The sequence below is a fragment of the Hermetia illucens genome, chromosome 3 (assembly GCF_905115235.1).
Source record: "Hermetia illucens chromosome 3, iHerIll2.2.curated.20191125, whole genome shotgun sequence".
NCBI lineage: Eukaryota > Metazoa > Arthropoda > Insecta > Diptera > Stratiomyidae > Hermetia > Hermetia illucens.
The window spans coordinates 73,623,983-73,768,161 of NC_051851.1; the positions used below are offsets into that span (position 1 = coordinate 73,623,983).

Below are 144,179 nucleotides of genomic sequence, written 5' to 3' on the forward strand. Positions count from 1 at the left end.
CAACTGCTGGCCTATGCTAACGATATCGACGTCATGAGAAGAATCACCCGAGACGTACAAACTGCCTTCATCCAGATCGAGCAGGCGGCGATTGGCGCGAGATCTTGGGCTGCACATCAATGAAGGCAGGACAAAATATATGGTGGCAACGTCAGCACCGAAAACGAACCAGCCAACAACATCAAACCGCACTGGTCAAACAGGAAGAATAAGGATAGGAGAATACAACTTTGAGACCGTTGATAATTTCTCCTATCTAGGGTCGAAAATCACAACCGATAACAGCTACGATGAAGAAATCCGCGCACGGTTGTTGGCAGCAAACAGAGCCTATTTCAGCTTACAAAGACCGTTCCCCTGTTCCGCTCGAAACGTCTCACCATAGGATCAAAGCTCTTACTGTACAAGATCTATGATCTTGCCAGTCCTCATGTAATCCTCGGAAACTTGGGTTCTTAGCAAGAAAAATTTCGAATTCTTAGCCGCGTTCGAGAGAAGAATCCTCCGAAGAATTTTTGGCCCCCTACATGAGGATGGACGTTTCCGTAGACTACATAACGACGAAATCTATGAGCGATACCATGACCGTCCGGTTGTGGATAAAATCCGGCTCAATAGGTTACGGTGGGCGGGTCACTTAATCCGTATGGATGAGGATGATCCAGACCGGAAAGTCTATAAGGGCAATATCTATGGTAGAAAAAGAAGACGAGGCAGACCCTGCCTAAGATGGAGCGATGGCGTAGGTCAGGACGCCAGGCAGCTTTTAGGGATATCGAATTGGTGGACCTCGGCGCAAAACCGGGATGTCTGGAGTTCCTTATTAAGGCAGGCCTAGACCGGATACAGGTTGTTGCGCCGTTGAAGATGATCATCCAGCAGTTCCTGAGAAGTATCAGGAAAAGTTTTGAAGAACTTGCTTTCGAGATAAACGCGTTCAAAATTTCAGAAGATGTTTGCAACCACTCAGAATGTAAAAGCAATGCAAACTGCAAACAAATATTTGTGGGATTTACCTGGACTGCTATCCTGAAATTTTTGTTTGTAAGTTGCATGGCCACTACTCAGTTGCCTAGTTTGCTTCTTCTTTTTGTACCTCAAATATCATTTGCACCGTGTGGTCGACTAAGCTTTATAAAGTAACTTCCACTGAAATATCAGTAATGGATATTGCGTCCCGTTAGAATTTTCCTTGTCTGCCAATATGCTCTGATATAACGGATAAATGCTTTCCATTTATGTTTAAAACTGACTTAAGCTGCAGACATAAGCTCTTCCTTGGATATAATATTGACAAGGAAAGATACGAATGAAAGTTCCGCTCCTTCATTTCTTTCTGCATAATCCTTTGAAAGCCAAGCTGAAGCGGAGCTACTTGGCCCATCAACTCCAATATTATCTGAAATTTTGAAATTCCGAAGGAAACTAATTAATTATAACGAGCATCGAAAACATGCTCTGCTTGTACTCAAGACAGAGGAAAAGCTTTTTCTTTGGTTCTAACTTCCTTACATCAAACTTTATAGTTCAACCTTTTTAAAACGGACACTTTCGTTTAAAGGGCAGTAACTTCCGAATTAGCAAAATCTGACAGCAAAACTAAAAAGAAATCAAAAGTGTTCTCTTGCTCCTTCCAAAAAGCCTAACAACGCTGTAGTTGCTAGTAACAAATGGGATTGAAACTGTAGGAGAAAGTTGGTAAAATTTCCAAAATTAGAAAATCTGTATTGAATAGTGCTGTTTCAATGAAGAAATTACGTACTACCAAAAAGCTTCATTAACGTATACATATAAATACATACATATGTCTGCCTCAAGTAATCGATATTGATATATAAACGACTAAACAACTAAAACGAAATATTTACCTGCGACTTTCCATTCACGTGACCTCACTTTGTTGTGGTATTGACAAATTGATATGTCGTGATGACGTCATACATGTTTTAGAATGCATGAAATTCTTACAAATTGTGAAAGTTTCACCTTCAATAACTTTGTTAATAATAGCTAGATTTCCTCCAAACTTCACAACTTCCCAAAGTTATGCCTCATGTTATCCCTTATGCAGTTTCGAAAAGTACTAATCAAATTTCATTTGATACTTCACAACAATGCATGAACACTTTGATGAAATAATGTTTCAGGCCGATTCGGCTCCGTGTCATAGAGCTCGAACTATAAGTAAACGAAATTTCTTATGTTTTATCCTCAGTACGGTTCTTATTCACAAGTTACACATTGGAAAGACGGGCTTGGCAGTGGCTGCTATGGCCAAGAAACAATCCGGATTTGAACCCCATAAACGGGAAACGGGAACTTATGGGCGTTCATGAAGTGGCGACTGCAACAAAGATCGATAAGAAACAAAGCAAATCTAGAAAAAAATTTAAGAAAAGATATGGCTTAATGAAATTGCGGACGATTTTATTGAAAATTTATACCAATCGACACCCGCGCGAGTCGCAGAGGTGATTAGGACGAAAGGCGGTCATACGAAATAATAAAGACCGAAAATAAAAAAAGCGAAAATTAATTTCTTCTAATTTGACATTTATAGATACCTTCATTTATCTACTTTCATTAAAAAAATCGTTTAACAAATTGCGTATATGTTTATTTTCGACTTTTTTTTTACTCTACTATTAACACACAAAATTTCGACGAATGTACTTTTTCCCTCGAAACTTTAACTTTCGTTTCCACCATATTCTTTGAATAGAACTTCTGCCGGTGTAAATAATAAGAACTTCACATGCAATCACATGAAGCACCACTTTATTCCCCTGATTCATGATAAACCCGAAAAACATCTTTTGAACTTGGATTTTTTCACCCTCGCAGTGCGAACATTTTTTTGTCGGGCACTGTAAGTTGCTTCCCACGTGGTCCGATCCGTTATGAAGTGGATGCGGACTCTAGACTCCTTCAAGAGAACCCTCAACGAAAAATTCACTTCGGCCTAATTTAGGTCTGAACACACGACGGATTTCCCTTCAATATAATTTGCGAGCGATTACTACCTGCGCGTCGTTTCCAGATGGGCTGCTCCTAGGACAGAGGTGAGGCGACATCATATGCCTCCGTCCTAGACGAAACCGTCAGTCAAAATTTTTGAAATAATCTCCATGAAATCCTGTTTTTTATCACCTACGGGGTAATCAGATAGTCATTAAAACCGCTTTTAAGAAATCACTTTAAGAGATTTATGGAGACTTTTCGAACCTTCTCCATTAACACTGACTGCCTTTCGTCATCATCAACGGCGCAACAACCGGTATCCGGTCTAGGCTTGCCCACCACAACCTGATGAGCCGGATTTTATCCACAACCTGACGGTCATGGTATCGCTCATAGATTTAGTCGTTATGTACGCTACGGAATCGTCCATCCTCATGTAAGGGGCCAAAAATTTTTTGGAGAATTCTTCTCTCGAGTTCGCAATTTTTTTGCTCAAAACCCAAGTCTCCGAGGAACACATGACGACTGGCAAGATCAGTGTCTTGTACAGTAAACACCTCGAATTGGTCGATCCACTAGCAAATAACTGAATAAGTTCTTCACTTTTAAACGTCTTCAAAAAATCTTCGGCGGCTTGTCAAAAATTAGAGTAATTCACTGATAAGTATTGAACTATCCACCGTAGAGTCCAGACATCGCACCGTTCTTTGAATGTCCCTTCAGGGAAAAAAGTTGAATTTAAAATACTTGATGGAGTTTTCCAGCAAAAACTACGGGAGATTCACGATAATGAAGCCATGAATCTGTTCATGCAAAAGACAAGTTCTGACAGTCTTGCCGTTTCACAAGAAAAGCAAAAGTAACACTTTAAAACAGTGAAAACCGGTATAAAAATCAATTTTCGCGCAATTATGGATGAGATGTACTTTCCATAGAAAAGGACCAACTCAAAAACCTGACTTCATACAAAATTATATTCTTCAAGCCACGGAAATGACATATGTATTCTACTATCTTATAACACTATAACTATACCATAGAGTTAATATCTATAATCTAATCTTGCTCCAGTGACAAATATTTTTAGCATTATTTTATTGTATTTCTAATTAAAATAAATTATATATGACATTTATCTTTTTATTTTTTATGAAAAAGATACGTTATAGACACCTAAGACGCCCAGCATGACGCTTTCATATCATAACTCTAATAGAACCACTTTTATCTGGTTAAAAAAATACTAAATTCATTCAGAAAGTCAAAAGGTACTAAATCCTTGGAAAATCGAATATACTTTTGATAATTTACATAAACCAGAAAAATGAATTAAATATCTATAGATTGGCATATATATTCTTGGAGCAATATTAGCCAAATAAATGAAATAATATATAATATGTAAAGTTTCACACATAAATAAGGTAGAAAATGGAAATCTTTTTCCCTGAAAAATTATCCCGAAACTTCTCATTTGATGAAGTTCAGACTATTCTTAATCTCCCGTTCACGTTTCTATATAATTCTCTCCCACCTGCATCAAATGCACTGGTTGCGCTACCAACTCTCCTTAACTGTATTGTAATGTACTGTATGTGTACTTATTTTCTGTTGGTATACAACCTCGGCCAATTTCCCTTTCATCCCCTTCTCCCATATGGGTGTAGATTGCTCTATCTCGCCATTTTCCCTCCTGGTCCCTCCAACTCTTATGCAGAGCGTTACTGCTTTCACTAAATGCCACGCGTTATTTCTTCTAAACATAACCCTTTAGTACAGTCACTGAAGGTGAAAATTGGGTATGACCTCCAAAATCGTTCGGTCAACATAGATATGTAATATCCAACATTACAACATCATCTAACATCACCGGATTACCACATTATCAAACATCACCATATTACCGCATTACAAAAGTGATGATGTGTAATATGATATCACATTTCAAAACATTAACTAGTGCGGACTTGGGACTAGCTTTTCGCTAGGAAATCATTGCGTGTACATGTCAGTATGGGAATGCAGATTGTCGGCTTAAATAAATTATTTACAATGGTATGGATTGGATTGGATATCAGCTACTGTTGGTTCAAGTATAAGCGGCTGAAACGGCTATCGAGCAGTGCTGATGCTGATTATCGGTTGTGAATCTGTGTGCTCGGCTGACTTTGATGTGAAAAGATGATTTTGTGGCTGAGGGACAAGCTTTAAATATACCAAGCAAAAATAATTTTTAAGTGAAGTAATGCTCGCTCGCAAAAATCATAATTCCCTATTCTTTGTATGTGGAAATATTGTACTATCTATTATCTTATATCCTTATGGGATCTTTTGTTTTTTTTTCTTCTCTTGCATGAAAGGTTCATTTATTCTTCATTTTTTCGTGCTGTCGTATACTTGACATTATGAATTGAATAAATGTAAAGCAAATTATTCGCAGCTGCCGAGTGTTAACATTTGATATTAATGATATAACACAAGTGTACGATTAGGGCGATGTTTGTAATATTACCTCGAAATATCGCCTTTTTGAAAGAGTGATTTGATATAACATTACCTACGTAGCTGGTGTTTTGCGCACCTTTGCTCAATATACAATATTTGTTTTAACCATGCCCCCTAGAAAAAAAAGGAAAGTCGTAGTAAATAATGATCGATTTTTACTCTAGTACGTTAATCAACGTGTTTTCGAGCATTTTCACCATTGAAAATCTAGAAAACCACCCTTTGTGTTTATTGACAAAATCCCGTTTGAATTTAATGGAATCCATTATTCTTAAAATATAATAAAAGAACTTTTTTGTTAATTTTACGCTGTCAATATTTAATTATAATATTATAAAAAAATGCAGCAAACAAAAGTAGTTAAGTAGCGTTACAAAAATTTCCGTTTCGGATGGTGTGAAACTAACATATCAAGTTTGAACTAGAATCATCATGCAGTAATATAGGCTCTACTATAGAGCAGGATACTACCAATTTTTGGAAAAAATCGCACAATTACTTACAGAATTATAATAGGTCAAAATTGACTCCTTTGTACACATTTCTTGCATTCAAGAAATTAAAGGGGGTCGCAGTTCTCCGATCTCGACAGAAGTAACGGAAGCAACATTCAAGGGAACGTAAGCGCCCATCAGATGGTGGTCTCTTTTGGAGGTAACGTCAGCGGCTCTCTTATTACGCACATTCCTGAGACAAATCCTGAATCTATTGCTGATCGCGAAGTATTCGATCTGATTGCGTCGGTCGACTGAAACCGAAATGACCCTATGGCAGGCTCTGTGCCACCAGTGTCAGAAATGACGAAACACTGGAAGTTGCAGAAATCCACAAACCGCCTACCATTATCGTTATGGTCACCAAGACCGTGATTCCCCATCATATGTCCAAGCGCAGTGTTATCAGAGCCCACCTTACCATACTAATCACCCAACCCGATCAAGATGTCAGCTCCGTTATTATTAATCCCATCAACTTCGTCGTTTATATTTATGTTCGTCTGGTTTGTCTTGCTTCTATGAGCTTATCGCTTACACAGGATTAAGTGTGGTGATAATAAAACTGAAGCACCAGATGTCCTATGTTCTACATATAGAGAGATAAATTCCATAAAGTCAGGCAATACGCCGAGACGAATCTCCTGTATGCAATATTCTTGGCTAGATCGAAGTGGAAGTATTCTCGAAATCCCTAAAAAAATTGCTTCTGGATGATGATAATGGAAACGACACGCTTAAAAAAACAGAAACGCCAATTGTGTATGAAACGTAGGTATATCTTGCATTTTGGCTTCAGACAGAAAAGTTACCAAGTTTGACAGTCTCGCGATCCAAGTTGGCTACCATGACCAACATGGAAATGTGCCCTCCTGGTGGTACTGAAATTATACCAAGTTTTCTAGAAAATATGAAGGGGCATCTTGACATATAACGGGTCTAAACTCCACACATTTCTAGTGACATTCTAGTGGGTGAAAAGCAGCAATTAACGTATGCCTCGGAAAGGACCCATAGATTTCTTAGTTGCCTTTAAAACATCCTAATCCTGCTATTTGGTACTAGGAAAAAATGGAGACCGGCAGAATATTGATATGCATACATATAGTTTGTTAAAATGCTTTCCAAACCTCTTCATCCTTTATTTCAGCTATATTAGTTATCTAATCAGATAATTGCCTCATAGCAACATAAGCCTTCATTGGGATCATAAACCGCTCGTTTTACTTGTACATAAATATGCTATATAAAGAGGCTGCACTGCTCAAATATAATAACAAAATGCTAATTTACGAATAACTACGTTTACAGATATTCGTTTATATGCAAGCAACAAAAAATTTGGTATCCAAATAAAAACTAAGAATTAGAAATTAAGCAAATTGTTTTCTTTACTTTACCGTTTAATTATTTGCAAAGTCTTCCATAATTTTCAACGCAATTCGGGCGCAAAATATGTTTAAATTTTGAAAACGTATACGTAGTAAAACGTGAGGGAACATTGATTATCAGTAAATCTATGTCATCACAATTCCTAAAGTAAAATATTTGAAAGATTTGTAAGAAATTCATTAGAACCCATTAGCCACGAGTTTACGCCTGCACTCCCTTCAAGTCAATACTGTGTATCTTTTGCTAATCCTTGATAAAATCGTCGAAACATTTTTATGCTCGCTGTTTCTTTTTGTTTGATTAAAGTGAATGAGGTTAGTGTTGGGCTCTCAGAACCGTAAGGCGGCGGACTATCAGCAAAAGCCCTTTCCTCTATAGAGAACCAGTGTCGAATTGCACGCATGACTCCGAGCTAGCCGTTCCACTCAGCCATTTTAGGCAGCCTTCAAATCAGGGAATTCCTCGATGAAGGAGAGAGAGAGTAGCAAGAGAAACTGTTAGTTCGAAAAACCCCTTGCCATCCAGTCCCTCTTCCGGCCGAGCTAAATCGTCTTAGCGAAGAGAAAACCCCGAACGTAATGTACAACACGGATCCATTTGTTAGGGCTTCCTCATATCTCTCTAACAATGCTGTGCGAAGAGAGCTCCCCTGTGTCTGCATAGAGTTACTTGAAAAAATAAAAGGTTGATCAGCCTCGTTCACCAACCCATTGCAGAACTCAGAATCATGGGATCATGTCTTGCCAATCTTCCGCAGGTAAGACTAAAAGCCTCCATTCACACTTAAAAACTGGATAAAGAAGTAGTTAATCTCATCGTGTTTTTGGCCCAGCCGCGGTCCTAAGCTTTCGATAAGGTTCATTTTTTAGTCAAGATGGCTACTTTAGTTTTTCGATGAAATCTTGTGCTTTCCGCAAGTCTTTAATGCAACGTGTCCGGATAGCCGAGTGGTTAGAGCACAAGGCTGTCATACGGAAGGTCTCGGTTCAAATCTCACTGGTGGCAGTGGAATTTGTATCGTGATTTGACGTCGGATACCAGTCGACTCAGCTGTGAATGAGTACCTGAGTCAAATCAGGGTAATAATCTCGGGCGAGCGCAATGCTGACCACATTGCCTCCTAGTGTACCGTTACGGTCTTGTATGAAGTGCTCTAACACACTGATCCAACATGGATTGTTGCGCCAACGATTATTATTATTATTACATAAAGTGGACGGGGAACTACTTTGTATATACCCTTTTCTTAATTGATATGTCAAAAAACTCATTTCTTTAAATTCAATTGTTATTTTCTAAATCACGACCTACTCCCCCGCGGAGAACACCGGTGGTGATCACTGTCAATCGATTTAACAACATTCGAAATAAATTTCGAATACGTTTCGAAATAAATTTGGAATGTTGCTAACCCCGCTGCGCCACAAGTTTTTTTCCTAGGCAACGTGAAAAATATTGGCAATCATCGATTCGTTTACCTAGTGCATGAATATGCCAAATCTTGTTTACACTTGTTCAACAGTGTGTTCAATTACAAGTGCCGTAAAATAATCTGCACAACCGTACAAGCCCTTCTGCCTTCTCTCCAGAGACCCAGCCACAAAGTAAACTACCGTCTTTCCCCTGATGCAGTCTCCATTCATTTTTCGTTAAGGGGGTCATCCTGTGTGTCGGATCCGCGGAATCGAATTTTTTTTTTTGCATCAATTGTATCTAGATATAGGGTAGAATATGTGGGCGAAGTGATTTTTGGATATTCGGAGTCGTTCGGAAATTATAGTGTTAAGCAGGTGATAAGTCACATGCCAGATTTATGTCGATCGCCGTAATAAAGCTCGTATTTATCGGTCCGAATGACGTTCGAATAACTTCGCTAAAAGGACAAGAATTGAAGCCAAGGCCGTACATGTGTTTCTCCAAGAAACCTAAGGTTTATGGACTAGGTATAACAGATTAATGGTCAGTTAAGGTTTTATGGCTAAAAACGCATTCTACTTTTTTAATGCGTTTTTCTTGAAACAGCAAGTTGAAAACCTGCTGCCACCATAGCCCAAAATCTATCCAACGAAATTCTTTGAAATTTTCACGACTTATTCAGAACATATTTCTACGGTCCGCAAACTAGGATAATTGCGATTCATTACGTAGTTTTTTTTTATTCATTGAAAAAGCCGTAAAAAACCACCAAAATTAAAAAAAAAGTTAACAAGGCACCAAAATTTTAGTTTTTAGTATTTTTTAATAATCCTAGTTTGCGGACTGTAGTTAAGTCTGTACGTTAAAATGCCGTTTACTTTTTTTTCGCTAGGATGATCGCAGCGCCCTCTAGCGTGGAAGCAGAAAAACACCTTTTTTTGGAGATGGGTGTATAAATTGCTTTGTATTTCAATAACAAACTATGAGATCGGTCTGAAAAACTACTATGCACCCTCAAGATATTATTAAATCTATGGTGAAAAATTCGTATTTATATCTTTATCCAGTTGTTCACAAAAAATTCTAATAGTAATAATCATCGTTGGCGCAACAATCCATATTGGATCAGCGCCTTGTAGTGTGTTAGAGCACTGCATTCAATACCGTAACGGTACACTACAGAATAGCCTGTAGGAGGCAATATGGTCAGCATTGCGCTCGCCCGAGATTATTACCCTGATTTGACTCAGGTACTCATTCACAGCTGAGTCGACTGGTATCCGACGTCAAATCACGATGCAAATTCCACCAGTGAGATTTGCACCGCGACCTTCCGGATGAAAGCCTAGTGCTCTAACCACTGAGCTATCCGGAATTCCAAAGAAAGCGAAACAAGTCGGGAAACCGGAAGCTGGACGCTTCAGGTACGAAAGGTTTTGTGTATTTCTTAGTACGTAGCACGTAATATATCCATATATTATGTGAGAATATCCACTTTCGCATGATATTGACATTCATAGTCTTGAATTTGCGAAGAAGCCAGAACTTTGACGTATTATAACTTTGTTAGTAATAGTGCGATTTTCACCAAACTTAGTAAGATCATGCTCTATGTTATACTCTATATTGTTGTGAAATTTTGCCGTGCTAGCATGAACTTAAGGGGGGTTTTGTAGTCAATTATTAAAAATTATGGTAATATACTATTATTAACTTTATTTGTACAGATATCACTATGGAAGGTATTTCGGAGCCCAGGCACCATATAGTGGCAGCCCCCTGATTTTTTTCAGATTTTTCGGTTGGGTAGTTTCTGAGAATGGCCCCTTAAAGGATTGAGCACTTTCAACCCCCCACACTCCCCACCTTTCCAACAAATGTCAAAACTAAGACCGGCTTCGAAAAGTACTAATCGAGACCTTTCATTTGATACCCCACATGACTATATTTGATGAAAAAAAAATTTACACCCCCCTTTTGCATGTATGGGTACCCCCCCTTAAATTCAACGTACAAGGATGTAACTCACTGTATGCGTGAGCGTTCACAGTTCCCACCTTTCTACGAAATTTAGTGTCAATCGCTACAACCGTCTGCGAGAAAAATGCGTGTGACGGACAGACAGACAGACAGACAGACAGACAGACAGACAGACAGACGGACAGACAGACAGACAGACAGACAGACAGACAGACAGACAGTAAACCGATTTTAATAAGGTTTTGTGTTTACACAAAACCTTAAAAACGGCCTTCACACGGGATGACCCCCTTAAGTCTAACATTTCTGTCCGTTTGAGAAGAGTTCTAATATTGAACGCTGCGAAGAGTACTTCGCGTCGTAACCAATTGATTACACTTCAACTCGGTAAACTGCATCTCCGAATCTTATGACGGCACCCGCTGTGGATTTCCCGGCTCTGAAGCTAAACTGCTTAGAAATGAGTCCCCGTAAACACATATTGCTTCGGAAGGCCTATTTCTGATAAGCTTTTTATGGACATTACCAGCTGTGTCAACCATACAGAGACGGCTGCTCTGGATCTCCTTTGCCTTTCCTTATCAGTGGAATCCTTGCCACTTTTCAAGGAAAATGTCACCCTGCATGCAAATGTTGAATGCGATGAGCACTGGATTCCACCGATGGTGAAACACCAGTTCATGTACTTCCGTCGTCACACCGTTGAGTGCTGGCGCCTTCTTATTTTTTATAAGCCGGGCTGCCTCGTCTAGCTGGTAAAAAGAGGGCAATCCTCGGTGGTCTTCACACTGTTAACATTACTTGCAATTTATAAGAGATCGCATGGATAATCATCTACTTCGTTGGCTAGCTCATACCACAAACGAGAGTTACTTTTCTTTAACGAGTTACGGAAAGTATGTTCAGCTGCTCTCTACTCTTTCACACTGGTGCATGCCTCCCGCGATCGTTTGAATGATGCACCAAACTGCGGAGAGTTTGACACTCCTTCCGCAGCTAGGCAGTGGTTAAAGTACTAGGTTGTCGTGCGGAAGGTCACGGTGTAAATCTCACTGGCGGCAGTGGGATTTGTATCTCGGTTTGACGACGGATACATCATTGACTTCTTCTTACTCCTTCGAGGCTCCACAGACCTTGACTTCCAAGATAGTGTTCGTCCAATCTTTTCGGTGTAAAATCATCATTCTCTTCTTTTTCTTCAGCCTTTGTCCCGTTCACAAGCGAGGTCGGCTCGATGTGACTCAATCCGATCATCATGTTTGTAACGACATTGTATGCATTTTCTTGGTCGACCTGTCGCGCGGCCTGTCACCAAGAGAGATCAGGTAGGATTTAGCATAGTAGAATAACTCCAACTATACTCTATTTATCTCTTTCCCTGATCTCAGCATTTTATTTTTGTTTTACTGAGGATAGTACAGAGTACGTTGCCTCAAACCCTCCTCCTTTACCTGGGCTTGGCACCAGCATACTATATTAATAGCATGGCGGAGTTGGTGTAAAATCATCATTTGACTGCCTCTAATTCGAACATCTATGTTCTTCTTCCTCTTCCGAGACTCCACAGACCTTCCCCTTCCGGATAATATACTTCCAGTTCTATCTACGTCATTTAAGCTCCTCCATCTTTTGGTTAGTGCCCCTCTAGGTGGTTTTCCTTCGACTCTACCTATTAATATGCACCCGACGATTCTGCATTTGGCCATGTGTCGCTCATACCTAACCCACGTCAATTTTCTTAGTTTAACTAGGTTCAGTGCAGTTAGTTTGTCTTACAAGTTTTTAAAACAATCATGAGAAAGTTCATTTTAAATCGTTTAATAGGGTTTAAAGAGATGTGCGTGCATCATTTTTTTAATATGTTATCTCTTGAATGGTCGGCTGGAGCTTGTACCGCAAATAGTGACCATTTTGTGGCGTTTTTCATCGTTTTGGCAAACGTTTCGGCCGATATGGTGGCTATCAAATGTTGCTAGTGCTTCTAGGGTCCTTGGTTTGGTGGGATAAACCTTCAATTCCAAGTAGGCCCACAAAAAAAATTGGAGCCGTTAAATGCGGCGAACGCGGTGGCCAGTCAAAAAAACCATTTTTTGACATCAAACGTCCAGGAAACAAAAAATTGATACTGGCTCGATTTGTGTGTGGTGAAGCGCCATCTTGTTAAACCAGAAGTGCTCCATAACATCACAAATAGCATCAAAAAATCAGTTATATGGTAAGTGATAACGCTCCTGATTAACGGTAACCGTTTTGCCAGCTCATCTTCGAAAAAGAATGACCCAATTATCATATCAACACAAACACCCCACCGGACAGTCACTTTTGGTCATATTCAGATACCACGTGAATGATTTGAGAATTTTCATTACTGAAGAACCGCCAATTTTCATTGTTTACGGCTAAGGAATTAGTAAGAGCCTCAACACTTGAAAATATTTAATACAAACTATGCGATGTGGTTTCAGAAGGCGCAATTACCACTTTATTTCATTTTCTCCACACACGTTGAGTTTTCACAATTGAGGTGTTTTGTTGAATGTAAACTTCAACAGTATAAGAGCGTTTACGTGGCGTGTGCTGTTCCATGTCAAAAATCTTCTTAGACCGACCCTTCAAACGCGTAACGTCGTTTCTCGATCTGGCATTTCTGTCAAAAGTTACAGCATTTCCAGATCTTTTCGTCGAATAGGACCAACCCTATATAAGCTTCTCGGAAATCTATACCGCCTTTTGCGACTTATCACCACGCCTCGCACCTTCCCAATAACACAGATCCTACAACACTACACACAAGACGGATCTTGCTCTTCCTTAAATGGTAGAGCCCAACTACAAGGACGAGTATGCGACAGACAACGTCAAAGAGGCTGCTACAATTACGACAATACGTAACAAGGCGGCGAACGCTAATGATAAAATAGTTTTGCTAAGGAAACAAAACGAGAGCAAGGCAGAGGAGGCTATACATAAGGCCCTGAAGGCACCAATTGCCTCACTTGAAACTGCAATTAAATCAACATATGGTTGATCTAGCACCAAAGCAGACACATTGCTTGATATCAACGCAATGAAAACGGACACCTCGTACCACCTCTGGCGTCAAATCCGCTAGCAAGCACCACATGAACTCCTATTGTTTTTCTTGAGTTCGCGCGGAATTTTAGGGTTCCGCAGACTATCATTTCCAATATCGTCACCAAGTGCTAAAGAAATCAGGAAGAGCCAATCATCAAATATTCCTTATATCCAAAGGGAACGCCACCGCAACTAAAAACCGTCCCATGAAGAACGTAGGGAAATTTTGCACATATACTTTCCTTTGGAAGAACATTTCATCCCTCCTTCTTGGGAAAAAAACAATACCATTGGTCTTGGTTTTGATCGCAGTGCCGGCGGTCAGGAATTTGCCGAGGATCTAAAAACCCAAGATGGGAAGTTACACTTAGCGCCTCTTTCTAAGTCGACGATCTCACCCCAATAAATGCAATAAGCAACACTTCGTCCGCATGGAGCGAATTATAGATAAATAGATTTTCCAAAGCAAAAACTACCAGCGGGTCGGTTATGTGACACTACACTGCTACCTCCGCACGCCTAGGTGAGAGTTTGACGAAAGTGAAATCAGCTCTCTTTGGCCGATGCATGACGCAGCGCAACATTCTATCCCCACATGAATCTTCTAACCAAGCCTTTCCGAACCTCCCTCAGTTCGTGATATTCAACAGGATGATCAGCTTTATAGCATATAGCATGAACATCAATTCATTATTTATTTCTAAGCGAACACATTCTACAAATAGTGTTCCTGTGTGAATCAAGTTGCACTACCATACAAACTCACATTTCCAGAATTTAAACACCCTCATATCTTGCCGCAGGGACCACAATTGCAGGCTTTTTTTTTTTGCAATTCTCTTAAATCCCTGGAGGTGACCAAAGAACCACCTCCAGCTTCGCATTTCCCGCACCAATTCGTTGATCCAAACCACTTATCCATCATCAAATTCATTTGTGTTGACAGTCGAACCCTAACTAACTAAGCAATTCCAGTTCTTGTTTTATCAGAGGTAACTGAAGCGCAACACGGACCTTCTAGTTGGATACTTCCAGCAATAACAACAATCACAAACTGCACTGCTGACCACATACTCCGCTGCACATAACAGTGCCAATTCTAGCCGGGTATTTAAACTTACAAAAGTATATCCATTCATACCTCACATCTGCTGCTAACCAGCAGGATCAACATGATTACGAATCTAAATACCATCCCTTTTCTTGAAACCGTCCCTGGTATTACTGACCACGATACCATCAGCCTTAATATCTAACTCTAATATCTAGATCTAGTGATTTGTTGACCGCCATTTGCAACCCCGAATTTTAGAAACGCCAATTGGTAGCCCATAAACTACTCCCTTAAAGCCAAACTCCTACTTCCATAGAACCAAATACTTTCCAGTGATAAAGTTCGTCAATATATTGAAGCAATTTAAATAGGTATGTTACGAATTTGAGTCAACGCGCTCCTTAAGCTTTCGGAACAAAACATCTACAGCAGAACTATATATTTGAAAATACATATTCTCCACAACTCTCCAAGTACGTAAAAAACGAGATTATTACATTTTTCACTTTCATCCGCACCTCAGCAGCTAACCTGTAGTTTCCTGGAAAGGCGGTCTTCCCAAATAAAAGTTAAACAGCAACTGTTCTCTCCTTACACCAATTCAGGTAAAATTCCACAACGCTCAGACCTATCCGCAACCCTTTTCTCACTTTTTTATCCGAAACATCTCCCACACCCAACCCCATCAATATGCTGACGACCTTATCGTTTACACCACCACATGGGACATACTACCTAACGGGGCTCGTCTAAGTTATGTTTCAGATACTTCACAAAGTGGAAACTAGCCTTTAACCTGCAAAAATGCCAAACAATCCTTCACAGAAAATGAAACTTTTTGTGAAGAATCCATCCCCACAGTGGACGAAGTTCTACCTTGTCATTATAAACCTATCCAACATTCCTCACACAACAGCTGTAAGAAGTATAAAGAGGATGCTAATGCTAAAAACTATAACAATTTTGGAGGACCACTTGCCCACGGCTAACTGCAGAAGTGGCCCAGTCTACGCCAAAATTAAGCAAAAATCGTGCCCGTAATAACAACTTCATCGCGCCGAGATTATATAACCCCAAAACTTAGCAAATTCAAATGGCCCACCCCACAATCTGGGGCTCAAACAATGAACGAGGGGGAAGTGATGCATAATCCGGTCCAAATCCTACAGGTCCTCGACAGATGAAAATGAACTAGCTCAAAATATGTCACTGGAATACAAACAGTATCAATCAACATAAACTAAAAATACGATACTTCTTATTTGACAAAGAAGTCGACATAATGTTCATACCCCATCTCACTTATAATTAATGTCGTACCCAGGATACTAAACATCCGAAAGAGAATTAAACATTACCCTCTAGAAGAGTACTGCAAAGACTTCCTCAAAGCAACTTCAATCCGATTACTGGAGTGGACCAGTGGGAAAACCATCGCTTCCATCTGCTGCCCTCCACAAAACCTTTAAGACATTCAAAGAGTTTGTTAGCACACCGGAGACTTTGACGCTAAGCACACCGATTATTCAACATATCGATGACCTGATTGACTTTGGTGTTGCTAAATATTGAGCATAAGCTGCTATCAAGGGGTCATGCAACGAGCTATTTTTAGTTCACTCGCCTACCATTATGCAACTGGCAAGCGTACCTATCTAGTGTACAATAAAAGTGGGAACCATTTCCGAAAGTACATAAGTTTTCCACTACAAATCAATACCCCTTGAAAAGTAGAGATGAAACCGAAAAATCCCCATTGAAAATGTACTAAACCATGGCCGTTGTCGCTCACCTCGATGCCTCACACCCATGTGACGTCAATTTTCCAAAAAAAAACAGCACACTACATGAAATACTACATCAACTGACTTTTCTTTATGGAAAGCTACTAAAAGGATGAAAATACCTCTTCATTGTGAATCGCTCCTAAAACCAGCAGACGGAAACTGAGCAAGAAGTGATGTCGAAAAAGGAGTGGCATTTGTAAAACACCTTGAAAGTTTTCTTATCCCCTTACCAGGTGCTCAGCGGTGGCGATGAGGAAGACGGGGCGGCAACCCTGTCGGCCAAACCAAAACCAAATGGCCGAGGAGAACCTCCATAGTGGTGGCACCGGGAGACCCTGTACTCACTTTACTTTGGCTTGTCAGCCGTGATGCAGTAGGCGAATGCTTCAAAGGCCTAATTAGAGCGATCAGACCCGAGTCTGCACGGGGACTCATCTGAAGTGGCAAATTGGTCACGAAACCTCACCAGAGGTATACTGGTACCATGGGAACCGGGATAGCCCCTGGACTCAAAACTTCGGGTGAACTCCCGTTGTATGTGAGTACAGCTCGGTTGTTTGCGGTTGGCCCCCTAGTGGGAGTTTCATGGGTGTCGTGGTTATGCTCAAGCAAGAAGAGACCTTCGGGCCTCGGCGTTGTGTTGCGTTTCAACGCGTGTGTTCAGATCACGTCGGGGTCACCAATTTAGGAGCTTGTATTCTCTTCCTTTTGACATGTTTTTCGTATTTAACAAAGTTCTCGTATTTAACAAAGTTCAATACACAATTTCAAAAAAAGTACTCCTATTATAACTCCGAGATATTAGAAATTAAACTGATTTCCGTCTGTAACTATTTTCTTTCTGCACAAAACTCGTTCTTCTCACAATGACTGCCAACTGTCTTTTTTCTTATTATTATTTTTTTATCTCTGACGTTTCTCGTCACCTACTCTGTTCTTCACTCTTGTAGCGAGGTCTGAACTGAGTGGAGAGTGCCGGTGACATCATTTGTCCGCTGGTATTCGCGACATTCGAAATAAATTTCGAATGCCGCGAATCCTGCCGCGCCACTCTCTTAAATTCGGTAGAGATTTAGGTATGTCTTGCATCCACCAGTATGAATGTTAAGCCATGCACTTGGTATAGACTGGTACCGTTGTTGCTTGTTTCAGCGGGGCTCTGATTATGGTCACAAAATTAATTCGTGTCTTAAGAAGACCGTGGGATTAAGTCGTTCAGACAGGTGCTCCCGTTAAACCCTCAAGGACTTAACTGTCCCCTTAGCACAATCAAAGATAAAAGTATCTACGGCTACGCCAAAGACAAATTTCTCAATCCAACACAGCTAAGTTAATTGAGTCATCAAGGAGAAAGTGGAACCAAAGAAAGCTCCGGAGCATGACTTTATCACAGAAAAATTGTTGAAAAAACTTCCGGCGATCGCAATCACCCGCATATCCCATATATTCAAAGCCGCTCTTCGTATACCCTTCCCTCATATTTATTTCAGAGTATTACTAGTAACAAGCTCTTCTATAATTCTTAACCAACTTTGATTTCATAAGATCCTTGAATTTCGAATAAGCACAAGGAGCCGGACACGATGGAATACGAACGTTAATCGGGTCCTCGTCACCGAAATCCCTAAAGTAAAATATCTGAAAATAAACAATTTGAAAGTTGGTTAGTGTTCCCCTTCCTGAACAAAACTACTCACCTGCACTTCCATATCGTCCCTCAAGCTTTTATTTTGGTGCAGTTCCAGAGCAACTACTGCTCCATAATCAGCCCTAACGCGGGTTTGATCAAATACCCCCAGAAGTACTAAAAGAGATTGCACGTTTAGATCGTGGGCCGAGTAGAAAAGAACATTTTCTCTCTGTTTTTGGTAAGGTGGTGGCCGTATAAAGTGATTGAATCGCTCAAATATGTCATTCAAAAGAAGTCCTGATTTTATTTGAAGCCATTTGCTGGAACTCATCCTATCCATTGTAAATTCTAGAACGGGTGTGAAGTCATCATAGATATCTTCCGCCCAAGACGGAATCTCCAGCCCGTAGTTGCGCTCAACGGTTAAAGTATCTCCAATGTTTGCTAGATGTTCTAAGTCCTTTATATCCTGGCGTGAAGAAAGAAGTTAATATAGCTCTGTTAATAATATTTGTACTGATGAAAATTGAAAAAAATCAAATAATCAAGAATTGCTAAAACTAATAGACTGCAGAGATTGGACGATTCCTTTTAGTGCCTTTTTGTTTTGCATAAAGCCTTCTGTCTTATTCTCACAGGACCTTATGAACTCCAATCGGAAAAACAACTCGGCGCTTCAGGTATGAAAGATTTTGTTGATTTTTCGTGTAATAATATTTTGATACAGGATGGTTTCATTTATACATAGCTTGTAGTATACATACGTTGAAAGTACCCGATATTTATTTCGATGTGGTAATGACATTTTATCTCTTGGGGATTTCAATTTGACGTAAAAGAGGCAACTTTGACCTACTGTAATTTTGTTAATAATAATAGGATTTCTACCAAACTTTCCAGTAGGCTGTTCCATATTAAAGCCCAAAAAATTTTATAAACATATAAACACGCTATTATTAAATTTATTTTAGTCGATATCGATATATAGAGAGTTTCACAATCTGCTTCAAAACTAAGATCTGATTTGGAAAGTATTATGGGAGTCATCCCGTGTTGAAGCCGTTTTTCTTCGCATTTTTTAGAAATTTATGGTAAAGAAATAGATGAAGGTTGAAATACGAATTTTTCACCATATATTTATTAATACCTTGAGCATGCGTGGCAATTTTTTCAGCCCGATAGCATCGTTCATTATTGAACCACAGCCCGCAAACTAGGATTATTAAAAAATATTGAAAGCAAAACTTTTGAGATCTGCTTAAACTTTTTTGTGAATTTTGGTGTTTTTTCAAGGTTTCTTTAATGAATAAAAAAACTACTGAATGAATCGCAATTATCTGAAGAAACACATTTAAAACCTTGGCTTCAATTCTTATGATTTTAGCGATCGCGCTTTATTACGGCGATCAACGTAACCCTGGCATGCGACATTTTACCTGTAATCTCCGCACGATTCCCAATATCAACAAATAACTTTGCCCATATATTCTACACTATATCTAGATACAATTTATGCCAGAAAAAAATATTCGATTTCTCGGATCCGACACACGAGATGACCCCTTTTAACCGAGTTCTTTCATTTGATCCCCCACATGACTATATTCGAAGAAAAAAAATTTACACCCCTCTTTTGCATATATGGTGGCCGCTCCCCCCTTAAGTTTCCCACAGAACGATGTAACTCACTGCATGCGTGAGCGTTCACATTTTCTACCTTCCCGCCATTTTAGTGTCAATTGGTTTCTGAGAAAAGTACTTGCGACAGACAGACAAACAAACAGACGACTTTCATAATAATAAATAATAAAGATTCCGGAAAAAAAAGACCGGCGCACAGACAGGTAGATTATAAACCGATTTCAAACAGGTTTCGTTTTTCAGAAAACCACCAAGAGTAAACACTTATAATTCGTGTCTAGGTGGTGGACCGATTAAGGAGTTAGCAGTACTTGAATTCTGGGAATTGCTTAAAAAGTTGCCAGAACTTCACAATACTTTAGACTACTCGCCACAACAATATATATAATGACTGGATGAACTCATCACTGAACTTCATATTTTGTTTGCAAAACAAAACCTTATTATGATACAATCGGTTCAATGTCTGTCTGTCTGTCTTTTTTTTCCGATGGAAGGTGGAAAGCTTCAAAAGCTACCGGAGGCTCCAGCCACAGGGTTATGTGAGACTCTTACCCACTAAAACCACCTCCTTCTCCTTTCACTCTCCCTGCGGGACTCCCATTTGGTATTACGTCGCGGGACTGGATCAGAATTTGTTCTGCGCTCATATTAATATTTGTGTTCCTCTCGCGTTCATTCTTTCGGATGACTTCTTCCTGCCTAAGCTTTTTTCCGATGGCTGCAATCACTTTTTCGACTTTGGTTCATATCCCCTTTGCTTTCACCGTAAGTTCCGTTATATTTTCGGGTGTAAAGTGCTCCCCGGTTGTAGCTTCTAATGTAGCCCTTCGGGCTTCGAATCTGGGACAATGAAAAAAGACGTGTTCTTCGTCCTCTGCAATATTTGGGCACTTTGGGCAATATGGCTAATCATCTAGCCCAAATCGATACAGATATGCTCGATAGTCTCCGTGTCCGCTCAAGAATTGAGTTAGGTCGAAACCTACTTCGCCGTGGGGTCGCTCGATCCATTTCCGGATATCCCATATGACTCGTCCCATTTCTCTTGCCATTCCGCGACAGTTTCAGTTCGTGCGAACTGTCGCCGAAAGGCAGGAGATTCTCTGGTGAGGTACGTTCGGTTGTAAAGTCGTTGTATTTCTTTCGCCAGAATTTCAATCGGGACCATTCCTGCTATCACGCAAGCTGCTTCATTAGATATTGTTCTGTAAGCGCAACATGTTCGGAGTACACTTATGCGATACGCAGCTCCAACTTTTCTCTTATTTGCTATATTTTCCAGTGCATCTGCCCATACTAGGGCTGCATACAGTAGGATCGAACTGACCACCCTCGAAATAAAGAGTCGACGGCTCGGCTTTGGGCCACCTATATTTGGTAGCATTCTCGCAACAAGCGCTCCGATGTTGTATGCTTTGGCTGCTGCACCCTCTACATGCAATCTGAAATTTAACCTCTGGTCAATCATTACACCTAAGTACTTAAGTGCAGGCTTGGAATGAATTGTTTGCGTTCCAACTTTGATCTTCATGGAAGTGCACTTTCTCCGCTTGGTAATAAGTACTACTTCCGTCTTATGCTTTGCAAGCTGTAGACCGGCATTCTCTAACCAGGATTTAATCTCATAGACTGCTTCATTTGCATAAAGCTCGACTTCTTCGAGAAGGCGTGCAACAACCGTCACACCAACATCGTCTGCGAAACCAATGGAGGCCACACCAGTAGGAAGGTCTAACGTCAGTACCCCGTTATACATAATAATCCACAAGAGTAGCCCTGGGACAGACCCTTGTGGAACTCCGCATGTCGTTTGGTATGATTTCCTCCCTTCATCTGATTCACAGCGCAGAATCCTATCGATCAGGAAGTCGGCAACGATACGCGCCAGGTACTTCGTCACGCCTAAGTTGATTAGGGACTCAAGTATGTTGCTTCATCTAGCGGAATTGAAGGTATTCTTTACATCAAGTGTAATCATTGCACAACATTTGCCCTCGTCAAGTGCAGTCTTAGCTGTGTTAGCTGCTAGGACAAGTGCATCCGTTGTAGACCTCCCCTTTCGAAAACCGAACTGATTTTCGGAGATACCGCCATCATTTTCGGCAATTCGAATTAACCAGTTATAGATTACTCGTTCGAATAGTTTGCCAGTATTATTTAGAAGGCATATTGGCCTGTAGGACGAAGCTTCACCCAAAGGTTGGTTTGGCTTGGGGACTAGACTTAATTTCTGTTTCTTCCATTGTGTAGGAAATGCTCCTTCTTTAAGGCATGTGGTGAACGCCTCGGCAAACATATTCGGAGCTGCTGCCTTGAGACCTTTATTGGGGGTGCTATCCAAGCCAGGTGCTTTATTTCCAACAATTTTATCCGCAGCTTCGAGGACCTCCTTTTCGCTTACCATTGGAACTTCGGCGGTGTCTATTTCGACAGTGGGCAGATTAGCGGTACTCACATTCTGTGGGAAAAGATCCGTTACTATTTCATCAAGCAGAGTAGGGGAAGAGATCGGTGAAGAGCGTTTCCCTTTAACTTTTGATATTATGGTTTTATTGGCGCCACCCCAGGGGTTCGTGTCAGCTCCATTACACAGTCGTTTGAAGTGTTCGCTTTTACTTTTCACGATGGCCACATATAATGTCTTCCGAGCATTTTTATATTCTTCATGTAATTGCTCGTATCCAGATCGGTTTCTATTTCGCCGACTGCGCCTTCTGGCCTTGAGGCAGGCCTTGCGGCATTCTCCGATTTCAGAATTCCACCAAAAGTTCGGAACTCGCTTCTGATACAACATACCTTGGCATGGATGCGTCACATGCTCGTCGCAACTTTTCACCAATCTGTAAAGCTTTATTTTCTGCACTTCCTTCAAGCGTTGTATTTTGCTGCAGAACTTCTTCGAAAATCTCCTCGTCAAACTTATTAGGTGCCTACCTTTCAGCTCTCGCCCGAGACCGTTTCATTCGTTTACCATGCCTGATTTCAAAAATGACGGCCCGGTGGTCGCTATGTGTATATTCGTCACTGACAAACCACTGCAGATCCTTAGCTAAAACATCGCTAACAAAAGTAACATCTATCACGGACCCCATTTCTCTCTTACGAAAAGTGTTCACGCATCCAGTGTTAGCAACTGCAAGATTCAGACGAGAAAGAGCTTCGAGTAATATTCGTCCTCTTGCGTTCGTTTCTCGGCTGCCCCATTCTTCAGCCCATGCGTTGAAGTCTCCAGCCACTATCTTAGGACTGCGGTTGTGTACATCTGTTGCTAGCCTCTCCACCAAAGAATGGAACTCCTCTGTCGTAAGGCTTGGAGCCGCATAACAGCTGTAAATAGATATTCCGGCTATTTTTGCTCTAGTGAAGCCATTCTCGAGGATCTTCGTGGTTCCTTCTATGGCCCGATTTCCGCATGTCCATACCGCTGCCTTTCCACTCTTATCCGCGACCCATACTCCACTGTCTAGATTTTGGTACTGCTCGCAGATAATAGCAACGTCGATTTTGTTTTCCAATATCGTCTGGGAGAGCAGGTCCTGAGCCGCTTGGCAATGGTTCAGGTTTAGCTGTAGCAACCTCATTTGCGCATAGTGTCGATCGCCTTCCTATACACCGGACATCTGCTGCTGCCTATGATATGGGCGCTTTCAATGTAGTTCTGTCTGTCTGTCTGTCACAAGTACTTTTCTCAGAAACCACTGTACCGATTGACACGAAAACTTGGTGAGAAGGTGGGAACTGTGAACCCCCACACATGCAGTGAGTGATATCCTTCTACGTTGAGATTTAGGGGGGTTGGCCTCCATACATACAAAAGGGGGGTGTACAATTTTTTTTCACCGAATGTAGTCATGTGGGGTATCAAATGAAAGGTCTCCATTAGTACTTTTCGAAATTTGTTAAAACGGCGTGGAGTAGGAGGGGTGGAAAGTGATGATTTCTTTAACGGACCCATTCTCAGAAACTACGCAACCGCATCATTCCAGAGACGACGAATGCTGCATCATCTCAGACAGTCCTGAATGCCGAGCACACCCCTGTCTGTCTGTCTGTCTGTCCGACTGTCTGTCTATCCGTCTGTCTGTCTGTCTGTCACAGGCACTTTTCTCAGAAACGGCTATACCGATTGTCACGAAATTTGGTGAGAAGGTGGGAACTGTGGACCCCCAGACATGCAGTTAGTAATATCCTCCTGCGTTGAGATTTAGGGGGGATCCCCATACATGTAAAAGGGGGGTGTAAAAATTTTTTTCACCGAATATAGTCATGTGGGATATCAAATGAAAGGTCTCGATTGACATTTTTCGAAGCCGGTCTTAGTTTTGAGATTTGTTAAAAAGGCGGGGAGTGGGAGAGGTGCAAAGTGATGATTTCTTTAACGGAGCTATTCTCAGAAACTACACAACCGAAAAATCTGAAAAAATCCATGAAACTACCTCTATATGGTGCCCAGGCCTCAAAATACTCTCCATATCGGTATCTGTTCAAATTAAGTTAATAATAGTACATTACTACATTTTTGGGGAAAGTATAAAGTTGGTAGTAGTATAAAATATAATATGAAACATATTATCCCCAAGTTTTATCCAAATCATACTATTAGTAACAAAGTTACAGTAGCTCAAAGTTGACTTTACCCTGTAAATTTACTGCAACTAAATATCAATATCATACTAAAGTAATCAGTAATCAGACATGCTAAATGCATATACATAACGGGCTACGTACAAATGGGATAATTCTACACTAAAATATACTCACAGAAGAAGCAAACAAAACCTTCCATACCTGAAGCCGCCAGCTTGCGGTTTTCCGATTTGTTTTTTTTTCTTTTCGAGTCCTTTTTCTTGTTGGAGAGAATTTCTAGGTGAAACTGCCTTTTTAGCATTTAGAGCGCCGACACGACCCGTTATCTTTGATACTCCTATGAGAAACTGCACAGGGGGAGTTTCCGAACCGCTCTCTGCAGGGATCCACTTTTCTTCGCACCCACATGGAGAGAGTTTTTTACTAAACTTTACTCAGACTCCAGTGCAAAAATTGACTAACCACGATTCCATTACATCATAGCGGACTTACCTCTCCTGAATGATATTCAACATATTTGAGAAACATTCCATAATTTGTTAACTCAATGGCATCAGGCTGATCCAGGCGAACATTTCTAATGAATTCAAGTTTATGTTTTGGACAAGGCATTCCCGGGAATTTCAGCATCTTCAATAAAAATTCATAGGTCTAATATTTAAATTTCAATAAACAAATTAAACCTACAGCATCTTCTAATGGTGGAACGATATTAATAGGAGCTACTTTATCAGCGTTTTGGAGGAATCCATCCAGGAAACTTTCGGCGGTGACTATACATCGTTCAATAGAACTGGACCTGACATATATACTATCAGTGCCCAATGATTGGTTGTTGAGAAGGTTTTCATATCGAACTGCTTTTATCATTCCTGATCTATAAGTCTGCCGAGCCCCTTTCTGAAATGTTAGTGAAAACAAAAAAAAGTTATTAAACATCGTCATTGATAATAAACAATAATAAAAACCTGCATTGAAAAATATCAACTTCCTTCATCAGTAACCGTGAAAAGTGCTTAAATACTTAACATGACTCAACTCCTCCCACGGCTTCTCAGCACGTTTACATTTCTTGATTAATCTGCGGCATATAGATATAGTTCTATAACCGAGCCAGACCCCCTTTCCAAAAGGTGATTACAAGACCTGCGAGTTCTGATAATATCACACTTGGTGGGACATAGCAGCTCTATGCCTGATTTGTAGTATATTGTATGACTTATCGACCGAAAGACCATATGACACTCCACCAATCAAAGCTGTGATCCATATGCCACCGTAACGGTTTCTATACGGTTCACTTATAATCTGTAGGAAATCTTGAGGGACCCTGCAATGACTGAAGTTTATTTGAATAAACCTCATTTTGCCATTGAAGTCACCGTCTTCCTAAATTCCGGGCATTTACCATTTCCTTCGTACAATAGGCATTTGGGGTCTTAATTGCACTCCCGGGCAATATGGCTTTTCTCTCCACATCTTCTGCATCAATCGGATCGATCGATGTCGCTGGTGCATGCCTTCGTGAAGCGCCCAAACATGAAACATTCAAGACACCTCTTTAATGAGGTCTGTTCTCTCAAACAGCAGACTACTCATCCAATCCGAACTTTGCCGGCCGCCAATCATTTCTCCGCTGCCTTCGCTGGTACTCGTATTGTGGGCGTTTGTGTACCGCCATATGCTTTTCGTAAACTCACAATGGACTTCGCTTGCTGAAGATAACAATCTTACTTTTGCTTTTTATTCCGCTTTTTATGGTTTTGTGTAAAACAAAACCTTATTAAAATCAGTTTACTGTCTGTCTCTCTGTCTATCACACTCGATTTATTCGGAAACGGCTGGACCGATTGTCACGAACTTTGGTGAGAACGCGTGGTCTGTAAATCCCTTTACATAGAGCAAGTGGAGCAATATTGTGTTTAGTTTAAGGGGAGCCCCCATATATACGGAAGAGGAGATCACAGAATATGGCCATGTGGCATCAAATGAAAGGTCTCAATTAATACTTTTCGAAACTGGTAACATATTTGTCGTAAGGGATCAAAATATGACCCCCCAAAAATTGTAATATGTCTCATTTTCAGAACCTTTCCAACCGAAAAATGTGAAGTCACAGTGGTGTATCTAAAAGAAATCTCTATGTATGTATCTATATGTATATGCTGCGCCAGGTTGCGGCAGTGTGTGGGATTCACACCTTCTAAAACCACCCCCACTCTTCCGCCCCTCCCCGCGGGACCACCGTGAATGATGTCCGCCCCTAAGATGTTGTTCTGCTGGGACAATAGAACATAACGTGCTCCGGGTCCTCGAGTGTAGCACCGCATTCAGGACAGTTGGGAGACTCGTCCAACTCGAAGCGATGTAAGTACTTCCTATAGCCACCGTGTCCCGTAAGGAACTGTGTCAGGTGGTAACTCAATTCTCCGTGCTTTCGGTTAACCCATTTCTCGATACACGGGATCAATGTATGGGTCCACCTGCCCTTGTCGGAGTTATCCCATCGTTGTTGCCACTTGCCACACAACTCTCTCCTGATAGCTTTTCGAAAATCCGCATTCACCTCGGCTGGATTTGCCTTCCGTTTTTCGAAGAGCCAGTGTGCCTCGCTCGCTACAAGATCTATAGGGATCATTCCTGCGATAACACACACTGCCTCCGTCGACGCCGTCCTAAATGCGCTGCACACCCTTAGCGCAATTGGTCGGTATGCCAAACATATCTTCCTCCGGTTGACCGCGTGGTTCAACGCTTCCGCCCAGACAGGGGCCGCGTATAGCAGGATCGACCTCACCACTCCCGCGATGAGTAGCCTGCGACTATACTTCGGCCCTCCCACGTTAGGCATCATCCTTGCAAGGGATGAGCTGGCATTTGCTGCCTTTCCTCGCGCATAATCCAAGTGTCGCTTGAAACTCAGCTTGGCATCGATCATCACCCCCAGGTATTTGACAACCGATTTTGAGACGACCTCACGATTACAAACCCGGATGGTAACCGTGTTGTTCTTCCTACGGTTGGCAATGAGGACCGCCTCCGTCTTTTCGTCCGCTAGGTCCAGCTTGGCCATTCGTAACCATGACTTGATGGTATGAATGGCTTCATTTGCATAAAGCTCCACGTCCTCGGGATGCTTTGCAATTGCAATTACCGCCAAGTCGTCCGCAAAACCAATCAGCGTTGTCTCCTCCGGCACGCGAAGGCCAAGCACTCCGTCGTACACTATGTTCCACAGCAGCGGTCCCAATACAGAACCTTGAGGCACACCTGCGGTCAGAATGTACTCCTTCGGCCCGTCGTCCGTCTCGTACCAGAGAAGTCTATCCGAAAAGTAACTCTCGATAAGCCGAGCCAAGTAGCTAGGAACACCCAGTTTGGCCAAAACGCCCTTAATCCAGCCCCAGTTGGCTGAGTTAAAAGCATTTTTGACGTCCAGCGTCACCAGAGCACAGCATTTGCCCATGGCCATCGCATTTCGAGCCAATTCCACGACCTTTGCTACTGCATCGACCGTAGAACGGGCTCGCCGAAACCCATATTGCCGCTCTGAAAGACCACCCGCAAACTCGATGAACGGGAGCAGCCTGTTGTATATCACCCTCTCCAACATCTTCCCCATGGTGTCTAAGAGACAAATAGGGCGATATGAAGAGAGCACGCCCTGTGGTTTTCGAGGCTTCGGTAGCAAGACCAGTTTCTGCCTCTTCCACTGGGCGGGAAACACTCCTTCCGCCATGCACGATTCGAATGTGCTTGCGAACCACCTTGGTCTGGCCTTGACCGCCACCTTCAGAGCCCTCTTCGGAATTCCGTCCAATCCCGGAGCCTTGCTGTCCCCAATACGTCTACAGATTTCCCAAAGTTCCTCTTCGGTAACATCAGGGATCGAGAAGACGTCCTGCTGAGCTGCCAGTTGGGGTTCTCTTTCGTCCTGCTCCTGCTGCGGGAAAAGAGTTGCAATTATTTGCAACAAGAGCCGTGGGCATGTCACCTGAGGTGATTTTCGCCGGATCGGATCGGATCTTCTTCATTACAACTTGGTAGGCTGTACCCCACGGATTCGTATAAGCCTCCATGCAGAGCTTCTGGTAGCATTCCCGCTTGCTTCTCCGAATGGCCTTCTTAAGGTTGCTTCGCATATCCTTGTATTCCACCTCACGCTCCTGGTGCTCCGGCCTTCCTCTTGTCCTGTGGGATAGTCTCCTCGCTCGGAGACAAGAGGATCTCAAGGCAGCGATCTCCGTGTTCCACCAGTAGTTTGGCCTCTTGCCGTGATGCAAACGTCGTCGTGGCATCGTAGCGTCGCATGCTTCGGTTACACGCTAAGACATCTATGTGACCCTTTCCACCGCTGTTCCATCCGGATCATGGGCTCCCTCCAATGCGGCCAGGAATGTCTCCTCGTCGAAAGCTCCGATAGACCAGCCAACCGCCTTAGCCTTTCCACCTCGAGAGCGTCGTTGACTGCTTCCCCGGTTCCCAATGTGGAGGAAGATGGCCTGGTGGTCACTGGGGGTGTAGTGCTCACTCACTTGCCAAGCCATCCCCCTCACCAGTGAAGTGCTAACAAATGTCAGGTCAACGAACGAACCCGACCCTCTTCCTCGAAAGGTGGGCACGCATCCAACGTTGGCCAGCACGATGTCCAGCTCCGCAAATGACTCCAACAGAATTTGACATCTGGTGTTCGTCGATCGGCTTCCCGATCCGGCTCCAGGGCCCACGCGTTGAAATCGCCCGCAATGATTTTAGGGCTGCGGTCTCTAGCATCCAACACCAGATTGTCTAACATCTCCTCATATTGTGCTAAGGTTGCACTAGGAGGAGCGTAGCAGCTGTAAATATGGACACCGTTGACCTTCGTCCTTATAAAACCGGCTGCCAGGGGGGCCATGACTTCCTGAATGGCCTGTCTTCCGCACGCCCAGATTGCCGCGTTGCCAGAAGCATCCACCGCCCAAGTCGCACCGCCGTAGTTTCTGTATGGCTCGCAAATAACCGCGACATCGACATTCGACTCTCGAATGGTTTGCGAGAGCAGGTCCTGAGCTGCCTCACAGTGATTGAGATTGATTTGTATCAATCTCATTTTCCTGTGCGGTTCATCTCCCTCCTATATACCGGACATCTGCTGCTTCCCGCAATATGCCGGCTGTCCACGCCCTCTTTCCCACTACATAACTTACACCGTGGATCTCCGGTGCAATCTTTGATGAGGTGGCCCTCTTCCCCACACTTCCTGCAACTCCTCGACCTATCATGCTGGCTAGTGCATGCCGCCGCAAAATGGCCGAAATCGAGGCATCTGAAGCATCTCTTTAGAGAGATTTGTTCCCTGAGCCTGCACACGACCCAACCTACTCTTACCTTGCCCGCGGTAATCAACTTAATAGCTGATTCCGCCGGCAAACTAATAATAGCGGTCTGTGTGCCACCATATGCCTTCTTCATCCTTTTTATGGCACTCTGGTCTATATCGCCAAGGTTGAACTGCTGCTTTAGCGCAGCACAGATGTCCTCCCGTGAGGTGACTTCATCTAGGTCCTTGCACTCAACCACTATCTCCTGTTTCCGAGCTCTTACCTCAGCTTCCTCTCCAAGTACACTTTCCATCTTCCCGCGGAAGTTATCGGCCGACTTGTCGGCGGATTTACTTAACTCCAGCATCAGATCCCCTTTCTGTGTTCGCCTAATACGGCTCACATTATCCCCCAAATCCTTCAATTCCGGGTCTGACTTCACCTGTATGTATATGCTAATGAAGCTACTAGACACTACTATTTAGATAGATATATTTGGATATTAAACCAGCGGTATTTAATATACGTACTGTTTATGTACAAACATATGCTTTTGTGCATGAAGTAAATCAGAAATATGTGTACGATCAATTTATATATGTACGTACATGTATAGGCATAGTATTCGGTAATGGGCAATGTTTGTTTGTTTAGGGTGAGCAGAATATCTATGTTTGTGATATGTACTTATATCTTGTAGTTTCAAAAAATATGAGGGAATATTTCGAGTTTATAGCCATATACGAATGGAAAAATTGACGTAGAAAGTTTTTCACGTAAGATGACCACAAGACCTTTATACCCGGAGCACCAGCTTCCGGTATTCCGACTTGTTTTTCTTAGAGGACTTTTGATTACTTAAAGGATCACCTCTTCCTCACGTACTCGTTTACTTGACCGTGCACTTTGGTCGCTTGTCACACGACATCAGAGGGACAGTGGGTTCTTCATAGTATTCTTTTCCTCGATCTATTATAAAGGGATCTAATAGCCCTCACCATATTCTTTATGGCTTGCTGCACGTTGTATTTGTCCTTGATAAACTCGGACAGCTCAACCATTGGTGCAGGAAGCTGTTTATTCCTACCCGTCGGGACTCTGGTCTCTAGGAGCCCCGACCGAGTTACCTCTTTTATACACTCCTTCACCTTTGACATGCATTGACCTTCCCTGCATCTTTTCCTTTACCGTCTTGTTACCGTTGTTCTCGATAAAGTGGTATACACGTTCTATAACCTTCTTCTCCAAATCCAATTTTTGCTTTATTTTCTCAGAGACGGATATACCTATTTACATGAAACTGGTAATTGGGAGAAAGGTGACAACTGTGAACCCATACGCCTGCAGTGAATTACTGCTGTACTTTGAACCAAAGGGTCCGCATACACTTAAATTAAGGGAGCAATTTTGTTTCACCAAAAATAGCCATGGCTTGATGAGTATTTTCCGAAGATACCATTAGTTTCGACATTGGTTGTGGAGGGGAGCAATGCAGGGGTCCAAAGGAGGTCAATTACTTCAATGACCCGATTTCAGAAACTGCCAAACCGGAAATTCTGAAAAAAAGAATTATAGTGGTTCATGCACATAGTGTCTGGGCTTCCGTTACGATATCTGCTCAATTAATGTTAATATAGTATATTTTAATATTTTGAAAATTTACTGCAAACCCCCTTAAATTCATCCTAGATCCATGAAGTAATATAGGTTTTAATATGAAGCAAAACACTGGAAAGTTTGGTTCACATCCCACTATTATTAATAAAGTTACGGTAGATCCATGTTGCGTCTTTCAAGTCAAATTACTTCCTAAGAAATAAAATATCGAATATATCCAATGTATATACACTACGACCTATATATAACCGGAACCGTTGTGTACCCGAATATTCTTACATAAAATTCAACAAAACCTCTCATACCTGATGAGCCGCACTTCCAGTTTCTGATTTATTTCTAAATTATCTCGTGCTAGAGAAGCCCGATAACGAATACAAGCAAGCTTCGACGAATCATGAAACAGATCATCACTCGATGATTGTCTGCCTTCATTTACGTGTTGCATCTACAGCTACTTTGAAGAGAACTTTAGTCCCAAAGTTTAACACCGATGGCTTTAACGAGCCAATATTAGCCCATCAAAACTATTATTGAGCATGAAAAGTTGCTTCTTTTCTCTACTCAACTTGTCCTCCATCCCAACCTAAGTACGAAAACGTGGAAATAATCTGAGGAAAGACAATGAACGACGTCTTGCGTTACGTTGGACTAGTGGTGTCACACGTTTTGATCACATCCGAAATGAGGATGGTATAGTGATGTAATTCGTGCTAACGAGAATTCACTTGCCAAGATTGGTCTGAACATCGAAGTCGATGGTAAACGATAAAAAGGCAGGTCTACACAAGAGAATTCGGTATCCCGACGAAATTAAAAAGACTAACTAGGCTGACCCTGACCAATGTGCGAGGCCAGATAAAAGCAGCAGGATCACTCTCAAGACCATTCGATATCAACAACGGTCTACGACAAGGGGATGCCCTATCATGCGTCCTCTTTAAGCTGGCCCTCGAGAAAGTGATCAGTGATGCTGAGGTAAATGCAAGAGGTACGATCCTCTTTAAGTTCACCCAACTACTGGCCTATGCTGACGATATCGACATCATGGGAAGAACCACCCGAGACGTACAAACTGCCTTCATCCAGAGCGAGCAGGCGGTGCGAGATCTTGGGCTGCACATCAATCAAGGCAAGACAAAATATGTGGTGGCAACGTCAGCACCGAAAAACAACCAACCAACAACATCAAACCGCACTGGTCAAACGGGAAGAATAAAGATAGGAGAATACAACTTTGAGATCGTTGACAATTTCTCCTATCTAGGGTCAAAAATCACAACTGGTAACAGCTACGATGATGAAATCCGCGCACGGTTGTTGTCAGCCAACAGAGCCTATTCCAGTTTACAGAAACTGTTTCGCTCGAGACGTCTCACAAAACTATGATCTTGCCAGTCCTCATGCATTTCTCGGAGACTTGGGTTCTTAGGAAGAAAAATTGCGAACTCTTGGCCGCGTTCGAGAGAAGAATCCTCCGAAACATTTTTGGCCCCCTACATGAGGATGGACGATTCCGTAGCCTACACAATGACGACATTTATGAGCGATACCATGACCGTCAGGTTGTGGATAAAATCCGGCTCAATAGGTTACGGTGGGCAGGTCACTTAATCCGTATGGATGAGGATGATCCCGCCCGGAAAGTCTATCTATGGTAGAAAAAGAAGCCGAGGCAGACCCTGCCTAAGATGAAGTGATGGCGTAGGCCAGGACGCCAGCCAGCTTTCAGGGATATCAAATTGGTGGACCTCGGCGCAAAACCGGGATGTCTGGAGTTCCTTATTAAGGTAGGCCCAGACAGGATACCGGTTGTTGCGCCGTTGATGATGATGAAACAACGATATCTTAACAAACCCCATAAAGTGCAGCGCAGAATGCCCCAATACAAATGAAAATTTACATACTATTGTGCAAGGCAAAGGCTACCACAAGTGATAATGGTTACTGTGCTGCATACTCCATCACGTTATAGTTCTTTCGATGGTTCATTCCAGAACCTTAATGGTAGGCTCTTCATTTACAATAACGAAAAACGTATAACGTGGAGGACGTGGAAGATGCTAAGGTTGATGGTTTCCCCAACGAAATCTTCCTTCAGCACCTACAGTTTCCGCATAGTTGCTAATTTTACTAATTCAGAAATGTGAGAATCAATCAAAATCAAAAAGATGACATGATCTTTAACATCCTGATGAAAAGCATATGTTTTGCACTGGTATTTGCATGCTCTATACTGGCGCAATGATAACAGCTGAAATGATCCTGAAATGCATAAAATAACACCACACACACAAAAGTTTTGTCAACTGAGAATAAGATGCCCTCCACCTTGGATCCTGCCATATTGATATCAACTCTCTCCAGATCATTATACTACAGTGTGTGGCTATCCTAACAAGCAGCGTATCTGGATTTCTCTACGCAGGAATGACATTCCGGAAAAATTGATAGCTATTATGAGAGCTATATGGAGGGTGCGCATGTAAAATTGTAGTTGTTACTCGAAAGCTCCACCCCTATCTCCGTGATATCATCTAGGCTTTTTAGTCTGTTACAATCTCGAACAACGCACGAAACGCATAGACCAGATATTCGAGGATCCTTTGATAAGATGGAGGAAATCACGGTGGATTAAAAAAGGACGATAACACGATTTTTAGCTACGCCATTGTTGTACCTACTACTCTGGTAAATGAGTGTCATAGGAATATATAGTTGACAACAAGACATGTATGTATATGAGCCTCTTGAGAAGTCCTGGAATAAGCTAAAACTCATTTTAATACTGAATTGACAAGAAATTGAACGTAACTAAAGTGCTCCACATAAAGGTTTTTACCAACTACCTCACTATTTGCATATATCAGCCGTTCCCTTCCTGATACTACCCACTGCATGCAGGAGACAAGCAGGCAGTCAGGCATTGTGGTGACCAACGAATGAGATATAAATACCTATTGGATAGAGAGGCCTAACTCATTGTAGATTCTGTATTTGTCAACGCTGGCGCTGGCCTACTAGGAACGACTACGCTTACAATAGCTACTAGGCAAATACTTCCAACTATAGAGAGAGTAACCCTAAAAACAAAAACAGGAGGATATCAAATTGGCCCACAAAGGCAATATATAAGCAAAGCTTCATGAATGTGTCACCAGACCAACTCAGTGTTCCAAGCACCCCTACGAAGAAAGTTCTTCGCATAATATGGTCCAAAGCAATAGCAAAACATCCGCACTACAAAAATGAAAATCCTACCACTAGTAAAACAATTAACTGAACAACCTTTGACAGCTTAATGCAGGACCGCACCAAATGGGGAGCAACTTACTTCCTCTTTCCTGGTCCACGGACCCCTCACTTAGGGCTTGCACACAAACTTTTAAAAAAAATCAAGCGACGACGGCTTTACGGTTCCTTACCAGGGCAGAGGCAAATCGTCAGACGCTGCCTCACCTCTGCCCTGGGAGCAGCGTGACCGTAGCGGCTCGCAGATGTTGAATGCTCCTTTATATAATTCGTAGAACACGACATTTGGTCCGGTCCTGCATTAAGTTGATGTGGACTTAGAACCCCCTTCATTCTCAAAACGAATATTTCAGCTCTGGCCAAGCTCTGGTCAATAAGGCGGATTTGCGCTCAATATAATTCGTAGGCATGTCGTGTTCTACAAATTATATAAAGGAGCATTCAACATCTGCAAGCCGCTACGGTCACGCTGCTCCCAGGGCAGAGGTGAGGCAGCGTCTGACGATTTGCCTCTGCCCTGGTAAGAAACCGTAAAGCCGTCGTCGTCGCTTGACTTTTTTTAACCTTTGACAGGCTTGCTATCGAGACAAGCGAACACGCAGAAGACGGCAGATAAGACACATTAAGAAAGGAAAAAAAATAGGCCTACAGGCTCAGAATTGTGTACAGGTTATTGTGTTACTAAGAGAGGGTTGTCGGCTGCTTCCAAGGGCCTTCACTAGAAACGAAATACTGTTTCCAGAATATGACATATAGAAGATAGTAGAGATAATAGATACGTCCCGAAGGGGTATCTGCGCGCTCTCTGCCGTTCCAAAAATAATAGATAAAGCAATCATGCGACGCATCAGAGAACATCTCGAAAGCTTGATATGCAGAGAGCAGGTTGGTTTCCGCTCAGAATCTTCCTGCATTGACCACATCAACACTCTACGGATCATTTTGGAACAGTACAGGGAGTTTAGATCTGCACCTGCTATTCATCGATTCCAGTAAAGCTGGAGTGCTTGCCCTCTCCCCGTTTGCACCAGATCATGCACCTTGGCCGAATGGCTCTGGATTTGGAGAAAGGTTCAAAATCAAGGTTCTCAGTAAGATAGGTCATTGCACTATTCCTATATGCATTACTGGACAGAACATCGAAAGCGTTTATCAACCGTGGTTTCTGCGGACAGTAGCACGAAACTGGATGCTGTCCGACGCATTAACAGCACTGGGTTCGCTTTCGCTGCCCTATCTCATATCTGAAAATGCAGCTCTCAAACGAGGAGCTTGGTCGGCACACAAGCCTGCCCCTTGTTCCCACTGTAGATCGGAAAGCAAAAGTGGCAGTAGATAGGGGACAATTGCTTTACTGGCTGCGCTCAAGATGGACGAGGAGTGGATCTCCCCAAATGCGCAGAATAGAAGAGGAGGAATGCGAGCGTGGAGGTTGCTGAAGGGCATTTTAATTAACCCCGAACGATGGCGCATAGGTGTGGTTGACACGAAAACCCCATCAAGCCGTGAATGGCAACCATACACATATAAGGGAAGGGTGTCGACTGCGTCCAGAGGCAGCCACTAGAGGTAAACTGCTGTTTCCAGAATAGGATACACGAGAGATAATAGATTCTTACTGAACAGGGTACCGAAGAGGCCCTTGAGCTTGCAGCGGTATCTAGATTGGAATGAAATGTACAAAGCGTATATGTCGGAGGAAATATTCCCTGCATTATGAAAGTGCCGAAAGCAAAAATCCCTAGTAACCCTTCTCTTATAGACTTAAGTTGTTCAAACACTCTAGAGAAAATGCTGGAATGAATAATTGGTAAGAGATTGACCCTGAATGTTGAAGTCCCTCGACGTTCATCCGATCGGCAGTATGGCTTCCATAAAGACAAATTTATGGTTGTTACTTACAAAGTGATTAAAGGCTTCAACTATATTGAATTTTTTGGAATGGGTTAAGGGGATAATTCGATAACTTGTATTATTATTATTCTGTTAAGAGAAAGTCGCACCGCGTCCTTGAAGAACTATTGTGCCCGTTTTACTGGTTATAGTGTACCTATTGATCATAGTATCTCAAGCAAGCCTATAACCGTCAGGAACTTTAGTATGTTCCCTACTTCCAGATCTTTCAGCTTTGCATCTGGTATTAAGTATTCTCCCCGATGCCTCGACCTACTTTGCACAAGTGCCGGACACTGTCCCAGGACCTGTATAGAGGTTTCGTCCTCCTCCTCCTGCAGGCCAGTGTCCGTAGATATCCCTAGCTTCCCTAGGTGATAGTTCAGCCGACAGTGACCAGTGATAATTCCCACTATGATTCGGAGGTTCTTTTTGGTGAGGTTTAAGCAATCCTTTGTGCGCAGGGATTTGTATCCCCCAATAAACACCCTGGACTGCTCCATCTCTGGTAGGCCCGCCCAGTATAGTTCCCTCAACCGTTCCTCTTCATTTCTTAGATTCATAGCCATGAAACCGTTTCCTATTCCACAGAAGGGTTCTGGCCCGTGTAAAGCCGTTGATAACTTGTAATCCAGCAGCATGACTAATAGCATCTTCGTCTATTATTGTTGGTAACTATTTAGAAGAAAGGCACTGATAATGAACCTACGTAATACCTTGTCTTTGTGGGTATCCTATACGATGTCCGAAAAGAGCATCAGAAGTAGACTCGCTGAAACGATACGCGCTGCCGTCAGTTCGGCTTTAGAGCAGTTTGCCCAGCTCGACAAGTGTTGCTCCTCGTAACGCTTGATGTCAGAAATGGCCTGAATTTCGAAAGATAGAAGACATTCTAGGCACATTAGATGATACTTTCTACGTGCCGAGCTATCTCTTGCGGATATTGAGGGACTACCTTGGATAATTGCTTAATTCGAAAATGAGCTTTTTTTGAGCAGCAACGGTTAAACCTACAGCTGGAGTTTTGTCCTTAAGGCGTCTAATACCAAACATTGAAACGTGCAGCAGGTGCCATCTCCTGATGAGTTCAACGCAGTCTGTTCTGCTCTAAGGCGTAGGGGTATTGGCTGACGTATATCATAAGCGCCTTGCCTAAGTACAGTCACGGAGAGCTTTGCGAGTGGCTTCAGCGTACCATACTGCCTCTAAACCCGCCATAATAATGAATACGAGATTAACTTCCGTTGCCCTTTCTATTAAGGAGCGTAAAGCCGTATACAAGCGAAACGGAGAAGAGCCAAAGGAGTTGGTTGCTCACAAAAAACGGAAAGAACCAACCATGGAAATTTAAATTGGGGAACAAATGTTTAAATACTTAGAAGTAATGATTGACAGTAGGTTTAACTTCACGAAACACTTTGATTATGCAGCAACTAAAGCGTCGTTCACCGAACTTTGGTGACCGAAGGCAACACCTTCTACTTTTAAGGATTGTTAGTCTTGTGCTACTCTACGCAGCTTCATTATAAACGACTGTGTTGAAAAATTAGCTAAACTGTAAGAAACCAGGTATAGTATATCGGCCGAGTGCAGTCCGAATATGCCACGCTTACGAATCAACATCAAGAGAAGCTGCATGCGTATCAGAAAGGATGCTCCCCTAGACATCCTAGCGAAAGAAGACCACCCACTCTATGATAAAAGGTATACATGCGGAAAGTGTAGCCCACTTCGATGACAGCTATCACAGTGGGAATCTATCGTAGAATGGCAAAAAATGGGACGGGTCACAAACTGGAGCTAGAAGCTGGAATGGCATCGATTTGCTCACGACGATTTGCCATGCTGCCCACGATGAGTCAATATAGCTGAAAATGTGGGGCATGTTGTGTTTGATTGTCCCAGGTTTACTGCGGACCAGACAAGATTGAGGCCGTCGCAAATAGGCACTTAAAACTTGAAAATATTGTGGTGTTTATGCTGGAGTCAACAGAGGTTTTGAAAACAAGTTGAGAATGTGTTGAAAATTATTCATGAACAGCCTAGGAGGAAAGAATTCCGGAAAAAGGAAGAAAGGGTAAGAACGACAACGAGCCGTGGTTAAGCGCTGATGAAGCCCCGTGACAGAATGCTTTAGAGCGCGGGGAGAGTGGAAGGAGAAGGCGGTTGACTTTGTGAGTAGGAGTCGCACATAATTGTATGACAGCAACCAGCAGTAAAGTTCCAATATTTCCACCTTCCAACGCTGAAAGAAAAACAGAAACAGACAGACAATTTTAATGAGGTATCAAATTTTTCCCTGCGGCAAGCGATAGAAAAACTGTTGGAATATGGGCACCAGTTGCACCATCTATTCATCGACTTTAAAGCCGCCTATAATAGCATAGCCAGGGTAAAACTGTACACAGCCGTGAGAGAATTCGGTACCCCAGCGAAATTGATGAGACTGACTAGGGTGACCCTAACCAATGTGCGAGGCCAGATAAAAGCAGCAGCATCACTCTCAACACCATTCGACATCAACAACGGTCTACGACAATCGGATTCTCTATCATGCGTCATCTTTAACCTGACCCTCGAGAAAGTGATCAGTGATGCTGAGCTAAATGCGAGGGGTGCGAACCTCTTTAAGTTCACCCAACTACTAGCCCATGCTGACGATATCGACATCATGGGAAGAACCACCCGAGACGTACAAACTGCCTTCATCCAGATTGAGCAGGCACCGCGAGATCTTGAGCGGCACATCAATGAAGACAAGACAAAATATATGGTGGCAACGTCAGCACCGAAAACTAACCAACCAACCATATCAAACCGCACTGGTCAAACGAGAAGAATAAAGATAGGAGAATACAGCTTTGAGACTGTTGATAATTTCTCCTATCTAGGGTCGGAAATCACAACCGATAACAGCTGCGATGATGAAATCCGCGCACGGTTGTTGTCTGCCAATAGAGCCTATTTCAGCTTACAAAAACTTTTTCGCTCGAAACGTCTCACCATAGGGTCAAAACTCTTACTGTACAAGACAATGATCTTGCCAGTCCTCATGTATTCCTCGGAAACTTGGGTTCTTAGGAAGAAAAATTGCGAAATTTTGGCCTCGTTCGAGAGAAGAATCCTCCGAAGAATTGTTAGCTCCCTACATGAGGATGGACGATTCCGTAGCCTACATAACGACGAAATCAATGAGCAGTACCATGGCCGTCAGGTTGTAAATAAAGTCCGGCTCAATAAAGTACGGTGGACGGGTCACTTAATCCATATAGATGAGGATGATCCAGCCTGGAAAGCCTATGAGGGCAATATCTATGGTAGAAAAAGAAGTCGAGGCTGACCCTACCTGAGATGGAGCGATGGCGTAAATCAGGATGCCAGACAGCTTTTAAGGATGTCGAATTGATGCACCTCGGCGCAAAACCGGGATGTATGGAGTTCCTTATTAAGGGGTGGATGATGATGAATGTTTCAACAAAAATTTAATACTCCACATGTCTATAAAACATGCCTTTGTAAGGAGCTGTTTCATGTTTCGCAATTTTTACGTAATCTGTTTAAGAGTTGTAAAGTCGTTATGGCCCAAATGTAGTCGACCCAACCAAAATTTTAGCAATATAATTTTTTTTTCCACTACTTCTACAAGTGGAGTTGAGAGAGTTGAGTCCATTTGAACCAGTTAAGTGTTCTGTCATTATGTACTTGAGGTGAGCGATAAAACCCGAGTATTTAAGGGACTGAAGACTCTAGTGTCACCAAATACCACTATCTAGTACAATAGAAACCAGAAAACCCTCTGAGAACATATGCTCCAGGAGAGTTCTTGAAGTATAGGAGTTTCACTTTGCACATCAAAGGATTTTATCCTTACTTGCGGCAAAAGTGTTAAATAGACCTCAGATCCACTGCAATGAGTCGTTAACCTACACTCATTACTAACCAATACCGCTGTGCTACTCACGGCGGGGCTTTGATTGTCATGCGCAAGCCAATACGTGCCTGAAGGCAACCGTGGGATTATGGCAGATACTCATATTAAACCTCCAGTTTACCCATAACAATATCACAATCTCATTTTCAAATAATTTATACAAATGTTATGAAGTCGGAAGTAAGGAATATCGTTACCTATTTCGAGTTCAAAAACCTCGAAAGCAATCACCATCCCCAATATAAAATTCCCAGAATTAACGTCACAGTAGTGATCATTCAGACCAAAGTGGCTCTCCCCTTCTCGGATTTCAACCAAAACTTTGGCGGAGATAAATTATCATAATACCTGCGCCTTCCCCATGTTAAATATTACCTTGATTAAGTAGCTTTTCAAATTGCCGCAGTGTAGCACTCCTCATCACCCAGTTTAAGTTCTGTTTTGTTTTTGTTAAGTTTCCATATATGTTATTAATATTGCCTGCCATGGCTCAACAGTTGAGTAAGTAACATTTAAAAATTAAATCAAATTTGCAACAACGAATTTGTATTAAATTTCTGCGAATTTCCATGGCTAAATTCGAACCAACATTCATCAAACGCCTCTCTACTGGGGATGAGGCTTGAGTTTATTCGACGAGTAACTGGCTACAAATAAGCTGGGACTAAAAAAACAGAAATTTTCAGTCAAATAACGAAGCGAAAGCGAGGCTCCCGGTTTTCATGAATTAGAGAAGTGACTGCTAAAGTGACAGTTAACTAGGGATATTATTTGAAGCTTCTGGGCGAAAGCATTTGTTACAAGCAACTCACTTGAATTGGTTCCTTGTCATTCTTGATATTTCTGACCACAGTTTACAGAAGATTCGAGTAAGCAATACGTATATTTTTTTAGGTTACTGACTCCGCCTCAACCCAAACAATGCCAGATGTTATCAAAAACAAGATCAAGAATCCACAAATCTTCGCTAAAATTTCGAGAGAAGTGAGGACGATAGGCTGTCAACTTTCACTAAGTAGAATATAAGTTTAATTTATGCCCAAAATTGGGCGTATTATTTTAAATCAACTTAAATTTTCTGTACTCACTCAAACCAGAAAACTTCTTCAAGATATATATACGCAGAAACCCAATTTCACATTGTCATGCTGCTGACCGGTCTGCCACCAAATAAAAGTATCACATAATGAAAAGGTGGTAAATTCTTAATTTAATAGCAAATGGCAAACCAGAAGCTTGAGGCGTCAATCATACAGGGTTCTGTTGTTAACTCCTATGAGAAAATAAGAGTAAACCCTTCGTGTATGAAATGCTTTAGAGGATTGATGCTTTATGCCATAATTTTGGTTGCTTGTCGGGTTGCTATTTATAAAAGGAGGGGGACCCAATTGTTCAAATAATGTAGGTCCTTGCGCTTCCAATATTGTCCTCAAGGCAATACAAAAACTGACGCCTTAATACCCTTATGTCTAAGAGAATACCATACCAGAATTCCCACGTTCAACCAAAGCGGACCCAACGCTGTAAATCAACAGAGATAAACAGACATTGTTATAGTAGATGTTTATATCAACAACAAAACCTTAAAACGGAATTGCACAGAATCATATGGTACCAGTGTCTCGAATCCAAGAATGCATTCAAACTGCATTGATTGCAGTCAGCAAATTTTCTTCAGAGAATGCCGAAACCAGTTGCACGCATCAAATATAAAACCCACATGCAAAGATATTAAAATCCTGTAATACGGGGTAAACATAAAATGTTTAATTTCTCTGGCGCAGGAAGGTTCTCCGTACGAGGTTCACATAGGGGCTTAAGTATATGCGATCATACAACAAATTGATTTAATTGAACTAATGAAGAGATTACATCTGTCGACGTATACATAATCGCATTATTTGGTGGTATAAATTTTGGAGGTCCCACTGGATTCTGAGTCATTTGGTACTAGTGGTTACTTGAAGGCGGTGACATTGTCCTCGGTGGTGTTCATTACTTCTAATAGTGCAGCTAACAAAAGTCAAGTTCAAACTATCTATTGTCTATCAAAAGTTAATGTGGATTCACCTTGAAAGTTAACCTTTTTAGTCACGAATAATGGAAACTTTTCGATTTTATTTACTTTTAATCGTTGCGTGCATTAGTTACAAACCAATTCGCAGCTCGTCCTTACGAGGGGTTTTGCTAGTAAGTGAAGTTCAATTAAATTTAATCTTTTTGTAAAAACGTTAGCAGTTTCTACTACCAGTGAACGTGTACTTAAAATCAATTTATTAGGTCAAGTCTCCTTATTTTGAGTGTGTATATATCCTTTATTCATATTCGGCTCACTTGTCTTGGCAAATGCTGTTTAAATATGCGAAACAATGCGTTTCACTAAGTCATTGCAGCTAATAATAATTGAGCCTCAATTCTAATCGAAATTTCCCGGGAAATTTAATAAAGATAAAAAGTCTTTATTCACTTCGTTCTGCATTGCAAGCTATCGACAAAATGCTTTAAATCGCACCAGGACTTCCCGGGAAGCCCGTACTTTTCCGTCTCTACCAGGAATAAAAATGCGGATTTATTTTAATGTATGATAACATACGCTATATATACAGCATTTCTACCTCTAATCAACGAGATAAAGTACAAGTTAATAATTTGTCAAATGAAATTAACGGCTTCCCACACCAAACTCACATCTTTCCAAATCAAATTCAGGATTTTCCAAATCAAATTTAAAGGGTCAAATTATTACGTAATCAAAAGAAAAACTATGTATGAGAGGTGGGAATTCATTCATAGTTTTTTTAGATTATGTAATAATTTGATCCTTTAAATTTGATTCGGAAAAATGTTAATTTTATTTGGAAAATCGTGAATTTGATTTGGAAAGCCGAGAATTTGGTATGGGAAGCCGTTAATTTGATTTGGAAAATTGTTAATTTCTTTCAAAATGTCAAAGAAGGAAATGCTATTTACTACAAAATATTATAACCATTAATACCCCATGATATACTGCAATACCGATTTTCGTTTGGAACTGATTGCATTGAATTATACCATACAATGTAAGACTAAACTCTATCCAACTGAAGTTGAAATTGACGACGCAATTAGGTTGTTTTTTACGCTTGAGTTGACCTTCGTAAGAAAAATGTTAATCTAGATCAGACTGTCATATTACTCACCTGTCACGGGATCTGCTTTTGTGTCGGACGTCCTTATCCTCCATAAACTTGAACACTAGATTATTACGTCCGATGGTGGCGGGAAGCTACAGCAAGACATTTAAATCAGTCAACCTACTCCTCCAGCCCGGAGCGATGCAAATATTTACTATAACCGCCATTTGCCGTAAGAAGTGCTCCGTGCTTTCGCTTGATCTATTTCTCAATAAATGGATTAATCTCTAAGCCCAGCGGTACTTTTACCACACCTCCATCGCTGTCACCCTCTTTTGTACATTTGTGCATTCCTTTATAATAGCTCTTCCGACAAGTGTAATCCCATCGAATGAATTTTTTGTTTCCTCCTTGTAAAGGTAGTGCAGAAGTTCAGGATTCACACTAAAGACCACCGGCAGTCTCTCCAGCCCCAACTTCGCGGGACCAGCATTTAGATATTAATTAGTGTGGTGGATTCTTGGATGGTGGATGCTTCTAATCCTTTCTACTTTCCTCCTTCTCCCTTCCTTCAGCAACGTCTTCTGTACTTTTACGATAGCTGAAGAAACCTCAGCATATTCTCTGGGCTTATGCTACTGCCTAGCGCTTAGTTCAGATTTTTCCTCTCCATTACCAACTTTCAAATATCACATACTCTGGAACATCCTATCCCATTTGAATTACCGAAGATCATACGTCTCTGGCCTTATCACATTCCTATGTTCTGTATCCCTCCATACATCTTACATAGTATAACACACACAATTCGCCCAAATGTCGGCTGCGATCATGCCCCTCACCACTGCCTTTTGATATTCATACTCCAAATGTTCCCTAAACCTAGTTTGGTTTCTATCATCACCCCCAGGTGTTTGGTAGCTGGTTTCGAGGCGACGTATGTCCACGGACTGCCAACTTTCATAATATTCTTTTTTTATGGTTCTTTATTACACACATTCCACAACAGGGGACCCAGCGCCGAGCCCTATAGTACCTCCATTGCGGTGACGTGCTTTTTGGGGCCACCGCGTACGAGAGAATTATTTCTCGGTATTTCTCGACCAGAATCGCTAAATACCCAGGAACACCTATATCCGCCAACGTCCATTTAATTCAGTTCCAGCTGGCAGAGATAAATGCATTCTTGATATCCAATGTCAACACGGCACCGCCGTCGCCAGACCTCAGCGCACCCTTTGCCGGACTCACGACCACGCTTATTGCATCCAACAGAGAGTACTGCGGCTCCCACACAGCTGCTCTCGACAATGGGTAGCAGGCTGTTGTAGATGACTCTCTCCAGCAGATAGATCGGATGATTGGGTCCAGGAAGCCACCCCAACCTTTGCTTTTTCCACTAAACAGGGAATATTCCTTTTTAAGCCTGCCTGAAAGAAGTGAAGACCTAGTCTTCACTGCCAGCTTCAAAGATCCATTAGGGGTGCAACCCAAACCTGGGGCCTTGTTGTAGCTGATCCTACCACACATTCCCAGCAGCTATTCCTCGATTACTGTAACTATCGCTCTTCCGGATACCCCCTTTGGAACGGCCCCGGCATTCAGCAAGAATTCTTTTTCGAGCTTGATTTGCCTTTCATTTCCATACAGATTGCCTGGTGGTCAATGTGAGTATAGTCCTCGCTGATTTGCCAACCAACTCTACTGACTAAAGCGGCGCTCACGTACATCAGGTCCCTTTATCTCAAACAGTATGAGGTTCCGACATTTGCATGTACTAGCTAGGCGAACGCTTCGATTAGAACACATCCTCTGACATTCATTGAGGCTAAGGTCGAACTGCTTTTCCAAGGCTTTATGAACCTCTGGTCTCCTAGCCCTTATTTCTACCCCCTTTCCTAAGGACTTTGCAATTTTTGCAACATTATAACTGGAAATTTACCTTCACTACCCTGAGAATGTCAGCGTATAAACCTTCACCACGTTTCAATATTATGACAGCTTCCGGCCTTATCTGCCTCCAAACTAGTTTTCCGAGATGCCACCCTTCTCCAGGCTGCCACTTCCTCCTTGAGAGAATCGATCCCTTTCATCGGAATTACCGCTAAATGGGTTTTGCCGGCACCTTGAGCCATCCTCATCACCTACTTCACCTTTCTGGGATTTAAGCTCGCTTTGATGCCTCAAACTCTTAAGACTACGACTGCTATGATAAGAGTAATGAGAGCAGAGTCTGGACGCCTCAGATTTTTAGAACCAGCCCGTATCGTTCAAGACAAATAGCAGTTCCCCACCCTGCAACTAGCCGCCTACTTGAGGTCCTCAAAGAATGGCTTACCTAGTATCCGTAGCCTGGCTGTAGCTGGAGTTGCACAATTGCAAAGGAAGTGACCGGGAGTTTCTCCATTCTCAATGCGAATTGTAGGATATGCCGAGTCTGGCAGGAAGGTTCCCTATAGGCGAGTGTCCAGTGCAGACCGCCGTAATTTTGTATTAAATAACACACATCTGGCCCAAAAGCTCTTGCGATCAGGTTTTGTAACAGGCGGGCCAAAACCTCATTGATTTAATGAGTCTTCTGTATCTGAAGTCAGCGATTGCTATGTAATGCGAGTAGATTCCGCTCCTCACATTCGCCAGCGGGACACAGGTTGTGTCCACAGATCAATCCGAAATCCCAGAAAAAAGTGGCTTTGAACATCTCTGCACTTGGCCATTACTAAGTACAAAGCCTCACTAGTTGGTTGACCTCTCGATCAGAAAGGCTATGTTGCACTTGGGGCTCAGATCATACCCCAGCCATCGACAGGCCTCCAATATCGCAGTACTTCCGTTTGAAATACACTGGCGAATCCTGAGAGACCGTATGTCTCAGACGTGCGTTTCCGAGAAAACTCCCAAATCCACAGACCATCTTGATCCGACCGTGAAGAATGTTATGTCATAATCTTGCTACATGTCGACGGCCCTCTATTTTACTCTATTTGGAAAGGCCACAGCAAAATCCCTCACGTAGTCTGACAGCACTACACGCTACAGCATCTTTAATGTGGAATTTCAGAACTATATTAAGGGCATCTGCCGGGCAGGACTGCAAAGCCTTAGCAACGCCTTCACACGCAGTTCTTTGAATCCTCTTAAGCTTGGTTCCAGTGTATTATACTTCTTGTTCAGCACCTGCCACCACATAATAGAATCACACATTAGGACGGCCGTGTAACAGAGAACAAACCCCATTTCCTTACAAAGATACTCTTGCAGGAATAGAAAGCTATATAGGCCTTCTTAACCATCAATTCTATATTCAGTCTCAACTTTGGCTTAGGACTCAAGATCATATCCAGATACTTTAGATTGGAGGAAAGAACCAAGCTTTGTTCATTGGTTCTTGTCTTTGTGGTAAATAGCATCAGCTTTATAGTGTAGCAACCGCTGAACCGTGCTAATTACCCGAAAACCACGCGAGTGTAGTACGTGTCCGAAAGAAATCAACTTCGGTAAATTTTGCTGTTTCTGCAACATAACTGGCATCATGCCATTTGGGCCCGGAGGTTTATATGTGGAGAAGCTATTTATAACCCAGCTAATTTTATCCCCGGTGATTACCAATTTAATAAGCTCACATGACTGGTTATTCGGTGTTGCGGAGCAGATCACTTTCACCTTTGCGTTCCTGATACCTCACCACACGTTATGGTCCGCCTTTTCCAATCCCTCCAGCCACTCTCCCTTATACGGAATAGAAAAGGCTGACTGTTCACTTGGGATTCCTACTTATTGATCACCTCCTGTCGTCAATGGCAATTGTGGAATTTTGAAAACACAAGAATTCGACGAGCTTGTCCTTATTCATAAGGATCTTTGACAACCATATGTGAACCACCGATCTCCTGGGAAACTCGTTGTATGGGTATGACCCCGAGCTTTACACTTTCACAAAAGTCGTTTTGGAGGAACCGAGAAACTTCCTGAAGAATTAGTCCTCGCATTAGACCAGTCACTAAAGCTTTCACCCTCTGAATTCTTTTCATCAAAACCGATTGATATGAAATTTGAGGTGGGAGTAGAGGATGGCATAAGGAACACAATTTATATAGTGCCGATGACGTGACAACCCCCCCTTCGGGGTGAACATTTTTTGTTCGAAATAACCTCTGAAATCGATTAAATGTCAATTCTAAAGAAAAATGTTTTATAAAAATTGTAAATTGTGCAAGTAGTAGTTTTTGGGTTATTCATGTTGAAATATGTCGTTTTTTAGTTGGAAAATTGAGTATTTTTCAACAGCTTTTCGCAAATAGCTCGAAAACCATGCATTTTAGTAGGAATGATATAAAGCATGTGTCCGGATAGCTGAGTGGTTAGAGCGCAAGGCTGTCGTACGGAAGGTCGCGGTTCAAATCTCACTGGTGGCAGTGGAATTTGTATCGTGATTTGACGTCGGACACCAATCGACTCAGCTGTGAATGAGTACCTGAGTCAAATCAGGGTAATAATCTCGGGCGAGTGCAGTGCTGACCACATTGCCTCCTAGTGTACCGTTACGGTCTTGAATGAAGTGCTCTAACACACTTCAAGGCCCTGATCCAACATGGATTGTTGCGCCAACGATTATTATTATTATTATATAAAGCAGAAACAAAAAAAAAAAAAATAAGTAAAAGAATGAATCTTTTCATTCTTCTGTAGGTGCAATATGGACTTAGTTATAGCTCTTCAAATGTGAATTCGTAATGTGTAAAAAAAAATTAATAGTTTCTAGGTCAAATAACGCAAAATAAGTAACTTTTAGTGGAAATTGATATGAAGCTCTTTTAAAGTACTTAAGAAGACCTTTAAAATGAGGTATGATGGAAGTCAGTGGGATAAATAGTAACGGACCTATGATGTAATGTAATTACCTGAATTTTTGAAATAAAAATAAATAAAAACAAAAGCTGATTTTCTCATATAAATTGAAAGTAAGTAGAATCCTTTGAGAATCTACTGTATTTAAGCTCTCTCAATAAATTTTGAAAATATCTCAAAAAATAAGAAAGTAATGAAAAAATACTAAAGCAAAGAAAATGTGCCCTTCTCCTGGGTAAAAGATTAAGCAAGCAGTTTTTCACTACCTTTTTTATTTTTTAAGTTATTAAAAAAAATGATCTGCATTATTTGACCTTAAAAGTATTAATTTTTTTAGACATCATGGATTTACGTTTGACGAGCTATAACTCAGTCCATATTCCAGTTACAAAAAATAGAAAAATCATTCTTTTCTTTATTAATTTTTTTTGTTTTTTTGTTTCCACTTAATACCGGAGGCGGGGTACCACACCCCGCCGGGGGAGGCTCACATCGGCATTATATAACTTTCCCACTTCCCACCCAAAATGTCATGTCAATCCGTCTCGACTGAAAAAAATCGGAGGTAACATTCATTAATTATTGGGCTACATGCCATGATGTGGAAACCACAGACCAGTTGGGAGGAATCAAGGCAAGGATATACCCCCGCATTCCCTCTTGCCGTCCAGGAAATTCTCGATAACCATTTCCGACAGTCTCAACACTGGTTCACACCTCCGTTTGTCTTTAGCGGAATTACCGTACCACCTGTAAATGATTCCTGACCACGTCGCTGAAGCGTTTCGTAGTGCATACCTCTTCGGCGGCCGTTACCGTTTCAATACCTGCGGTGATTGCTTGCGTCCGAATCCTTGTGCACTCTACTCTTTTTGTTTTGTAGTTCGACCTCTTCTTAAGGTCGATTGCACTTAAAGGCAGTAGGTTTTGCCTTCAGTGTGTTTCCCAGACGTTTGTTGCTGTTTTCCTTTACATGAAAGAACTGACCTCCTTATTCTTCACAATCTTACTCGGAATATGTATGGCGTTCTGGTACTGGTTTTGGCTTCTGGTGGCCGGCATTCTTGCCAATCATTGTTCCTTTGGAGACTGCCGACATCGACGCCTTCAGTGGTTGCCAAGCTGGAAACCGCTAATACATCTGCCGCCTGGTTCTCGGAAATACCTTTTGTTAGTTTCAGCACAGCAATGTTACGGTTGACACCTACTGTACTACCCTCGACGGAACTGTCTCGTGGCTAGATGTCAGCAGCTCGTCCTCCGATGATGCGCCTGGCATCACCTTTTCTCCCTCTGCCATTGTTCGTTTTCTGCTTGAATTTGTTAAATTCATATCTGGGTCCCACGAGTACTCCGGAAAAAATGTCCACGGTAGCTTGCCCGATCAATAGGGTGAGGGCCCTGGATGAAACTGGAGATACCCAAGATATTCAAAATCCACATGCTACATACTAAGGTTCCCAAAGCGCACGCAGCTCTCGGCGAATGCTGTTCCAACATGGCTTGAAATCTTATAAGTACCTTTGCAAGCGCAGTAAAGACGATTCCCTGCTATTGGTTTATTCCATTCCCCCACCGAATCTAGGCCTGAAGCATAATCAGACCAGATCTCCAGTAAATTTTGTATAATGACAGGAAAGGAAGCAGAATGCCAAACACCTGGTCTACTCTCGCCAATTGGCTACAAAATGGCAAATAGTTGTGGGCATACAAGCAATTCGTTGAAACTAGAGCTAGTTAGGTTGTGACGACCAACAACTGTTCCAATTATTATTATATTAGATTCATTGATAATGTGTTCATGACTCCTTTCTGGAATCATGGTGGTTTGAAGCTTCAGTAGCTGAATAAAACAGAAATTTGATTCTTTTAATTTTTCTCTTAGTCTCTGCGGACGACACACACTTTATAAAATAGCCCCACTCCATATATCTCAAATTCTTTTACCCGGGAAAGCCCTTGATCGTAGTTAAAGTCTGGAATAATTTTTATTGGCTAATATTTCAATTTTGGAGAACAAGAAAGCTCGTTTCATTTTAAGCTAAAATAATTTTGACTGTTTGAAAAAACTGTATTTCGACAACCAACTATTCCCTTTTTCAATGTATTACATTCTGAGACACAAGAGTAGATGGGAGTCACTGATATAAATAGACTCCCATCCCCTCCCGCCTCCAGAATGTAACGCAATGAAGAAAGAAGTAGCGGGTTCCCACAATACAGTAATCTTACACAATCAGGATTCTTTTAGTTAAAACGGGGCATACTTCCTTGTTCACAGTAACATATTCGTAAGTACGAGTACCACATGGTTTCACCCTAAAAATTCTTTGTTGCAATTTATTTTGACTTCATATATGAATCAAATAAGTTTAAGGCTAGAAGCATTTTGCATGTTGGAAAGAAATTTTTGGAAAAGAGCTACTTTCTTCCTTTTGCTCAAATGCAATACTAAAACGCTATGTTCGACAATAAATGGTGATTTTTATACATACCGGTGTGAGTGCGCCAAAACCACCAGGCCAGGGATAAAATTTGTATGGATCGTTCGCATAAGATAGCACTGGTGTCCTATCGCCATGCCTAGACAGCTTGAATTTGAAAGTTCATAAGGATCTTTCCGATAAAGTCATAACCGTTTTCCTTATTACCATTGCTACTGCTTGGACTGAATTTGATTTTGCTATGGAACAAAGACTGCTTGGCACCGATATAAGAAGTAACCACACAATTTTTAAATAAACCATTCTTTCATATAACAAATTAAGAAAGATTTGAAATAAATTACTTAACTAGCAAAATAGTGTTTGGTATTCAAATTCATTTTAAACTACATGGGAAGTGGAGCGTTCATGTCTTATATACAACCCAGAAATAAAACCTTATTGAGTCAAACGTGCTAAAATTATTAACACGAGCTAGACGACTTCCGAAATCATTACTTGTTATGACAACAAACCCAATGAATGAATGAATCTAGCGGAAGATTTATAATAATATTTCTTTGAATATGTTATACACAATATTAAAAGGTAAAAAACTACTATACACATAAATAATATACTCAGCGGAATGCTTGATTAATAAGCCAGAGGAAAGCGAGGACCGTAAATAGCTAAGTTAATAAAAATTCTTTCACATTCAAACTCAATTACTCAATTTCCACATTAAGATCCATCTCAGGAGATTTAAATACCCTTATTAATAACTATCTAGCGTCTAAGATTCTCAGCATACTTAAATGAATAATATCATATGCATGGCGCTTGAAAACATGAGTATGTAGCACTCATCAGTCTGCAGAAAAACACGACCGAACCGCAATTAAATAACTTTCTTCTTCGCACGTGCCATTTGATTCAATTCAGCTACTTTCCACCCACTAACCTTGACATACAGATACAATATGTACGACCACATTCTAGTAGATACATTTGTCATCATTACATTTGCGTGTTGCTGTCAATGAACTTAGATTTTTCTTCTAGAGAAAATTGTACTTCGTAGAAAAATTTGAACAATTATCTCAAAGATGATATAATTGTTTCCTTCCTCTCTTTTTAAAGTTTGTTGGAAAAAGCATTCTATTAACATGGGTTAAATGTCCTTCTGCCTGAATATCTATCACAACCAATACACTCGAGAAAGACTAATCGTATCACCTCATAATCATATAAGATACCAAGCATACCATACCAAGTAAGCGGCAAAGCGGAGCTCGACGCTCAGGTATGAAAGGTTTTGTGGATCTCCTGTGTAAGAATATTCGTGTATAGAACTGTTCCATTTGTACGTAGCTCGTAATGTATATGTATTCAGCATGCCAAACTACACACTTTCTTATGATATTGATATTGGGAATTTTAGATTGCAGTCAATCAAAAGGGATAGTTTGAAACTACTATGAAGATATACATACATACAGTCAACCATTTGAAGTCAAATATCTCGAAAATCAGCTGATATTTTTAAATGAATTATGAAAGAGAAGATAATAATATTTCATGTGTTTTCTACCGTTTTCCGAGTTGTCACAACCCCCACAGATACCGGATTTTACCTAATACAAGCACTAAGTGCCTAGCATTTAGGCTCGGACGATCCTACCTACTTAAATTTTAAAGGGGCGCTGGTGGAAGTGGCAGGTCAATGGGAGAATGGACGAATTCCAATTCGTCCCGAACCTCAGCGGAAATCTCAGCTGGACGGTGGGGAAGAGTGCTTCGGGGAGTACTGAAACTGTTGCTTGCAGTGGGGCGTGATGTTCTTGATGCCGCCGCCTCTGCCTCTATTGACTCTCGGTCACCAGTTTCCGCGATGGCCTCAAGTCGAACACGCTCCCTAATGATGGCCGGAATTGTGTTACTGCGAGTTATAAAGCGGTACTGGTCTGAGACTCGCTGCGCAAACACGTGCGGGAAACACTCCACGAATCTCTGGTGCAACAAGGGGCGGTAAGATATTGTACTCGCCCCGCCATTATTTCGTAGTAGAGCGGATGATGAAAAGGTTCATTTCCTCAGTCCACTTCATCCAATGCTGCGTACTCGAACCCGTTGAAGTAGTCGCCACAGATTGTAGCGAAGCACCTGCAGTAGGCGGAGCAACGCTCCTGGTCGTCGTGGCGCCTAGACGTCGAACCGCCCCACGACTGGCGGTTATCCATACCGGACCTTAAATTTCTCCTTCTTCCAATTTTTGGGTCACCAACAGGTGTGGTGATAGCAAAGTTCCTGCATTTTCCTCACCTACCCTCTGAGACGCTGCTGTGGCGTACAACCATTCAGACTGAAGCTATCCATCCCTCCTCCTTTCACAACCGGGCTTGAGACCGGCTACGGCAGAGTTTATGTTACACAGAAATGCTTTTTATGTTACACAGAAAAATCGCTAAAAAATAAAAAAGTTAGCATTTAGCGTGGCCAAACAAAACCTTGGACACTTCGAGTTATCATTTCAATCGGCAATACCGGAATTGCGGTTCAAAAAGGGTACCGTTATGTTTCGTATTGTATCTAAATGCTATATAAATCTAAATTGTATCTAAGTGCTGGGCTTCCTAGCATCTACTGCAACGAGGAAGCAAGGAACTTCTTGCAAATATCGCGCAGTAAAAGCCCGAAAATGGACAATAAGCAGTTGTCTCGTGACTTAAAAGAGCTAATCATTAAATATTTCAATAATAATAAAAGGGTACGGGTAATAGCTGAAATAATAGAAAAACCAAAGTCCACTGTGTATTACGTCATACATTTTTTTAAAGAAAGTAGATCCGTTTATCGCAAAATAGTTATTGGCTAACCTGCGAAAATCCAGTCGGAACAAACAAAAAGACAAATTTTACGGGACATAAAGAACAATTCCATGACAACTGCAGTATCTCTTGGTGGTGTAGTGACAGTTCATCCTCAAACCATCCAAAATGTTCTCCATAGGTGGGATATAGGGCCTATACTTCGTGGAAGAAGCCACTCTTTTCCCAAAAGAATATTAAATAAAAGACTTGAATATGCTCAAGGGTTCGTTTATAAGCCAGGAGAGTTTTTGAAAACAGTTATTTTTTGTAATGAGTCGAAATTTAACATTTTCGGTTCCGATGGCCCGCAATTGGTGTGGAGAAGAGTAGACACTGCCTTAGAAGACGGTAACATTGTACTGTAGCGCAGCAGGATTAAATAAATTTCGAATGTTGTTGATACGAGCGGGTGGATGACGCTGCCGCCGCTCTCCCCGGCTTTTCTAGAACTCGCCGTCGGAGCTTCTGTGGAGTGTCTTTCCCTACCTTTGCAAGAAACGGTTACCTCTTCCTCAATAATTAAAATAAGTCGAGAAACTGGAAGCTCGGTGCCTCAGGTATGAAAGGTTTTGTTTGCTTCTTCTGTGAGTATATTTGAGCGCAGAACTATCCCATTTGTATGTAGCGCGTTATGTATATGCATTTAGCATGTCAGACTACTCACTTTTAGTGTGATGATAGTTCCAGTGAATTTACACGATAAAGCCAATTTTGAGCTACTGTAAGTATGCTAGTAATAGTATGATTTTGATCAAACTTAAAGATAACATGCTTCATATTATATTCTATATTGCTACAAACTTTTATAACTGTAGGATTAACTTAAGGGGGGTTTTGCCCCATTTCCCCAAAAATATGGTAATGTACTATTATTAACTTAATTTGAGCAGATGTCGATATGAAGAGTATTTTGAGTCTTGGACACCATATGGAGACAGCTTCCTAATTTTTTTCAGATTTTTTGATCGCATGGTATCTGAGAATGTGCCCGTTAAAAAATCACCACTTTCCTCCCCTTCCACTCCCCGCCTTTCTAACAAATGTCAAAACTAAGACCGGCATCGGAAAGTACTAATCGAGATCTTTCACTTGATACCCAACATGACTCTATTCGGTGAAAAAAATGTATACCCCCCTTTTGCATATATGAGGACTCCCCCTTAATCTCAACGTAGGAGGATATCACTGACTGCATGTCTGGGCGTTCACAGTTACTACCTTCTCACCAAATTTCATGTCAATCGGTATAACCGTTTCTGAGAAAAGTACCTGTCAAAGACAAACAGACATTGAACTGATTTTAACAAGGTTTTGTTCCGCAAACAAAACCTTAAAAATTGATGGCTTTCTTCTTCGTCGGGATAAAGTGACAGGTGAGATGAATGTTTGATGAAATACGAAGGCAGTCGAGTGCTATTACGCCCTCGATGATTCATGTTGACTTTGTTCGCCGATTCCAAACAAAGATGGTTGAATTCTCGAGATCCTTTTTATTTTGTGTTGGTTACCTAATTTTCTGCGATGGCGGGTAACTCGATGTATATTTCTTCGTTGATAAGCACTGTGGACGGGAGTTTTCCTGCGTACATGTTCCTTGCTTTTAATGTTGGGATCGCATTTTGGGCATCCGTGAGTTTTGCGGTGGTTGAGAATATAGAGTTCAACATTTAGGGAGGGAGAAGTCCTCGAGTATCCGTTGGAATGATCATTAGTTTCTTTTGCGTTGATTTAAATAATTGATTATTTGCTTTTGACTCTTCTCGTTGTTTTGGTCACTTTTTTTTCTTTTTTTTTTTTGTTATTTTTTTCTTTTCTTAGGCAATTTCAATTTTTCTTGTTGTCTTAATTACTATTTTCTAGTTTGTTTTATTTTAGAACCCTTTAAAGTTTCTACTTCGTTATCTTCATTTTTAAAGATTCGTGTAAAACAAAACGCAAACACTTTTTCCCAAAACGGGTACACCGATTCAAACGGAAATTGATGGACGCGGGAACTAAGGGATCCCACAACAACAGTATCCTGCATAATTCTGTCAAATTTCTTGAAAATCCAGCTATTATTATCAAAGTTATACCAGTTGAACCTTATCAATTTCCCGCGGATTTACTGCGTCCTAAGCCACGCAAAAAATATATATCATCCCTGCTGCGTCATCGGATGTCGTTCGGTAAGCACAGCATCTTCGGAGAACACTAAGTCGATAAGCCGCTCCTCTTTTTCTTCTATTGTTTATATTACCTAGAACGGTTGCCCGCATAGATGCTGCGTACAATAACACCGAAGTAACCACTCTCCAAATGAGTTTGTTTGGGCCTCCTATATTCGTTAGCATTCTAGTGATCAACGAGCTGATGTTAGACGCCTTTGTATATAGCTGTATATTGCAGATGTTGCTTGAAGGGTTGCCACGATTGTAATTCCGATGTCATCTGCAAAACCAATGGAGGTGACACCGCCAGGGAGACACAACGTTAGCACTCCGTTATACATTATGCTCCACAGTAACGATCCGGGGACTGATCCTTGTTGTACACCACAGGTTCTTCGGTATTCTTTAGGACCCTCATCTGAGTCGCAACAACGACTGTCTTTGTATTTTTTTTTCATCGTTGGAAGGTGGAAAGGTTCAAAACCTACTGCTGTCTACAGCCATGAAGTTAAGTGAGACTTTTACTCACTAAAACCACCACCTTCTCCTTCCACTCTCCCGCGGGACTGCTATAAAATATTGCATCACAGGACTGGATCAGTTCATAACTGCGGCTCATTATGGTTGTCTTCCTTTCTTGTTTTCTTCGCAATTCTTCGTGCCCAAACTATGGATGAATAGTTTTCAACTCCCTTATAAATTAATTCTAAGCCTCTGTTAACTCCAGCATGAACTCTACTATATTTTCCGATGTTAAGCCCCTGTCTGCGATCGTCTCCCACCTACTTCGGTCAGCGGTGTACCAACATATTCCGCATTTCCGGCCATGTTACCACATCTTGGGTAGCCTGATAACTGGTCGTGACCAAGTCTATGTAAATATGTCGGATAATCTCCACATTATCAAGAACTACGTTAGCTCGTAGCTTAATTCTCCGTGCTTTCTTTCAATCCAATCTTCGAATGTGCGGAATAAACCCCGATGAAATTCCTGCAGTGGTAGAAGAGCAAATTCTAGATGCAGCAAGGAAATTCGCTGAAAATAAGATCCCAGGACTCAATGAAATTCCGAATAGGGCCCTGAAAGTGGCAGCCAGAACAGGAAGAATTCCCCGAGCAATGGAACCTTAAAAAACTGAGACTTATTCTGAAGCCAGGTAAACCATGGGCCCTCATAACGACCGATATGTTTGGTAAACACCATTGGCAAACTATTTGAATCAGTAATATACAACAAATTGCTCGCTATTGCGGAAAAGGGAGAAGGCCTATCTGACAAGCAATTCAGGTTTCGCAAGGGAAGATCAACCGTCGACGCAATCAAATTGGTGACTGGCCTGGCTCGGGCTGCAATATAAGATGACAAATGCTATGCAGTGGTGACACTCGATATAAACAGAAACTGTCTGTCTGTCTGTTCGTCTGTCCATCTGTCTGCCACACGCACTTTTCCCAGAAATGGTTGCACCGATGGACACCAAATTTGGTGAGAACCGTGAACGCTCACGCATATATTCTGTTACATCATTCTACGTGGAATTTAAGGGGGTTTTCCATACATTCAAAAGGAGCTGTAAATTTTTTTTCACCAAATGTAGTCAAATGAAATGTCTCGATTACTACTTTTCAATGCCGGCCTCAGTTCTGACACTGCAAAAAGCAGGAGGGAGCTGGAAAATGGTCCATTCTTTCACGGATCCATTCTCAATTCCTACCCAACCGAAATACCCTCCATAACGATATATCTTCGAATAAAGTTAATAATAGTATATTTCTATAATTTTTAGTAATTAACTGTAAAAGATCCCTTAAGTTCATCGTAAAATCATGAAATCATGCAGTATATAGGTGAAAATCACACTATTAGTAACAAAGTTATAGTAGGTCACAAAACTTTTGATTTCCTGAAGCGTCCAGCTTCCGGTTGCCCGACTTGTTTTTTATTTGTATATATTTGAATGGATTTTCTCGGATGGTCGCTTTCGATTTTAGACAATAAAGAAAATGTCTCATCAGGGAAATAATTCCTATCAGGAAGATCTCTTTTCACAAAATCGACGTCGGCTTCCTTTCGCGTTTTGTACACGCCAAAGGAGCTCTGCTGAGTTCCCACGCACCGCGACGACTGACGACGGTAGGAGGCCCCGAGGAGAGATGCTGTTGGTTGAGTTGAACCTTCCACGGAGGATGCAAAGACGACAAACTCATTTATCACTTCACTAGTTGAAGGATTGGCTCACTTGGTGCATCAGGCACCTCGACATCAGCCTGCCTTAATTTGCGCGGAACAATTACGAGACAAACATGACGATGAACAAAATACGAATATTTTTTGCAAATATAGATGCCAAGACAGGAAGGGAACCTCGAAACCTCGATGCATCATATCGTGAACGGATACTCAAGAATATCGTGGACAAAAGAATTAAAAAAGATGCCTGAGAAATGGATATCTTTGAACCGGTACGAAGAAAGGATGGACCGAGCCAGACATGCTTGAAGGTCGACTGAGGTTGTCGACATGGTAAACGTTAAAACAAAGCTTACTATCAAGCATCACCTCGAACCGTATGTGACTCAATCGCTTTTAAAAGTGTACCATCAAGATAATAAATGGATGTCGGATGATGAATAAGATAAAGAATAACATTTGTCCACATTCAGTGCAGAAGCAGGTTCCGGGATTTAATTGAAGGTTGTTTCGTCCAGTAGGGGAATCAACGACAAACAAGCATATAGAAACCAGATACAAGTAAATAAGGAATGGAGATCATTCATGAAGAAAGCAAATATGAATGGAGTCTTTTGAAACCTCGGATACAGGAAAGAACTTTGAAGGAAATTGCACATTGTCTCCCACTTAGATACACTCGCAATCAGAGGAGAACAGTTAATGGTAAACCGGAGTTTGCTGAAAAGTAGAGAACGGTCAATGGAATCAAAGTCAGTATTCCTTCAGAAATCAGCACCCATGTGATGAAGACACGCCTTGCCGACATTAGCCCAATACCGGATCCACGTTTATTTCTGTCAAGGTTTTCACAGTACAAAAGCAAAAAGGAGAAGAACAACATATTTTCCAGAGTCCCACTACATAATTTCTCTAGCGTGTAGCACTGAAACTCATTTTCCGCCAAATGTACACATGTGGGGTATCAAGGGAATGATCTGGTCGATCTGAAGCTCTTTAGCAAACCTTCCACTTCTAAGCCGGTTTTGTCCAGGCTTGCTCGGCGAGGCATCATTTTCTGATATTTGGCAGTATATTACTTTACTTAAGATATACATCACTGGCCCAAAAGCATTAAACACAGTATTTATGCGAATACCAGTAGTAAATAAATTGCACGGGCAAATTCAAATCAATTAACGCAGGAGATTTCAATATTTTCAATTTTTTAATATTCTTTCTTTGGCAATTTTTTGGATTCTAGGCAATTTTTTTAATTACCAAATCACGTTAATTTCAGTCCAGGAAGGACATAATGACTAAGTGAAATTTTTTTGACTATCCATCGAATAGTACAAATTTTACATAAGAATTAGACATTTCAACTGAAAATAATAATGGGTTAAGTGTTTTTAATTGCAGCTTTCTAGGCATGGACATCGTAATCCAACAGCAGGATACCCCAACGATCCTTACCGCACTCATGAATGGCCTGGGGGCTATGGCGCGTTATCGGCCGTAAGAGCATAATATTTATCTTAGGATATTAATCAAACCACATGAAATCCTAATATAATTTTAGAGAGGAATCCAACAATCATGCAAGTCGGGTGAAACCAAGGCTTTACGCTACAGTCATCTCCTCCGGCCCAATAATATCTACATTAAAAGCAGCGTATCTGAACGCTGTGTTCAGAGTGCGGAAGCATTTTTGAGAGGATTTCTTCCGAATTCACTGCAAAATATCAGCATTAATATCGTACCAGCGGCTGAGGATGAAGTACGTATTTTAAGTTTCAAATCTTTCCCTTACATACACTAAGTTCAAAGTATACTTTTTGATAAGACAACAATTCTTCATTTGTAGAGTTTGGTGATGCCGGGGAAACCATGTCCCAAGTACGATCACACTTTGAGCGAATCACTACTTTTGAACCAATCCAAAGTTTGGGAAATCTTGAAAGGGAATAAGAAAGTACTTGATTATGTTGGGAAACATTCAGGACTGGTAAGTACAAATTCGAATGATACGAACATTTTTTCTTTAAACCATCCTCGGGGTCGTTAATATTTTCTATCGGAATATACAGCGGCATAAAAATACGTTTCACTCCATCCATTTCTAACAGCTAAGGAACGGATATTCTGGACGCAAATCATGTCATTGGTTGGCGCTTTTAAACATTATTTATAATTGTTGGATAGTACTACTTTCCGGCTTACCTCATCTACCAATCTATCAGTAGTTCTGTAGGCGAATCTCTACATGTCTGCTACATTCTATAGCCGGCACTAGAGTTTTTTCAGATCTCCTCGTAATCGACGATAGGTATACATCCTCTCGCTGGCGGTTATGAAGTCTCCGTCCAAGCCGCTAATAACGTCGCTAAGCAAGAAAGTAAGCTGCTCAAGCAGACTTGCATGAAAATTTGGGACCCGTGTGTATTGTTTTGCGTATTGGTCGTGAAGCAGGAAGTAACCTCTTGGCCTTTCTCCATAGCCATGCAATCCGGATGATTCTGAAGCAAAAACTGCCGACAACACATTCCCCTCAAAAACCTTCACAGTTCAACTCAACAGTCCCCTAAGCAAGTGTTCTGTTTGTCTGTACGACCCACCCGTCTACATCCTGGTTGTTTGTTGTTAATTATTCCGTATAAAGTATTAGATAACATATGATACCATAAAATTTATGAGATGATTTGCCGAAGGCTCTAGCTCTTTCGCTCGGAAAATAAGTGTACTTCTGATATTCGCAACTAACATTAACAATCCAATTGTGCAGCAAAAAAAGTCCTCTAACATTAATTGTTCGTAATCGTAAGCCTTTTTCCAGGGAGTCCCCTCTCGCTCAGCATTTGCTCAAATCCTGGGAGTGTTACACCGCATTGAAGAAAAATATCGCTGATAACTATGCTCAAACTTGCTTTGATGAATTCAGTGTCAGGATATTCCATAGATCCTTAAAATCAGTGTCTGTGTGGCCATAGGTGCACAAAATACTCTGGTAATTGCACTAATTATGGTCACATCATTTGACAGTCTCCGAACTTAAATAAATCCATCTATTCTGTTTTTTTTATTCTCTTTCTAAAACGTAGCAACGCTTCCTTTTCGTAACAGTTTCATTGATGTTGTTCCATTGTTTGCTAACCTTCATTTTCTATTTGACGTTGCAACTTTTCCTTAGACTTGTGCAGGTCCAACGTGACATTTCTGTAAACTGATTATGTTACCGAAGCTACCGCTGTCCTGGAGATGAAGCATCAACAAATGATCTTCACAACCACCTGAAGAACGTCATCATTGATACACAAACATACTTGGCCCCAGCCGCAAAGAAAGTCAGAACGATTGGTTCGACGATGAAATTAGCAACGGAACGGAAGAATGCTGCATACTAAATAATGGTGCATTCTCAAAGAACACGAGCACGAATTCCGGCGAGCGGAGAAGCGACTTCACGACGGAAAAAGGAAGCCTGAGAGAACCAACAAGTCTGTGAACTCGAAAAGTACAGGAAGCAACCGCACCAGGCGCAGAAGTTTTACCAACAAGTCAGCATGATGAAGCCTTATACACCTCGATGCTCATCCTGCCGATACAAAGAGGGAAATCTGATTTCCGATAGAATGAGCATATTGAAGCGATGGGTTGAGTATTTTGCTCAATAACCGTAATATCGACGAGTTGGCGGTCCGACCAACTGAAGACGACGGAAAAATGCTGCCACCACCAAGTATAGAAGAAACAGTCCGTGCAATCCAGCGGCTTAAAAATCATAAGTCGCCAGGAGCCGATGGAATAACAGGCGAATTGATTAAATATGGAAGTGACCAATTACACCAAACGGTTTATCAACTGACACTCAAAGTATGGGACGACTGGCAACAGGACATTATCTGTCCTATACATAAAAAAGGGGATATCACACAGTGCAGCAATTATAGAGGTATCACGTTGCTGAGCAACAGATCAGATTTTCTCTCTGCGGAAAGCGATCTTTTCATCGACTTTAAGACTTTCAAAATTAACAACGGTCTTAAACGAGAGGGTGCCCTATCATGCGTCCTCTTCAATCTGGCCCTAGAGAAAGTGATTCGTGATGCAGATGTAGTTGCGACAGGCACCATCCTATTCAAGTCCACCAAACTACTGGCCTACGCTGACGATATTGACATCATGTGAAGACAGAGATGTACAGTCTACCTTCATCCAAATCGAGCAGGCGGCATAAGATCTTGGGCTGCAAATTAATGAAGGCAAGGCGAAGTACATGGTCACAAAGCCAGCACCAAAAACCAAAGAAACAACAACATCGAGTCTCACTGGTCAAACGAAAACAATGAAGATAGGAAGACTACAACTTTGAGACCGTTGATAATTTCTCCGGTTGTTTACTGCCAACAGAGCCTATTGCAGCTTACTAAAACTCTTTCGCGCGAAACGTCTCACCATAGGGTCAAAGCTCTTACTGTACAAGACTATGATCTTGGCAGTCCTCATGTAATCCTCGGAGACTTGGGTTCTTAGCAAAAAAAACTGCGAATCCTTGGCTGCCTTCGAGAGAGGGATCCCCCCGAAGAACTTTTGGCCCCCACCATGAGGATGGACGATTCCGTAGCCTACATAACGACGAAATCTATGAACGACATCACGATCGTGAGGTTGTGAATGAAATTCGGATCAACAGGTTGCGGTGGGCGGATTAATTAATCCATATGGATGAGGATGATCCAGCCCAGAAAATCTATAAGGGCAATATCTATGGTAGAAAAAGAAGACGAGGCAGACTTTGCCTGAAATGGAACGAAGGCGTAGGTCAAGACGCCAGACAGCTTTTAGGGATATCGAATTGGTGGACCTCGGCGCAAAACCGGGATGTCTGGAATTCCTTACTAAGGAAGGCCTATAGCGGATACCGGTTGTTGCGCCGTTGGTGATGATAATTATGTTAACAATTTCCTCTTTAACATTTTGCAAAATGTCGAAAGAAGAAAGCATAAAATATGCCCATTTCAAACCATCTATTCTCTCAAAAAAACTAAGCCCAAACAAAGTGGCACTCAGAATAATGGGCTAATTTTGCATTCAAGCCTGTGTAGCTGGTCTACGGCGGCTTATCTAATCCATCTTTTCATTGTATACATGCATATTACATTGTATAGGTGATAAACCATAGACAATTTCAGGCTGGCAATGATCAGCTGAAAGTAGTACGGAGGAGCACTATCAGACAAATAGGACAAACAAGATCAATAAATACCGAGGAGCAGAAAACAAACTATGGAATCATAAGCTTATGGTAGACATAAACATATCTATGGTTGTCACTCCCTCCTTAATAAGCTTAAGTGCCATCATTTACGGTTCGCTGAAATGCACTCCAGCTCCTTCCTGGACTTCTTGAGAAATTTTCAATACGTGGTGAAGCCAGCAATTGAGTCGCCACTTTCACATTCTCATCAATATGTCCAAGGCTAATTATCCCGTTCACCGAACGAAACTCTATGAAGCCAGGGTTCCCCACAACAAGTGTTTATGAAGGCTTGGAAATTTTGAGTAATAGTAATAGCCACTCTGCATTTGCTACTCCCATATAGCAAGAACATTAGCACAGAACTGTCTCAACGTCACTTTGGTATTGAGATAATTACATTGCCAAATTTTAGACAAAGGAACGAAGGCGGATCCTAAATATACTAATTGATCATCATCATCAATGCGGATAGGAAGAGTGCGATGATCAGACTCAGAACCTTGGTTGGTGTTTATCTTAAATTCGACACTACTTGCTTCCCTTTTCAAGATCCATGACTCGGTAAAGATGTCATCAGCTTATTCAAGGTGTTTAAGGAGCGATGTCAGGGACTAATGAAGCCCTAGTCTTCTTCCGGAAAATGAGATATACTAAGGGTGACGAGATGCAACGCAGGCGCACTCTGCTTTGGATTTTATTTCGATGCAGCACGTGACATTTTTCACTGTGTCGGTCGGATCCCTCCTGCAATGCGTGCTTCCATCAGCTACTCTGCAACTACGAAATATACTAAGATTGAGATCGAATGGAAGCTGAACTTTAAACTGCACATGGAGAATTCTGGATTACAAATCACTCAGTACTAAAAAGGGTACTTTCAAAAATATAATATGGCCTATTAGATCCACCTTTGCGTAGACATCATCAGTTTAAGCAGAAATTCTTAACCTTATAACAGACTAGAAAATTTCAGGCTGAATATGGAGTCAGTATACTAAGATGAAACAGGAGTAGAATAATGAGGACGATATAATCAATTGTAAAGAGTCCAATAATCAAGTGGAAGAAGTACAAAGGAGTACTATCAGGCAAGTAGGCGAACAAGGCTGATAAACAGCCGAGCAGCAGAAAATAAACGGTGGACTCATAGACTTATCATACATACATATAAGCATCCTGGCACATTGACATCATTTAATGTCCAACTCCCCTAGTTGAACCAAAAATTCACTAAGATTTTGATTCAGGTGAACTCAAATATTGAGAAGCTCACAGAAATGCTGCCCATATACATAAAAGGTTTAACTAAATTTTTCAGGTTTTTTCCTTAAATCTTCCACTCAAGTGGGGAGTTCAAACGACATGGTGAAATTTTTAGGAGTCCTCCTTTTCTTCAAAAGAACTTTTGTTCCCGTACTTCGGCAAATTATTCGGAACTATGGTAAATGTAGTAAATCCTATGAAGTATTATTCGTGTCATCGCGCTTGTTTTAGATAGATCTCAAAGAGAAAAAGGTGTGGGAGGCGATTTCGGATCTAATCCAAATCAATAGTAAACCATTTTCAGAAACTACTTATATATTTATTCTGAAAATTCCACAGGAGTACCTATATATTCTAACAAGTAGTAACTCTTTACAATTCCAGAATATAACATCCCTAGTGGACTTTCTAAATATCCAAGACACTCTTGCGATTCAAGCTTCGTATGACTTTGAAATGCCAGCTTGGGCCCAACCTATCTACAACAACTACATCATGCCATTATCGCAACTTGCTTACCACAGCTTGACAAATTCAGCACTAAACCAAGTTAGGAGTGGTGTCCTCTTGAATGAAATCATCGAGAGATTGCAGAAAGGTGCAAATGGTTCAGGGGAGAATGTTATCTTATTAACAGGACACGATATAAATTTAAGCGGGCTTTTGGCATATTTGAGCATGGCCAATCAGATCGAAGGAAAACCAGGCTTTGCATCCACTGTGGCACTAGAACTGCACAAAAGCTGGTACTTCCAAAACGATTTAGAAATCAGGGTAAGTTGATTTGTATTTATTTATGTGAGCTTGCAACATTAATTAATATACAAATTTTCAGATACTATTCTTCGAAGATGAAACCGTACAGACCCCAATTCAATTGAGAATCCCTGGATGTTATACGCCATGCGGGTTTGCAAGATTTAAAAAAACGGTTGCAGAGACGCTTATAAAAGATTACGAAAAAAGATGTAACGAAGAACGGTAATAAACGAATATTGCTGTTCAAATAATAAACGAATATTGCTGTTCATATTAAATTCATTTCAAAATGAAGAGTAGAAGTCTAGAGCCCAAATCATACCAAACGGACAACTTCGACCATTAGCGAAATTAATATGGTAGAAATGAACTATTATTTCAACTGCTGTACAGCGTTCAATAAAAACAAGTCGGGAAACCGGAAGCTGAACGCTTCTGGTATGAAAGGTTTTGTATATTCCTTTTATAAATACATTTGAGTGTGCGTTGGTCTCATTAGTACGTAGCACATTATATATGCATATATTATGTAAAAATATCTACTTTGGCATGATACTGACATTGAAAGTCTTGAATTTTCAAAGAAGCGACAATTTTGACCTATTATAACTTTGCTAGTAATAGTGCGATTTCCACCTACCAAGCTACATGCTCTATGTTATAGCCAACATTACTGCGTGTTGCTAGGATGAACTCGAGGGAGGTTTTGCAGTCAATTACTAAACAATATCGATATGGAGGGTATTTCAGAGCCTAGGCATCATATAGTGGCCGCCTCTTGATTTTTCGGTTGGGTAGTTTCTGAAAATGGGTCAGTTAAAGAAATCATCACTTTCGACACCCCGCACTCCCCACTTTTCCAACAAATGTCAAAGCTAAGACCGGGTTCGGAAAGTACTAATCGAGACCTTTCATTTGATACCCCACATGACTATATTTGGTGAGAAAAAAAAGTGCAAATTCGACGTAGAAGGAAGCAACTCAATGTATGCGTCAGCATTCGCAGTTCCTACCTTTCCACCAAATTTGGTATCAATCGCTATAACCATCTCTGAGAAAAATTCGTGTGACGGACAGACAGACAGACAGACAGTAAACCGATTTTAATAAGGTTTTGTTTTACATAAAGCCGGGCTTTCCCGAAACAGCAAATTAGCAAGAAAAGAGAAAGATTTTGTAAGTTTAAACACCGATATCTTCGTTATTATACAGAATTGGGAGAAGAAAACCTAAACTGGTGATTCAATAATTTGAAGGCAAAGGAAACTTAAAAGCAATATGTAGATTAGGAAAAGAAAATCTAAGAAAACCGGCCAAAAATTGAGAAGTGGCTTAACGAACATTAAACACCATGCAGAAGCAAAATACGTGATCACAAGCACACAACAATATGTAGGTGGTGAAAAGAATAGCTAAGTAATTAGCAGTGATCGCTCCGAAGCGCTATGGTGCACCGTTTTGATGGCCACGAATTCCTAAGGCCATGATTGCTGTAGCACTAACAAGGCGAACAGAATTCAGTCAGCTCACATTTTCAGAGCCAGCCCGTAATGTTTACGAGAAATAGTAGCTCACCCACCCTACAACCAAAGACTTCTTTGAGGTCCCCAAAAAATTGTGTACCTAGTGCCGGCAGCATGGGACTAGCTAGAGCTGGTTAATCACAAAAAACATTCTTCAGGGTTTCTTCGTCCTCTCCCCAACTTCGGCAATGCAGATTTTAAGATATATCGAGTTCCCTATAGGTTATCTCCCATCCGCCATCTATAGATGGCGGCTGTTAAATAGTGCGAGTAAATTCCACCCTTCACAATCACAAGCGGAACGCTGACGACACCCATCGGGAGACTGTAAAAAGCAGAGCTCCGCCTGATTACTCCATTAGCCCGCTCATTCCCCTCTAGGTTCCTATGACCTGAAACTCAAATCTTTGCTCCCTCGATGATGAACATTGCATCATGATCTCACAACATATTGCCGTTCTTCCACTCTGCCCTGGTTCAAAATTCTCCTTGAAGTTCGACTTGCGAGTGGCGTACTCCATTTGGAATGCCCCAAGTTCCCGAGCTAGTTCGTAAAGCATGCCGTATGCCAAGGTACTAGGGTCAAAAAGTTGAGAAAGAATTGGAAAAAAGGTTTCGAAATACTTTAAACTCCAAAATCTTCATTGTTACGCAGAATTCGGGAGAAGACTCTCATGGTATGTCCTACAAAAATTTATTTATATGAAAAGTCTGGTCCTATTCGCCTAGCTAAGTAAATAATTTATTAGATGCACTGATCGAGCCGTTCTTTACAGTTTGTTATTCACCACGTGGTATATTTCCACCACAAGAGCGCAGGACAGTCCAATATGATGTGGAAGGGTGTTCTCTTCATTGCAGAGTCTGCATATTAGGTTTTCATTATATAGACCCCCATTGTGTGCAGACGTCCCCGGGGTACACTGACTAGTTATTAGACTATCAGGTTCCTTATTCTAAGTTTATTAACATTTCGGCTGTTTTAATCTGCTGTCCATCCTGTAGTGTCAAGATGCTACATATAGCCCGTTAATGTCTCTCATTGGTGGGCTAACTGCTTGAGCTCCCTGATTGCTACATAATTCCAAGTGGAGGCTCTGATCCTTTACTTTAGAACTATGTGGACTTCCTGGAAAACAGTGTTATGAACTGAATCGATAGTTGTGGCGCATGTAGTTGACGAGCTATGCTGCATATAGGGGTCGATGGTGTATGGCGGTGTATTCTTTAAAGGCTCAAAAAGTTAGGAAAAGTTGTAGGAAAACTGAAAACGAGGATAATTATAATAATAATCGTTGGCGCAACAATCCAATCCTTTCTTCAATATTGTAACGTACACTACATCTAAACTTAATCTCTGTGGTGAGATAGCAGCATTTCATGATGTCATCAGCGTAGTGGAGGTTTGAAGAAAAATGCTATGGTCCATTGTAACCGTCCACTTCCTTCGGGTGAAGCAGCATGGAAAACGTCAGCGATAACAAGAGGAAATATCAATGCCAATATGCAGCCCTAACGGACTCCTTTTTTACCTCAAATTCCTCTTTACGATCATCCCCTTCTTCCACTCTCTGAGAGAAATTTGGGATTTTTAGTATTTCCATATAAGTGCAAGTGACAGATCAGCAGAAACTATAGAAGCAGCGATAGATAACTCTGTAATGAAACCATCAAACCCAGCGGCTTCACTCCGTTTGAGTGCTTTGGCGGCCACAATAATTTCTCTTCTGTTTGGAGAAGTAGTCCGTATCTGCATGTTACGATGGCTGGCCATCTCGTCAACAAGAGGAAAAACTTCACCGAATGTTATACGGCTAAGAACTGTGGCGAAGTTTCCCTCCCACCACTTCAGCTGCTCATCATCGTGAATAAGGTGTCGACGGTTAACGTTCGTTACAGAACCGTAAAAAATGTGCGGCCACATGCGGTATAGAGTTTTCACATTATTACTATCTGCGGCATCTTCTGCTTCCCTGTCCAGCGCAATAACAAATCCCTTTTTGTGAAGGCGTACATGAAGCTGAACAGCTAAAGCAGCGATCAATAAGCACTTCAATCCTTTATGTTCATCACTACGCACTCAACCAGATCTTGTGACGCACCTTCGGACTTTGACCGAGGAACTACGTAGAGTGCAATACCGCTCAATAATAATAATTGTTGGCGCAACCATCCATATTGGATTAGGGCCTTGAAGTGTGAAGCTGAGTCGATTGGTATCCGACATCCAGTCACGATAACAAATCCCTCTGCCACCAGTGAGATTTCAACCGCGACCTTCCGCTACTACAACCCATTGCTCTAACCACTTGAACCATCCGGACATATAATGGCGGCCCAATGCTCATTAATATTCTCAGGCGGATTATTCAAGGCGTCTATCATCCAAGATAGCTCTCTCGCTGATCGCAATATGGTGTGCAAAAGCCGCCTAAAAGGACCGAGAGGCAAAAAACAGACGGGATTGTGTTAGCCAGTACCTTTTGCGATTTTCACGAAATCATTTTTAAGGCTTTGTGTCTGGCTGTCACATGCCCTCTTCTCAAATAACGGTACCGATTGACACAAAATTTAGTGGGAAAATGGCAACTGTGAACGACCACACATGCAGTGTGGCATTTTTCTACATAGATGTGCATGTACATATTCTTTTATATGGAGTTTAAGCTTTTTTCACCAAATATAGTCAAATAGAGGGTCTCAATTAGTACTTTGCGAAGTCGATGTTAGTTTTAAAATTTGTTGTTAGTTTTGAAATTTGTTCTTAGAAACTACCCCACCGAGGAACCTAAAAAAATCACAAAGCTGCCTCTAATACCCTCCATATTAATATCTACCCAAATGAAGTTAATGATAGTGTATTACTATGTTTTAGGGAAACTGGTTATAAACCCTCCTTAAGTTTCTCCTAGAGTCATAAAAATTGTATTAATATAGAGTATACATAGTATGAAGCATGATATCCCCAAATTTGATCAAAGTCGTACTATTATGTTAGTGGCAGCCACCGTAAAGGTAGCTCAAAATTTTTTCCTAACATGCTAAATGCATATACATAAAGGACTACATACAAATGGAACAGTTCTGCACTCAAATAAACTTACACTAGAAATACGTAAAACCTAACATACCTGAAGCGTCTATCTTGCGGTCTTCGACTTGTTATTGTAAGTTGTCTTGAAAAAGGTAAAAGAGTTTCAGAACAATATTAAGTTATATTTTTGGTGTGTTGCTCTACGACCACACACCAACTCGCACATCTGAAAAGCGCTGACTATCAACCGCCATCCTCCCTAGACATAGGACGGAACAATTAGTTTTTATCCCCAAACTTCAAGACGTGACTACGAAGCAGGAGATTGTACTCAAATGAAGAGGTCAAAATAGGCAAATTCAGAGGCGTTTGACAAATCTGTCACTACGAAAAGTGTAAAATCGTTGAAGGAACGCCGCAAAAAGTACAATGCCCTTAAAGAGAATCATATTGAACAGTAAATAATTTTTTTTCCACAAAACAATTTTTGGTACTTCGAATTCACGGACTTTTCGTCACATATAGTAGCAGACCACGGTTTTGCAAAAATGAGAGATAATCATCATCATCATCAACGGCCCATCATCATCATCAACGGTATCCGGTCTAGGCCTGCCTTAATAAGGAACTCCAAACATCCCGGTTTTACGCCGAGATCCACCAATTCGATATCCCTAAAAGATGTCTGGCGTTCTGACCTACCCCATCGCTCCATCGCAGGCAAGGTCTGCCTCGTCTTCTTTTTCTACCATAGATATTGCCCTTATGGACTTTCCGGGCTGGGTCATCCTCATCCATACGGATTAAGTGACCCGCCCACCGTAACCTATTGAGCCGGATTTTATCCACAACCTGACGGTCATGGTATCGCTCATAAATTTCGTCGGTATGTAGGCTACGGAATTGTCCACCCTCATGTAGGAGACTAAAAATTCTTCGGAGGATTCTCCTCTCGAACGCGGCCAAGAGTTCGCAATTTTTCTTGCTAAGAAACCAAGTCTCCGAGGAATACATAAGGACTGGCAAGATCATTGTCTTGTACAGTAAGAGCTTTGACCCTATTGTGAGACGTTTCGAGCGGCACAGTTTTTGTAAGCTGAAATAGGCTCTGTTGGTTGTCAAGAACCGTGCGCGGATTTCATCATCGTAGCTGTTATCGGTTGTGATTTTTGACCCTAGATAGGAGAAATTATCAACAGTCTCAAAGTTGTAGTCTCCTATCTTTATTCTTCCCGTTTGACCAGTGCGGCTTGATGTTGTTGGTTGGTTGGTCTTCGGTGCTAACGTTGCCACCATATCCTTTGTCTCGCCTTCATTGATATGCAGCCCAAGATCTCGCCCCGATTGCCGCCTGCTCGATCTGGATGAAAGCAGTTTGTACGTCTCGGGTGGTTCTTCCCATGATGTCTATGTTTATCAGTTTGTTGCGAAAAAAAAGAAGAAAATTGGTCAAAAATGGGAAAACATCTTGAAAAGCAGCATATTTCCGTTGTTATTCAGAATTCAGAGAAGATGTTACTAACACTGGTTTTTTGTATAGTGTGGCCCAAAGTGAGCCAAATAATCTCAGGAAAGGTAGCACATGTCCGAATTCCGTGAATTTTTCAGGCCGGATGGCGTTTTAGGCAATGCTACTCACTCCGAGGTGCACAAACGGTGAACACGAATCGAGCTACTATTGCCTGAATTCATAAGATATAGATAGATATAGAGCTTTACGACGGAAGAGGTTTGACTTTTTCAGAGCACTTTAATTTTTTTTTTTTCAGATCAATTTAAAGGGTACCCCACTTGCAACTTTGAAAAAAAAACGATTTTCCATTGACATGATCGTTGAAAGAAAAGAATCTGTACCGAAAACGGCCTAAGTTGAAACTTTAGACGCGTTTTTCTGCAATTGACATGTTTGAAACCAGTGACGAAAATTGCTCGGAAACTGCAAAGCCAATTTTTTTGAAACTTGGCAGTCTTATCCAATACATAAAATATGGATCGTTCAATTTTTTTCAATAAAAAATTGCTGTTTTATAGACTCAAAACGACCATTTTTTGCCAAAAATTCAATCAATCATTTTGACTGTTTGCCATTTTGTGAAAAATGCATATTTTTCTAAGTCCTTCGATCAAATCCATCGATAGTTTTTGGTGCAGATGATCCAGTTCACCACAATTTTGGACACCGCAAATATATATAATATTTTTCTGTAAAAAAAATTACTAACAATTGTCAAATTGTATGCGCTTTAAAATAATATAACAATCGTTCCTTTTGCAGTAATTGGCAGCATAATAATAATATCTAATGTCTTGTACCGAAAAAGGTAGTCCACCTCACGACAAACAAAATACAGTAAATTTGACATTAGCAAAATTATGGAATATCACTTTATTCTTATACGAATGCGCATACACATATATCAATTGCCAAATATTTGACTGTGAAAATTTGTCTATTATTATTCCTTAGTAGTTACGGAGCTATCGTTGTCCCACAATAAGACGCTGCGCTTTCTTTGTGCCATCTTTTGCGTGTGATGCATCCTTTGCACTTTCACGAAGTGCTCGAATAGTTCTTTGAAATCGATTTCACTTCGACTCTCCTGTGAATCTGCGTTATTCCTGAAATCAGTAATAGTGATAAATAAAATAGTTGAATGTGCTAAAATAAAACAACTGATTTTAGACTTACTTTTCTGGCCGTTGGCCCCAATAGTTTGGAACACATTGAAGTCTATTCTTCAATAAAATAAAAGCCTCTGTCTGCGGTAAAAGCATCAATATCCCAAAAAGAGCATGAGCTAAATGCTGGGCATCGGCACAATTATTGGCTTTTGAGACTAATGTCAGTCTTAACGCTAGAACGAGTTCAGAAAACTTCTTAATTTTTTTTATTACAAATATATCCAGTTATCAAACTAACAAGCAAATATCGGTGATTCGATTAACTGCACTAATTTGTCTAATTCATTCAAAAGTTCCAGCGTTATTTCAAGGGTTCCGCTAGAAAGAATAAAATTTATATTATTCCAGATTAACCAATACCCATCTCAAAATACTTACAATACACCAACAAGATCAGAAACGTGTTCATAGCACTGAGCTAATAAGCAAAGCGATAAGGTCGAGACTGGGCAATGCGCCCAACTTTTATATAAACATTTAAAAAGCGAAGCAGAATTTTTATTGGTGATATCTCGTAAAGCATTACGCAGGGCGAAAAGTTCCGAAGACGTTAATAAAATTATGTTAAGCGATCGAACCATTGTTGAAGCAAATTTTACATTAACCGTTTCTTCTGCTATGATTTCAGCGAAAGTTCGATAGATGTGCTCAGCATTGAGTAGCACACATAATTGCCTGTAAAGAAAAATTCAGCTATATCTCCACATCCTTTAATCATCAATCTGATGCCCTTTCAACAAATACAGTTTGTAAATTTTACCTTATAATTAAGCTCCCACGATTTTCTAAAAATTGCTTTTCCTCGCTAAAAAGATTCAATAAACTATACAAAAACTTTCTATATTGACCCTTGTTGAATGCGCCGTCTATAAAAAAATACATTTACCAGTTATCCGCGGAATATAAAATGCCTAAACTTCGACCTACCTTTGGAATGTGTTGGATTGACGATTTCAGCCAGGACAACTAAACCTTGTAACACTACTTCGTCCGAATTATCTGATAAAATTCCTAATAATACTGGGAACAAACTGGTAGCGTGATCTGACATCTAGACAAAAGACCAATATGTTCTTCAAACCTCTAAATGTTAAAGGGATTATTATTGTACGCACCTCGTTATGAATTTCATTAAATAGATGATGAATCCACTTAAGTACAGCCACTTTCGTATGAACGGAATTGTGCGATAAATACTGCCGTAAAACTTCCATTACAGAGCTTAGATCCAATTTCTTTATATTTTCAGCTTTGTTCTGTTTTGAGGAGACCAGCTCCATCAAACTTTTATTGACCATAATTGCACATTCTTTTATGTCTAAAAATATTATTTAGGAAAATAAATAAAAATTTCCTATACCAAATGTATGATAATATGTAATTTTATTAGCTTGTTATTGTTGGAAAGCGTCTAAAGGGGACGAAGAGCATATCCTTTCCCTTCTCGAAGAAAAAGAGTTAAGAAAATTAAAATTAAAAAAATAGACTGGTAAAGAACCATAACTATAAAGACAGTTTGGTTTTGAGAACCATGGATCTCAGCAATGACAACGCGTGTGCTGTAGAGTGGGTAACTGGTAAAGAAAGAAGAGCAAATCCTATTGGATACCTTTGCAAAATTAAAGTTAGATTCCGAGGAAAGAGTTATACTCAAATATTCTACCCTAAGTTCGTCAGTGTCTCCTTGACTGAGAAGATTTTCTAACGAGTAAATGGACACTACACCAACAATGTCCGCTTTCCCGCTATTAAAGACGATGAATCTCAGGCTCAAGTTCAATGAGATTTTTTCAATATCTTCAGTTACCAAGAAGAAACCACCGAAAATCTGCAAACATATTGGGGATAGGGTCCGGGCAAGAAGACTATACACAATGAAACTACCGATTCAAGAATCATCTCCCAATTAAATCGTTGGAACTTTTTTTTTCATGCGTGATGGTAGGAGTGTTTTACCCCCTTTTAAAAGGTTGGAAGTTGGTTTTATTACCAAAACCAAAGAAAACACTTTGGTAAGATGGACAATTACCAACGACTTAATTCTAATTCTCGAAACGAGCGGGTAAAATCTCAGATAAAGTGTTGCCAGTACAAGTGGAGCATGGTCGGAGCACTTTATTACGTTTTTCGAACTTGGAACGGCGAAAGAAGAGTTAACCAGTGCTCTGACTCCACCCCACTGAAGAAACCACACCAAAAAGAAAAAATACATATTTTGTCTACAAAAATAAAATGATTGGCTACGTTATATTATAACAGCAGTATGTATAAAATTTTCAATAGTTTTAATAGAAGGAATATATCAGTAATTTTAGGGACATACATATCGATAGATCGTAAACGGATAAATCGAGAAAACATCTCAATAAATTTTTAAAATATATCGATATGGCTATTACGAACGGTCAGACCGGGCGCGACGGAAAAAAGAGAAGGGCATATCCTTATCAATAACCGCGAAAACAAGAATGCAATTAATATCCAGGTTGGAGCTGATCATGAAGCCGGAGATACAGTACATGGGATTGATGATCAATACTAGACTGAGTTTTAAGAGTCACCACGGGAATGATCCTTATAGATATTTTAGCGGTTTAATAGAATCGTCTTTACAAGAGAAAGAAAGAAACTCTATCTGATATGATTGCGGACTTCCGAGGTCACTAAATAGGAAGGAATTGTACGGCAAATGCAACGAAAGGCTGTCCCCAGGAAGGTACGCTGTTGCCACTTCTGTGAAGTATGTTTATCGACTCATTGCCCTATGAACCCTGGCAATACACGCCCAAGGTTATGCGGACGTGCTAGATGTTGTCCAAGAATTCGTCATGATGCGTAGAAATATACAACGCATGACTAATTTGAGGACAATTGACTGCACATCGTATTTCCCTTTGCCTTGAAAATACCCCTTCAACTTTCCGAAGAAGTGAAATATCTGAGAGTTATTTTAGATTAGAAGCTTCTTTGGAACAAGCATATGACCCTTCATCCAGATCAAGCAGGCGGCGCGAAATCTTGGGCTACACATCAATGAAGGCAAGACAAAATATATGTTGGCAACGCCAGCACCAAAAACCAAAAAACCAACCAACCAACAACATGGTCAAACGGGAAGAATAAAGATAGGAGAATACAACTTTGAGACTGTTGATAATTTCTCCTATCTTGGGTCGAAAATCACAACCGATAACAGCTACGACGATGAAATCCTCGCACGGTTGTTGGCTGCCAACAGAGCCTATTTCAGCTTACAAAAACTGTTAGCTCTTACTGTACAAGACTATGATCTTGCTAGTCCTCATGTATTCTTCTATTCTTCGTAGACCGTGTTCGAGAGAAGAATCCTCTTTTTTGACCGTCCGGTTGTGGATAAAATCCGGGCCAATAGGTTACGGTAGGTGGGTCACTTAATCCGTATGGATGAGGATGATCCAGCCCGGAAAGTTTATAAGAGCAATATCTATGGTAGAAAAAGAAGACGAGGCAGACCCCGCGTGGTGCGTTAAGGTGAGGCAAAAAAGTTTTCACTATAATCTAGCCTCACTGTAAAGAGCGCAGCTCTAGACAAAAAGAGAATGGTATAAACGATTAGAATTTTTTAAACTAGCACCCTTCCACATCTCCAGACTATTGCCAACGAATTTTTCGGTTTTCGTACGCTTCCAGGAATGCCTGCACCGGAATGTTATTTACCACCCTCGTCCTGGCCTGTTGGACCGCCCCTATCGGGTCGTGATGCTTCCCCTTGAGCATCGATTTTATTCTCGGGAATAGAAAAAAGTCTCGCGAGCCAAGTCCAAAAAGTCAGGGCCCTCATTCACATCATGAAGAAGATCCTAGAAGACCGTTTTTTCGGTTGGCATTTTGTTCCACTGACAACACTCCCGGCACCAACTTCGCACACACTCTCCTCATGCTTGAGTTTTCTGTCATGATCTCAAAAACTTAGGTTAGGATGCTCAAGTCATCAGTAATCATTCTGATACTCATCCTACCATCACTGTTCAGTAAATTTTTCTTTCGCGAAACACTTTAGTCGATTATCGTCTGCCACTCTTTTTCTACCCTCTCGAAAGCGCTTGTGTCATTCAAAAACATCCGATCTGCCTATGGCAGCAGCACCGTTGGCCTCCCTAATCATGTCGTGAGTCTCTTGGCCCGTTTTACCAAGCTTTACACAAAATTTGGTCGAGTATCGCTGCTCTAGTAAACGCTCCACGATTCCCTGTGACAAGGGTTTTCGTCAAGGGTTCACAATAGAAGCGACTTTCAACGGTCGCGAGCCGACTACCGATTTTTCTCAGCGCTCCCAACATCCACTTCCACCGATCCTGCGCGCACAGACCGCCTGCCGCACGGGAAAAAGCAGTTCTACTACTTTCAGAACACCCCTAAATGCCCACAGTGCCTGAAATGACAGCAGCTCATAGACCTATTCATTTAGGTCTACGAGGAAACAGTGGACGTAAGGGACACAGAGCATTGGAAGAGATATGGGGAGAACTCAACCCTGTTAATGTAATAATTTTTGAATCCCAGATCCGCATGCATCTGTTTGATCATCATCATCAACAACGATGCAACAACCGATATCCGGTCTATGCCTGCCTTAATAAGGAACTCCAGACATCCCGGTTTCGCGCCGAGGTCCACCAATTCGATATACCTAAAAGCTGCCTGGCGTCCTGGTCTACGCCATCGTTCCATCTCAGGCAGAGCCTGCTCGTCTTCTTTTTATACCATAGATATTGCCCTTATAGACTCTATAGCGGCCCGCCCACCGCAACCTATTGAGCCAGATTTTATCCAGAACCTTACGGTCATGGTATCGCTCATAGATTTTATCGTTATGTGGGTTACGGATTCGTCCATCTTCATGCAGGGAGCTAAAAATTCTTCGAAGGATTCTTCTCTCTCGGACGCGGCCAAGAGTTCGCAATTTTTCTTGATAAGAACCCAAGCAAGATCATTGTTTTGTACAGTAAGAGCTTTGACGACGTTTCGAGCGGAACAGTTTTCGTAAGCTGAAATAGGCTCTGTTGGCAGCCAACAACCGTGCGCGGATTTCATCGTCATAGCTCTTATCGGTTGTAATTTTCGACCCTAGATAGGAGAAATTATTAACAGTTTCAAAGTTGTAGTCTCCTCTTTATTCTTCCCGTTTGACCAGTGGAGTTTGATATTGTTCGTTCTTTGGGTTTTGGCGCTGACGTTGCCACCATGTGTTTCGTCTTGCCTTCATTAATATGCAGCCCAAGATCTCGCGCTGGATGAAGGCTGTTTGTACGTCTCGGGTCGTTTTTCCCATAATATCAATATCGTCAGCGTAGGCCAGTAGTTGGATGGACTTGAAGAGGATGTTGCCTCTCGCATTTACATTTGCATCACGGATCACTTTCTCCAGGGCCAGGTTGAAGAGGACACATGATAGAGCATCCCCTTGTTTTAGGCCGTTGTTAATATTGAATGCTCTCGAGAGTGACCCTGCTGCTTTTATCTGGCCTCGCACATTGGTCAGGGTCAGCCTAGTCAGTCTTATCAATTTCGTCGGGATACCGAATTCTCTCATGGCCGTGTACAGTTTTACCTTGGCTATGCTATCATAGGTGGCTTTAAAATGAATGATGAAAATATGGTGCAACTGATAGCCATATTCTAACAGTTTTTCCATCGCTTGCCGCAGAGAGAAAATCTGATATGTTGCTGATTCGCCTGGAGTGAAGCCTCTTTGGTATGGACCAATGATGTTCTGAGCGTATGGGGCTACTCGGCCTAGCAAGATAGCGGAAAATATCTTATAGATGGTACTTAGCAACGTGCTGCACTGCGTGATATTCCCCTTTTTATTTATGGAACAGGTAATGCCTCGTTGCCAGTCGCCAGACATTGATTCGCTATCCCACACCTTGAGCATCAGTTGATAAACCGTTTGGTCTAAATGGTCGCCTCCATATTTAACCAATTCGCCAGTAATTCCATCAGCTCCTGGCGACTTATGAAATTTCTGCCGATGAATTGCACGAACTGTTTCCTCTATACTTCGTCCGTTGTCTTCAGTTGACGGGACCTCCAATTCGATGTTCTGGTTGTTCAGCAGTTTATCACAGTACTCAACCCATCGCTCCAATATGCCTATTCTGTCGGAAATCAGATTGCCCTCTTTGTCTCGGCAGGATGAACATCGAGGTGTGTAAGGCTTGATCCTTCTGACTTGTTGGTAAAACTTCCGCGCCTTATGTATTTTACGAGTTCACAGACCTGTTGGTTCTGCCAGGCTTCCTTTTTCCGTCTGTGAAGTCGTCATCTTCATCTCCAGGATCTCTGTTGACTGCGGTTATTGCGGCATCCATTTTCCCCTTATATGTGTTGCGGACGGCTGTGTTGTGAATGGCTTCAGTGTTAACTCTCACCTGATTGTCAGAGTTGATTCTGGGCGGTGTTATTATTCGAGCTCAGTGCACTATGCCAACAAGATAGTGATCCGAGTCCATATTGCCCCCCCCTATATGTTCTGACATTCATCAAGGCTAAGAGGTGGCGGCGTTCGATCAACACGTGGACAATTTGGTTGATAGTGGTCCCGTCTGAAGAGGCCCACGTTTATTTGTGGACCACTTTCCATGCAAACCAGGTACTTTCAACAACCATTTCGTGTGATACTGCTAACTGAATAATCCACAGTCCGTTATATTTTGATGTAAGCTACGGAAGCCAACGGCTGTCAAACTCCCCAAGTAGAATTTTGATGTCATATCTGGGATAGGCTTCGAGGGTTCGTTCTGCTACCTTATAGAAGGTATCCTTCTCCGACTCTGCAGCCTCCTCTGTAGGGGCGTGAACGTTAATGAGGCTTGTATATCTAAATTTGCCTCCCAAGCGCAGAGTGCATAGCCGTTCGAATGTTTTCAAAGGCGATAACAGCAGGTTTCATTTTTAAGCTGACTAAGAAATCTCCTCCGAGCACATGGTTTACTGGATGGCCACTCTTCTCCAGGAAACCGGTCTCTGTCCAACGCATCTACTGCAGCGCTGTTACATCAGCCCTACATTGGGACAGGGTATTGGCTATCTGCTTGGCAGCTCCATCTCTGTACAGTTAATACAATTTGTCCGGTTTTTAGGCGCGGGAGCTCTGTTTGATAGATGATATTAAGTTATCCTCAAACTCAGAAAAAAAGACCCGTACTACAAACAAGCGTGGCGGGATATACTCATATCTGCTACACCGATAGTTCAAAAACAAATCTAGTTTCTGGAATTAAACGTGAAGTGGGACTTTTCTTGGGAGAATATACAACGATCTTTCAGACAGAAGTGTATGCGATCCTAAGAGCAGCAACTTGGGGAAATTAAATTTCGGATACCTTAGCCAAAAGGGAGTTCAATTTCTCCCTTGCCCGGGAGGGAACCAGTGATTGGAGTATCAGTAATATTGGCTTCCCATAATGACAGGTAGCAGAATTTTAATGCTCCTAGACACATTAATTTTTCTTGTCAGAACCGAACAAACAAACTGTAAAGTTCATCCTGTCGAAAACCAGAAAGCCATGCAGAGGTATTATGAGTATTCTGACTCCAGCTGCAGCGAGTAGCAAGTCATGCGGTACATAAACAAATTAGGGATATTCTATTAGACGGGGGAACCGAGTACAATAGATCACAAGAGCCTGACTACCCAAAGGCGTGAAATCGCCAGTCGAAACAATTGACTAACAGAAAATTGTACAGAAAGATTAAATAAGGGTTGACAAGGACGACTCAAAGTGAAATTAACAAAACAACACGAAATTTATTTCGAATGTTGCGAATACCAGCGGACAGATGACGTCACCGGCGCTCTCCACTCAGTTCAGACCTCGCTACAGGAGTGAAGGGCGGAGTAGGTGACGGAAAATGTCATATTTTTTTATGGAGAAAAAAGTGAATACCAAAAGGGACAAGATGTCATTAAATTAATAAAAATAACGAGCACCAGGTTTCTATGAAATTCATCCTTTGTTGAAGTTGTCAGTTCCATTGTTTTAAATGAAATAATTGAAGTGTTTTAACCAGTGAACATCGTTGTTCTTAACTTCTAAGGTAGTGTAGAGTATTTTTGGGTAAAAACAATTCACGCGAAAATCAAGCTCACCTTTCCTTGTCTCTCCTTCATAAGATAAACATGGTAAAATCGCGGTGAATATTCCACTAGTAAATGGTAACATGGCTGATCCAGATATTTGGACAAATTCACGAATCCAGTTGATAGCTGTTGACTAGAAATTATTTATTTTTCAGCACTTTACAGAACTCAAATAAATTCAATTCCATAATACCAACCTGAATTAAATCGTTGGTAGACTGGGCATGGACAATCAATATGTTTATGTTCTTATCAATATTAGCGGAGACTGGGTCGTTGCGAATCGATTTTAAGAATTGCGTTAAAAGTGTATCACACCTACAAAAGAAATTCCATTAACCATTTATTTGCAAGACCTATTGGAAGGAACATACATTCGATGGATTTCGGGCATATTGTCCTCCAACATTAAAAACAGTCCATCCAGGATTTCAGTCAAATAAACGACCATGTTGATTTCCGGTACTGCGTTTAGGACAGAGATCCACGAGATTACATATTGACGTGCAAACGAATTTTTCACATAGATTTGCTCGCGTAGTAGATGAATGAATCCGTCCAAATTTAAAATTTGTGATGATTCAGTAACTATATCCTGCAAAGGCATATAAACTCATGACATTTTGAATTGTGCGGTAAATATTCTGAAAGAGCATATTCGAAACATCTGATCGTTCTATAAATATGTCATCATGAGGAAAGCAATAAAAATATAGAGTACGTGCATAAATTTTTTGGATTTCCTTAAAGAAAAATAAAACTTTTAACAGAAAACTTATTTCCATTCCATACTCCCAGCGGTCTGGTAGAAATAAAATATGCTTTTAAAGTTTTGTTTTGTTTTTGGAAGGTCGCGGTTCAAATCTCGCTGGCGGCAGTGGGATTTGTATCGTGATTTGACGTCGGATACCAGTCGACTCAGCTGTGAATGAGTACCTGAGTCAAATCAGGGTAATAATCTCGGGCGAGCGCAATGCTGACCACATTGCCTCCTACAGTCTACTGTGGTGTACCGTTGCGGTCTTGAATGAAGTGCTCTAACACACTTCAAGGCCCTGATCCAATATGGATTGTTGTGCCAACGATTATTATTATTATATTAAAACAAAAACTTATTGAAATCGGTTTGCTGTCTGTTTGTCCGTTTGGCGTTTTTTTAATGCGGGGTCCATACGTTTTCCAAACCTAAACAGCTCATCGCAAATTCAGACGTGTAGATAGAGCATTTAGCTTTAAACATGTAAGTTTCCAAGCGTTTGCAGCCGACCAAATGTGCAAATCAAAGAGAATGAGGTTATCTGCTCAGAAAATATTAACGCACTTGCAAATGTGTGGATGGCGATGTTTGGTCACCAAAATCAAGCCAGACGTTTGTGGAGGTTTGAAGTTTGCGGCAAGTGTCAAACGTGGAACCGGGATAAGGTTTTGTGTGAAATAAAACCAGAATTCCATAAAGATGCCCGACATTGATGGTACCTAAGGTAATCCGTTCAACCCACTTTAAATCTGGGCTCCGCGCTAGCCACTACAAGACTTCAAATTCTTGGTTGCTGATCGATTCGTTCACGATTTTTACCGGATGCTTAGGATTATTATCACGTTGAAATATGACCCCATTTTTTCAACTGCAGCGGGAAGATTATCGACAAGAATATGCAAATAATACTTATTACAAATTACTCCATCTATTTTAATAAGTAGTTCGGGTCACCCTCAAACGAAGAACGAACACCGTTCTAAACACGTTGCTTTGCCCGATGTCATTCTCGCTCATATGATTGAAATGGATTTATTTTGGCCTTATCGGATCAAATAATCTAAAACCAAATATACAAATTTTAATTCACTTAGGAACGAAAAATTTTAACTTATCGAATCCCAAATTTCAGTAGTTCATGTTTCGTACTTTTTCAAAAAAAATCCTCCGTTTTTTTGGCAGTTTTTGGAGAAACTTTTAGCTTTTTCTTCTTCACAAAAGCTCCTAATCCAACGTCTTTTGAGTGGTACACTAAAAAGGACCTCAAAAATACGCTAGCGGAAGCGTAAATTATAATGAGTCAGCTTGCGTAATCTTTTTCGAGCTCCCCTTTTTTAAGTGGGAATTTAGGACGGTGCAATCAGATTAAATTGTCCGCAATAATTTTGCATTATCTCGGCTTGATTATTATTATTGCCACCAGAAATAACTTAGATTTTTATTGCCATAGAAAGGGCTCTCAATGTAACTTAATAATGCTGTATAGCTTAGCACGTGTTCAAACAATGGCCGTTACCCTTTCCAGTTTGTGCCCATGTTCGACAATGTGCCGTGCTTCTGCAAAATTGATATTATATGTTTTTCTGGCCCCTTTTTCTAGTTCAGCTTCCTTTAAATGCTTCTTGACCCGAGTGATGACTAGCCGTTAAATTTGCTCTACTTGGGTACATGGACAATCTTTGCAAGACATCCTGTAGACGCCGCTTTTTTCCTCCTGCTTCTTCGGGTCTTTTTATTGCCTAATTCGGCTTTGGGCGTATGAATCCTATGGCTGCAATACCTTCTTTGGCCAAGATTCATCGCAAGGCTGGGAACGTTTGCATTCAGTATGTTATGCTGGCTCGTTGTCCTTCTTCACCCTCTCTTGTTTGAATTAAGTTGTTGAACGATTCCATTCCTCCATATCTTGCATGCTACATGAACTGTTTCCAGCGGCATTTCACGTGTGGCTGTTACTATACTGGCCTCCAAAGTTGCCAAATGCGGTCTCTAACACCTGTTCATACACCGCCGAGTTGATGTTGACACCGTTTGGGGAGGAAACTCCCCACTATACCATCACTGAAGGAGAGTGGTGCCCCCTTAAATGCATGGTGCTTGATCCTTAGTCTCATAACATGACCTTCCATACACGCGATCATTTTGGCGATTACATTTTTCTTCAACAGGAAAGATTTTTTTATATGTAAAGTATGTGATGCTCATTTTTTGTTCTATCAGTTTCATGCATCGCTGAAGACAGACTTCTTTTAATTTAAGCGTAAGCAACTGTAGGCACCTATCTGGGTCCTTGAGATTTCACTCGCTAACCGCTTCTGTTTGCGCAGCGAATTCCGATAAACTCTTGCACGAACAGCCTGCACAACATTCGGCTGTCATACAGACCTCTCTCGGCCGATCTTCGATGTCATTTATTTCTCTGTGCCGTTGTAACGTTCGGTACACGAATCGTTTACTTATGGATAGCGGTTTAAACGTTTTATGAATCTCTTTGGCCGTTTTCTACCCTTGTGTAAAGCAACAATAGCCACGCGTTTCTCGTACTTGTTGAACCTCATTGTTACGTTAAAAAGTTATATAACGTGTCAAAGCAATATACCTATTGGTTGGGATACTGTTGCACCTACCTATATATGTATGAGATATTAGACAATGTTTTTAAGGTTTTGTGTGAAACAAAACCTTCTATTGTAGATGACAAGGCAATGATAAGACAAATCGGGCGATATGATAGATGTCCCGGTTGCTTATTGGGCTTCACTAGCAAAACTAGGTTTTACTTCATCCAGTCAGGTCTGATCTTAACAGCGAATTTAAGAACTCTGTTGGGAACAGCATCCAGACCCTTCTATGCGGGGAAAAGAGCGCATATGAAGAAGACATTGCGGGAAGGTATCCCCCTCATCTTCTTCTTAACAACCCTGTAGGTTTTTCACCGAGTATAATCATGTGGGAAAAGATTTCGATCAGTACTTTCCGAACCTAAAAAATCTGCAAAAAATCACGAATCGCTGTACGAAGTCTAGACTCCGAAATACCCTCCGTAACGATATCTGCCCAAATAAATGTAAGAATAGTGTATATGTATTTTTAGTAATTGATTGCAACGCCAAGACGCTCGAGTTGGACACAGTATACTTCCCCTGTTAAGGTTTAATTGCCAGTGAATATTCCCTCTAACATCAGATCGAACAAAATATTTCGTATTCGTTTTTCTTGCAAACGGCCTTGTAACTTTCTCATTTTTGTAAAGAACCCGGTTCTGATCCCCAGTAACCAAATAGGAAACAAAATAGGAGTGAAAATAGGAGCGCAACGCATTTGTTCAGACGGTCTTCCTTGTTCCTAAGGAGTAAATCATAGGGAAGCCGAAATCAAATTCCACAACCTAACCCAGGAATGAAATTCTTCTTTCTATGGTACTCCGGTATTATTATTATTATTCTGTTAAGGGAAAGTCGCACCGCGTCCTTGAAGAACTATTGTGCCCCTTTTACTGGTTATAGTATACCTATTGATCATAGTATCTCAAGCAAGGCTGTAACCGTTAGGAACTTTAGTATGTTTCCCACTACCAGATGTTTCAGCTTTGCAACTGGTATTAAGTGTTCTCCCAGATGTCTCGACCTACTTTGCACAAGTGCCGGACACTGTCCCAGGACGTGTATAGAGGTTTCGTCCTCCTCCTCACAAAACCTGCAGGCAGTGTCCGTAGATATCCCTAGCTTCCCTAGGTGATAGTTCAGCCGACAATGACCAGTGACAATTCCCACTATGATTTGAAGGTTCTTTTTGGTGAGGTTTAAGCAATCCTTTGTGCCCATGGGTTCGTATCCCCCAATAAGCACCCTGGACTGCTCCATCCCTGGTAGGCCCGCCCAATATAGTTCCCTCAACCGTTTCTCTTCATTTATTAGATTCATAGCCATGAAACCGTTTCCGATTCCACAGAAGAGTTCTGGCCCGTGTAAGGACGTCCCTGCTCCCTTCTTGGCTAATTTGTCCGCTGCCTCGATGCCTTCCAACCCAGCATGGCCTGGAACCCAAAGTATCCAGACCTTGTTAGACGAGCCGAGTGTATTCAGTCTCTCAAGGCATTCCCATACCAGTTTAGAGTTCACCTGGTTGGACCTAAGTGCCTTGATCGCTGCTTGGCTATCGGTGAGAATAGCTATGTTCTGCCCCCTGTAGTTCCTTTACAGATTAAAGGAAGCACATTTGTCTATGGCGTATATTTCCGCATGGAATATGCTAGTGTACCTGCCCATTGGCTCAAAGTACATTTTCCTTGGACCAATGACATCGGCACCCGCTCCCTCTGTTGTGAAGGATCCGTCAGTGTACCAAGTAATCAGTTGCTGGTTTAAGCTGTATGTCGTAGCTACGCTCTTCCAGTTTGCCTTGTTACTCCAACGTGTTTCAAACTTCTTATCGAAGTGAAACCTCGTTGTCATGTTATCCCTCGGTATCAGTAATTCGGGATACCGCCTGGAAAGAATATCAATCTTCCTTCGATTTAGGCAGCTCCCCGCCTCACTCATACTACCGGCCATCCTGAAAATTGATCTCCTTGCCTGCATCTGTATGTGCAGATGGAGAGGGGTTAATCCCAGAAGGACCTCCAGGGATGCCATTGGGCATGTCCTCATTGCCCCACTGATACACACACAAGCCAGCCTTTGGAGCTTATGCAATTCCCTGGCTTGTGTCCTGAGTTCGATTCTTTCTGCCCAGATTACCGTTCCATAGGTAATCATTGGCCTTACTATTGCAGTATATATCCAAAGTAGTATCTTCGGGCTGCAACACCATTTTTTCCTGCTATGGATCTGCAAGTCATCAGAGCCCTCGTGGCTTTCCGACAATTGTTTCCGACATGTGTCTTCCAGAGTAATTTTTGGTCTAGCGTGATTCCCAAGTATTTGACCTCTGTTTCTCGTTTCACCTCCATATCATGTAATGTTATGGCTCTCAGGTGATCCAGCTTACGCCTCCTACTGAATGGTACTATGGTGGTTTTGGTTGGGTTGATCCGCAGTCCCACCTTCCTGCACCAGGCACTAGTAACCCTTAATCCAGTTTGGACATAGGGTATCTTCATATTTGCCCCTACAAATTGAACCAATGTCGTCGCGAAGCCCTGGACTTGTATTCCAGTATTTGTTAACACGTCCAGGAGTTCATCCACTACCATACCCCACATCAGCGGCGATAGTACTCCACCCTGTGGACAGCCTTGAGTGGTGTTCATGATAATAAAATTTGTACCTGTTTATACCTCTATTTGTCTGCTTTCTAGCATTTTGCCCATCCAGAGTGCCAGGGTGTTATTATTATTATTTTGTTAAGGGAAAGTCGCACCGCGTCCTTGAAGAACTATTGTGCCCCTTTTACTGGTTATAGTGTACCTGTTGATCATAGTATCTCAAGCAGGCCAGTAACCGTTAGGAACTTTAGTATGTTCCCCACTTCCAGAAGTTTCAGCTTTGCATCTGGTATTAAGTGTTCTCCCAGATGTATCGACCTACCAGAGTGCCAGGGTGTTTCCCACTCCTTTGCGGCTCAGGGCATCCTGTATCTCTGTGTGCGATGTGTTGTCGAATGCTCCTTCGATATCAAAAAACGCGCACAGTGCAATTTCTTTTGTTTCTATGGTGTCCCGTAGTACCTCTGTCAGCTGATACAGAGCAGTTTCAGTTGATCGTCCTGCCCGGTAAGCGTGTTGACAGTCATGTAGGGGATTACGCTTTAGAACGTTAGTTCTAATATAGTTGTCTATGACCTTCTCCACCGTTTTGAGTACAAACGATGTTAGGCAGATTGGTCTGAAAGATTTAGGGTGAAAAGGATCCTTTTTACCCGCTTTCGGAATAAAGACCACTTTTGCCTGTCTCCATGCCCTTGGTATGTAACCCAGTGCTATGCTCCCCCTTACCACCCTCAGAAGAGACTCTAAGATAATTCCTAGGCCCCTCTGGATAAGTGCTGGGAAAAAGCCATCTACTCCGGGAGATTTCATTGGTATACATTAAACCTTTCTGATAGTTCAGTAGCCCGTATTCAGGCAATATTATCGGCTCCCACAACTTACATAATGATACCAATGATAACGCACTGCGATTATTCAGTTAGCAATATCACACGAAATGGTTGTTGAAGATACTTGGTTTGCGCGGAAATAATAATAGCCCTCCAGGTTCGAATTACAACACCACCTACAATCCCCTCTGACAGGTGAGAATGAATACTGATGCCATTCACAACAAAGCCCTCCGTAACACCTATAAGGGAAAGTGGATGCAACAACCGCAGCTAACAGATATCCAGGAGATGAAGCACCAAGAAATGATCTTCACAACCACCTGAAGAGCGTTATCAATGATAACAGCCAAAAACATACTTAGCCCCAGCCGCAAGAAAAGTCAAGTGATTCGACGAAGAATGTAAGCTAGCAACGGAAGGGAAGAATGCTGCACACCGAGTAATGTTGCATTCTCAAAGAACGCGGGTACACGCAGAGACTTATCACGAACTCCGTCGAGCACAGAAGCGACTTCACAGACGAAAAATGAAGCCTGGGAGAACCAACAAATCTCTGAACTCGAAAAGTACAGGGAGAAGCCACACCAGGTGCGCAAATTTTACCAACAAGTTAGCAGGATGAAGGCTTATACACTTCGATGCTCATCCTGCCGAGACAAAGAGGGAAATCTTATTTCGGACAGAATGGGCATATTGGAGCGATGGGTTGAGTATTTTGATGAACTGCTCAACAACCGAAATATCGGCGAATCGGACGTCCCGCCAACTGAAGACGATGCACAAATGCTGCCACTACCAAGCATGGAAGAAACAGTCCGCCCATCCCTCGGCTTAAAATCATAAGTCGCCAGAAACCGATAGATTTACAGCCGAATTGGTTAAATATGGAGGCGACCAACGACACCAAGCGATTCATCAACTGATGCTCAAGGTGTGAGACAGCGAATCAACACTTGACGATTGGCAACGAGGCAATTATAGAGGTATCACGTTTCTGAGTACCATCTATAAGATATTCTACACTATCTTGTTAGGTCGGATAGCCCCATACGCTCAGAATATCATTCGCCCATACCAAAGATGCTTCACTCCAGACAAATCAGCAACAGATCAGATTTTCTTTGTGCGGCATGCGATAGAAAAACTGCGGGAATATGAAGATCAGTTGCACCATATTTTCATCCACTTCAAGGCCGCCTATGACAGCATAGCCAGGGTAATGAGCCATGAGAAAATTCGGTATCCCGACGAAATTGATAAGACTGATTAGGCTGACCCTGACCGATGTGTGGAGCCAAATAAACGCAACAGGATCCCTCTCAAGACCATTCAACATCAACCACTGTCTAAGACGGGAGATGCCCTATCACGCGTCCTTTGTGATCCGAGATTCAGATATTAACGCAACCGTTACCATTACGATCCTCTTCAAGTCCAACCACCCACCCCACCCCCCTATTGACATTATGGGAAGAACCATCCGAAATGAAGTCTACTTTCATCCAGATCGAGCAGGCGGCGCGTGACCTTGGGCTGCACATTAATGAAGGTATGACGACGTACATGGTGGCAACGTCAGTGTCAAAGAACAAAGAACGAACAACAACGAATCGCGCAGGTTAAACGAAAACAATAAAGATAGGAGGCTACAACTTTGAGACCTTTGAAAATTTCTCCTATCTTTTTCTTCAGCCTTTGTCCCGTTCACAAGCGGGGTCTGCTCGTCGTGATCGGTTTCGCCATTTGGCTCTATCAAATGCCTGATCTGGGTGCCATCTCGAGGCTTTTAAATCCCCATCCAGCGTATCAAGCCGCCGTTGTTTTGGCCTGCCTTTTGGTCGGTCGAAACAATTATGACGATGAAATCCGCGCACGGTCGTTGGCCGGCAACAGAGCCTTTTTCACCTTACAGAAACTGTTTCGCTCGAAACGTCTCACCATAGGGTCAAAGCTCTTACTGTACAAGGCTATGATCTTGCCAGTCCTTGTTTTTATTATTATTAGCAAACAAAATTGCTCTTGGCCGCGTTTGAGAGAAGAATCTTCTGAAGAATGCTTGCCCCCTACATGAGGATGGACGTTTCCTTCGCCTAGATAACGACGAAATCTATGAGCGATACCATGACCGTCTGATTGTGGATAAAATTCAGCTCAATAGGTTGCGGTGAGCGGGCCATCTAATCCGTATGGATGAAGAAGATCCAGCCCGTAAAGTCTATAAGGGCAACATATAGATAGGCACGCCCTGCCTGAGCTGGAGCGATGGCGTTGATCAGGACGCCAGGCAGCTTTTAGGGAAATGGACCTCGGCACAAAACCGGCGTGTCTGAAGCTCGGTAGTAAGACAGGCCTAGACGGGATACCGGTTGTTACGCCGTTCATGATGATAGTTCAGCAGCAACAATTCATCCTTTCCAATGTCACTAACAATTCGTCGTTTTCAATCTTGTTTGGTCTTTCAGAACCCGGCTGATCTATGATCCCACTTTCGCTACCACGAAAATGCCCGAACCACTGCTGACAAACAGGTTCTGTTACAACGTTGACGCCGTAAATGGCCCACAAACATCCGCCTGTCTGTATCCGAGATCAAACTCATTTACGTATGACGCCATCAATTCATTCAAGACCGAAAATAGAGATCAACTACCCCTAGCTTGGCGGTACCTTTTTCCACCGTAGACCCGATTAAATTAGAACGAAATTGTGGAATCGAATGATTGGCAATAGTCTCACTCTAGCCTTCCTTGCAGAATATTCATGTCAAAATTCTCTTTTGAAATTCAACTAATGACACCATGTCTATGTGAGTTTCTAAAAGTCGTTAAGACACTTCGGAAAACCTTCGCTTTCATGGCTTATTACCAATCCCATATCATTTTAACCAACAATAAACGAAAAAAATCAAACCTACCTTCAGTAATCGGTCCAGCAATTCACTCCCTTCTTTAACCATCTGATCCGGATCGGTGACAAGTTTTGTCAGGAAAGTGAACATCTCCGGAAAAAGGGGTATAATATAAGCGCGAGCAACTTTCGCCACGTTGTACAGAGATTCGCAGGCAAAGTATCGAACACGAACATCAGGATCTGCCAAGCAGTTCAAAATTGGGTGCACGATCTCACGAATGTACTTATCACAATCCTACAGGAATAAAATGTTTGTAGGATCTATTGCAGGAAGAAAATAAGGGAACCTACTTTTCCTAGCGCTAAAGTCGTAGCTGCTAATCCTATCAGGCCACCTTTTCGCCTATTCGCATCGCGGGACATGGCAAATTCCCGCGACAGCACTTCAATGAGCTTTCGAATTTGCGTAACATTGTTTTTGTTATTCAACTCGATAACTGTCCTGAAAATAATTTAACGTTTCATTCAGTTCTCTCAGAATCTTAGTCATGTCATTAGAACGATGACATGATGAACACAATGGCGAAAAACTAGGAAACACCCAAATGATACAAACTTTTCAATTTCCAACGCGGCTAGCTTCCTTTTATCGTAGACTTTGTCACCCAAGGCTTTTGCACACGAATCACTGAGCGGTGCAAATGGTGGTTCCATTATTCTATCTGAAGGCGAAATTGTTTTCAAGTAAATATTAAAAATAAACAGTCTAGCAAAGCCTAGCAGGGAACACGAATTGTTTACTTGTCATTTTTGACAAAATTTACAATTAGACTTAGAGAAATGCCACTTTCGTCTGGCTTACCGTGCGTGCGGTTCGTTATACGGTGTACCAGTTTGTAGCTTGCGGAACAGTGAAATTATGAAACAGGACGTATTGAAATTTAGTCGCTTCCATCATTGTTTGATGCAAAATGTTGCATCATGGTGTGAAAAATATGGAATCGAAATTGTAGGAAAGATAAAAAAACACGTAAATATCGTTAGCCCTCTCAATAAAATTTGTTAATTTGTAATATATTAGTAATTTATTCGTCGATAGTGCGAATATAATATAGTAATAATCGTTGCTCTCGATCAGAAATAGCAACGGCAGTTTTAATTAGGAAAGCTTTGGTGTAAGAATGATTAGTTAGAAGTATGTTTATGGATTTTATTTTGCATAGGAGATTGACCCGTCAGACTCTGAACCTTTCCATCATCGGACTCTCCCTATCTGCATTAATGGGCAAAGCATCGATGGCGTTGATCTAAAATCTGGAAATGCAATTATCTCAACGGCAAAATCAAGTTGAAACTGTTCTGTGTTAATGTTCTTCCTGTATGGCTGAGTAGCACATGAAAAGTGGACCTCACTGTTACTCAAAAGCTCCAAGTCTTCGTGAACATCACTCTCCGTCGTATAATTGGAGCAGCGTTGGGCATTAGTTGGGCGTAATCAGAAATGAGCGTGATTTTGTAATTACACGATTGTAATCATAATCACAGGCCACGATTACGATTGAAATCATGAAATCGTAATCATAATCATGGAATCATACGAAATCCCCTTAGTTACCATTACGATCGATGTTGTTTGTGATTTGTGCAGTTGTTAACTGATTTACAAAACATTTTAGCTAATATTAAGTTAATGGATTAGATACAAAGAGGGAGTGACAATTGGTTTAGTTATGATTAAATGGAGGGGCACATGTTGTACTGACATAAGATAAATCCGTTTTGAAAACAACTGAGTTTCTGTTTGTCTGTCGTTGATGACTAACATAGTTTATTCGACTGAAATTGAAATCCTCTATACTGACGCGATTTTAAGTTTATTAGAAAGGATAAAGAAAAATTCATTGCTGACATTGTCTCTTTACTGGTATACTTTTTTTCAGCAGCAATAGTTTCAATTCGGAAAGATTTCAGATTTATTTATTGAGCAAAGAAAAGAAATACATGTGCGGTACAAAAAGAATAATAACTTAAAAGCTCAAGCGTGACTAATTAAGTATGTAACGCTAACCTACGGAAATATCCGGCCTAGCCGGTTACATGTTATAAAGTAAAAAGGTGGTGCATGCCAATGCTCATTTGACATAACATGTGTTTAAACCTAAGAATAATTTATAAATTACAACTAAACAAACAAAACACAAAATAGTAATCCGTGCTGGAAAACGGGAAAAAGGGAGTTTTTAGGCACCGGTGGACAAGATTGATCGACGGAATTGGAGTAAGGCGCAGTCCTTTCTCAATGGTGGTAGCATTCTGAGAAAGGGACCTTTTACTCGATTTGGACCTGTGCAAGGACAGTGACCCAGACCCCAGATATTACATATTGTACAGGCTAATTAATGTCTATTGTCGTAATCTGGACTAAGTAAAGAAAAATAATAAAAGGTAATCTACACCTGCGCGGAGATTGACTGTCGGAACATTGGACTTACGGGGTCAGCCTATGTGAAAGTCCGGTGAGGAGCTTTGATAAAAGGAGGGAGGGGAGGCGTGATGGTTGAGAGGAGAATTACTGTTCGAGAGGAGAGCCAGCCCTGACACGTAGTACCTCTGCTCGCGTAACAATGCATTGCATTTAGCAAGATTTTTTATCAGCGGGTTAGGGTGAGACCGCCACTTTTTCAGTCTGACCCGCGACAATTTGATCATGTGCGGAATTATGGAGCAAACCCCAGGAAGGTCGTACAGAAGAGAGTTTTGGTGAAATTTCAGGTTTGGCCTTTTGTATTTGGCAGGGCATTTCCTGAGTATCTTCCTTTGAAACCTTTGGAGGGCTTATGCTACGTTCGGTGGCATGGTAGCCCATCCCATCATCATGTTTGTAACGACATTGTATGCATTTTCTTGGTCGACCTGTCGCGGGGCCTGTCACCAAGAGAGATCAGGTAGGATTTAGCATAGTAGAATAACTCCAACTATACTCTATTTATTTCTTTCCCTGATCTCAGCATTTTATTTTTGTTTTACTCAGGATAGTACAGAGTACGTTGTCTCAAACCCTCCTCCTTTACCTGGGCTTGGGACCAGCATACTATGTTAATAGCATGGCGAAGCCGATCACGACCTACCGACCCCGCTTGTGAACGGGACAAAGGCTGAAGAAAAAGAAGAGGTGACATGGTAACCCATGCTGGGAAACCGTAGGTCAGCATTAGACGAATAAGAGTTTTGTATAAAAGGGTTTTGGTGGGAGGGAACAGGGCCCGGGATGAGAGCAGGTTTTTTAAGGCAGCTGAGGCCTTAGAGGCACTGGCAATAGCAGATCTGACGTGAGGGTTGGATTTGAGTTTGTTGTTGAGGGAGATTCCCAAATATTTAATGTTTGATTTCGACTTCAGTGTGTGGTTAGCAATGCGTAAATGCGGGTTTTTGCTTTCTGGCACTGTGCGCCCACTGGGGTTTCTGAAGCAAATAACCTCAGACTTAAGGGAATTAACGGTGAGGGCTCACCGGTTGAAATAATCGATGACCCTATTGGTTTGGAGATTGAGAAAGAGGAAGGCTATTGAGGGCCTGAGACCACTCGCATATAGGATGGTGTCATCAGCGAAGAAGATCCCTCCTGACGCGGGAGGACCATTGTCGTTGGGGGAAAAGGGCGCGAAAAGGGCTGCCTGAGTTGCCGTTAACGTGTGGGATAAGTTCACGGGAGGGAGGGGAATATCGTGGAGGAAGATGTTAAAAAGTTTGGGGCCTAGAATAGATCCCTGAGGGACTCCTGAGTTTAGCGGGAAGTCGATGGAGCGAAGTCCATCGAAGCGCACGTGGCAAGTTCTGTTGGAGATGAAGTCTGCGAGGATTCTGAATAAGGGGACGGGCCAATTGGACTGGGTTAGTTTGTAGAGCAATCCCTCTTTCCAAACTGAATCAAACGCCTTTTCGAGGTCTAAGACGCAGGTAATGGTGCAATGTTTTCCAGTTGATTGAAAATATGGTCTTGCAGGTACAGGATTGCCTGCTCGGTGGATCTGAGGTTTTCGAAGCCGAATTGATTAAGTGGAATGATAGTGGAGTAGTGTCTATTGAGGTGACTTAGTAGGATACGTTCGAAGATTTTTCCAATATTGGAAAGAAGAGAGAGAGAGATCGCCCGAGCAGCAGGTATGAGGAGGGCTGATTTCCAAGATACCGGGAAGTGGCCATTGTTCAGGCAGTTGTTGAAGAGGATGGCGAGACGTTCACTGATGGTAGGCGGTTGAATTCGGAAACATATATGTACATATATGTGTATTCCGTCAGCAGTCTGTTATGTTCAATTTATATGCTCATACATATGTACGTACCGTGTGATGTGTGTGCCAAATTTGGTTTACACACGCGTAATTGAAAACTCAATGTTAGTCAGAAATGAGGAATTAATTTTTAAATTTGGAGCAATGTTGCCACCTTTGTTTTTATGAGGATGTCGTGAACAGAGTTGCCGTTTTAAATCAATCATACTATTTTGGGCGCAGCGGTTGTTCCTAGCGGCTGGCTCACCGCTGAAAAGGGCGGGGCTGCTGCTCTCGATTTTTTAGGGTCTAAATTTTGAGGAAAAGGGTTATCGTTTGGAGATTTTCGGCAATGTGAAATCCCGAAAAACCAAGTTGCCACGGTGACGATCAGCAGCCCAATATTTGCAGATTTCAGTTGGCAGACAATTCTTAAACAGCAATTCTTTTTCAGTATTTATGGCCTGAAAATCAAGAGCCGCGTAAACTTGCTACCCAAACAATATAGGAAATTTTCAAAGATGGCAACGCTGCCCACAAATTCCAATAAAACAAAGAAGAAGAATACCCGTCATAGAACCCCCGCATCAGTTAACCCGAAATCGTGCTACTGATTACCTGTAAAGTGTTTCACCGACTATGTATTTCTATTTCCGCTGCTTTTAATTAGGAAGTGCTTATTGCTATTAACAACTGAATTAATTACCACATTAGCCAAATAATGCCGCATAACATTAGTTCCCAATATTTGCATCGTTATCATTGGTAAATATTTTTTCTCAAAGCCTTCCACGTCCGGGGATTGAACCAATGGTACTGCTTAGCTTACTGGTACGTGGATGGTGCAGAACAATAAACAAGGAGTGCATGCGGCTCAGGAAATCGTGGGGGAGCTGAAAGGCAATTTAGGTAACCGCGAACGATGGCTCATAAGTGTTGTTGACGTGCTATACCCCCTAAGGGGTAAATGGCGACCATATCATAGGTGATTGAAAAAACTCTCATAAAATCTGGGTTTCCCTTGTAAGCAGCGAAAAATGCTTGCAAAATATCGACCCCGAATAGAGAGACGTTTTTATAATAGTCCTCGCAATCTTTCCTGATACGCGCTTCAGAATACCTGGAGGTCTCTACTGTGAACGCAATTTTAGCAGCTAAATTTGCTACTATTTATAATATTGCTTGAGACGAGTTCCAGATAATATGGCAGAATTCACTCAACTTTTGTGAATCTCATCCAATCAATAGTGAGTTTTTTTATGCGCTTTGTAATAGGCTCTTTTCTTAGTTAATAGATTTAGACACTTTAGCAATTTTTTGGTTGTTCGACTTTGGATAATTAAAACTCTATACGACAGAGTTTTCGAAATTTTTTGGCCCCTACGAACTAAATTCAATCCTTAATAATGATAATGTGGCTAATGAGTTAACCTTAAATTACAATTGGGTGTTCCATCCTCAAAATGGACGCGTGGTGCTCCCCCTTCCCGTTTTCATGGATCAATATGACGGCTTTCATCGTCGTGTGCCATCTTTCAAGCAACCTATTCGACTATGTGCGGCACTCAGTTGTCCGGTGAAAAAAGGAATTCGAACTGCCTTTCAAGGCAATGATTATAAATACCGGCATGGAATCCCCTCTCGCCAGAGTTTGAGATTGTCTAAAAATATTTTCCAGGGGTCTCGCCTTAGGCCCCCGCGCGATGACTGTGAGACAATATCTGAAACCGTGGAAGCGCTTGGTAGACCGAGGAACAGGCGTGTTTCCTCACATATTTTGTAGTTTTGTACTTCTGGCATGCAATACTCTGTCTAGCCCAAGAATTAATATCATTGTTCATGGACGGTCAGAAATACCGATTCGTTGTCCGTTTCGGAAGTCATGACTTTTCTTTTCTCTTTATGACTTGCTGGCAATGGTTCTTTGCCACCTCTATTTGACATATGACCTTCCCAAGTGCCATTCTTCTTGAGAACCTTAATATAAAACCACTTATTATAACACGGATATTTTAATGCATACAGGCCTGACGAGAGGAGGGTGGCAAAAGCAGGACTGTCCCAGGTCCAAAGTATAATCAGCAATCCGGAACACAAATCTCAATTAAAAAAGCTGAGTATTTAGAGAGAAACCCAGTTTTCTCGCTTAATTTTGACCCCGGGCTTTGATTTTCTCTCTTCGGTCCTGGGTGCTACCACTTGGAAGGAAAACGATGTTGCTGTGTGTTTTCTCCCTCCTCGGTGTGAATTCGAGGAATATTTCTGGGATAAATTTTTCGAGAGTAGATTTAAAATCTGTTCCACGTCCTCGGGACATAGCAGCATGAAATACATCAACGATAACATACATCAACGATGTTACAAACGATAACAAAAAGAAATAGTATCAGTGGCAAAATGAAACTCTGGCGGACTTCGCTTTCTTCCTCAAATTCCTCTGAGATTTTACGTGTCCTGCAGCATTACTTAAACAACACGGACTTCGGCGGCCTATATGTGCGCTGATACTCTTTCCTTATCCATGCAACAAGTAACCGGAGTGTGTCACCTAAGGTCCTGTTATCACAAGTCCTCCCTCGAATTGTTCACCTACAGCTCAGTTAAATAGTATTATCGAGCCCGTCGAGAAGCAGATTCCCCCGGGCCCGAAGTTTTCTTGGAAGTTTGGACTAGAGAAATTTTAACAAAATGAAATCAGCTATGCAATTTCGGAACCGCACGTTTTTCACCCTGGGCGTAGCTTCTCCACTGCAGCCCAATCGGCAACGAACAATTAGACCATATGGTCAATAATCGCGATCAATAGTAGATTTAGTAGTGGTCTTCTGAGATGCTGGCATTACTCTCGAATTCATCTTGAATGCGACAACTGGAGACATTTGCGTGCTCCCTACTATCACAAAGATGTCGCAAAGATATTAATTAAAATCATCTGCATCAAGAAAAATCTCGAAAGCCTGACTGATAAAGAGCAGGTTGATTTCCACTCTGTATATACCGGCCACAGTTTGTTGAGTTCAGATCACCACTCTATCTACTTTTCATCGATTACAAGAAAGCTTTCAACAGCGTGAATAGTGAATGTATCCGGAGTGCTCTATACAGGAGAGGAACTATGGAGAAACTATCAGAGGAACTATGGAGAACTATCAGAGCAGCATATGACGACACAGAATGTCACGTGCTGCATTGGGGATCAGAGGAATCTGAAGTCCAATGATTGGACCAAAGTTGCTTTGGCTGGATCTGATCTTTTCTCAAGCAGCTTAACTAGACTGATGACTTCTATTTGCACTCCTTGCACTCCTGCCTTGGTCAAATGGCACTGGATCTAGAAAGGAAGAGTGGAATTAATTACGCTAGTGACAAGGAGGACGAGTATTGATGATGAAATATTGATGAACTGAACTATGAAATAGTTTTTTTTCAAAAATCTTCCTTTTCTTATTCATAATTTGAAGGGGTCAAGTACTACAGTATAGGATAGATTGATGCCGAATGTAACCTCCTGGGGCCAGCATGTGCCTCTCTCTCTGTGAGAGTGATATCTTCTCTCTCTCTGAGGGTGATATGTGCCACTCCCTGTACGAGGTGACCCTACTATTAACAAAACATTTGAATAAAGCCTCACTGATACTTGGTGGCTTGAGTAAATAAGTTTGACCCTCTAGCCCCCATCCTCGTGGAAGACCTCACCACGAAAAACCTTCGGATTATAGTGGAAATCCTGACTGGTCACGGGCGACTAGACTATCACCCTGGAGAGGCTAGTGGGATATCTACGGACACTGCCTACACGTTCTGTGTGGACTGTACTGAAATCCAGCGTCTAGCACTTATGCAAAGTAGATCAAGGCACCCGGGAGAATACTTAATACCAGCTGCTAAGTTGAGACACCTGGAAGTAGGGAATATATTAAAATTCCTGACGGTAATAGACTTGCTTGACATACTATAGTTAATAGGTACATTATAACCAGTAAGAGGCATGATATGTCTGTAAGGACGCAGTGCGACTTCCCTTAACCGAATAATAATAATATTCATAATTCATTCCAAGCATTTCCTTTCTTCGACCATCATAAAAAGAAAAAGACATATCAAATGCTATTAATTTCAAAATAAACAATCGGTTCAAGAACGCCTCGAAGGAGTCCGCTAATTCCTAACGTAAACATTTTCATTTTCTTCATTCCCGCCAAAAGCAGGCGCCTGAAGTTAGTAGCAAGTCTTCTTATCATACTAAACATCGTTATATGTTATGTTCCATAATTCCCGTGTTCCACCCTCATTTCCGCTTGTACTTTCGTGGTGAGTTCAACAGCGGCTTTTTAGTGGCTTGTGAAAATTCAATATATCTGTGAAAGTAGCGCGAGTTTATCAAAAAAGTTGTTATTAAACAGTGCGCGGAGTGACGTGCAATAGAATAAACGAGTAAAACGGGCAGATTTAACGGTGAGTACCGAAGAATTTCATAAAAATTACCAGCCACTCGATCGAACATGTCTGCAATGCGGCGTATAATATGGCTGATGGCGGAGTCGCCATATTTGTGAAAATATTTTCCAAGTTTTTTTTTGCAATAGCTTACGTTGCAGAAATGTTAATTGATATTTTATAAAAGAAGTGTTAAAAGTTTATTTTCCGTTTTTCTATCAAGATGGTTGGATCTAGAGTTTACGTCGGCGGCTTGCCGTACGGAGTACGTGAACGTGACTTGGAGCGGTTTTTCAAAGGTTATGGACGCACCCGAGATATTTTGATAAAGAATGGTTATGGGTTCGTGGTAAGTGGCACTTTCCTTATCTCGCCCGGTTGCTTTTACAGCCAAGTGTTTTTGCTCGGTTTGAGAAGTGAGCTAACCAAGAAAATTCTTTTCCAGGAGTTCGAAGACTATCGCGACGCAGACGATGCGGTGTACGAGCTGAACGGGAAGGAGCTGCTGGGAGAAAGGTAGTTTTACAAGTTTTTGGAATATTAAGATTTTCGGGCAAACCAAATATGGAGTTATGGCCAAATTGTGGTTTAATGGGAATTTATAGATGTGGCCCATTCGCTTATCGCTCAAATGGCCTTTAGTTTACGCACACCAGTAGCTTATCCAGCGAATGTTCGATGGCTAACACGTTAATTATGTTGTTTGCAGGGTCGTTGTGGAGCCGGCAAGGGGCCAAGCGCGCGGGAGTCATCGCGACAGATATGACGATCGATACGGCGGCAGACGCGGGGGCGGTGGACGTTACAATGACAAGTGAGTAGAAATTCCATCAGGCTTAATTCTTGTCGTCGACCAAGTGCACTTTATTCGATTTGTATGGTTTCTACGATATTGCTGAGGACAAAAGTAATTCAGAATCTTATTTGAGATGCGGCGGAATTACTTGTTTGCAAATAGAGTGAGTCACGGTCGGAAACATTGGGGCAATGGACTCTGGAGTGGTCGGCGGCCACGTTGATGTGTTCTCGCTTTGCAGTAGTTTAAGATTCAAAGTAAACAACTAAATTCGAAGAATTTACGATAGGAGTTGCTAAAGATTTCGAGTTTTGAGTGTGAGACGTATGAACTGGTCGCAAACAGTGTTTTACAGATTGCTAAGGGTTTAACAGTGCTGGAACAAATTTGGGAGTAGTGATTAACTAGGAATTGTGTAGCATTTCCAGTTGTACAAATACGTCCCCTTCAGTGTTTTATCTTCCTCTATCAGAATATAAAACAATGAAAAAGGGGCAGTTGGACTCCGAAATACGTATTTATATATATTACCAAATATTTTCTAGCCAATAAAAACGAAAAATATCTTCCAAGGCAATCTTTCACTTTAAGACTTCGGCTAACAAACTACCTCCTAATTCAAACCAGTGATCACTCTTGGTTTTGACCTCGCGTTTCGACAATTAGTCGGCTTTTTTTGTTGACGAACTTGTGGTAGAGTTGCTTCTCATAGGTACCCAGGAATGCAATACGAATTGCAAGGGCCGTCCCACACTAAGCTTAAGAATTCCTCGCAGGATTCTCTTCTCGAAAGTTATTTGCTAAGAACCGGACGTCTACACATCATCATCAACGGCGCAACAACCAGTATCCGGTCTAGGCCTGCCTTAATAAGGAACTCCAGACATCCCGGTTTTGCGCCGAGGTCCACCAATTCGATATCCCTAACAGCTGTCTGACGTCCTGGCCCACGCCATCGCTCCATCTTAGGCAGGGTCTGCCTCGTCTTCTTTTCCTACCATAGATATTGCCCTTATAGACTTTCCGGGTGGGATCATCTTCATCCATACGGATTAAGTGACCCGCCCACCGTAACCTATTGAGAGGGATTTTATCCACAACCGGACGGTCATGGTATCGCTCATAGATTTCGTCATTGTGTAGGCTACGGAATCGTCCATTCTCATGTAGGGGGCCAAAAATTCTTCGGAGGATTCTTCTCTCGAACGCGGCCTAGAGTTCGCAATTTTTCTTGCTAAGAACCTAAGTTTCCGAGGAATACATGAGGACTGGCAAGATCATAGTCTTGTACAGTAAGAGCTTTGACCCTATGGTGAGATGTTTCGAGCGGAACAGTTTTTGTAAGCTGAAATAGGCTGTTGGCTGACTATACATCCGATACATCATAACTGACAATATTACCACCTTGTACAGGAGAAACTGGCTTTATGGTGATACATTTTGACTGGAACAGTTGTAATCTGAAGTTTTTTTCCTTTATAGCTGTTGTGGTTGTGATTTTCGATCCATGTGGGATTTCTAATAATTTTTTAAAGTTGTAATTTCCTATAATCATTGTTTTCAGTTGGCGATACTATTTGATATTTTTGATGCTGTGTTGCCACCATATATTTCATCCTGCTCTTATTAATATTCAGACCAAGATCTCGCGCCGCCTACTTGATCTGAATGACGGCAGCTGTAAATCTCAGGTTGTTCTTCCCAATATGTCCACAGTTGGGTGGGTTTTCAGAGGATAGTGGCTCTGGCGTTTACATAAGTGCCGATGGATTACCTTTTCCAAGGCTAGGATTAAGCAAATGTATTATAGAACATCCCCTTGTTTTATACAGTTGTTGATGGTGAACGAGAGTGATACCGGATCTGACCTCGTACTTAGGTAAGAATCAGTCTAGTCAGACTTAACTTTGTTGGGATATGGAGATGCTGATTGATTACCTTATTCCAACAGTTCTTCCATCGATTGCCTCAAAGATCTGGTCTCTTGTTGATTTGTGGAGTAGAACCTCTGGTCGATGATGGTCTGGCACTATGGGTTTTTGCGGATAATATAGTTGGTACTCAGCAACGTGATATCTCTATAATGCAGCACTACGTGATATAATCTTTTTAAGGTTTTTTTTTACACAAAAATCGGTTTACTGTCTGTTCGTCACCCGCATGTTCCTCGGAGACGGTTGCAGCTGTTCACACCAAATTTGGTGGAAAGGTACACAATTCTACATTGAATTTAAGGGAGGGGGTCTCCAAACCTGCAAACGAGTGGTGTAATTTTTTTTATTAAATATAGTCATGCGGGATATCAAATGAAAGGTCCTATTTAGTACTTTCCAAAGCCTTAGTTTTGACATTTATTGGAAAGGTGGGGAATGCGGGGGTCGAAGGTGGTCATTTCTTTAACGGACCCTCAGAAAATATCCAACCGAAATATCTGAATAAAATCAAGAGGCTGCCATTGTATTGTACCTAGGCTCCGAAATATTCTTACCGATATCTATTCAAATAAAGTTAATAATATATTACTGTAATTCTCTGTAAGATCATTCTAACACTTTGAAACTTGGCAACATAGATCATGATCCTACCAAGTGTGGTGGAAATCGCAGTGCTCACCTGATTCGAGCACTGTCAACGAACCTAAAGATCCAAGTCACAATCGTTTCATACGACACTATTAGTTGAATATTCCATAGTCCACTATTAATCGGAGTTTTATGTAAGCCATATGGTCCGACCTATCGCCTGAATACGTTCCTCGTCCGTATCCGCTTGTTAAAATCTCCCAAGTAATATTTCGATATCATACCCGGGACAGGCTTCGAGAGTTCACTCTACTGCCTCGTAGACTCTGCAGTCTCCTCTGTAGAGTGGTGGTGTCTGCTGGATGGCCATTATTATATATAGTGTAGTGGCTTTTCTCAAGTAAATCGGTATCTATCCAGTGCATCACTTGTAATGTTGTGGCAGGGTATCGGCTAGCTTCTTGGCAGCTCCTCTACAGGGAGCGCACGGTTCCTTGAGACAATGCGCAAACAGTGTCTGTTTTCATTGCCGAGTGGTTGGATAATCCGTCCATTCCGAGGCTCCTTTTATGATTTCGTAACAATTGTTTCCGTGCAGGGTTGTCAGGTCTATTCCCAGCATCAAGCTGGAGGATCAGTTTTGGTGCACCTCGTCCCGCTTTTAGGTGCGGAAGATTGGCCTTCATCCTTCTCTGTTGGCAGTTTATCATTCAGAAAGAACTCGCAATTATTGCTGTGTTCAGCAGGCGTTTCCCAAGTTCCATCCTGGGGGGATTTTTCACATCATTTCATAAATTCTCATTCGGATTAAGATCCGGTGATTAAGAGGGCCATGACAATAAAGAAATTTTATTTTCTTTAAAAAATGTTTTCGATTTACCCGAAGTATGTTTAGTATCATTATTTTGCTGAAAGACCCATTCTAACGGCATATTAACCTGAGGAAAGGGGGGTGACATCACATTCTCAAGAATGTTGACATATCCCTCTTGGTTGGAGTTCTCATTAATCCAGTAAATTAGCCACCTCCATGTTTCAGGATACTTTGTACATTTTGGAGCTAATTCTTTATTTGATGATCTTCAAACGTTACGCCTATCATCAGAACTAATTAAATTTATTTTGTTCTGATCGCTCCATAAAGTCTTCCTCCCTTTCTTAATATTATCTTAATCGTTTTGTGGCTTTTTGCAAATTCCAACCTCTTTCTGATATTATCTTTTCTTAAAAGGCGGACACTTCTTAGTAACTCTCTGCCATTCAAATTATTTTCCCGTAGCCTCCTTTTTTCGAGGAAGTTTTAAGGCCGGTAATGTCACGAACGTAAATTAGAGATCTGTCTTGAATTTTCTGTGCTTAACGGAAGTTTAACTAAACAATCGGAGAATATTTCACGATGTGCATATTGGACAGTAACATTCAATTCTCATTGAGGGATTTTAAGTACATTCGCCACATATGCATATTATAGTTCCGGCTTAAGACCACTTTGCGTCATCTATCTGGAACTCGACAATCTCAGCAATATTTCGTTGCGATTTACCTCCATCTCGCAAAGTTATTATCTTTATTCTTTCGCTAAATGTACACTGCGGTCCGCGACCCATTTTTACTAAATTTTCTGTCTAATAAATACACATAAATTCATCATCGTAAATAAGTAGCAACTTTACCTCTACTTGAAGTTCAAGATTTACACTAATTATGGCTCTATTAGTACGTCCAGGCTGACTTTGCACTGACACATGTGGTACTGTATGGTTGAGAGAGAACTGAATAAGTTTTTGCGGTAGTTCTCTAATTTTAGATTTGTTATGCATTTCTCAAATTTCACAATAGATGCCGACATCGAGCTTTTCAAGTTTTGAAATAAAACTGAACTTATATTTTGAAATCAAGGTGGCTCCCTTTGATCTCCTTGTTTGTTTGGGATGAGCATAATATTTTTTTTCTGTAAAATTGAACCTTTGTGGAAAAATGATTGCAATACGATTATTCAAAATGTTGCCCATCGTTAGCCATTATTTCTCTCCCATCTGTCTAGTAGCATACGGATTCCGCGTGAAAAGGGCTCCTCGGTTTTTGATGTAACTCACGAATGGACCCATTTTTAAGGCTTTGTGTAAACACAAAACCTTATTAAAATCGGCTTACTGTCTGTCCGTCACACGCATTTTTCTCGGAGACGGTTATAGCGATTGACACCAAAAGAGGGGTGTAAATTTTTTTTTCATCAAATATCATGTAGGGTATCAAATTAGGTTTCCGTTAGTACTTTTCGAAGCCGGTCTTAGTTTTGACATTTGTTGAAAAGGTGGGGGGTTGAAAGTGATCATTTTTTTTAACGGACCCATTCTCAGAAATGCCCAACCGTAAAATCTGAAAAAAGAATCAGGGGGCTGCCACTATATGGTGCCTCCGAAATACCCTCCATACCAATACCTGTTCAAATAAAGCTAATAATAGTGCATTACTGTAATTTTAAGTAATTGGCAGGAAAACCCGCATTAAGTTCACGCTAGAATCACAAAATGCAGCAATATAGGCTACAGTATAGAGCATGATTCTGCCAAATTTGGTGAAGATCGTACTAATACTAACAAAGTTATACTAGATCAAAACTGCCGCTTCTCTGCAAATTCAAGATTATGAATGTCAATATCACTTGAAAGTGGAAATTTTCACATAATATATGCATATTTTACGTGCTACATGCTAATGGGACAAATGCACACTCAAATCTCTTTATAAAAGAAATACACAAAACCTTTCATACCTGAAGCGTCTAGATTCCGGATTCCCGATTTGTTTGATTTCCTGGCAAAAACGAAAGTGTTGTTCTGGCAGGTCATGCGTTATTGATCGGAAATGGTGGTAATCCGAAGTAGCAATGTCTGGGCTGTATAGTGAGTGGTGTAGCACACAACAGTTCAACGCTTCTAACTTTTCCTTGACAGATTTTGCAACATGTGATCAAACATTATCTTGGGAAGTCATCTTAGTATGTCTTTTGGAGTATTCTGGTTGTTTTATTATCAATTGATGGTACCACTCCGTGATGGTTTCGTTCGGATGGATCAGTTCATAGTACACGGCGCACTTCTGCACCGGATGCAGGTCATAAGCTTCTATCCGTGAATATTATTCGGCTGTGCCGTCGATGTTGATGCGTATACAGGGTAATCATATGATTTTTTCGCTTCGGGTTGTAGCGGATCTACTTTTCATCGACAGTGACGATACGAAGCAAAACGTCCTTTCTTTTTTGTCGAGGAAGCTGCTCATGGAAAAACACATTTCAATGTCTTTTGGTTCCAGTTCGTATCACACCCAATTCCCTTTTAGATCATTCCCAATGCTTGCAAACGTACGGAAATGGCTAGTTGGGTTACTCCTAATCAGTTCACAAGTTCCTGGGTTTGACACGAATCTTCATCTAATAGTCTTTCCAATTCGGTGTCTTAAACTTTTTTTGGCTATCCAGGACGTTTCTTCCCTTCAATCAGTCAAACTCATCATTTTTAAAGTGTAGAAGCCAGTACCACACGTTTGTTGCAATTTAAATATATATTTTGAATTCTTGATTATCATCACATAAAGTGAAATTCAATTTCAAGGTCTACCTTTTACTCCGCAGCCGCAATTGTTAGTAGGTATACATATAATTTCCAAAATGACTAGGCGTCACTTCAATATCAGATTTCCTTACCAAAATTTAATGCTTACAACAATCCAATGCCAAGTTGAAATTTGAAGTCCGGAAATTTGTCCCTTCGATGGCAAACCGAGAGGAGTTTAAAGCAGAATCCCTAATTATCACAGTAATTAATAAAATTAAATGAATCCACAGCTTCCTTAAAAGTTTTCAAGATATCAAAAGGGGCACCGCTAAAACCGTCTTTGGAGACAATTAAAACATGACCGTGGTAAGACTAGCCGTTCGTTGTCCTTTCTGGATACAACTTTAATTAGAGTCTCCTGTCTACCCCCACTTGGGACAAATTAAGTATGTCTGCCGGACTTAGGAGTGCTGGAGCGTTGTTGCCTTTTCAATTTATTATCTTTTTTCCCTTAATTTGTGAGTCCTTTGATGTTAAAGTTGACCCACTTCCTCATCCTTTCTGTGGCATGTTGAACCCAGTGGAATATACTTTTTGCGAATAATTTTAAGCTCAAGCTCATGTTCATCGCATTTGAAGTTTCTACCCTCACGCACCTAGCTTCCGATAATTCCGCACAGAAAATGTTTCGCTGTTGTCCCAAACCTTGAATGTGAATTGATGATGATGTGTGATTCTTAAATCGATGAGTTGTACGAGCCACGCTCGATGGTGGTAATTCATCGTATCGCTCTAACATGCTGATACAGCCGGAAATTAGATTTCACTGATTACCATCGAGATGTATATGGCCTCATCCTGCTGACTTGTGGGTAAAACTCCACGAATGGTGGGGTTGCTCTCTGTATTTCTAGAGTTCACAGGCCAATTCTCTAAGAATTTGGCCCCTGTTCAGCGCATTTCTTGAACGCAGTGACATCAGCCTTGTATTGAGGCGGTGTCAGCTAACTGGTGAGCAGCAGAAATTGTGCGAATCGTTTGTTTCTTGGTTCCATAATTGTGTAGTCTAATCCGAAGTTCCTTCCGTGGCTTTGTAACGAGTAGTCCTAGTTTTGACAACAAAGCTGTTGATTGAACAGACGTTTCCCACGTTTTTTGCTGGAACCTGTGTTACTCTTTGATTGAGATGGGCTCATGAGTGAGTCGACCCAATTTTGCTACTTAGTCCATTGATGTAAGTGAATTGACGACGTTGAACCGCCTCAGAAAATTCGACGGTATCGAACCGCCTCAATTGATGCGACAGCACGTTAGCACAATCTCAACGGCACAATAAGCACGCTTCACTTCTGACTCAGCGATATGCGAGTCGATTCAATTGGTGAGGAGATACTGGATGGCTTGTTGATTCGGTGTATGTACTGCGTATACTGGATACATTTGTTTTGCAATTGTAGCCAATATGGGTATTGTATGTATATATGTAGGTAGGAATATTTGCGAGGCAATCTTGTATGTTTCCCCACTATAGATTATATTGGGTTGGGGAAAAAGAGGGAAGAGAAAATCTCCTATGCCGCGTCAAAGATGGAGTCCACCAAGCAAGAAATTAGTCATATTTTACGCTTTTACTACCTGAGAGGTAAAAATGCAACGAAGGCGGCCGAAAAAATTTGTGAAGTTGATGGGCCCGATACTGTAACGATTCGCAAAGCACAGCGTTGGTTCGATCGATTTCGTTCTGGTGTAGTGGATGTCGAAGATACACCCCATACTGGTAAGCCAATCGTCGTAGAAACCGATGAAATCGTCGAAATCATCCAAGTTGACCGGCATGTGAGCACTCGCTTGATTGGTTAGGAACTGGGTACAGACCATAAAACCGTTTGGAATCATTTGCTGAAGATTGGATTCCAAAAAGCTGGATGTTTGTGTGCCTCACCAGTTGAAGCAAAAAATCTCTTGGATCGAATCAACGCCTGCGATGCTCTTCGGAAACGGAACGAATTCGACCCATTGTTGAAGTGGATGGTGACTGGTGATGAAAAGTGGATCACGTACGACAACCTCAAACGAAAAATATCATGGTCGAAGCGCGGCGAGCCGGCCCAAACCACCGCCAAGCCCGGATTGAGAGCCAGGAAGATTTTGCTGTTTTTGGTGGGATTGGAAGGGAATCGTCAACTATAGCCCGACCCTCAATTCGGTCCTCTACTGTGAGCAGCTCGACCGTTTAAAGCAGGCGATTTGACCAGGAGCGACCAGAATTGGTCAATAGGAATGGTTTTATGTTGCGCCAGGACAATGCTCGGCCTCACATCTTTGATGACCCGCCAGAAGCTACGGGAGCTCGGATGGAATGTCCTATCGCACCCACCGTCCGGACCTGGCACCAAGTGATTACCATCTCTTCCGGTCCATGCAAAACGCTCTTGGTGCTACTAAGTTGGCCTCAAAAGAGGCTTGCGAAAATTGGCTGTCTGGGTTTTTTGCAAATATGGAGAGGGGGTTTTATAAGGGGGGGATAATGAAGTTGCCTTCTAGATGGCAACAAGTTTGCGAATATTTGACTTAAATCGGATAATTCTAAGTATGTTAAATAGAGCGTCAAATTTCGATCACAAATACGATATTTCTTTTTATCCAACCCGATATAAATGCGGTCCGCTAGGTCGAACTGTTCAGATAGGATTAAAATATGTCCGTATGGTCTTACTAGTTAGAGCGCTAGACTGTCTGAGGTCGCGCTGTAAATCTCACCGGTGGCAGTAAGAGTTAAACTAAACCACACCAGACAAAACTAGTTTATAAAGCATCATCTTGAAACCATACAATGTATTAAGTTCAATGAATTTTAGTATAGTGATGCCGTTAGAATAAGACCAACAGCTGACACCGGTCAGAAAAATTCGAAGTTTTCGAATAAAATAGATCCAAAAATTCCAGATCCTCCTCCAGATATGGGCCACCGCTACGAACTGAATATCGTTTGATTGTGGAGAACTTATCGAGCCGAGTCAGCTGGCAGGTATGTACTTTTTATTCATTTCTTTCATTCATTTACAGTAGGACCGTAAGCGTAACCGATGTAGTCATGCCAAATGCAATTATTTTCAAACGAAAGCATTATTTTTTTGGTTTTCACGCATGTATTTGTGGCTCAAACGTAGGATGTGGCTTGTGTGCGTATTCGATGAGTGACCACCACCTCTTCTGGACTTGAGCGTCTTGACTGATCTTTCCCCCTCAGAGATGTGTACCAAGTGCCGACCAATAAGTGCGACGAAACCAATTTCCTCTTGCAATTGCGACCGAAAAGACCACCAAAGAAACGCCTGAGACCAAACGACAAGGGTATAGGGGCGCGAGTGCCTTGGACATCTACCACCCGAGAATTGTATCTGTGATAGGGAGGCTCTGCAATCGGATAATATTTGGCCACAAATATCATGCGCTCTTAATTTTGAGTATTTTTTTAATTTTTTTAAGTAGTTCTTGCTGTTTGGAAGTAATTGTACTTGGCAGTGTATTTCGTTGAATGGTGAAAATATTGGTGTTTAGGCGCAGCCGCGTTTTGGGCTAAAATTATTGCATTTGAATATGACAAAAAACATTTCCGATTTCCATAGATGAAGGTACTAACGGACATGATTGACTTTCTATGATCATGAAAATCTTATAAATTGTATAAATGTTCTAATTGTCAAATTAATTTACTTTGTTTTTGTGAATAATTTTCGGTGATGGTAAAATTCTACTCTTGCTACTTCTACTTTGTGGACTCTCTCAGCCGTGGCTATTTCAAATAAAAATGCAATGATTTTAGAGATTTTGCATGCATTTCTTCCACGAAAGTTTCACGACATTAACGTAAGAGAGTATTTAGTTTAATTTCACTAGTTAAGTAAAAACAATAAAAACAAAATCCTCTTGTAAACTACTAGAAAAATAATTTAAAGTAAATTAAATTATTTTTTCGAAGAATTGCTACCTAAAATGTGGTCGCTGACACAGACTGACTGATGTCCTTCCGATGTCACATGTGAAGCATGCGCGAGACGCTTATCAAATACAAACCAGGGAGAGGAACTGAAAACAGGCTCAGATTCAGGCTCAAGCACAGTTATAGATGGTCATGATGATGATGATGAGTGGTGGCTGCCTAAAACAAGGTTCATCAATGCAAAATCAATCAATCCAAAAGAAAGATCCTAAATTTACATCCACCATACGTCGTCGTCCACAGTTCGAACATAAAAGACGGTACGGTACTAGGCGCCGACGTGCACGAAACACATTAAATCGTGGTGGTATAGGGCTTCGCTTGCTAATCACTTACCGTAGTGCACTACTGTACTTTGCTGACGTCATACAAAACAGAATTCGATATCACTTGCATATGTAACTTTCCGAGATCAGGGATCGCGAAATTTTGCTAGTTTTGAAATGATAAAGTGAATCGGGTAAACAGATTTCTATTAGAGAAACAAATAAATTGAGAATTAAAACAAAACTAAATAACACCTATATATTTTGCATGATTCTGGGTCAGGATCCTTTTCACTTTATTGCGACTATTAACAAAAGTCATCAGAGTCCCGAAAGTCAGACGAAGCTAACCAGAATGCATGATGAAAAGGCGCGAGAGAACATTTTTGCAACCAAAAATCAAATTGTGGTCAACCAGTCTGATGTTCCTGTGTGCGTTGCAAACGTTGTGTAATAGTCATCATCCTCTTGGCATGTATCTTATCAGTCAGTCAGCGAGGCTTCTTGGTGGCACCCGCTCTAAAGAGAATTCGAGATGGCACGGTGCACAGCCTGTCTTGAAATGCGCTGCGTGCGGACATCATCTCTTGTGTGTGCGTGAGGTGGCGAAGAGCGTCCCAGGCTCAAGGCTCTTCCGGTCCAGCCCCCAGTGAGGTGTACGCAGGCCATGTGGCTACTTGGCGACAAATGAACGATAAACAAACTATTAGATCCTAAAATATGCAAACCTAAAGTCCCCTAAGTCAAATGAGAGTTTATTACAAACGCTTTGTCTTCCCTGAAGCGTTTCTGGTTGGTGGTCACATACAAGACGAGAGCGTAAAACAGGTTTTGATTCGCAAGACGTTCTAATGTAAGGAAAAGTATATTTTATTCTTCGTAAACATTTTTTGAATTTTATTTTGCAAAACAAATCGTGTGCGAAGAGAACGCCTATGGAAAAACTACTGCAGATCAGCCGAGAGTACTGCAAATATCGTTTTCAGGGACTTTGAGGGAGGAACTATACGTCCGCACATCGTCCATACTCAATCGTTCTTACAAACGCTGATGGGCCCCCGTCTCCTCTAATCCAATTGTCGAATGGTTCGTACCGCACTAAGGATTGTCACGGAGCGATGTGATAGTGACAGTCGCCAAAGCAATTGCAAATCCAAAGGGCTGTGTCGGCATCGTCGTCGTAGTGGTACTCGTCGTCCCTTTTGAGAGTCGTTGGTCAGTCGCACAGGGTGGTTTGGTCGTCACGGTCTGCCTGCTGCACGTTAGGTCATCACGGAGTATGGGAAGATCCTCAAAGTTCGATCAGTTTTAAATTCTTTTATTTTTTGATTTGTCAGTGTAGCTCTTATTTGATATTACGATAATCTCGGCGCAGTATTTTTTCCTGAAGCAAACGAAAAATATGGGATAATATATTCTTGGGTAGATGTTGCAAAAAAAATCATTAAATTATGTTTTCTATTGGGCCATTAGGATTTGAAAGATTATATGCGTCAAGCCGGAGAAGTTACGTATGCGGATGCACACAAGCAAAGGCGAAATGAAGGGTAAGACATAATTGTAGCTCACAATGTGTCGATCTTGTTAATATGTTTTCCTTTCATTTTCCAGCGTCGTCGAGTTCGCCTCTTTGTCCGATATGAAAACAGCCATCGAGAAGTTGGATGATACTGAATTGAATGGCCGACGCATTCGTTTGGTTGAAGATCGCCGCAGTGGGGGAGGACGCCGAAGTGGTGGGCGCGGACGATCTCGTTCGTCAAGCTCGCGGTCACGTTCCCGATCACCTCGTAGGCGATCACGTTCAAGGTACTTTTTTACAGAAATTATTTTCGTTAAAAGAATTGGTCTATATAAAATATTTAAAACTTTCAGGTCTCATCGTTCAAGTAGATCTCGTTCAAAGTCCCGCAGCCGGTCAAAGTCACATGGCCGCTCCAAATCAAAGTCGCCAGTCAAATCTCGCTCCAGATCACATTCAAAGTAAGTATTGTTCGTCTATGTGCTAATTGGAAATGGGTTTTCCATTGAGTCTCAAATGTTGTTTTGTAGTTGCTTGCTACATAGTGTCAGTACAAAAAATCCAGGGAAATACCGAGCAATTTTCACTTTCCCGGCGAAATGTTTTTTGGGGGGGGAGGGGCAAACATTCTTCGCTGTAACCGCGGCAATCAGGTCACAAGAAAGCATTTTACAATAATCACAATCATGGCAATTGTGACTCACTGTGATTGGGAAGCTTTCTTAAAAAGCAGTTAATCTCGTTCTGCTGGGCCCGGTTGAACATCTGCGATTGGTTGCCCACTGGTTCCCTCGGGATTCTTTTCGTGCCACTGAGGATGCAAGCAAGCCCCCTTCATGGATGACAGCCTCCTTCTATTTAAGTAAACATCTACCTCGTCAAGATCATCATAGCCTCACTTTTCTTTAAGATAATTTCTGATTCCTCCATAACTAAACAATGTTTGTATCTAGGTATTCATTTGCTAAGCCGCTAAGCCATTCCTGCTTTGCGGCATTTAGTGCGGTAAAAGCATGATGTTAGACAAGGTGTGTCTCTCATTGGCGGGTTAGTTTTAAAATATAATATTAAATGAAATCTGGGGATTTGAATCGAGAACAATCCTAACATAGTGTAATGTTGCACGTTTATCTACGGAGTAGGTGTTCTGGGCCTTTATTACAGTATCTCAACTATATTACTTCACAGCAGCAGCGATTGTATCTTTAAACTCGTCAAGCCATTTACTTCCTGTGTTATGGATATCGTTCTATCCCACATATTGGGTTGGGGGAAAAGTAATGTCGTATTTGTGATCGAATTTTAACGCTTTAACATACTTAGAATTATCCGATTTAAGTCAAATATGCGCTGTTTTGTTGGCAAACTTATTGCCATTTAGAAGGCAACTCCATTATCCCCCTCTTATGTTGCATTTTTACCTCTCAGGTAGTGAACATGTAAAATATGATGAATTTCTTCTTACTGGACTCCATCTTTGATGCGCTATAACTTGAGACTGAAACGGACGATCATAAAACTGTCAAAGAGACACCTGTAGCCCAGATTGTCTTCAATTCGCCGCATAGTATGACCCGATGCGATAAGTACACCACAAGATATGTTTAAGTGTCGCCATCTGTTGACAAAATACGACATTACTTTTTCCCCAACCTAATATTTTTGGCCTGGCGGTTTACTTTGCTCTCCTATTGGAGTCTTCAACTGCCAGTGTTTTTATTTGGTCGCAAAAGCTCATCTTCCAGCCAAGCATCATTCTAAGATATTTAACCGTTCCCGACAAGACGTGCCACTTTGAGAAATCGCTATTTTTGATGAACTTTTCCAAGTCCCATTTTTGACTGTGTTGAACAATCAAAATGTGCAGAATTCAGGGTCTCCTTTGTCTTTGCTGGTCATCGGTCAGAGCAGACAAACATTGAATGCGCCAAGAAGTAGGTTCGGTCGATGGTGAAACAGCAATTTGTGTACCATTGCAGGGATACCGTCGACTCTTGGTGATTTACGTGTTGAAAGGTGCCTAGGATCAATCCGAATGAGAAGAATAATGCCTGTTTAATACGTTTAGCATTGCGTGAACTGCCACAGATCCCCATCTACTTCGTCGTCTGCATTGCGGACTCTGCTTTTAGCTGGTCAATCTGACGAATGCCTTCTCCCAGTCGTCCGAATGCTATACCATACGGTGAATCTTATGACATTCCTTCCACTGTTCGACAATTTTCACCGTCCTCAATACATAGAAGGAATGTTTTAGCAAAAAGTTATGAATTCAGTTCGAACAGGCACATTTTGTACATCTGCTGCCGGCCATGAATTGAATACGAGTTGTAAACTTATCGCTAGCCCTGAACACCAGCTGCGCTCATTCTGATGTTTAGGCCTTTATTTCGCCTTGCTAAGGTTATGGTACGCTTACGCGATTTTGCGACATTATGGCATTTCGATTTGTCGATAGCTTCAAAATAGGCTTGCGTCTCAACATTCGATATACATACTTCCTGGATGACTCGTAAGGTTAGGAATGAGGAACAGTCGTCGCCAGATTGGGAAAAATAGCATGAGGCGATATTTTATCCATTCATTCCTTGTTTCAAGCGGTGTTTTTGTTGTTCTTCTCTCATTGTTGCCAATATTTTATCGTTTGTAGTAAATCAAAATTTAATTCACAGGATTGGCTTGTGAACTGTAAACATTGAAATTTGTCTGGACCTTAGTTTCCGGGCGGCCGAAAATCAATTTGTTGAATGAATATTTAAATAACAGAAACAACCGCTTTTACGTGCTTCGATTTTTTAATTCAATCCCTTTTTAAAAATAAGCTTTCTGACGGGAGCATTAGGAATCAACTCTGTGGTCAGGGTAACTTACCGCCCTAAGGTAAAGAAGAAAGACCCAGGGGAAGATTTCTCAGTACTTTACCATCGGGTTTTAATATCATGGTTATGAAAATCACCATATTCTGCCAATACGAAGCCCTTCGTTATGGTATCCATATAACAATAACACCTGCCAAACGTTTATTTAGGTGTAAAAACGACCAGTTTGGAACCTAGAATGTCACCACAGCTGGACTTCCCAGTGTGCTTATTAGCTGATTTGATTGTTTTGACATTTGCAATGCTGCGGCCTGGGCTGTCTTTGTAGTTAACCGAGAAAATAGCAACATAGTCCAAAGTTCATGCTAGTTTGGAAGAGGCCCTGGTAGATTTGTTCCAGCACTGAATACAAGTTGTTGTCGATGACCCCTTGAAACCAATCGGTCTTGTCTTGGCTTTACTTCTTGATCTTCTCTCCGAAAAACGGGGGCTCTGGTGAAATTTCTTCGCAGTGGAACGTTCTAACAATTCCAAAAAAGGACTTATGACTCAATTCAAGTGTCGATATCCCTAGGATCTTGGATTGCGATTTAGTGACCTAATCCCGGTGTGTTAATGCCCACAAAACGGGGTAGGGAGCTCGGGAGATTTAGCATTTGGCTCGTGAGCCTTTTCTTTTACGCAAACCGACGGCAAAGTGCTGGTGATGTGGGATAATCACCCCCTGTCTCCTAAAAGCCAATTTATTCTTTAGTAAAAATAAATCCGTTGGCTTTGTAAGTTCATAAGAAGACATTTTCTCAGTTTTTACAGGATTCCCTGGTTTTTCAATTTACTAGAACAATGGATCCAGAACGGCTTTGCCAAATAATCAACACATTGAATTAAACTTTTCTACTATAATAATCTGGTTTATTCTATCAACAGCAAATCCCGCGATGTATCTAAATCAAAGTCGAAATCCCGTTCTCGTTCGCTAAAACGTGAATCACGCTCAAGATCACGATCAGCTAAACGCGAATCAAAATCTCGCTCCCGCTCGAACTCACGAAGAGACTCGCATTCACGCTCACGGTAAGTTATTTTAGAAATCTTAAACTCCTCCCCAAATATAAAACTTCACCTTTTTCGCCCCACAGAGACCGCTCCGCGTCCGAGGACAAAGACAAGTCCCGATCGAACTCACCCAACAAAAACGGAGTCTCGCCGGATCGTAACAATGAAAGTATGGAAGATTAAACCGAACTTTTAACCCCCCAACCCTGTCCATCTGTAGCGTCCCGGGAAAGTGCTTCTCTTTGTTATGTTTCATGGCAACTGTATCAGACATTTTTAGTTGGTGCCTCACTTTTGCCAAGTTCTAGGCAATTTCAAATGTAACGCGATCGTTGCTTTTAATACAAAGCAGAGACAAGACGGATGAGGGAATGCAATTACATATATACAGGGTGGGCCGTGTTGGATTCTTTTTAAATTACATGTATGTATAAGCCTAACTTTTCGGGGCGCACTAGGGAGTTAGAGTACATTTAATTTTAACTTTAGTGATAACATCTGTAACCAAAAACAATACACATTAAAATCCAACGTGCATATGTTATATCAATTATACTGGGGAGCACTTTGAAGGATTTCATCCCCCAGATGAATTGGTCCTCATGAATTTTCTCTTCCCGTGAAGATGCAGTTATTATTAATTCCAAATGAAGATACACAGCAGTTTTATCTGCACTATTATTACCGTGAAATGCGAGAAAGGTTGGAATACCATAGGAAGATAGATCTACTTTTAGTATTTAAATAGTATGACTTGCAGAAATGGAGTTTTATATTATTGTAAAACCGTAATAAATTTTAAACACTAAGATCTGGTAGAATAAGTTTCTTTATGCTTTTCAAATCTTTACTCCTAGTGTATTGTAAATGTATGTGAAACTTGAGAGGAATAAATGGAATCTAGAAATTAGAATTCAGGAGTTTTTCTTAAAGCGCTGTATGGTAGTTTTAAGATGACGAGCCGAAGAGGCTGAAGAAAAAGAAGAAGAGGTAGTTTGAAGATGAGTAGGACGTTGGTAAATTCATTTTTGAAATTGGGATAAAATTCTGAAACTATCAAAACATTTCCGTCGCTGTTCATATAATTATGGAATTTAATGCACACAAAATTTGACCTTGAACTGTTTGTGGATCGTGGGACTATCCTGCAGGCAGTTGTCCAGGGGTCATCAGTTCCTGGCTGGATGAATTACAAATATTCTAGTAGACCGTAGAAATGTTTCCTAAATAAATCTTGAAAATCTCAAAGGAAAGGATTTTAAGATATTGCGATAACCAATTTTCAACATGCGGCATTCAAGACATAGTCTCGTTCTTGCTGTGACTTATCATCATGAATGCCGCAAGCCTTCCAACCTTAAAGCGAAATTGTTCGCGTGATATTACGTTTGAGAAAAATGGGGTCAAAAGTGAGAAAGGTATTGTCGTGTTAGAATTTTGACTCACGGCCAATCTGTTATATTCGCTCCATTCATTTTACTTAAGATCCCTATTGCTCCTTGGTATAATCTGTCGTTCTTTTAGCCAAATCACTCTGATGCCTTGCGGAAAATACGTGGCGTCGCGTGATATCCAATCGTAACTAATATTTTCCAAACAGTTAAATCTTCCGTTGAATGTATCACGGCAAGAAAAGTTTATTTAAACAACCTTTAAGTCAGGTCTGAACCAAAAGTCCGACCTGATTGAATCAGTGATCCATTGTTTCTTGCTTGCATTGCAGTTTAGGGTAGGGCAGTGGGCATACATGAATGATGTCGTTGTCCCAACATTTTTAACTTCTAAGCCAGTTTTTGAGGCTAGGAAACAAAAATGTTAGCAGCTGGGGGCCAAATCTAATGACTACGCTGAGTGGGAGAGGAATTCGAACCTCATTTCATTGATTTCAGCCATTGCAGCAATCGACGTATGCGCGGAAGCGTCGTCAGGGTGAAATAAGATTTTTTATTCACGATTCTTTCCAACACCAACTTGCTCCCACTCTTTAAGGTCCACGGACCCCTCTCCTTGGGTTAACACCCAAAGTTCAAAAATGAAAAGACGGACGAAGACGGCTTCGGTTTCTTACCAGGGCGTAGGCAACTCCTCAGACGCTCTGTGCTGGTAAGAAACCGTAGCCGTCTTCGTCCCTCTTTTTATTTTTGTTATAGGAGCTACTCAGGGATAGACTTGCTATATACGATCAGTTTGGTGTCAGTCAGGATGACAAAATCATGGCAAACTGATCGTGTGGAATGGATCTATGGACATCCCATATGAAGGCAATGCGTTTTTTGGAATTTTTTCGTAAAGAACTGGATAAAAAAGAAAGTATAGAAACAAATTTGTCACCATATAATATTAATATTTTGAGCATGCCTAATAATTTTTCCAGCTCTATATCGTAGTTCATTATTGAATTACAGGGCAACTTATACACCTTTCTCCAAAAATTGGTATTTTCCCGCTGCCCCGCTAGACGGCGGGCTTAACCACAGTTCGCAAACTACGATTATTAAAAAGTATTGAAAGATAAATTTTCGGTGCCTTCTTAAACTTTTTTTTTGTAACTTTTCGTGACGGCAAAATGAATCGCAATTATCCCAGTTTGCAAACCGTAGAAATATTCTCTGAATAAGTTATGAAAATTCCAAAAAAATTTCGTTGTATAAATTTTGGGTAATGGTGGCAGCAGATTTTCAACATGCAGTTTCGAGAAAAACGCATTTAAAAATTAGAATGTAATTATTAAGGAGTTAGGTGAGTTTCAGAGGTTCAAAAAAGGGTATTTTTACTATTTTTTTTAATATATACGTTCATATATTTTATTTAAACAATTTAGCATATCAAAGATACATAGTTAAACAGTATTTTGTGGAATTTTTATTTAAAAATTCCGAAAACTCAACCGTTGGTTCCTAATCTCCCTTGACGTCTCAAAAAAGTGCTCCAGCCGTGGACAGCACAACTCATTATTGGTTCACCTAAAATCAAAACCTAAAAAAAAATTCGTTGGTACACGGGTAGATCTTGTTATTGAACGAAGGAAAAAAAAGTAAAATTTGAATATTTGGCAGACTGTACAAAAAAACACTTTTTTTGGTCAAATCAAAATCCTTCGTTCAATGACTTCATAATGTTATTTCAAAGATCTGTGCAAAATTTGAACAAATCGTTTTATAACTTTTCGAGAAATCGTGTCCACCGACTTAAAAAATTGAGTTTCGAGATAAACGCGTTTAAAGTTTTAAATTGAGATAGAATGCAAAAAAAAATTTTTTTAACTTACATAGAATCATTAATTCCAGCACCATAAAGCAAAGTACCTGCTGCTGCGGCAATATCCATGGCATGTTGTTTTAAATTCAGATATTAATATTTTTTATTGGATCCGTACTAAAAATACATTGCATATAAAATAGTTTAACTATAACTATTTTATATGCAATGTATTTTTAGTACAGATCCAATAAAAAATATTAATATCTGAATTTAAAACAAAGGCATTGTGTGGTTTTTGAGATCACCTTATAGAATCGAGTCGATGTCTGTCTGTCTGTCACATCGATTTATTCGGAAACGGCTGGACCGATTGTCATGAAAATTGGTAAGAGCATGTGATCTGTTGTTCCCTTTACTTGCAGTAAGGGACGCCATTTTGTATTAAGTTTAAAGGGGGCTCCCCATACATGTGAATGGAGAGTGCAACATTTTTTTCATAAAATGTAAGCTATCAAATGAAAGGCTCAATTTAGTTGGATTTTCATGCAACTTCACATGCGTATGCATGATACTGCGGGAGCTACTAGGATGAACTTAAGGGGAGTTTTCCAGTCAATTTCTAAAAGTTGGAAATATGATATATTATTAGTAGGTTTATTTGAGCATCTTTCGAAATGGGACATCTCTCGAGGCTTACATTTCACATAAGTGTTTCACACAAAACCTTAAAAAAGGCTGGGGAGAAGTAGATTCTTCATAAATACCACTTTAATATTTGACGCGAATGTCAATTATTCTCGCTAATTATGACGTCAGCATCTACTTTGGATGGCTTGGGAAGCACTGCTATAACTTTGGCGTTAATGGCCAAATTTCCATGAAGTGTGGCAAGTGTATACCAAATATTGTTCTCTATGCTGGTGCAAAATTGGTAGTCCTAGGATGAATGAAGGGGGGCTTTTCAGTAAATTTCTAAAAGCTGGTAATATACTATTAATAATAATAATAATAATCGTTGGCGCAACAATCCATGTTGGATCAGGGCCTTGAAGTGTGTTAGAGCACTTCATTCAAGACCGTAACGGTACACTAGGAGGCAATGTGGTCAGCATACGCTCGCCCGAGATTATTACCCTGATTTCACTCAGGTACTCATTCACAGCTGAATCGACTGGTATCCGACGTCAAATCACGATACAAATTCCACTGCCACCAGTGAGATTTGAACCGCGACCTTCCGTACGACAGCCTTGCGCTACTACTACTCAGCTATCCGGACACGGTAGCATTAACGTCTTAAAACGTTATGGCGAGGGCTAAGCCAAAAACATTAACAAAAATTGAAAGCACATAAATTGACGATACTTCCGAAGTTGTCATACTATTGTGTATACTATTAGTAAGTTTATTTGAGCAGATATTGGAATGGGACATATTTTGATACCTAGATTTCATCTAAGCGCATCATCCTGATTTTTTTTCCGATTTTGACTCCTTACTTGCGCGCTTTGCAACTCACGCCAAAACTAATGTTAGTTTCGGAAAGTACTAATCAATGCCTTTCATTTGATACCCTACACGACTATATCCGATGTAAATTAAATATTTAAACTCCACCTAAATTAATATCACTCGCTTTATGCGTGGGATTTCATAGTTCCCATCTATCCACCAAATTTCGTTTTGGAGAAAAGTGCGCGTGGCAAACAGACAATGAATCGATTTTAATAAGGTTTTGTTTTACACAAAACCTTAAAAAGTATGTTAAAAAAATTTTTTAACGATTTTATCGACAAATTTGTTTCCAAAGATAGAAGAATTAACCTGAAATACAAATCGTAATCTTTAGGTTTTGTGTAAACGCAAAACCTTATTAAAATCGATTCAATTTCTGTCTGTCTGTCAAATCTGATTTACTCGAAGCCGACTGTACCGATTGTCACGATTTGGTGAGAACGTGTGGTCTGTGAATCCCTTTACATATAGCAAGTGGCGCCGTTTTGTATCGAGTCTAAAGGGGGCTTCTCCATACATGGGAAAGGAGGATGTACAATTTTTTTCCGCAGAACATGGTCATGTGGGGTATCAAATGAAAGGGCTCGATTAGTACTTTTCGAAAACCTTGACATTGGGCGAAACATAGGAGAGGCAGAGCTCAAAATGTGACAAACCAAAAGTGAAGCAAGCAAAATGAAGAAATTTACCTGAAACCCCCCTTCAGTTCATTCTAGAAGTATAAAATTTAGTAACAATATAAGCGGTATTATAGGACATAATTCCTAAAAGTTTGATCGCAATGTAACTATTATTAACAAAGTTATTGAAAGTTAAATTTCTGCATTTTATGTAAATTTATTGCACTCTTAAGATATGTATGACGTCATCATCATATAAAGTTACTTGAATATCAGTATCAATTACTGGTGTCGGGCATGTGTATGCATATATATGCGCTAGTGGAGTTTGCGGGTAGTGTTCAATAAGTTGGACATGTTTGTACATATGTAACACATGGTTTCGCACAAAAAATAAAGGGGAAATGTGCAAAGATGTCCTAGATCAATTAGATGAAATGTTTGTTTATTTAGGATGAAGACAATATTTACATATACTTTTGATATGTATTGTACATACATGTTTATCATGTAATTTGGTGAAATATGAAGGACTATTTTGTATTCTTAGATATGTACGAATGGAATACGTGCATAGAGAGTTGCTCACATAAGTTTAACACAAAACTTTTTACCTGAAGCGCCGAGTTTGCGGTATACCGATTTTTTTTTAAAAATATGTTGTTTTTTCTAGAGACTTTCTAGTCTTTCAAACTGTGTTTTTATGTACAGTAGTGCTCTCACCCCTTCGTTCGTTGTCACTGGTTGTGCAAAGCAGCTGACCAGAGTAATTAAAATGATTTTAATAACTCAACTCTACAAACTAAAGAAATTTTTTCTTCCTTTCATGCTCAACCTATGCCACGCCACTGGCATTCGAAGTTATAGCACGGTAGTTCCTACAATATTGTTCAAATATTTTCAAGCATATGGTAGGCAAGCGACGAATCAATGAAAATATTATAGTTTCGTTTTCTATAAAATCTTAACAAAATAAAAACTCAATGCACTTACATACTTTTATTCTTCAAAACCAATCTAATCCTATTATATTCCATAATTCAAAAGCACATCCTGTCTAGCCAACTCCAACAACATAGGATCGTCGAAGAACTTATTGATAGAGACATCTTCCGATAAGCCTTTCCTTCTCCGTGTCTTTATCATAAACTCACGTGCCAAATGAGTTGCAGGTTGTGGCTCCAATGGTCGAATGATGATCGATTTATCCAACGGATCACCGGGTACAATTTGCCAATGATGAAATACCGACAAACAGAAAGCTTGACCTTGAGTGTGTGTCCTGAGATCAGTCTCGAAACCAAATGAATCGATTGCTGGAATGAAAGCTTTAATCGTGTAAAGCGGTGATCCGGACACAGGCGCATCTTGCGTAACATGACCTCTGCGAAAAATAAGCAAGATAGAAGAAATCCAGGTTAACACAAATATAAAAACTTACCTTCTTCTTGCCAAAACTGTATAAACAGCAGAAACGCAATCTGCTGGTGCTTGAACCTCAACGAAAAGATAGGGCTCCATCAAACGTGGTGTGGCCATTAAAAATGCTGAGTAAGCTACTCTTCGTGCTGTGGGAATAACTTGTCCACCACCTCTGTGTAACGCCTCTTGTGCTATTACAGCATCTAGAATTTTGAACTTCACATTCCGAATCGGTTCTTCACACAGAGGGCCTTCACGTGTTCCCCATTGGAAACCTTGAACGATTGAATCCTTCACTGAGTTTAATAAGCCCTTGTCCACTTCAGATGGCAATGTGTCATCGACTAATATATTTGGACCAGTATTGTCCGGACCGAACGCCCAGATAGATCGAGCTGCCAACAAATCCCAATCGTAATTGATTTGGAAGAATTCTCCCAATCGTTTTTTGTTCCAGCCGATTTGGACCACCTCATTTTCTATGTCCTCAGCTAAACCCTTCTCCAAAGGTTCCGCGATCATAGTGATTTTGTTTTTCTTATTGGGTGTTTCGGCGAAACATTTCAGCGAACTGGTCTCGACAACTGTTTCACAGAACGCCACTACAGGATCTGCCACTTTTATATCGATTTCAGAATACATTTTGCGTAGATCGTGCATGACACAATCTAAATACAATTCGCCTGTACCAAGAATGACATGCTCGCCAGATTCTTCAACGCGAGTTGAAAGCAGAGGATATGATTTGTTGACTTTACGTAGCCCGTCCAACATTTTTGGCAATTCGGAAGGATTCACCGGTTCCACAGCAATTTTTATTATGCTTTGTGTGTTGAATTTCAATGGCCGGAAGATATAGAGATCCTCGGATACGTCAACGTCGACAATCGTTGAAGTTTTCACAATGCACTGGTCAATACCTTCAATTAACACCCAGTTCCCAGCTGGAACGCGGTTCAGCTCGACTTTATAGCGAGCCTCATACACCCACAGCCGGCCAACTTGTAGGATTCGTGAGTCCTCCTCGTCTTGAAGAGAGTAATTCTCACCAAGTACGCGAACTTCCTGGCCAGCATGAAGTATCCCACTGATAACTCTTGCTAGCACCTAATTCAAGGATAGAATATGTCATCGAAGCAATTTATCAGATATAGAGGGTCTTTACTTACTTGAAAAAATGTGCAATCATCCGTTGGGTACATCTTCGAGCTGTGCACCATTAAGTTTCCGTTCTGATTACAAGTAGTCATATCCGAATAAAGTAAACCTTCCTTCGGCCCAGTATAAATGTGATCCACTTTATTTTTCGCATTGTCCAAAGGAGACTTGATATGAGTAACGCACATATCAACGAAACCACTAAAGTCTCCCATGAAACGGTTACAGACTAATCGTAACAACGGCCTTATATTACTCTTAATTTCTTCTTTTGTGATTCGAATATTTAGCTCATTCAGCGTATCTGTAAGCGTTGTATCGACGTCACCAACGACTTGTGCAAAAAGTTTATAAAGTGGCTCCAATATAAACTCAACAAAACTTCTTTGGGCCGAGTTATGAGGTGGTTTCTTTGTGAATTTCCGACTGCGAAAGTGTAAATCAATGAATTTTGGAAAAATCTGTGTATGCGAGAAAAATGCTTACGATTTACTATGAAAATACATATCACCCCAAAGTCGTTTAGCGAATTCAAGGTAGTTTACGCCTTCATAAGTGTCAGCATATAATTTTGCATAAGATTTCAAAGTGAAGCAGAAACCATAGAGTGAACTGGCAAAACAGACATTTCCAAGGATAGGAGACACTAAGATTTTGTTTTCGTTTTCCGTGTATATACTGAAAATTTGAAAATTTAAATTACTTAATGCCAAGGGATTTTATATATTTTTTAATTCAAATACCTCAAAAGACTATTAATTTCATCCACGATGTGCTTCAATTTAAAGTAGGCGTCTTGAGGGGGAAGCTTCAGTTCTAACATCAAACGATCGATCTGAAATACACAATATTATAACAATTTATGGAGAATAGTTCATTAGGTTGGTTACTAAGTTTTCGAAATAATATCAGGAAGTAACTCTGTAATGCTAACAATATTCTTCGTTACTATTTTTTTTTCGACCTTGTATAAAGTCTCATCGTTTTAATGCAAAAGAAAAGAACTGTTGTTGGATAATTGTTGAAATATACGTTACCCTGCGCCTTAACACAAAAGAAACCATAGATGAGATCAATCGAGAAAAGGGTCATGAGATAGTAAAGAAATCAGCAGCTTATAAACGGTACTCAAGCGCGCAGAAATAAAAGTTACAGACCGAGCTAGGGTCGGGCGTCTTCTGCAAATGGAGCGACCATTCATCGAGGACTAAGCCTTTGTAGATCGGTAATTTTAGATCTTGCGTCTGATATTTAAAATTTTCAAAGCATCTGGACTCTTCTTTTCAAAAATAAAGTGGCCCAAAAGCTCACGGAAGTCTCAAAAAGAAAACAGTTTGAAATTGCGACCGTGCTACTGCGCAGGAATTACAAAGAAATGAAAGATAGATTGCTTTTAGAAATGTATAGCACGATGTAGAATAGAGTTCTCGCAATCAAAAAGATCGAAGAAACGCCTCCAAATTTCGCCGGGTTTTCGGATTCTAAACATAGGAGCTGCTATAAAATCTCCTAACTCCCCATACATGTAAAAGGAGGGTGTAAACTTTGATGAAAATTGCACTTTTACTAACAGGTTATAATAGGTCAAGCTTGATACATTTGTGCGAATTTCGTGCATTTTAAGATTTTGAAAATCAGTATCATCCTCAAGTGAATGGTCTGACAAACTAAATGTATAAACGTTACGAGTTAGGTTCAAATGGGACGAATGCCCACTCAAATGTGCTTATATAAGCAATACACAAAACTTTTCATACCTGAAGCGTTAAGCTTTCGATTTCCCGACTTATTTCAGAATTCGTGAATCTTTTTGGCGTAAATTTCGAGTGTTTTAAACCGTAGCGCGGTGTATGATGTGACAAAATGATTTCCCATTATAGTGTTCATCATTCAGGTAGAAGCTTTCGTAAATAGAACCGATTACTCTATTATATACCGCCTTACGAAAGAGCTTGCAGGTGATCGTAAAACTTTCGTTGGAACATTTCACAACGATCTCTTCCCTCTTAAAACATTCAGTGAAGTTTCACCTTTTATGGATTATATGGCAATTTTAACATGCGGATACGAACTGTTCCTCCAGACAGAAGAGAAATTATCTTTGTCATCCGCGATTAAGAGGAGTAAAGCCCGATTTTTGTGGAACTTCTCCCCGCAATCCTTTAATTTTTGCAAAGTTTCTATTTCTGCGTTATGGGAATCCAAGTTTTCTCCTGGGAAAAAAAAATTAGGATAAGGGCACATGTTTTGAGTCGAACAATAGATAATAGCTAAATTAATTCTGCAACGCATTAAGAATAACTCGAAAGCGATCTTGTATCACATTAACACCTTTCGGATCATAGTGGAAACGTGTGGGAGATATAGATTTCTGCTTTATTGATTTCAAAAAGGCTTTCAAAGGCGTGGATAGGGAGTATATTTAGAATTCTTTATGCAAGATGAGCATTCTCAAGAAACTAATAGTTATAATCACAGCAACGTGAATACCATGTACTGCATAGTGGTAAAATCTTAAGAGTAATTTGAGGTCCAAAGCGGAGTTCGTCAGGTTCACATCCTGTCGTCGATGTTATTGCTTCTTGTTATCGGTGACCCTCTTCATGCCGTTTTGTCTGGCAGACGTGGAGGGGTTCAAGGCACCATGATACATTTCCTCGGCTATAATGGTGTCATCCGCTTGCTCTCCCATCGTTCAAGTCTGACTGGTCGACGTTGAAAGATTCTGTTGATACGAATATTCCAGTTGAGAAAAATATACAACCACGGCTACGTTTTTCTTCACCCTGAAATTTGATCCTACACGCCCTTACATAGCAAATTGAAAGATGACAAATTCAATCAGCATAAATATTGAGAGATAAAACTGTTTTCGATCCAGAATTGAATGTTACGATTGAACGAGGACACAGACGGAATTCCAAATCATAAACGAGTAAACGCTCGGATGCAATTGTTTCCAATACGAAACCAATCGAAAACTGGAAGTTACAATTTATGGCGGGTTTTTCCAAATTTTTGTAGCTCAATAAAAATTCATTTTTTTTAATAGAACTTCATGGCGGGAGTGCTTAACTATGGAGCCAACTACTGTACAGTGAGTCCCACTTTAAAATCACCATTTTCTTTAGCCTTTGTCGGGTTGCGCCATTTTTTCCTGTCAGAGGACTGATTTGGATGCATTCCCAAGGCATTCAAATCCTCATCCAGCGTTCATGCAACCGTTGTTTCGGCCGGCCATTTGGTCACTTACAATCGACTTCGAAGCTCAGACCAATCCTGGCAAGTGAATTCTCATTAGCGCGAATAACGTGACGAATAACGTTATACCATATCGATCGCGGATATTCTTATTTCGAATGTGCTCAACGCGTGTTATTGAGCCATTCTGTTTTTTTTCCAATACTTGTCAAAAAGTTCCACCTTATAAAGAAAACTCCAATACCGGACAATGGTTAATCGAATGAATAAAAAGAATATTAATTTAGAAACTACGTAAAATTTCCATTTGTATAATACCTCAACGGTTTCAAAATTAGTTTCATCGTCGGAGAAACAAACGCTGAAATGTTAGAAAAAATTAACATCAATTTTTGATGGAAAAATTGAGCCCATATTTTATAAGGGGCTTTACACCAAATTCTTCAAAAGATGGCTCAATTTCTTACCTATAGAGTGTGGAATATACCCTAGTCTACGGCGATCTTAAAGTGAGATACCCTGTATAAAAGTGCAATAGTATAATTGCAAGAAGTCAAATGGTTTCTAAGATGATAATGTATTCTCGACACTACTAGATTGCTCTATAGAAAATGCTTTATTATGTGGGAGTAGCCAAAAAAATCGCTAGGAAGAAGCTGTACAAGTGATGGGAGTAACGATGGGATAATTCAAAAAAAGGTCGTTGGACCCTGGATCTGTGTACTGAGAAATGGATTGAGTGAAGACAGGGGAATTGAACTACCACCTGCCCAGTTCTTTACGGGACATGGTCTGATAGGAAGTATTTGCAGCGCTTTGAACTCAATAAGGCTATCTGTCTTGAATGCACCGCTACGGTTAAGAATCCCAAGCATGGTATGTTCAATTGCCTGAGGTTCTGGAGGGAGAGGATTCCTTAAGAAGGCAATGAATTTCGAGATATAGTCGCAGCGACAAGCTCGGTGGGTTGGCGTTTAAGATAAAACTCAAACTATCGCCTGTTTGTCGTAAAAGGCGACCAAAACGGATAGAAATTTGAAAACGTCAACAACGCCTCGGATAGAAACTGTTTTCTTTTCACGTCCAATAATCGTTTGATTTACTAAAGCGAAGTATTACTATATGAAACGTCCATCCAAATCATATTTCCAAACTTAATTGTTATTGTTAACTGTTTACAAGAAGATTCTTTTCTACGGACATGTCTAGTTTTTTGTAAAAATTAATTTAATCATAAAAGTAGAACGTACAATACCGTAATCAAAGAGCCTCAAGATAATCCCAAGCAAGAAAATAATAAGCCAATAAATGCAACCACTAGTAGAATTGCCGTGAATATGTAGCTGGTTTGCGCGGAAAGCGATCCACAAACATACGTGGGCCTCTTCAGACGGGACCATTTTCAACCAAATTGACCACGTGTTGATCGAACGCCGTCAGCCTTGATGAATGTCAGAACATATAGGGGGCCAATACAGACTCGGATCACTATCACGCTATCACGTTGGCATGGTGCTCCAAGCTCGAATAACAACACCGCCCAGAATCCCCTCTGACTATCAGGTGAGAGTTAACACTGAAGCCATCCACAACACCTCCTACCGCCGACCTATACCAAAGAGGCTTCACTCCAGGCAAATTAGCAACAGATCAAATTTTCTTTCTGCGGCAAGCGATGGAAAAACTGTTGGAATATGGACATCAGATGCACCATCTTTTCATCGACTTTGAATCCGCCTATGATAGCATAGCCAGGGTACAATTGTACACGGCCATGAGAGAATTCGGTACCTCGACGAAATTGATAAGACTAACTAGGCTGACTCTGACCAATGTGCGAGGCCAGATAGAAGCAGCAGGATCACTCTCATGAGCATTCGACATCAACAATGATCTATGACAAGGGGATGCCTTATCATGCGTCCTCTTTAACCTGCCCCTCGAGAAAGTGACCCGTGATGTTGAGGTAAATGCGAGGGGTACGAACCTTTTTAAGTCCACCCAACTACTGGCCTATGCTGACGATATCGACATCATGGAAAAAACGACCCGAGACGTAGAAACTGCCTTCATCCAGATCGAGCAGGTGGCGCGAGATCTTGGGCCGCACATCAATGAAGGCAAGACAAAATATATGGAGGCAACGTCAGCACTAAAAACCAATCATCCAACATCAAACCGCACTGGTCAAACGGAAAGAATAAAGATAGGAGACTACAACTTTGACACCGTTGATCATTTCTCCTATCTAGGGCCGAAAATCCTAACCGATAACAGCTACGATGATGAAATCCGCGCACGGTTTTTAGCAGCCAACAGAGCCTATTTCAGCTTACAAAAACTGTTTCGCTCGAAACGTCTCACCATAGTGTCAAAGCTCTTACTGTACAAGACAATATTCTTACCAGTCCTCATGTATTCCTCGAAAACTTGGGTTCTTAGCAAGAAAAATTGCGAACTCTTGGCCGCGTTCCAGAGAAGAATCCTCCGAAGAATGTTTGGCACCCTACATGAGGATGGACGATTTCGTAGCCTACATAACTACGAAATCTATGAGGTTGTGGTAAAATCCGGCTCAATAGGTTGCGGAGGCCGGGTCACCTTAATCCGTATGGATGAGGATGATCCAGCCCGGAAAGTCTATAAGGCAATATCTATGGTAGAAAAAGAAGACGAGGCAGACCCTGCAAGAGATGGAGCGATGGCTTAAGTCAGGACACCAGACAGCTTTTAAGGATATCGAATTGGTGGACCTCGGTGCAAAACTGGGATGTCTGGAGTTCCTTATTAAGGCAGGCCTAGATCGGATACCGGTTGTTGTGCTGTTGATGATTATAATATTACCAAAAAGCATAACCATGTTTCTTTGGAGTTGGAAATAAAAGAATTCGATTTGTATTTGTAATACCAACTTTGATTCCCTAGGTTAAAAGTATTAGGCTTAGCTATAAAATATTTTTAACTTAAAAAGTGCAAATTACTTTTGCGCATGCTTTAAAAAGAAGCTAGGATCCCATTAAATGTAAAATAATGATGATAAGTACAACATCTAGGACGTAAAGCTCAACACGTGTGTTTTTGAATTTTTCTTCGAAGATGTGTTATCAGTCTGTATTTGTAATTCTTAATGTAAACACACGTTTCGGAAAATGGCAAAATTGAGTGAGCTTTCAATGAAAAAAACGAATAAAAATACTATTTCTACAAGAAAAAAAGAAATCTCAAGATGAAATATCGAAGTCAGTGATGTGCTCGCGATATGCAATGCAAACTAGTATGCAAGTTTAATGAGAACATATCCTACTCGAATAGACCAAAAACGGGAAGAAAGTAGATGCCCACGACACGCCTAGACAAGAAGCAAAAGAAACGTTGTTCAAGCATGCTATGGACCTGTAGAAATAACCTGTAGGTTATAAGTGGTTCTTACTGTAAGAAGAGGACTAGAAACTAGAAACAACCCGCTGCCTTTGCAGCAAACCAAAACAAATCCGGAAAACGGAAGCTGGACGGTTGAGGTATAAAAGGTTTTGCGTTTCCCTATGTGAGGAACTTTGAGTGCGTGGCAGTTGCACTTGCATAATAATTGAAAATTCAACTGGATCAGCAACTATCTACACAACTAGGAGTTCAACATTATTAGCAAATGTGAAGAAGCTCATCAAAAACAGATACAAACAAGTCAGGAAACCGGAAGCTGGACACTTCAGGTATGAAAGGTTTTGTGTATTTCTTTTATAAAGACCATTTGAGTGTGCACTTGTTCCGTCAGTATGTAGCACGTAATATATGCATATATTATGTGAGAATATCCATTTTCAGGTGATACTGACATTCAAAGTCTTGAATTCGCAAAGAAGCGACAACTTTGACCTATTATAACTTTGTTATTAATAGTGCGATTCCTATGCTAGGATCATGCTCTACATTATGGCCTACATTGTTGCATTGCTCATTTTTATAACTTTGTTGATATCTCGATATCATTACATATACTACTGCGTTGTGCTTTGCCGTATCTAGAGACCACCACGTTTGGGCAACTTCTGAGAATGGGTCTTAGAAATAACTGACTACTTTATAATACCTCAATTTTGTGACTAATGTGAAAATTAAAACTGTATTTGAAAGTAGTAATCGCGACGATTAATTTGATGCCCCACTTGGCTATATTTGGGAAAAAAATTACACCCCCCTTTTAAAGGTATAGAGAACCCACCACCCCTTCCCTTCCCTTCGTGCCTTCGCAATGAATTTCTGAGAAAAGTGCGTGTGGTAGACAAAACAGACAATGAAACGATTTTAAGGAAATTTTGTTTTCCATAAAATTTCAAAAAACAAAAGTTATTTAATGCGGCCACAATCTTATTTCAACCATCAGTGAAACATCTCGTCATTATAAAAGACTTTGAAATTGAAGGCATTGCGAACAAAGATTATAAATAATCAAGAATATTTGCAGGTGAATGGCTAATATCTAGTTAGCAACGTTCGTTCAACACGGTAGTTAGTTCGATTGTGCAACTGCTCAAATTCTCACATGATTGGAGGATCCCGCAGCGAATTACAAAGAAGATGCGAGGAAATTGTTATTTATATATGCCTAACTTGGCTTCTGAATGAGTGTGAGTCTTCTCAATCTATTTCAGTTGTCATTCTACACTTCCGTGAAGTATGGGAGGCTTAATTTAAATTTTCCACTCAAAGCACCATTTTTGACCAGAAAAGTGGAGCTGAGTGGCGCATTGTGCTCTCAGCACATTGAAGCATCTTTCCCAATTGTGCAATTTGTCTCTATTGTTCTGCATTGCTAAAAAGCGGCAATTATGGTGTGTAGCCGTATTTGATGTGTAATGTCTCAAGTTCAGATCAACCATATAAATATTAGGTTGTTGCACATGAAATGGCCGATTTAGCAAACAAGTGAAGTTAGTTGTGATTTTGCTGTATCAAACCACCACCAGTTGGCGCTGTTGGTGTCGGATAATGAAGTATAAATACTCCTACATTTAATCAGGGAGTCATTTGAGTTTTGGCCATCGTTGTGATAACAGTGAATGAAAAGGAAAAAAGGATGGAAAAGCGCCAAAAACGTATACTTTTTCTGTATAAGTTCAAACTCGGTCATAAAGCGGAGGCCACCAGGAACATTAATAGCGCATTTGGAGCTGATATGGTAAGCGAATAAACCACACGGCGGTGGTTTGAAAAATTCCGGTCAGGCGACGTACACCTTCAAAGTGAGCCACATGGACATCCAGGACCATCGATTGATAACGACGAGCTGCGTGTGCTAAGCGAATCCGACACACGTCAGTCTGTGAGAAACATTGCAGAGAAACTGGGCGTACACTATTCGACAGTTTCCCGGCACTTGCAACAACTTAGTAAGGTGAAAAAGCTCGACAAATGGGTACCGCAAGCCCTTACGAAGTAAAACATGGCGCTTCGAATGGATATTTGCAGTTTTTTACTCTTCCGCAACAGAAGCAACTTCTTTTTGCATAGAATAGTGACATGTGATAAAAGGTGAATATTATACGACAATCGTCGCCGATCAGCACAATGGCTAGATGCTGATGAGCCATCGAAGCATATGCCGAAACCGAGCCTCCATCCGAAGAAGGTAATGGTGACTGTTTGGTGGTCTATAGCTGGAGTTATCCACTATTCTTTCTTGGCACCTGGAGATACGATAAATGCACAGAAATACTGTGCCCAACTGCACTAAAAATTGAGTATTCAACGGCTGAGATTAATCAACAGAGATGATGTGATTCTCCTTCATGACAATGAACGACCTCATGAATCCAGAACAACGGTTCAAAAGTAGCACGAATTGTAGTATGAGACTCTGCCTCATCCACCATATTCACCGGACCTTTCGCAAACCGACTACCACTTTTTTAAGCATTTAGATCATTTTTTGGCGAAAAAACAATTTAGGAACGAAGAGGCTGTCAAAATTGCCTTTGACGAATTTATCAACACCCGACAGTTGAACTTCTACGAAACTGGCAGAAGAGAAGAGAAGTATTTTGAATCGACTGGCACCTATTTTGATTAAATAAATAAACTTTTGTAAGCTTTACAGTCGTTACAAATTTTAGTACCAAAACGGCCATTTCATTTGCAATAACCTAATAGTTTCATATTTTTGATGTTTTTGTTGGTTCAAAGTCGTGTTTTTATATTGTACTATTCAGTTAATTTTGTTTACATCAAATGGGATAATCAACTGCCTGAATATGAACGACTTCCTCTGTCGAACGACATATAAACAATGTAGGCGATCGCTGGTGAACTTAGGGATCGAAGTTCTTCAACCTGGGAGAGGCATCGGACACAATTCGCGGAGGCAAACATGCTGTAATGTGAATGTTTAGGGAAGAAAACCTGGCATTCGGTAAAGGATTGTATCTCAGAGTTTGAATGCTATGAAAAGTAAGTGGAAACGATCATGTTCACATGTATCGAAAGTTTCCGTTGATGTTTCTCATTCTGGATCCGAACTCACAATAAAAATTCTTCTCAGCTCAGAAGGGAAGTAGAATTCAGGAGCCAGAACATATCACCTGCGCATTCGATATAGCAAGATAAAATCGATATAACCATCACCTAACCTTGATAATAGGAGGGTTATACTCCCTGGAACTCACCTTATTAATACAAATGGTAATAGACATCTTCTCATGAACGGCATGCTTCAAAATTCGTTCCGTATTCAGCATCACCCCTTCCGCGGCATCAATGAAAAGTACAATTCCATCCGTAATTCTCATTGCAGCAGTTACTTCGTCTGAGAAATTTACATGTCCTAGACCATAAAATAGAAAGCATATTAGAGTCTCTCTTTCCTCCTACTCATTCCGTCCATTACCTGGCGTATCGAAAATATTCATCAAATAACTTTTCTGCTTTATGTCAGGTAACACAAGTGTAATGGGCGTTGACTTGATGCTGCAGCCTCTTTCCTGTTCGGTGAATAACGTGTCCGTGTAGCGAAGTGGGCGCTCTTCAGTCATATCAAACTGAGGATGCGTCTGGCGTATCAAGCAATCAACAAAGGTGGTTTTACCATGATGAAGATGACCGACTAGTGCCACGTTTCGAATTAACGGTGGCGTGTCCATCAAGTCAGCTAAAAATCTATAGAAAAATGGGAGCAGTTTCATTGATTGAAATAATTCTTTCTTCATTAGTTTGGGATGAACTTCATTTCTATAGAATGCTGCTTCCAACCGAGTATTTATTCATCTGGTACTTACTCCATCTCATAACTCGTTTCGGGAAGATCCTGCTCCTTTAATTGAAACTTTAGCTTTTTCACTGGTTCAATCAAAGGCTTATCAAGTGGTTGGGCGTCCTCCTCCTGCACAATTGTTTCGACGTCAGGGCCATAGACTTCCATGGCCGTTGGATAGTATCGCTTGTCTTCATGCAAAACAACCGCTTGTGTGTCCTTGTCTTCATCATGTTCAACTTCTTCTTCCTCATTGGCTTCCTCCTATAATAAAGCATAAATTAATCAAGACAGAGCAAATCTCCAGAACAGTCTTACATCGTGATCATCGGTTTGATCCATTTGACCGTAGATGCTCTGGTCATCCTCATCGTCACTGTCTAGTTCGGGACCAATATAGTTCCCAAACTCGTCATACAGTTCCGAATCCATATTGTTACTTATTTAATGATTTTTCAAGTGATTTCCGCTCTTTGCAATCGTTTATAATACACACTTTGATCCTTAACCTAAAAATTCGAGAAATGCTTGTTTATAACAGAAATTTGCTAATTTTTCCTATTTGTTCACAGCGCAATATTAAGTTCATTACTTGCCGGCGTTTCATTCAACTCTTATTAAATTTTGTTGACTCCACCCACAGTTTCGGCCAATAAACGCAATGCCGGTGTTTGTTTTGACTTTTAAATGACAACTTTGATGTCTGCAAGCAGATGCAGAATTCGAATTACCAATAATATCTGCAAGGTTCATGAAGTTGGTTAGAATTTTTCTTGGCGCGGGAAAGTGATTTCAACGAACTTTATTTTAAACTTCGAAAGATTACATTTCAATGTCAGTATTAGTTATTAAAATTATTTTTATTATTGAAAATGTGTGTTCTAAGTTATGATCGCCACTTCAATTTATTCCGTTTCAAATTGAAAAAGAAATATTTCTTAGAAATTTAGGAGACAAATACAAAGCAAAGCGGTGCACCCGGTGTAAGGGGTTGTATACAGTTCTGATGGCCGCCGAAATCAAAAAATTATTACATATTCTTTAAGTACATTATCTCGAGAATATTCTCAGCAAATTTCGTAACGATCGGAGCATAAGGTCCGAAGTTATAACTATGTATAACGCCTTACCTGGCTGCTCCATCGTAGTTGTGCATAGACTTTTGGACCTTCATCGCCATATATGCTTCTCGTAGTTGCAGCCGCGAAAAAAGTAATAATGGGTTATAGCCAGCATCAAATTACCATTATAGAGTCTGCAAAGGAAATTCTGTATGATCCTGGAATCAACAACTCGATGTAAATAAATAAGTTAATTTTAAAAATGGAAAACACAGACTGAAACAGAATCATGTTTTCGTAAAAGTACCTTTGGCGGTGGACACGATTACTAAAATACCACTAGTCCAATCAATGCCAAATTTTTACCACTTATTTATTACGATAATATCTACTCGATGAATGAAAGATTTTCAATTCTTTTAAAAAAATATTTTTTCGAAGTATGTATAATCTCGCGGTTGGTAGGCCTCGGCGCAAAACCAGGAAGTCTGGAGTTCCTTATTAAGGCAGGCCTAGTCCAGCTACCGCGCCGTTGATGATGATAATGATGATAATCTCGCGGTGTTTCTAGCGATTAAATTATTTCAAATAATTTAGACTTCCCTTTTCTTTTCGCTAGTAACATTTATTAATCTTGCAAAAATTTCGAGAACCAGTTCATCATTGCTACAACTCCTGTACTGACTTGTAGCGAAAGTGGTTCCCGAAATATCGGTGTTTGCAAGATTAATATATATTACTAGCGAAAAGAAAAGGAAAGTCTTAATTATTTCAAATATTTTTTTAAGTAAAAAAATGCAAATTTTCACATCTAAAAAAACTAAACATTAAATCGCCGCCATTTTTTTAACAGTTCATATTTTGACGGTTTGACGGTCAGCGACTACATAATACGATGTGTGTGTGTGTGATGGGGGCTCCTGAGCATTCAGGCCGTGTTGGCCCATTATACTCGCCACCGCCGTCCCCCCCGGATTCCGGATTAACGTATCGCAGGATTTCCGTTAGTGGATGTTACCCGTCGCAATTGGAGAACATCGGCGCCAAAGATCTGATGCGGTCATAGCCGGCATGCGGGCATTCACATAGGAAATACTCCTAGATTCCGCTTCCTCATTACAGGAGGGACACGTATCATCTTGAGTAATTCCTATTCTGAACATATGCCCAGCTAGTGAATTATGGCCTGTCAGAATGCCTACAATACACCTGCATGTCCTCCTACTTTTCGACAGGATAAACTTTGTGATACGCATGTTCGGCTCTGGCAGGAAAAGTTTGGTGTGTCGAGCAGCATTTAGGCTCTGCTATTTGTCATTGTGGGAAGCTTGTTCCCAGTTTTTGAAAAGAGACTTAGCCAATGCTAGTGATGCTCCAATTGCTGGTTCCAGTCCCGGTATAGGGGAGATTGACCTCTATTTCGCTAAAGTATCCGAGATTTCATTTCCCTCTACGCCACAGTGACCAGGTACCCGGAGTAGTTCCACCGTGTTGAATTTAGAGATAGAGTTCAAACGGTTTCTGCATTCCTGAACAATTTTCGAGGTGATCAAAGGACTGCTCAACGCCCTCAATGGAGCTTGGCTATCACTGCAGATTGCGATGCGCCTGCCCTTCAACCGCTCGTCAATCATTCAGTTTGCCGCCCTTAGGATCGCATCAACTTCAGCTTGAAAAAACGTTTCATATTGTCCCAAAGGAAAAGCGCACTTCTCGATTTTATTCGAGAGGCGGACTCCGGCTCCAGAACCCTCTTCTGTTTTTGAGCCATTGGTAAGGAAGACTTCCATATATCCCGCCACGCATTCCTCTGGGACTTCCCAGTTCTCTCTACGCTTCAGGGTAACTTCATATCTTCTACCAAAGTGATGTATGGGGATACGAAAATCGGAAGGCATTGTAAGAACTGGATTCAGTCCTCCCAGTAACTCTTCCAATACTCCCTGGCCTGAGTCCCCATGTCGAAGGAAGGTCCGCCTGCACAGCCCATAAGCTGTGAGAGCTCGTTTCATCTTTACCTCTACATGTTTGTTCCAAAGAAATTTTTTACCTAGAGTGACTCCCAGATATTTCGCTTCTTAGGGGATTTGAAGGGTAGTACCCCTCATCTCAGGGAGGCAAAGTCCATCCAGTTTTCTCCTTTTTGTGAATAAAACCATTGTGGTTTTATTTGGACTAACTGACAGACCATGTGTGAGGCACCAGCTGCCTATCAAATCAACGGCACGTTGTATATTTCTACACACCGTTCCAAGATCCCGATCAACAGCAAGCACAGCCACATCATCAGCATAAGCTTGAGCGTGTATTGGCAAATTTTGCAGTTCGCATAGTAGTGAGTCGATCAGCATACTCCACAGAAGCGGCGAAAGCACACCTCCTTGGGGGCAGCCCTTCGTTGCTTCTGCAGTCAGATAGCGATTGACCCCTACCTCAGCGCACAACAATCTCTGCGTTAGCATAGCATGGATCCACTTAATTAAAGCATCATCAACACCATGCCCTCTGGCGGCATCACAAAGTTTTTGAAAAGGCGCACAGTCAAAAGCCCCTTCAATGTCCACGAACACCCCCATCTTTGTGGCCAAAGAATGAAGAGCAGACTCACAGGACTTTCTACGCTGGTAAGTGTGTTGGTTTTCATTAAGTGGGTGCGACCTAAGTGCATTTCCACGAATGTGACGCTCCACCAATCTCTCCAAACCTTTCAGCAAGAATGAAGTTTAGCTGATCTGTCTGAAGTTCTTAGGATTAGAATAGACATCTTTCCCTGGTTTCGGTATAAAGAATACCTTAGCCTTTTGCCAAGAGGAAGGCACGTAGCCCAGAGCAAGACATCCTCGAAAAATATTTCTTAGAGGTTGCTCTAAGTCTTCATTACCCTGCTTTAGCATTGCCGGATAGATGCCATCCATGCCAGGTGCTTTGAAATGTTCAAAGGACAGTATGGCAGCTCTCACCTTTTCATAGATAACAACCGCTTTCGCTGTGTTCCAGCACTTGAAGGGGTTGCAAGAACCGCCAACTCTCCCCCTACCACTTCTCTCACCCGTTCTCCCGGGTGGTGTACTTCCAGGAGGGTCTGTTCTAAATCTAGTCTGGAGCTCGTGAAAGTACCGTCGGGTTTTCTAAGATAGTCCAACTTGGCCGACTCATCCCTTTTCAGGACTCTGCACAGCCTTGAAGACTCTTTTTCGCCTTCCAGTTCCTCACAGTACGCTCTAAAGGAGTTTCGTTTCGAACACCTAACGAGCCTCTTATATTCACGCTGTGAGTTCCTGAAATTTAACCAGTCAGCACGGTTCAGCAGAGAATATACTAACGAATATTTCGGCTAAACGCTTATCGAGATATCATGTCCACCGCAAACCATTCCCAAAAAATGCAGTCTTGGAAAACAGCAGTAGACCAACCACTTTTAAATTGTTGTTCTTAAAACATTTTTTACAGGCACCTAACAATAATGTTGCTATACGGTTTTTAATAAATCGCAAATCGAGAAAATGTCGTTATATCATCCACGGCAACTGTATATAACCCCTTTAAAGTGACATACATACTGTTCAACACGATCACATCAATTAAAAATTGGAGTTTATTTCAGTTTACTAACAATTTAATTGCAACACAAACCTATTTATGGGACTGAAAGTCAGTTTTAACGGACGATTCACAGGTGGGACCTATTATCAGAATATTTAGGACTAAGCTTTAATCAGTGTCATCTACCACATTCATACATAGAATCATTCGTAAAGGTCCACAACAATCTGGTAAAAAGCTATCTGCTTCATGTAAGCGGACAGCTTTCGAGCAAATCAATATTGGGTAAATTGTTCTAATATTTCAATTCAAAAAGCGCAGAAGGCCGGAATGAATGCTTCCTCGACGATTACCAACCTTGCGGTGATGAGGGAGCTCAATAAAGAAGACCATCTGGGGAACTAAAGGAGAAATCTGAAGTTAAACCGCAATTAATCCATAAGCCAAGGTACGACTACCACGCCGAACGTTAAGATGTGACTACGATTATGAACTCTGGGTTCGCGAAACCCAGTTTCAACTAACTCCTACTTAGCAAGAAGAAATCGATCTGCATGCCAAAAAACCCATTGTAAAATCGCTAAGAAGAAAATTCAATCATGAGGTGAGAAGGGGGAAAACCAAAGTTCATCGATGGAGAACTTGAGTCTAGATTCAGATTCTCTACTTTCAATTCAATTGGAAATCAATGAAAATGGAACCTAGTCCTTAACAGATGAGCCTCTTCTGTCAGCACTACAGACCCTACGCTTAAAACCAAAGTCTTACCCACATACCGCCTTGGGGTAAAGCAGGTTTCTCATGTTATGCCAAGGTAAGAGAAAACGAACCTGGAGGGTATTTACGGCTAAGCGCCAACCGCAGCGGCAACGGTTCTCCGAAAATCTCAACTCGTCAACCCAAATGAGAGAGGAGGCTGGTAGCGGCTAAACCTTCATTTGAAGCCAAGGCTATTGAAGCTGATGGATGAATCTTGTATGATGACAAAATCAATCCATCTAGTTACGATAGTGACCGGTGCGAAAAGCTCAGGAAGAAATTTCTCCTAGTTGTAAAGTATCAAGCTTAGGTTTGAGCCGGTAGGCGTTAAATGTTACGATTGAACTTTGTTGATAAAAGCAGGAACGATTGGCTCAGGCACCATCGCTCCTTCCTCAACGATTTGTCTCGGAGCTGACATCTTTCAACAAGTATTTTCTCCAGCTTTTGTATGAGGAGGGCAATGACGCTGACATTCTGGGAAAACTTGTCCAGATAACCTTAACACCAAATCCTGGATGCTGCTAGCCAGCTGAGCAGGAGAAAGGGACGATAAACCGGAAATATTAGGCATTATCGGCTTTCCTGAACATACGAGTAATATTACGAAGGTACGGCAGCAACCAGGCTGTCGATTTTAGGACTATTTAGATCAGTGAAGAGGATGTGCAATCCACCGCATTCCGAATTAAAACTTAGATCAGGTACAAAATTTATAAGGGAAGTTTGCGACATTAACAAGTCGTCGTATCAGTCGCAGCAAGATATTTCCTTCGTTTTTATTTTTGATGGAGAAATTAGGAGCCTAAACTACGGACATACCGACCTATATTAAAGGAAATGCTAGACCCTTATTTGGGGCGCGGTTTATTTATCTACGCTAAAGTCGAAGTTCCCCGTGAAGCATTCATAAGAGCTATCCAGTATGGCAAGAATAACGGCATGGGCTAAAAGTAGGAATAGGAAGTTCACCATATCTGTTGGGAAAGTTCTACCATCAGCACTAGGTAATCCAGACTATTAGAATAGGTAACGAACTGCAGATCCTCAACTTGAGTAAACAAGACGTGATCGACATCACGACTCATGTCGAAAAGGCGCATTAATTTCGTAACAGATATGGATCTATCTATTATATAAACACTTCATTTCATAATCTGCGGAAACAGATTTGACGACGTAAAACTCAACCCTGAAGACCTCAATTCCGACCCCAAGAAGCACACCAACTGCATTGCCCAAATTAACGAAACAACTAAGATAATCACTGTGTGATCATCAGTACTTCAAAGCAGCGCACAATGGTGGAACTTGAATTTGCCGAAACAGAGGAGAACGGCAAGGGCACTTCTCAACCGAGCACTGAAGTCTGCTTCAGCCATATAAGGTTGGAATCGATATAAAAAGGTCCAGAAAGCTCTCACGAAAAGCGTATGATCAGATAAACGATTGTCATGGAGACGTTTTGGCGAATAGGTTAACACGAGCCATGGATTCGGTTTAACAAAATCTGTAGCATTGGATCAGTGAAGGGAGCTAGAATCGTCTATGATGACAGAGATTGTGTGCTGATATCAAATTTTCGGGTGCTAGACGAAGTCTCACTGTCAAACCACTGTTATTCAAGGTAAACGCCGTTAAATTGTTCCCTAGTTGAATCAAGAACTGCAACTCCAAATCAACCAGATGACTTGTGAAACGCGCTTGTAAAACCAATAAGAATGAAGACTGGTTAAAGTAGAGGAACTCTCATATAAAGGACTAGTAGAAAGTTCGAATTAAAACTCCTTTAAAAGATACTGTGAGGAACTTGAAGACAAAAAAGAAAGTTTGTGTACTGAAGTGGGCGTTGATCGCTACCTGACAAGAAAAGCAACAAAAGGCTGTCCCCAAGGATATGTGCTATCCCCATTTCTGTGGAGTACGTTGATCGCATCGTATGCGAACTGCAAAAATTTGCTAATGCACACCTAAGCTCAAGCGGATGACATGGCTGTAATAGTTGGTGATTGAAATCTCGGAACAGTTTGTAGAAATATACCACACGAAGGCTTTATAAATATTCCAGAGATGAGAGGCACAGCCCTTCAACTTTCCGAAGAAATGAAATATCTGGAATTATTCTAGACAACAAGCTTCTTTGGAGCAAAGATGTAGTGGCAAAGATGAAACGAGTCCTTACACGAGCTCACAACAGGCGAACCTTTGCCTCGACATCTCATGTACTGATGTGAATATATTTCTATCTTTAGGCCGATTTTCATTTGTTCATCCGTAGTGTGATGGATTTAGGTGGAACAAAAGCAGCTCATAAGCTAATTTGTTTAGATCTATGGCGAAACATTGAACGTAGCGAGTCCAGAGCATTGGAAGGGTTAAGAGTTGAATCGAGCTTCCTGATTTTCGGATACCTACACTTCTGCCAGTAGAATAAACGAGGTTATTTTTAACTTAGATAAACCTGGGACGAACCGGAAGAATGCGGGGAAGCATACACTGAGGCATTCTACACCGATGACTCAAAAACAGAACAAAGCTCTAGAACAGTGGTCTACTTTTAGAACAAAACGAAAAGTTGTCTTTTCACGGTCTTTCAGGCTGAAGTGTGTCCGCTTCAAAGGACAGTAAACTGGGTGATTGACGGAAGATATAAGGAAAAAAACCATTCAAGAATGTAGAAACCGATTGAGTCTATTTTTAGGTTCAATACGGTGGAACTACTCCGGCTACTTGGTGACTGTAATGCAAAGAGAAATTTAATGTCGAATGCCTTAGCAAAAGAGGGAAATGGAACCAGTAATTGGAGTCATTAGCATTGGTTATTCCTCCCCCGAAGAGCTGGGAACAAACATTCTCATAATGTGTGGTGTTAGACAGACAAGACCTTTCCTATCAGAACCAAACAAACATAGTTGAAAGTTTATCGTAACGAAAAGAAGGAAGACTTGCAGAAGTATTGTGGGCATTCTTACTGAGCCGAGTGCACGGAACATTTTCTATGTAAGTGCCCCGCTTATTGAGGCATCAGACATCAGATTTTTTATGCTGATTTCCTACAAATGCAGTGGAGCTGCTACCAGCGGCTGCTGAAACTTGGCCGACTGAACGAAACAAGGTGTCACGGCACTTGAACATTGCTGGCATTTAGGAGGCTAGTAGACTAACCTATCAAGGGTCTGTTTTTACATTGGTGGGTCTTGGCCCGGATCACGCTGCCTAATGGAGAAATCAAATTTCTGCTGGTAGGCGAAAATCGTTTTGCTCTAAAGCGGCATCTTCATTGTCCCTGGAAAAGGGGGACATGAAAACCTTTTGGCATGGCCTGGTGGGATGGCCATAGATTTCATATCTGCTGCCCAGTTTCCTAAGACCTTTGAAGGAGATACTTCGGTAAGGTTCTTTTCAACGAAGCTGCGACTCCCTCCAATTTTTCAATATAGCTTAATCGAAGTTCTCCAGGCCCAAGCTCATCAATTGGCCAAAAAGTTATTTATTTTCCATTCCATAATTATATGTTTTAAACATTTCCAATACTCTCCTTTCGCTTTAAGCCTCGAGCTTCTTCTTTGTTGTTTATTGGTTAACATTTACAGTGGAAGTGACCCATTCATCCATTGTAAAATGTATAATATTTCAAAAGTAGCTGAGTAATCACCAGACTACCATCCGCGTTAATTTCTATTGCATTACCCAATTGGTATTATCTAACACTCTCACTCATGTTTTGGGATGGCTGGAATTACTCGTTAGTTGCTCTGATTATCTGATCCATCTTCATCCGTTAAGCTCCAACAACTAAGCAATAAAAAACCTTTTCGGCTCACCTAAGTGTGCTTGGCATCCGACTCTGAATACGCAAATTAGATGCACTAGAGCGATAGTAAGGAAGTAGTCACAAGGAAGGGTCACGTTTACATGAAAACTACAATACATAATATACCATTTAGTACATAACTTCTACTTTCTCATAAAAAAAGTGGATTTGAAAGATTTATATTCGAGAGTAGTTTACCTACTCAGGTGTTTGTACTCGCATGTGGCTCAATGGCGAGTGCATTTGTACCGAAGTAGTAACATTCGTACTCATCATGAATACTATTAACCTCAAGACTGTTCGAGAATACTGGAGACTCGTAGAGTATGGACCCGTACTCTGACATATACGAACGCACCAGTCGCTTGGAGCACCTAATTCGTAGTTCTCCTACTACGGTTGCAGCACACATCGAGTGCGTCCGAACCGCTTCTCCTCTTTCGAGCCAAAGACTGCTATTAACCTTTCTTTCGGATGTTTCTGCTGCTATTAAATCATTGCTGTTGACCAATACTCGTTTTCTGTTGCGCACAACCTCCCAAAGACAGTCCGAAAAGAGTTTTGCTTTCCTCTGCACGCTAACTCTTTTTGTAGGAAGTTGTTGCACCATATCATTAAGTAGAGCAATGAGTGAAACCAGTTAAGGTCTCCCATTTTTTTAGTTCCGATTCGGAGTGTTAATTTTTTAAAATTGCAATTGGAAGGAATTCAGTTGAGAGTTAGGGTCTTATTAAGATAACTGTCGAGTTGGATATTGCACACTCAATTTTTTTGCTTGAATAGTAAATATAATATGCAAATTGGTCACTTTTGTTTTTATTTAAGGGGTCCATCGCGTGTGTCGGATCCGCGGAATCGAATTTTTTTTTTGGCATCAATTGTATCTAGATATAGTGTAGAATATATGGGCAAGGTGATTTTTAAGGTTTTGTGTGAAACAAAACCTTATTAGAATCGATTCGATGTCTGTCTGTCTGTCTGTCTGTCTGTCTGTCTG

General features: G+C 41.1%; 5 protein-coding genes across 8 annotated transcripts; 2 read left to right on the forward strand and 3 right to left on the reverse strand.

Annotated features, from left to right (window-relative positions):
- Positions 1-18,161: 18,161 nt before the first annotated feature.
- On the reverse strand, positions 18,162-41,680 carry LOC119652045 (lysosomal acid phosphatase-like). The gene is made up of 5 exons (XM_038055980.1): positions 41,610-41,680; positions 25,213-25,425; positions 25,018-25,155; positions 18,362-18,763; positions 18,162-18,302 (listed from the first exon to the last, which is right to left on the reverse strand). The coding sequence occupies exons 2-5, from the start codon at positions 25,393-25,395 to the stop codon at positions 18,162-18,164; spliced, it is 864 nt and encodes a 287-aa protein (XP_037911908.1). The 5' UTR covers positions 25,396-25,425; positions 41,610-41,680.
- A 775-nt stretch (positions 41,681-42,455) lies between these two features.
- LOC119651832 (lysosomal acid phosphatase-like) lies at positions 42,456-65,639 on the forward strand. The gene is made up of 6 exons (XM_038055628.1): positions 42,456-42,711; positions 59,521-59,616; positions 59,681-59,878; positions 59,966-60,106; positions 65,006-65,395; positions 65,457-65,639. Exons 1-6 carry the CDS (start codon positions 42,622-42,624, stop codon positions 65,604-65,606), a joined length of 1,065 nt encoding a protein of 354 aa, XP_037911556.1. The 5' UTR covers positions 42,456-42,621; the 3' UTR covers positions 65,607-65,639.
- Positions 65,640-72,292: 6,653 nt separating this feature from the next.
- LOC119653006 (protein VAC14 homolog) lies at positions 72,293-91,227 on the reverse strand. The gene is made up of 13 exons (XM_038057434.1): positions 91,010-91,227; positions 90,745-90,895; positions 90,458-90,688; positions 81,119-81,339; positions 80,942-81,062; positions 80,754-80,877; positions 73,735-73,937; positions 73,547-73,670; positions 73,380-73,485; positions 72,998-73,294; positions 72,858-72,937; positions 72,627-72,792; positions 72,293-72,556 (listed from the first exon to the last, which is right to left on the reverse strand). Exons 1-13 carry the CDS (start codon positions 91,105-91,107, stop codon positions 72,394-72,396), a joined length of 2,085 nt encoding a protein of 694 aa, XP_037913362.1. The 5' UTR covers positions 91,108-91,227; the 3' UTR covers positions 72,293-72,393.
- Positions 91,228-98,945: 7,718 nt separating this feature from the next.
- Positions 98,946-116,558, forward strand: LOC119650564 (serine-arginine protein 55). 3 transcript variants are annotated; one of them, XM_038053369.1, is made up of 10 exons: positions 98,947-99,119; positions 99,325-99,450; positions 99,547-99,617; positions 99,811-99,915; positions 108,911-109,007; positions 111,722-111,795; positions 111,860-112,057; positions 112,124-112,231; positions 115,517-115,663; positions 115,729-116,558. In XM_038053369.1, the coding sequence occupies exons 2-10, from the start codon at positions 99,325-99,327 to the stop codon at positions 115,826-115,828; spliced, it is 1,026 nt and encodes a 341-aa protein (XP_037909297.1). In that variant the 5' UTR covers positions 98,947-99,119; the 3' UTR covers positions 115,829-116,558. The 3 variants fall into 3 exon arrangements, with proteins under 3 accessions (XP_037909300.1, XP_037909297.1, XP_037909298.1); XM_038053370.1 differs by having other exon boundaries at positions 98,948-99,119; positions 108,926-109,007; XM_038053372.1 differs by lacking the exons at positions 111,722-111,795; positions 111,860-112,057; positions 112,124-112,231; positions 115,517-115,663; positions 115,729-116,558 and adding an exon at positions 109,962-111,101 and having other exon boundaries at positions 98,946-99,119; positions 108,926-109,007.
- A 5,407-nt stretch (positions 116,559-121,965) lies between these two features.
- On the reverse strand, positions 121,966-134,729 carry LOC119652609 (116 kDa U5 small nuclear ribonucleoprotein component). Of its 2 annotated transcripts, none has more exons than XM_038056842.1 (10): positions 134,602-134,729; positions 134,324-134,514; positions 134,031-134,269; positions 133,643-133,911; positions 133,422-133,579; positions 124,305-124,396; positions 124,048-124,239; positions 123,573-123,987; positions 122,423-123,510; positions 121,966-122,365 (listed from the first exon to the last, which is right to left on the reverse strand). In XM_038056842.1, the coding sequence occupies exons 2-10, from the start codon at positions 134,435-134,437 to the stop codon at positions 122,008-122,010; spliced, it is 2,925 nt and encodes a 974-aa protein (XP_037912770.1). In that variant the 5' UTR covers positions 134,438-134,514; positions 134,602-134,729; the 3' UTR covers positions 121,966-122,007. The 2 variants fall into 2 exon arrangements, with proteins under 2 accessions (XP_037912770.1, XP_037912772.1); XM_038056844.1 differs by having other exon boundaries at positions 134,598-134,722.
- Positions 134,730-144,179: the final 9,450 nt, after the last annotated feature.

Bases quoted from the DNA above. Each gene is read 5' to 3' on its own strand.
- LOC119650564 (XM_038053369.1), top strand. From the start codon at position 99,325: ATGGTTGGATCTAGAGTTTACGTCGGCGGCTTGCCGTACGGAGTACGT. The intron at 111,796-111,859 runs GTAAGACATAAT...TTCATTTTCCAG, and splicing joins AAGCAAAGGCGAAATGAAGG to CGTCGTCGAGTTCGCCTCTT. The intron at 115,664-115,728 runs GTAAGTTATTTT...TTCGCCCCACAG, and splicing joins GACTCGCATTCACGCTCACG to AGACCGCTCCGCGTCCGAGG.
- LOC119652609 (XM_038056842.1), bottom strand. From the start codon at position 134,437: ATGGATTCGGAACTGTATGACGAGTTTGGGAACTATATTGGTCCCGAA. The intron at 134,270-134,323 runs GTAAGACTGTTC...GCTTTATTATAG, and splicing joins ATCAAACCGATGATCACGAT to GAGGAAGCCAATGAGGAAGA. The intron at 123,511-123,572 runs GTAAGTAAAGAC...TCCTTGAATTAG, and splicing joins ATGATTGCACATTTTTTCAA to GTGCTAGCAAGAGTTATCAG.
- LOC119652045 (XM_038055980.1), bottom strand. From the start codon at position 25,395: ATGATAAAAGCAGTTCGATATGAAAACCTTCTCAACAACCAATCATTG. The intron at 18,764-25,017 runs GTAAGTCCGCTA...TCTTCACGCCAG, and splicing joins TTGAATATCATTCAGGAGAG to GATATAAAGGACTTAGAACA. The intron at 18,303-18,361 runs GTGAGTAGTTTT...GTTTATTTTCAG, and splicing joins GGGACGATATGGAAGTGCAG to ATATTTTACTTTAGGGATTT.
- LOC119651832 (XM_038055628.1), top strand. From the start codon at position 42,622: ATGGAAACTTTTCGATTTTATTTACTTTTAATCGTTGCGTGCATTAGT. The intron at 59,617-59,680 runs GTAAGAGCATAA...ATATAATTTTAG, and splicing joins GCTATGGCGCGTTATCGGCC to AGAGGAATCCAACAATCATG. The intron at 59,879-59,965 runs GTACGTATTTTA...CTTCATTTGTAG, and splicing joins TACCAGCGGCTGAGGATGAA to AGTTTGGTGATGCCGGGGAA.
- LOC119653006 (XM_038057434.1), bottom strand. From the start codon at position 91,107: ATGGAACCACCATTTGCACCGCTCAGTGATTCGTGTGCAAAAGCCTTG. The intron at 81,340-90,457 runs GTAGGTTTGATT...ATGCCTTTGCAG, and splicing joins TGCTGGACCGATTACTGAAG to GATATAGTTACTGAATCATC. The intron at 81,063-81,118 runs GTATGTTCCTTC...TTTCTTTTGTAG, and splicing joins ATGCCCGAAATCCATCGAAT to GTGTGATACACTTTTAACGC.